This window comes from Rattus norvegicus, chromosome 4 (genome assembly GCF_036323735.1).
Source record: "Rattus norvegicus strain BN/NHsdMcwi chromosome 4, GRCr8, whole genome shotgun sequence".
Classification (NCBI taxonomy): domain Eukaryota; kingdom Metazoa; phylum Chordata; class Mammalia; order Rodentia; family Muridae; genus Rattus; species Rattus norvegicus.
The window spans coordinates 104,904,762-105,048,940 of record NC_086022.1 but is presented as its reverse complement, the minus strand read 5'-3'; the positions used below and the strand labels follow the sequence as shown (position 1 = coordinate 105,048,940).

The 144,179-nt window shown below is 42.3% G+C and overlaps 2 protein-coding genes and 1 non-coding gene across 4 annotated transcripts; 1 reads left to right on the top strand and 2 right to left on the bottom strand.

Moving 5' to 3' along the window:
• The first annotated feature begins 57,852 nt into the window (after positions 1–57,852).
• Positions 57,853–114,781, top strand: Rmnd5a (required for meiotic nuclear division 5 homolog A). Of its 2 annotated transcripts, NM_001427218.1 has the most exons (10): positions 57,853–58,372; positions 72,689–72,831; positions 86,380–86,514; positions 87,923–88,023; positions 103,406–103,572; positions 104,245–104,410; positions 106,401–106,503; positions 108,651–108,805; positions 110,223–110,308; positions 111,353–114,781. In NM_001427218.1, the coding sequence occupies exons 1-9, from the start codon at positions 58,231–58,233 to the stop codon at positions 110,284–110,286; spliced, it is 1,176 nt and encodes a 391-aa protein (NP_001414147.1). In that variant the 5' UTR covers positions 57,853–58,230; the 3' UTR covers positions 110,287–110,308; positions 111,353–114,781. The 2 variants fall into 2 exon arrangements, with proteins under 2 accessions (NP_001414147.1, NP_001414146.1); NM_001427217.1 differs by having other exon boundaries at positions 110,223–114,781.
• On the bottom strand, positions 94,131–94,204 carry Trnas-aga32 (transfer RNA serine (anticodon AGA) 32). Its single transcript has one exon. It is a non-coding gene; the product is annotated as a tRNA-Ser (tRNA).
• A 5,806-nt stretch (positions 114,782–120,587) lies between the features above and the next one.
• Positions 120,588–124,825, bottom strand: Cd8a (CD8 subunit alpha). Its single transcript, NM_031538.2, has 6 exons — positions 124,771–124,825; positions 124,319–124,684; positions 123,725–123,838; positions 123,447–123,557; positions 122,284–122,314; positions 120,588–121,299 (listed from the first exon to the last, which is right to left on the bottom strand). Exons 1-6 carry the CDS (start codon positions 124,817–124,819, stop codon positions 121,260–121,262), a joined length of 711 nt encoding a protein of 236 aa, NP_113726.1. The 5' UTR covers positions 124,820–124,825; the 3' UTR covers positions 120,588–121,259.
• Positions 124,826–144,179: the final 19,354 nt, after the last annotated feature.

The following is a 144,179-nucleotide window of genomic DNA, read 5'->3' as shown; positions in this document are numbered from 1 at the left end:
GGTCCAGCTTCTTGGACTCACTGTTTTTGATTTTATTTTTGTGGCTTGGTAGGAGTGTTGGTGTTTGGCTTTTGGAGTTAGTGTTTCTCTGTTGCAACAGACCTGGCTATCCTGGAACTTGTTTTGTAGACCAGGTTATCCTTGAAATCACAAAGATCTGCCTGCCTGTACCTCTGGAGTGCTGGAATTAAAGGTATACACTCCCAGCACCCAGCTGCACACACCATTTTTAAGCAGTGTAATGAACTGTCTTTGACAACCATGTTTTTGTTTTTTTTTTTTAAGATTTATTCATTTATTATATATAAGTACACTGTAGCTGTCTTCAGATACACCAGAAGAGGGCATCGGATCTCTTTACAGATGGTTGTGAGCCACCACGTGGTTGCTGGGAATTGAACTCAGGACCTCTGGAAGAGTAGTCGGATGCTCTTAACCACGGAGCCATCTCTCCAGCCCGGTTGGTTGCTTTTTTGAGACAGGGTTTCTCTGTGTAACAGACCCTGGCTATCTTTCACTTTACAGACCAGGCTAGCCTCAAATAACAGAGGATCTACCTACATCTACATCCCAAGTGATGGGGTTAAAGGTGTGTGCCACTATGCCTGGCTCAAAAGAGTTTTAAGATTCTGGAGGGCAAAGTTAAATTTTATGGAACTGGAACAAATTAGTCCTCTCAGGGAAAGGGCAGATTTTGAAAGCATGGGAGTGTTGACATATGGAGTGATAAAGCAGTGGGTGGTGGGGAGTCGCCCCGGGAGAATCTAAATAACAAGGAAGAAAAAAGAGCCAGGGCAAATCCAGGGACAGGGTTAAGAGGGCTAGCAAAGGGGGGGGGATCTAACTGATTTTTAAAGATTTCTTTTCTGGAGCTTAGAAAAAGGCTCACTGGGTAAAGTATTTTCTCTTCAAGCAAAAAGAGGCCCTAAGTTGGAGTCCCAGTTCTCACAGTATAAAAGCGCAGGAACAGTGTGAGTCCATAATCTGGGTGCTGAGAGGCAGAAACAGAAGGATCATGAGTTGAGCTAGTCAACTGAGGAACTCCAATTTCAGTGAGAAGACCGGTTCTCAAAAGGTGAGGTTGCTGGGTATGGTAGAACATACCTTTAGTTTTAGCATTCAGGAAGCAGAGGCAGGTGGATCTTTGTGAATCAGAGCCCACCCTGGGTCTACATAGTGGGTTTTAGGTCAATCATGGCTATATTTTGGGACCCTACCTCAAAACTAAAATGATTGAGATTAATAGAAGACATTCAACATCAACCTTTAGTGTCCATGTACGAATGTTTAAGCACATACATATAATACACATAAATGTTTATTCTAATTGACATAATTAAACATTTTGTGGGATACAATGTCACATTTGACTCATGTAATTAGTTGGTATTCTTGTCTATTAGGATGCCTGTGTTTCCACAGATTCTTTTATTGATAACCTGGTTGGTTCTTATTTAGAAGATAAGCCATGACCTAGATTTAGTCAGTGATATTATTCCATCTCTTTTGGCAACATGGACTAGACTGGGGTGGATATATAATATCAGCCAAGACAATCAGACTTGTTATCTGACCATTTCCTCACTGGACTGGTCTTTTCTTCCTTGTTGGCTATTGGATATTTTGACTGTGGGTCCTCAAGCTTTGAGGGCATGTTTCCTGCTAGATAGAGAGTGGCTACTGCAGAAGGCCTCTAGCACAAGTTTTTGTCACCTAAATTAGTTATAGGTGATTGATTCGTTAGAAAATGTGATCTGAGCGATACATCAGTTGCTGTTGTTATAAGCACACCCTGAGCCAGGTAATAGAGCATGAAACAGAGAAGCGCAACCCCAGGTGCACTGAGTGACTTCATGCTTTGTTTGCCAAAGCACTGAGTAATGAGGCTGATAGGAATGTGTACAGGGTGTACTAGTGACAAAGGTGGGGAAGCCACCACTTGAGAGGCACTTGTAAGACACAGATGAAAGACAATGAGAAACCTAGGAAGACTCGGGCTTAGTCAGGGTTAGTATAAGATGATAGGAAATGATACAAAAGTCATTTCAGTAAACTTTATGCTTCTGGTAAGAAAAGGAATCATCTTAATGAAGACTTTATCTATTCATTTCTATCTGTCCCTGCAGTCTCTCTCTCTCTCTCTCTCTCTCTCTCTCTCTCTCTCTCTCTCTCTCTCTCCTTCCTGGATGCCATGAAGCAAGCGGCCCTGCCCCTTCATTCCTTCCTGTCTCAAAGTCTTACCTGCCACTCTGGTGACATAGGCCAGAGACATGGGCCCAGATGTTAGAAATCATAAGCCAAAATAAATCTTTCTCTTAATCTTTTTTTCAGTCTATTATTCATACAAACATACCGTGTGTGTGTGTGTGTGTGTGTGTGTGTGTGTGTGTGTGTGTGTGTGTATTTTAAGTGTGTGATGTATGTGTGGGTGGTGCAGTCATGTGAATGAGAGGTGGCATGTGTATTCTCATATATGAAGTAGCCAGAGAAGGACATCAAGTGTCTTTACTACTCCCCACCTTATTGCCTTGAGACAGTCTTATTAGGGTTTTTATTGCTATGAAGAGACACTATGACCAGGGCAACTCTTACAAAGGACAACATTTAATTGGAGCTGGCTTACAGGTTTAGAGGTTTAGTCCATTATCGTCAAGGTGGGAGCATGGCAGCATCCAGGGAGACATGGTACAGGAGGAGCTGAGCGTTTTATATCTTCATCCTAAGGCAAACAGGAGAAAACTGGCATCCCCGGGCAGTTAGGAAGAAGCTCTCTCAAAGTCTACCCCCACAGTGACACACTTCTTCCAAAACCACCTAATAGTGCCACTTTCTGGGCCAAGCATATTCAAACCACCACAGTCTCTCACTGAACTGAAAGCTTACCATTTTGGCTAGGCTAGCTGAGTAGTGGGCTCTAAGAATCTGTCTCTGTCCTCCAATGCTGGGGTTATTGGCCTCTCTGGCCATGCCTTGCTTTTTATGTAGGCCCTGGGGACTTGAACTTGGGTTTTCATACTTGCATAGGAAGTACCCCTAACCAATTGAGCTATATCCAAGCCTCTAAGCATGTTTCTTTGTCGTATCGCTTTCTTGTATTGCTATTATTAAATAACAGCTTTTTTTGTTTGTTTTTTTGTGGCTTCTCCAGACTGCATTTTGTTATGTCAGAGGAAAATGAAACATTTTTAAAAGTCTTTCAATGGCTAATTACAAGACATTCTTTAACTACACTAGGAAAACACTTCAGTGAGAGATATTTGCAATGAGTGTAGAAGACTTGTGACTACTGATGGGAGGAATTAATGGTAAGGATGGAAAAAATATTCCAACTCAAGGGTTCAAGGGCAATCAGAGGATGGAGATCACAACAGAGAGTGAATACAGCATGTGGCTATTCGCATTAAGAAGGGGAATGAACTGTGTGTCATACATATGCTGTGCTGGTTGGTTTGGTCAACTTGACACAAGCCTAGACATATCTTGGAGGAAGGAATCTCAGCTGAAAAAATATTTCCTTTGGATTGGCCTGTGGGGACAACTGTCTTGATTAATGATTAATGGGGAAGGGCCTACCTAGCACATTATGGTTGGTGCTATCCCTGGGCAGGTGGCCAGGAACTGTAGAGGAAAGCAGGCTGAGCAAGCCAAGAGAAGCAAGTCAGTTAGCACTGTTCCTCCCTGGCCTCTGCATCAGTTACTGCCTCAAAGTTCCTAGCTTTAGTTTAGTGCCTGTCCTGACTTCTCTTCATAATGAACTAAAAACTATAAGCTGAAATAAATCCTTTCCTCCCTAAGTTGCTTTTGGTTATGGTATTCATCAAAGCAATAAAAAGCAAAATAGGACAAATATAAACCAGAAAGCTCTGGATGCTTAGAATACATTATTATCCATGCTTAGCTGTTTGGAATGGTATGAGATTGTCCCTGTTTGTTTCTATTGCTGTGATAAAACATGACCAGAAGCATAGGAGGAAACGGTTTGTCTCAGGTTACAACTTCATCTCTGAGGTCAGTCAGGGCAGCAATTCAAGGATTCAATGGTCAGCAGGACTGGAGTGGCACTGGAACATGGGGAGCCTTACATTTTGTGTTCTGAAGCTTGCCCCTGGCTTCTCAGTAGCAGAAAGCCACTATAGAATGTAAACATCGGACTGATACTGCCTTCAGGGAAGGCAGAAGAATTTTCTCCACAACACTGAAGTGTAAAAAGAAAAAGAGTTGAATTTGTTTGAATTCCAAAATAAGCCACATGCACTCTGGTGTCCATTTATCAGAACTGGCAAGACACTTGGTTTCACTGGATGAGGTGCCAGCAGGGAGACAAAGGAGTGAGAAACAAGGGGGTAAAGGAGGGAAAGGGAGACTGCAGTGTATAACTATGTAAGATTGCTGACAGCTGCTGCAAGCCACTCTTAGTGGAGTGTGAGGTAGCACATAAGAATAGAAGTGTGGGGGCTGGAGAGATGGCTCAGTGGTTAAGAGCACTGACTGCTCTTCCAGAGGTCCTGAGTTCAATTCCCAGCAACCACATGGTGGCTCACAGCCATCTGTAATGAATTCTGATGCCCTCTTCTGGTGGGTCTGAAGACAGCTACAGTGTACTTATATATAATAAATAAATCTTTTAAAAAAATAATAGAAGTATGTAACATAAGTGCACAAGTGATACCTTGATCAATATCTCCAAGGTCACATAGGGAATCACACAAGGATGTTGCTAAGATGTGGTACCTGTCTCCATAGCTCTGGATCAGATCCCTGGCTGGAGCTAGACCTCAACTTCAGCCTCTGCTGTCTTCCCAGGGCTTCCAAAATGTTTACTAGCCTTGTAGTGCACAGAACCCTAAATGTCCTAGAAGAGACATGGAATTCTGTTTTCCTATCAGCTAATCTGTCAGATTTGTCTTATGAATAACGCATTTGGCAGCATGAAGCACGAAGAAAAGCCAGAGGGATGAGAATGTCTATCATCAAACAAATTATCCACAAAGGAGGGGTGTGGTTTCTTGAGGTAAAAAGGAAAGTGGATGGGGGGGGGCAGCAATTCAGCTGACTGAGGAAAACAGCATGATGCTATCAGGAAAGAGAGAGAAAAGTGGAATGGACTCTAGATCATTGTGTTTTGGGTTTTGAACAGGTGCTCCACTGTGTAGCTCGGGCTAGCCCTGAACTTAAAAACCTTTCGCTACTCTGTCATTCTTGAATTCTGTAATTCTCGAATGATAGAATTACAGGTCTGTGACACTACATCTAGATGACTCCCTAATTTTGACACTGGTACACCTGGAATGATGAAGAGTTGGTATCTAAGGGAGCCAGAGAGAGGCAGTTTGTGGGGGCCAGTGAATACCATTTTAGTCATGCTAAGTTTAAAGGACATCCTTAAATCTAGCTGGAGTCCTAAGTGTCTAGACAAAAAGAACTGAAAATTAAACGCCGAAAGAAGTCAATGGGAATCCACTGAGTTCTGAGGTGGTGACATTGTCGGAAGGAACAAAAGGATAGATGTTTGTTGAGTGGGAGGAGCCTAAAATGACGGTTGTGGAGAGACCTGACGTTCTAGATGAAGTACAAAGTGTTTGCTCATAAATAGGTACAAACATTTGCTTCTGTAACAAACTGGAAGAATCAGAAAGTCTTTGGGTTGAAGATCTAGAAAAGTCAGCTTGTATCTTTTTTATTTTTGGTTCTTTTTTTCGGAGCTGGGGACCGAACCCAGGGCCTTGCGCTTCCTAGGCAAGCGCTCTACCACTGAGCTAAATCCCCAACCCCACCAGTTTGTATCTTAAGAGCTGTTTCCCTGTTCTGCCTCAGCGTAGGAGACCTGGGAGACGTTATTGTGTCTACTACCTCTGCCTCAGATGCTGAAAATGATGAGATAAGGAAGTCTTTTCTTCCTCAAAAAAAAAAAAAAGCCACCTATTTTATACATATATAGGCTCGAATGCAAGAGTCATTCGTCTGGTATTTATTCTGACCTGGGCTCAATCAGCTCTTGGGCAAGCTGATGGTTCTTTGCTCCCAGGTGGTTACCATATCAATGCTGACCTTCTTATGAATGCCTGGTGAAGGTAGGACATTACAGCCTGGACTTCTGGACTAAGAAATCCTCCTGCCTCCAATTCCCAAGCATTTGAGTACACGCATGCACTACTCTGCTGCACACAGCTAGTATGTTTATGAGTACTACTTGTGAACAAAACAGGTTTTTGTATTTTCCTTTAATGTGGTCCAATAATGTTTCTTGGTATGTTAAGTTTTCTTCTTAAGTTTTGAGCATTTTACTGATAATTTTTTAGAAAATTTGTGTATAAAACGACTGACTATGGTTGTGTGACTGTTTCACCAATTTGTATCAGTGTGCAGATGTGCTTTACGTATTCATTTTGAGACCAGGAGTCAACCACCGTGTGATCAGGGCAACTCCCTGTTTGCAATGTGGCTTAGATAAACCTTCCATCCAAAGGTGGAGTCCATTGCCTCTCCTCTGGCCTCTCTGTTGGCCTGTGACTGGCTTTGAGTAGCAGCAGTCTCTGTATTTGCTTTGCTTCAATGCCACTAACGTCATGCAACTAAGCTTAGAGTTTGGCTGGGAACGTGATTAGGTTGGCAGAGTGTTTCCTTAGCATTCATAAAGCTCTGGGTTCCATCCCAGTATTGCGTAAATGAGGTGTAGTGGAACATGCTTATCATCTCTGCACTCACCTCAGAAGTTCCTCTGCCACCTAGAGAACTTGAGGCCCCCTTGGGAAGAAAGTGATACTGTTACAAAAAAGGAAGGAGAGAACAACAATTGTATCAGCAGCTGGGACTAGCTTCTCTCCGTGATAGACATGTTTAGAACTAGACAGGCTAGACAGGCTAGACAGGCGGGTCCTCCAGACAATATCAGAGACAGATATTCAGGCAAAGCTATCTCATACTGCTCTGGGGCTATCTTACCACTAGTGCAAGCAGAGAGAGCTTCCTTATGCCATCCGATGAGAATCAATCACTGGCCACAAGATAAATGAATGCAGTTTAGTGACCAGCCTCAGGTCAGATGAGGTAAATACTAGCATTGAGCACCAGAACAGATTGATGAGCCACAGAACTGTGATTGAATTAAGTGGTGGTTGTTTCAGGTCACTGGGTTTTAAGTAGATTGCATGTAATACAGATTAACGGATACAACTTGGGACCTGCTATTCGCATTCTGATTTTGGAATTAACCTCTCTTTGATATCATATTTCAGCATTTGACAAACTGAAAGATGATTTTAAAGGACTATGTTATTTTACTATAGTTTACTTAAACTTTCCCCAGTAATGGTATATTAGGTTTGCATGTAGTTTTTAGCTTCATGAAAAATATTGTTCCAAACATCTTCCTACAAGTGGTTTACAAACTTTTGCTTACTTTTGTTTTCTTTAAAGATTTATTTATTTGTTCAATGCATTTAATGTATACCGTCACTGTTCTTTTAAGAAAATCATGTATGGGGGCTGTAGAGACAACTCAGCAGTTAAGAGCACTGGTTTCTCTTCCAGAGGACCCAGGTTCAATTCCAAGCGTCCACATGGCAGCTCACAATGGCCTATAACTCCAGTTCCGGGGGATCTGACACCCTCACACAGATACACATGCAAGCAAAACACAAATCCACATAAAATAAAAATAGATCATTATAAAAATAAAAAAGAAAAGAAAATTATGTATGTATATAGTTATGTAGCATTTATTGCAGTGCTGGGGACGGAACCTGAAGCCTCACAGATACGTCCCAGAGCTATAGCCATAGCCCCTTCTCAGAAACTTTTCTTACATTGCCTGACGCTTTTCAAAAGGTCATTATCAATCTGTGCTTCAGTCAATGTACACAATAATGTATCCACCCAGTGCCAGCAACCTGTTTACACTGGGCAACTGCTAAATCAAGCATTCTGACATCAGAACCTTTGTGCCTTCCTATTTGTGTGCTGAAAATCTGGACCCTTACAGTGATGGTATTAGGTTCCTTCTCAACCTGTGGATTGCAACCCCCTTTGGGGGTTGAACACCCTTTCATAGGGATCATATATCAGATCTCCTGCATATCAGGTATTTGCATATGATTCATAACAGTAGTACAATGACAGTTATGAAGTAGCAACAAAAATAATTTTATGGCTGGGGGTCACCACAACATGAGGAACTGTATTAAAGGTTTGAAGCATTAGGAAGGTTGAGAACTTATACTAGGAGATGAAGCCTTTGGGAAGTGACAAGCTAGAGCTAGTGAATGGTATTTAAAGGGACTTACAGAGGAAAGAGACAGACTGAGAGACAGAGACAGAGACTGTGACAGACACAGGGACACGGGGACAAAGAGAGACACCAAGACAGAGACAAAAGCAGAGAGAATGAGACAGAAAGATGCATGTTTCTTGCTCCACAGAGGCTTCACTGTCACCCTTTTCTAGGCTGTAACATATGTAGCCCATTGCTGTTTACCATCAAATAGTTTTGTCTAATCTTGAATCATGAATGCCATGAAACTGGAAACATTGTCTCATCATATCTGTGAAATCTACCTATGGCGCTGTTGTATACCATTTTTTCAAAATCACTGAATATTATTCCACTAAGTGAATATGCTGTCATTTACTTATCCACAGTTGGAATCTGGGGGCTTTTTGTTTTGATGCTATTAAGCAGTGCTTTAAAACCCGTTTCAATAGCTGAACAAGTGTGCTGCTGGTGCCTCATGGATGTTTTAAAACTTTCAAGTACTGCCCAGAACGAGGTAAGGGGAGAGGGGAGTGATGGGCAGGGATAAGAGGGTAAAAGCGATTTTAGCCATGCCGAAGAACTTAGCCTTTATGGCTGGACAGAGGAAGGAGCTGCAGAGAGGTCCTGACCAAGAGGAGGAACTTATGCAATTAATGGAATAGCAGGAGTGACGGGGAACAGAATGATTGTCATTAATCGGCCAAGGGTTCTATTGCTGTCCTATTCACCTAGATAAAGTCATGAATAAGCAAAGTGCGATTTCCTCCTGTTAGCTGTTATGAGCTTTGCGTGGCAGAGGCTAACGGCTCTGGGCCTTTACAATTTTTCAAAATTGTAAGAGGAAACATATTTTGAAAGTATGGGGGGCATTTATAAATAAGGAAGGTGGTAAGTGGTTGTCTTGCAAAATAAAATAAAACGTGGCATGAAGTTTTTTCATTCAGGTTTATGAATTAAAAAAAAACATTATGTTATGTGTTGCTGCCTTTGGAAAGTGAAGGGGAACAACAGAGTGAGAGGGAAGGAAGCGGAACTCAGTATCAGACTTGAGAAGGTCAAGTTGAATCTGCTGAGCTGTAAGCTTACAAATGTGTTCAAAAGAGAAAGAGGGAAAATATGCTTAATGTTCAAATCGATAAGCTGTAGTACCAATATAGTGTATGTACTTGAAATAGCATTAGGGCACTGGCTTATCTATCCCTGACAAGCTAGTCATTTTTTAAAAAATGGAATAACTCATGGATTTACATGTTGTCCTTACATAAAGGTTATGCTAATTACCTCTGCCTTGGTTCTATTAAGATTGAGTGTGTGTGTGTGTGTGTGTGTGTGTGTGTGTGTTTGTGCGCACACGAGCGCATGCATGTGTGTGTTGGGGAGACAGGTGTATCGAACACACAAGCATGCCTGTGTGAGTCTAAATATACCATGTTCATGCAACTGCTAAAACACAACTTTGCAGTATTGAATTCCCTGGGGCTGAAACTACAAGAGATTGTAAAGTACCTGAAGTAGGTACTGAGAATTGAACCTGGGTCCTATGCCAGAAGTTCTTAAAGGCTGGGCTCTAGCCATTTGGTCTAATTTTAATAGGAAGGCTCTTGAGGGAAGCTCCATCACTTTGGATTTTTCGGAGGCTTTAGGCCTTGAGTGCCAGCAGCCCATCCACCCTTCACAGCTCTGTTAATGAACCTTGGTGGCTTCCCAAACCAGAGTGGAACCCCACAGCTCTTCTAGCAGTCAGGGATTCTATTGTCTCCATTCATTGCAGCCTTCACCTCCATCTCAACTCTGCAATCTCTACTCTTGGCTGCTCTCTATATTTCTTCGGGTGTCCTCTAATTGCTGCTGACTGGAGCCCCAGAAGATGTCTGCTCTTCACGTCATCAGCTCAGTCTGCTCTACCCATGGGTCTTAGTTTCATTTCAGCTGCTGTGATTAAATAGCCCAACAACAAGCATCTTAGGGGAGAAATGGTTTCTGCAGCTTGCAAGTCAACATTACAGTCCATCCCTGTGGGGACATCATAGTTTCAGAAGCTTGAGACAACTGGTCACGTCACACCCATAGTCGAGAGCAGATAGAAATGCATGCACTCATGCTTGCTGGCTACCTTGCTTGTACTCAGCTTAATTTCTCCACACTTCTGCAGTTCAGTGATCCCTATGTAGGGAATGGCTCTGCCCACTGTGGGATAGGTCTTCACACCTCAGTAAATGTAATTACGATAACTTTCTACAGACATGCCCACAGGCCAACACAATAGACAGTTCCTCACTGAAACTCTTCCCAGGTGATTCTAAGAGTCAAGTTGACAATTAAAGCTAATCATCCCATTATGGTAAAGACGGGGAAATAGTCAATAAACAACAAGATAGCATTTATTGAGGCCTGAGCTGCAGGATAGTGGGGCAATGCATAGGAGGAAGGTGTGAGGAGAGTGAGCCCAGAGCTGCTAGTGGAATCCTGTCATGAATGTAAACTAGCTCTCAGAGGTACCCATTCCGAGTAAGGACTGTATCTGCATGTAACTCTCCATAGGGGTCTGCTAAGGATGATCTAAAACTGTCATGGCCGAAGGGAAGCCTCCTGAGGCAAAGTGTCATTGGTGTGGCAGCCATGACAGGAAAGAATGTGGGCTTCAGTGTATCTGCCTGGTTGAAAGTTTCCTCTGGCATCTGTGGCTACATCAGAATCTCCATGAGCTGTGAAGATGTTTAGAACAGACATGTATGTAATGATGAGAACGAGTGGAATGGAGGAGTGACCACTTCATTGGCATCTCCCTTTCCTAGAGCTGCCCTTGCTGCTGTCTGGCTGAAGAGCAGCAGTAATATTTGCTCACAGTCCCAGCAGGCATGGAACTGTGAAGATGACAGTGGCAGTCCTGACTGGGCCTCTATATCTGCACAGCTCAGGGCAGCAGCCACTGCAGCAGAGCATGGAGGATGGGCTTGATAGCTGCAATTCTGCCATGCCTGACAGAAACAGAAAAGGGGGCTAGATGTTGGGGACAGCATACCATGACAGGGACTCATGACAGCGGCAGCTCTTTGTAAAAGAGAGAGAGAGAGAGAGAGAGAGAGAGAGAGAGAGAGAGAGAGAGAGAGAGAGAGTTTCTTCTCCTAACCTTAGCTCTGGACAACAACTGTACAGATTTCATTTGTGTGACTTTTTTCAGTTGGCCTTGGTGTGCATAATTATTTGTTATATCTGACTTTTCTACTCCCTTCTCCTTTTGTTCTGGTGAATTTTGTGAAACTAGATATTTCTTGATATAATGATTCTTACACAATTAAAAACATTGAGGCATAGGGGCACAGTACAACATAGTCCTAATGGTCTAGGTGCGTGCTATGTGTTCTCATCTTGGAAACAATGTAATAACTACACAATGGTGTTTTCTAGATTAATGTTTGGCTTACAAAGAAATTTTGAAGAAATCATGTTTTAAAATATTAGAAAATAAAACAAAGCCATGTACTGTTAGTGTCATACAGGATCTATTACTAGAAAGTGAAAGAATTTATTGAAATCATGAGAAACCATTAGTACAAGAAACACAATCATGGAATAAGGAAACACAAACATGAGATACTTTAATTTAGAAAGGAAAAAACATTAAAGTTATGAAATGAGTTTTGCACAACATTTGAGAGTAGTTCTTTGTCCCTTTTAGATGTATATGGATAAGAAAGTATAAAACACATAAAATTACATATTAGTAAAACTAAGTCAAAACACTGGGAATCTGAGGAGAGTCATTGTGTGCAATGTATAGCAGCAGAAAGCTGGTGGAGCCACTGAGCTAAGGGTTGACTTGATTCTTTCTGGCCACTGCCTGGCAGCTTTGCCCATGTCATTTATCAGTAGAGCTTCACAGGAAAATATATATAGCTGACCTCGGGACTCTGAGCTCTGAAGCATAATAAGTCAAAAGTCAAAATTTAAATAATGATAAGTTTACAATTATTATTCTTTTGGCCTGGGAATAGGGGAAGCTTGAAACTTTGGTGAACAATTGTAATTCTTGATTCTTTGTGGGATGTGGTTATTCTTTTGAATTTGATTTGATAATGATTATACAATGTCTTTTCTACTCACTTTTGGAGTAACAAAATAAAAGACTGAGACAAGAGAGCGAGAAAGTGAGTGAGAAAGGGTGTGAGGAGAGAATGTGTGTGAAGTGTGTGTGTGTAGAAAAAGAAAAACAGGGTTTGGAGAGATGGCTCAGCGGTTAAGAGCACTGGCTGCTCTTCCAGAGGTCCTGAGTCCAATTCCCAGCAACCACATGGTGGCTCACAGCCATCTGTAATGGGATCTGATGCCCTCTTCTGGTGTGTCTGAAGACAGCTACAGTGTACTCATATCTTTAAAATTAATAGAAAATTTTAAAAAAGGAAAAGGAAAAGAAAAACATACAGAGGAATGTGTGAGTATAAGAATGAGAAAGAGAAAGAGAGAGCACAACCCCCAGCCTGAGGGGAGGAGGGAGAGAGAAAGAGAGAGAGAGAGAGAGAGAGAGAGAGAGAGAGAGAGAGAGAAGAGAGAGAGAGAGAGAGAGAGAGAGAGAATAACTTTAAGCCTTCAAACATTGCCTGTCAGGTCATACCAGAAAAGTTGTCTATGTGTGTTTATTATGTGCCTTTTAGATATCCCTGTTTCTAGTTGAAAACCCAGATCCTGTGTCAAGGCTGGACCCTGACATTATGTGGTGCCTAATGTGGGGCAAAGGGTATTCACTCTGATGGCATCTAGATCTGCAATCTCATTCCCAGTGGCAGCCCTTCTGATGGTGTGTACACACAGTAGCTGGAATACTGCCTGATTCTCCTTGTTGAACATGGGCACTTCCCCCAATAGGTCTCTGAGGACAGTTATAACTTAAGTGCCCAGGATTTCCAGAAGAAAAGCACACACCTGACTGAGGATGTTCCCCTTTTTTGTTTAAAGACCTGCGGAATCCCCAGCATCTTATTTTTCCAGTTGCCATCTCCTTTTTTTTTTTTTCTTTTTTTCGGAGCTGGGGACCGAACCCAGGGCCTTGGGCTTGCTAGGCAAGTGCTCTACCACTGAGCTAAATCCCCAACCCCCAGTTGCCATCTCCTTAACTTGACACTCACTCTTAGCCTTAATTGTTGAAAACCCAGATCCTGTGTTGAGGCTGGACCGGGACAGCTAGAGAGATGGCTCAGCGTTAAAAGCACTGGTTTCATTACAGGGACCTGGGTTTGGTTCCCAGAACCCAAATGGTGGCTTATAGCCATTTTTAATTCCAGTACCAAGAGATCTGATGCCTTTTTCTGACCTCCATGGACACCAAGCATGAACCAGGCAAACAAAACACTCACACACATATAAAAATAAGTAAATCTATTTTTAAAGAGGAGGGGGAAAACACTACTAATAGCATTTATAACCAAGATCTATCATAAAAATAACTTTAACAGGGCTTAATACCTATTCAGATAAGACGGCTTGGGTTCTTCCTTCTGACTCAGGTGGTTTGAGAGGAAGACAGATTTCTAGGTTAAACAAAATACCAAACAAATAAACAAAAGACTGTGGTGATAGCACAGGTAAGAAATGAGCTGGGGTCACACTGGGTCCTGGGGACTGTGGTTGAGACAGATGGTAGTTGGGTAGCTAAGCTACTATTACCTACCTATCTACCTACCTACCTTCCTGACTGACTGACTAACACAAAGCATAGGAGTGGGGAGCAGGAGATGGCATCACAGGAAAGCTAACAGCGTCCCTTTGGAGATTCTCAACTCAAGATGTTTGTGGCATACCAGGTAGAGAGGACTGTCTAACAGTTCGGTACTTAGTTCTGAGATCTGGAAAGTGGTGCTGACTGGGACACAGATTTTGAAATTTGTTAGCATATGGATAGAAACATCCAGAAAGTGGTTCAGTGATCACTGACAGGGGTAGATGGTTTATGAGAAGGAGAGCCAAGGAAGAAAATGGTAGAAGAGAACTCAGGGGTATACAGGGAAGATGTGGGTCTTCAAGGAGAGAGTATTCCAAAATGGGGAGGAAAGCCAGATTGCAGAGTTGAAGAGATGGGAGCAAGTTATTAGATTTTGCTTCTAAGACACACAAGTGAAAGACTGGAAATGGCTCAGTGATTAAGAGCACAGACCACTTTTGCAGAGAACCTGAGTTCAGTTCATGTAACCCAGGATGGATGACTCACATTGCCTATAACTCCAGCTCCAGGGTGTCATAGGCCTCTGACCTCTGAGGACACCCACACACATACAGACGGACAGATGGATGGACAGAGACACAAATAAATAGACAAACACACACATGCATATAAATAAAAAATAAAAAATCACCAAAACAGAAAGATATCAGCATCAAGATTAATGTTTTTGCTCCCTTATTTAAGTTACAGAGACATGAACCTAAGTAGAAAAGAGGAGATTGAGCAGTTAGGAGAGGGAGGGAGCAGTGGAATTGACTTCTGAAGTTGCAACCAGAATGTGAGGATGGCGTGTAAAGATGGAGAGGTAGCAGGGTGGGAGGCCATCTTCACAAGAGGAAAGACGCAAAGACCCCACCAGAAAACAGACATTCTCTGGCTGTGGCGGCGACACTGTGGCGGGTGGGGTGTGGTTTGCCGTAGACACTTTCTACAATACAATTTGGATTGTTGGGTTCTCTTTCTGTTGATCAAAAAGGTAATTTCTAGCTTTTCAACATTTTAAGCAATTGCAAAAACTTTACCCTTTTCATAAAAAGCCCCAATAATACAGTTGTATGGCTATTCCTGGCTGTCAACCTGACTATATCTGGAATGAACTACAATCCAGAATTGGAAGGCTCACCTTTGATCCTGATCTTAAAGCGTGGAGATCTCTGAGTTCAAGGTCACCTGGAACAAAGCAAGTCCCAGACCCAGGCGTAGTGGTACACACCTTCGATATGGGACACATCTTCTGCTGGAGATTTACATAAGGACATTGGAAGAAGGAAGGGTCTCTCTTTCTCTTTTTTGCCTGCCTGCCTGCCTCGTGGGACTGAGACACCGCTAGACCCTTGGACTTCCATTCAGAGCTGCTGCTGATCATTGTTGGAGAGTTGGGCTACAGACTATAAGTCATCAACCAATTCTCTTACTGTAAAGAGACTACCCATAAGTTCTGTGAGAACTGTTGTCTTACAACAGTTGAACTGGATTCCATCTCCTCCTCCTCTTCTTTATTGTATCAAAGTAGCAGTTGTTTGTCATTTAGGAAATGAGATGGCGCGGTGGTGAGAGTCAAATGATGTCATCTTTTAAAATAAGGAGCTGCCCACTAGCCAAACAACCCATTTGATCCCTAGGAGCAAGTGACAAGGTTCTTGGATTTATATGAAACAGACATTTACAACAAATAATGTTGCTAAAAGAAAAGGTTTTTTATTTGATTGGTTGGTTAGTTTGTCTTTGAGACAGGGTTTCTCTCTCTATCCTTAGCTGGTCTGGAACTCTCTATATAGACCAGGATAGCCTCAAACTCACAGAGCTTCAACTGCATCTGCCTCCCAATTGCTGGGCTGAGTGGCGTTATTTCACCACGCCCGCACTTTCCACAGGAGATTGTGATGTATCTCTGCATCAGGACCTCTGTGCATTTGAAGGTGAGGAGAGGTCCTGCATGTCTCTGTGAAACACGTGCAGGGAAGACTCATCGAACTGTCTGCTCAACCTGAGGAGGTGATTGATGCAGAGAAGAGGATGTTGTGACTGAACGTCTGACTACACCTTAGCTGAGCTTTACTGCTCTGCTTCTCTGTAAGTTCTATGAGGAAAAAGCTATTTGTGGAAAAGAAATGGACATTTTGCTGGCGATTTTAGCTCCTTAAATGAGTAAATAATATATTTTCTTTAAGAAGAGATAGATTGAAGGTGCAGCAGCACACACCTTTTTTTTTAAAGATTTGTTTATTTATCATATATAAGTACACTGTAGCTGTCTCCAGATACACCAGAAGAGGACATCAGATCCCATTACAGATGGCTGTGAGCCACCATGTGGTTGCTGGGAATTGAACTCAGGACCTCTGGAAGAGCAGTCCATGCTCTTAACCTCTGAGCCATCTCTCCAGCCCAGCACACGCCTTTAATATGAGGCCGGGGCAGGTGGATCTCTGTGAGTTCCAGGACACCCTGGTCACCCTGGTGAGCTCCAGCACAGCCAGAGCTATGTAGAAAGACTCTGTCCCCCCCCCAAAAAAAAAACCAAAAATAAAAATAAAAGAGAAGAAATTGCCTTACTTTACTTAAAAATAAAATTTGTGTTGGACCAGCAAAAGCACAGTCACAGGGTTCAATTAAGAGACAGATTTCTTCTCTCTCTCTCTCTCTCTCTCTCTCTCTCTCTCTCTCTCTCTCTCTCTCTCAACCTTAGTTCCAAAATAACAGTTTTGGGGATAAAGCTATGTCTCAGAAGTTAAGAGTACTTGTTGCTCTTACAGAGGTCCCGAGTTCAGTTCCCAGCACCTACATGGTAGTTCACCACCATCTGTAACTCTAGTTCCAGGGATCTGTGTCCTTTTCTGACTTCTGTGGGCACCAGGCACACATGTGGTACATATACATGGGTGCAGGCAAAACTCTCATATACATAAAATAAAATAATCTCAGAAGTAACCCACAAACCAACAGTTTTCATCCTTTTTAAATCCACCATCTTATTTTGTTATAATTTTAATAGCTTTCTTTCTAACAAAATTGCTGGCAAATTTTCATATTGTAAATATCATTAATGATAATCAATTGATATGCTATAAAAACTAGTCTACTTCTTCCACTTTCTGAAAGTCAAATTTCATTTTGTCTTGAGCAAGTAATTTAACAAAAATGTCTGTTTGCTTTTTTTTTTTTCTCTCTCCAGAGTTTTCACATTTGATGAAAAGGCACTTAGGACATTCATTTCAAGAAAGGTAAGCTAATTTTAACTAAGTAACAGATGGCTCTGAGACATTTGAATTTTAAATGAGGAAGAGTGCTACAGCTGCACACATGCACTGTGTATCAAGCTTGTCAGAACCTCACTGGTAGGAATTTGTGATGTTTGGATCTGTATGCATAAAGTTAAAAAAATAAGTGTGGTAGGGAGGAGGAACTGTACAAAAGTTTTAGCTAAGAAGATAACCAAAATAAAAGATCTTCAGAAGAATATACTATCACCTATTTAAAAGAAAATTGGCAGTTATTATCAGGTTGTCACATTTACACCTTAATAATTCCCAGTTAGAGTTTTCCCAAGACGTGGAAATTATTTCAGGGGTTCTCCAGAGAAAGACTATGCTTGTGAACCTCCTTGTGGGACCAAAGATTGCATGGTGTCACCCCACCTCAAGACCAAGTATTGTATAAGATCTGTCACTGCAGGCCCTTGTCTGATTTTTGGAGAAAGGGTCTCAAGTACCTCACAGTTACAGTGCGACTAAGAATGACCTTGGGCTCCTAATCCTCCTGCCTCTAGTTCCCAAGTGCCGGGGTTATAGGCAAGTACCACTATGTCTAGTTTTGCCCTTCAAAAAAACAAAATCAACCATGTTCATGAATCCCATAGTAATGCACTGTTGGAGAGGTTGAGCATCACTAATCTGAATATACCTGCCCAAGATTTCCAATCCAGAATGTGTCAGGTGGAAGATGGACTGTGTCTAAGACAGTTGCACAAAATAGTTTCCTCAGCATACTATCCTGCCCCACCCCCCTGGGAGGGAACTCAGCCCCCAAAGGTGCAACACACAAACTTCGCTTCAAACACAAGATCACTAAGCATAGAAAATTACCTTCAGCCCATGTTTAGAAGGTATGCTTGAGACACAAGTGAACAGACTTGAGTTCCAGCTCCAAGATGAATGAACATGTAAATATTCCACATTTTGAAAATCGGCTACAGTTTGAATCTCGAATTACTGCCCAGGCTTGGAAATGTGTCCTTGAAGGGATTGTTGAGACTGTGACTACTCCTGACCTTCCCTTTCATTGCACAGCTTTCTCAAGGACAATGGTCTCTGCCACGCCACATGCTTGGCCATGATCTACTGTGACATCAGCCCTTGGGTCAAGTATCCCGTAGACTGAAATCTTGGAAACCATGAGCCAAAAACTTTTCTTCCTTTTCAACAAATTGTCCTCAGGTATTTTGTCCCACAGATCCAAATCTGACCTGTATAATCAAAGTTAAAACACTTCCATTACCAGCCATTTTGGAAGTCAACCCAAATGTTACAATGTATAAAAAAATGTTTATAACATTATCACTCTGTACACATTACTAAACTTAGTTTCTTATTTATCTTAAGGACATTTATATACATATCATTTATTAAATTATTTTTGGAATATGTCCAATAAATATTTTGCATACCTTTAGAGATTTATGTACCCACCCTGGAAGCTACAATTTTATTCAGAGAATTCCACAGCTGACACTCCAGTCAATCAACCTCATATATTGGCGTTTATAAGTGTCTCCATCCAACAGTATCAGACTATGCATTCTTTTCATGTGTCCATGGTAACAGTTATCAAAATATATTCTGGTCCATAAAACAAGTGTCAATAAAGTAAAATGAACTCAAATTATACAAAGTACGTCTTGTACCAATGCCTGATGAAAATTTGCTGGAAAGACCCCAAACACTCAGGAACAAAATAATGACTCAAGACAACATCAAAGTAGAGATTGCAAAGTATTTTTGAACTGAATGAAAATGAAAGTACAATCATTAAAATGTCTGGGGCATGCTCTCAGCAGCTCCTCGGGATAATTCAGTCACACAAACACCCAGGTTAGAGCAGAGCAAAAGCTCTAGAGCCATCAGTGTCTACCTCAAAGCACTAGAAAAAGATGAAACTTAAAGCAAGGAAGGAATAATAAAAATATTATTCAAAGCAAAGATGCATTAATTAAAAAATCATCTTTGACCAAATAATTAATAGATTAACCTGTAGCTAGGGTAATACTGCTAAAGTAATATTGTCTTAGAGAGTTAAATTGAGGTCAATCATGAAAACACACACACACACACACACACACACACACACACATACACACACACACACACACCCTAGTGATATGCCAGGGAAAACTAGTGAAAGAGATTCTATAATATTAGTTCCATAGGTCTGTATGTTGGTTTGGTTGAGAATGATGCTCACAGACTCATGTTTGAATGCTTGGCTCCCAGTTAGTGGAACTATTCGTGAAGGATTAGGAGGCGTGGTCTTGTTGGAGTTCATGTCTCATTCAGAGGTGGGCTTTGAAATTTTCAAAAGCCCACACCAGGCCCAATTGCTTTCTCTCTCTGCCTGCAACCCGCAAATCAGAATGTATCCTCTCAGCTACAGCATGGTGCCTGCTTGCCTCTCAGCACGCCCCCGACTTTGACAATCGTGAACTAACCTTTTTAAAGTGTCAGAAAACCCTCAAATAAATTTTTTCAAATGTTTTTCAAATAAATGTTGGTCATGGTGTTTCTTCACATCAAAGTAACACTAAGATACTCAGCAAATGAAACTAGTCAAACTAGCTTTTAGCGTAAATAGCAATGGGAGAGTAAATTTAAGTTGACGTTTCCTAAGTAGTTGAATGTATTCTTCTATTTGGTGGTAAAATCTATGGGTTCTGGTTCTTGGTTCTAGTGATTTGTTTTTTTGCTTTGTTTTGTTTTTTATTTTATTGGTGTTTTTGTTTGGTTGGTTTGGTTCAGTTTTTGGTTTTAAGTTTTTTGAGACAGGGTTTCTCTGTGTAGCTCTGACTGACCTGGACTCATTTTGTAGACCAGGCTGTCCTTGCACTCACAGAAATCTGCCTGCCTCTGCTTCTGGAGTGCTGGGATTAAAGGCGTGTACCATCACACCCAGCTGGAAGTTGTATATTTTATATGAAGAAATGACTTAAGAGGAAGGCTGTGTTAGGAAATGTGTAGACAGTTCACTTCTGGGCTTCAGGATACTCATATAAACAGGTGCCCATGTGGGCTAGAGATGGCTCAGCAGTTAGGAGCACTTACCACTCTTACAGGGGTCCTAAGTTTAGTTACCGGCACCTATGTCTGTGCCTCAAAACCACCTGTAACCGCAACGCTGGTGGATCGGATGTCCTTTCCTGGTTTCCTAGGCAACTGTGCTCACATGCACATTCCCTACATGGACAGGCAAGCACACACACATATGTAAAATAAATAAATGATACTAGGAAAGGTAGGTAACTTGAGAAACTGCCCACCAAATGACCTTGCTTATGTAAAAATTCAAGACATTTTAATCGCCTAAACTGTTTTTTTTTTTGTTGTTGTTGTTGTTCTTTTTTTTCCCCGGAGCTGGGGACCGAACCCAGGGCCTTGTGCTTCCTAGGCAAGCGCTCTACCACTGAGCTAAATCCCCAGCCCCTTCAAGACATTTTAAAAGGTATAAAATATTGGAAACAGAAGAAAGATGAAATAAATCCATATAGGTCATAGAAAACATACACATGCATGTCACATTATATAATACTTGAGACACATAACATTTCTAGCAAGATGCTGTGAAACATCAATGTAGGTGATTGTCAAGTTGCATGTGAACCAAATACTTCTTAATTGTGTTCTGGAATTTTAATTTTGCTCTAAGGCAGGAAGAAACCTCTGTTTAATGGAGTAAGGTCATTTCCCTGCTCCCATACCCATAAATATTTAGGATGTGCAACACCTCTTACCACCATGTGGTGACACTGCCAGTACTGACTCCCATTCTGTCACCTGCTTCACCTCCAAAGGTGCTCTTTGCTCACAGTCTTCTTGATCTTGGTCCATTTCCCACCCCTTGGAAAGCCTCTTGAATCCTGCTTGATCCTCAGAGATGTCCCATTTCACATGAACCCTCCGATTGATGGATCAGTCTGAGCTTGAGAAACCAATACCCTGAAGTATTAGACACAGAACGGTTATAGCTAAACTGGTGAGTAGGTTGAGAATCCAAACAGGCTGGGGAGAAGGCTCAGGGTTAGGAGCACAGGGGTTAGGCTACTCTTGCAAAGAACCCAGATCCCATTTCCACTACCCACATAGCAGCTTACAGCTGCCTATAACTCCAGTTCCAGGGGATCAGATGCCCTCATTGATCTCTGTGGCCACTTGCACACATAATGCATATACATACATGCAGCTAACACACACACACACACACACACACACACACACACACACACACACAGACGTAGACACACACAATAAGAACAATTTTTTTTTAAAAAAGAATAATTTGCAACCATATACAAGAGTAATTCATCGATCAGAGTGTTCATGTGAAATGGGGCATCACTGAGGACCAAGCAGGACTCAAGGGAGTTTCAAAGGGGTGGGAAACAGAGCAATATCAGGAAGATTGTGAGCAAAGAATATGATGGGGTGGATTTAAATTATAACAGAAAGCTGAGAAGCCTTTTCCAGAACAATGGGTCAGTGATGAGAGGGACAGGAAGGCCATTGACTTTAATGAGTGGGCAGTGCATGGTGACCCCTAAAAGGCATATTTTAGAAGATATCCACTTATTATTTATAATATGCCTCTGTGAATTCTTCCCTTCATAGTTTCTTGTGAAAAACATGAAACAAAACAAAAGAAAAAAAACCACTCAGTGGATGAGAGCACGCACCATGCAAGTGTGAGAACCTGCACTCAAGTCCTCAGCACCCATGGGAGTAGCTGGGCGTGTGCACTCGTAAGCTCAGATTTGAGGGGCAAAGGCAAGAGGATCTCAAGGGCTCACTGGCCAACCAGTCTAACTTAAAATGGCAAGCTTCCAGTTCATAGAGAGACTCTGTCTCCAGACAATAAAGCAGAGAATGATTGAAGGAGACACCCAAGGCTCACACATGAATATACATCTACTCACATGCATGCATAACTCATTACATGCACACATACACATACATACACACAGTATTAAAAAAACAGCACTTATCTCAAAGATGTCTACTAGGCTCATTGAAGGATTTTCTTTCCTTAGTTTTCTCCATAAGTAAGAATGAATCTTTATCTCTAATAAATGAAGTAACTTAAGAATCTCTACTCATTTTGATAACTCAAACCTCAAAACTTGTTTCTTTTAATGCCCTCAAAGTTTTAACAGAGAAGAAACTCTCTGATCCTCTAGGATAGATTTTGATAATTATATGATCACAATACAGTTAGTCCTCCATCAATGTGGGTTCCATTCAGGAACTCAATGTGGAAAATGTTTGAAGAAAACATCTGTATTGAATAGGTGCAGACATTTCTCCCTGTCACTATTCCCTAAACAATACAGTCCAACTACATAATATCATAATAACATAATATCAACTTAGCTTTAGCAATCTTTTCTTTAAAGATTTATTTATTTATTATATACACTGTAGCTGTCTTCAGACACACCAGAAGAGGGCATCATATCTCTTTACAGATGGTTATGAGCCACCATGTGGTTGCTGGGATTTGAACTCAGGACCTCTGGAAGAGCAGCCATTGTTCTTAACCACTGAGCCATCTCTCCAGCCCTAGCATTAGCAATCTTGAGAGATGATATAAAGTATGGGAGAGAACTGTGAGATCATATGCAAATACAAGGAATTTAATATAAGGGCCTGAGCATCACGTGTTGTGACCTTGGGTGTCCTAAAGTCCTATGGATATTGTGGGACCTGTTGATTTAGCCTCAGTTCCTCTGGTTTATGCCAAGGTATTCTACTTCTCAAGGAAACAGCTGTTGTAGAGTCTGTAGAGATGGCTTCACCATCTGTTAAGAGCATGCACAGCTCTTGCAGAGGACCAGGGCTCAGTTCCCAATCACCCATATCAGGCTGTTCACAACCATCTGTGGCTTCAGCTCCAGGGTATCCAACGCCCTCTTCTGTCTTCTGTGGACACCTGCACTCATGTGCATGCATGAACATGCATGAGCACATGTGTGTGCACACACACTACAAATTCACATACGCACATGTAAAATGAGATAAATCTTTAAAAGAGAGAAATGGCTCAGTGACACAGGAATTGACCGTGCAGTGTTTGTCATGTCTAAGAAAATGTGAGTCACAAAGAGGCAGCTTAGAGTGCAAGAGGACTCAAGCTGTGGCAGTTCCTGCCAGCTTTCTTTCATTGTGCACAACAATTAGACCAATGCTCTGGAGGTGGTTGGATGAGGAGAGTTCTCTTTCCATGCAACAATGTGTTTTTATTGATTGTATCTCATTGGATGACTGCAGTTAGGAGTTGAGTTGTGACATGAAATACTAATGATCCACATTACTTGGTGCCACCATCTCACCTGTAAGTAGAGTGACGTGGGTTAGCTGACTGACATTTAAGTTGCATAAGTTACCTTTCCATCTCCTGGTATTTGACATCCGAATCAAATATGGAAATGAAGTTGAATGAGAATATGTAAAATCTGGTTATTAAATTCTCCAAAAAGCATCAGGGTATTCAAAATAAAAGCCAGAAGAAACCTTGATTATATTTTTATTTCTAGAATGTTATTCATATAGCTGGCTTTATTGGTGTGAATTCCTATAGCTTTCTTTCATAGTGAAGACCACTACCCTTTTCTTGTTCAAATCAGTAAGAAAAGATGAGCACAGTTCCAACTATGAATAGGGTTCAGTTACTCGCCTACAATCCAGTAAGACTTTGGGAGACTTTGGAAGGCTGTATGCTCTGCACGTGGCTGCAATGTGCAGCCTCAGGGTCAGAAAACAGACTGCATCGAGGAAGGCTTGCAGTGACCTGCCTGACCTCATTCTTGCTCTTGTCAGATTTTCTCACCTGCACTGTGGCCTGGACCTAGCACTGGCTTCTAACAACTGACATTCCAGCAGATGAGTCACTTCTGAGATGAGGTGGTAAACAGGCTGTTGGCTGTTGGCTGTCTTGCTCACCCCTTCCTGTTTGCTCATCCCCAGGGAAGCCGGCTGCCATCTCAAGTGCCCTACAGGGAAGAGCTTTTCTGTGGTGCAGAAGAAAGGGTGGCCTCTGGAGGAACTGAAGGTAAGTGTAACCCACATGAGTGACCTCACCAACAGACTCTTCCCCAGCTGACTCACAGCCCAGTGAGCAATGATTAATTATACCCATCCAAGTGCTCCCAGACTCCTAAGCCACAGAAAATGAGAGGGTGTTTGTTAAGGCATCAGATTGTGTGACAACTTTGGAATGACTTAAAGTGACAAACAATTTACACCTTTAGGCTGGTAAAATGACACAATTCCGGGAGGTGGCGCACCCTAGTTGGAGGAGGCATGTCACTGGGGGCAGGCACTTGTCATTCATTTCTCTCTGTTTCATGCTTGCTGTTAAAGATGCAATCTGTCGGGGTTGGGGATTTAACTTAGCGGTAGAGCACTTGCCTAGCAAGCACAAGGCCCTGGGTTCGATCCCCAGCTCTGAAAAAAAGAAAAAAAAAATGCAATCTGTCAGCTTCCTGCTCCTGCTGCCATTCCTGCAGCTTGTTGGTCTGCCTCCCTACCGTGATAGACAATGAGCTCTTATCCCTCTGGAATCATGAGCCAAATTAGACTCTCTCTTCCTCAAGTCCCTGTGGCTTGGTGTTTTATCACAGCAAGAGAAAAGTAACTAGTTCATAGCCCTCAGGACAAATGTCTTGAGCTGGAGAACAACAATCAAATCTTTGTACTTAAATACTCTTGCACCAAATATCCTGTTGATTATTTGATAGGAAAATGGGGAGGGGGGAAAGAAGATGAAGAAATTAATTGTAGCACACGCATAAGCACGCACGCACACACACAGACACACACAGGCATACACAGGCACACACACACGCACACTCAATTTAAAATAAAAATAAATTGAGAGACCCGGTGAGAGAGAGACCCAACCGCCTGGTCAGGTGGGCACTCCTAAGGCTGCAGAGCGGAAGAGACCACCAACTCTGCTCACCCCTGCCCACATCCCTGGCCCAAGAGGAAACTGTATAAGGCCTCTGGGCTCCCGTGGGGGAGGGCCCAGGAGCGGCAGGACCCCTGCCTGAGACACCGCCGCAACCTGAAAGAAACAGACCGGATAAACAGTTCTCTGCACCCAAATCCCGTGGGAGGGAGAGCTAAACCTTCAGAGAGGCAGACAAGCCTGGGAAACCAGAAGAGACTGCTCCCTGCACACACATCTCGGACGCCAGAGGAAAAAGCCAAAGACCATCTGGAACCCTGGTGCACTGAAGCTCCCGGAAGGGGCGGCACAGGTCTTCCTGGTTGCTGCCGCTGCAGAGAGCCCCTGGGCAGCACCCCACGAGCGAACTTGAGCCTCAGGACCACAGGTAAGACCAAATTTTCTGCTGCAAGAAAGCTGCCTGGTGAACTCAAGACACAGGCCCACAGGAACAGCTGAAGACCTGTAGAGAGGAAAAACTACACGCCCGAAAGCAGAACACTCTGTCCCCATAACTGACTGAAAGAGAGGAAAACAGGTCTACAGCACTCCTGACACACAGGCTTATAGGACAGTCTAGCCACTGTCAGAAATAGCAGAACAAAGTAACACTAGAGATAATCTGATGGCGAGAGGCAAGCGCAGGAACCCAAGCAACAGAAACCAAGACTACATGGCACCATCGGAGCCCAATTCTCCCATCAAAACAAACATGGAAAACACCAGAAAAGCAAGATCTAGTTTCAAAATCATTTTTGATCATGATGCTGGAGGACTTCAAGAAAGACGTGAAGAACTCCCTTAGAGAACAAGTAGAAGCCTACAGAGAGGAATCGCAAAAATGCCTGAAAGAATTCCAGGAAAACATAAATAAACAAGCAGAAGCCCATAGAGAGGAGACACAAAAATCCCTGAAAGAATTCCAGGAAAACACAATCAAACAGTTGAAGGAATTGAGGATGGAAATAGAAGCAATCAAGAAAGAACACAGGGAAACAACCCTGGATATAGAAAACCAAAAGAAGAGACAAGGAGCTGTAGATACAAGCTTCACCAACAGAATACAAGAGATGGAAGAGAGAATCTCAGGAGCAGAAGATTCCATAGAGATCATTGACTCAACTGTCAAGGATAATGTAAAGCGGAAAAAGCTACTGGTCCAAAACATACAGGAAATCCAGGACTCAATGAGAAGATCAAACCTAAGGATAATAGGTATAGAAGAGAGTGAAGACTCCCAGCTCAAAGGACCAGTAAATATCTTCAACAAAATCATAGAAGAAAACTTCCCTAACTTAAAAAGAGAGATACCCATAGACATACAAGAAGCCTACAGAACTCCAAATAGATTGGACCAGAAAAGAAACATCTCCCGTCACATAATTGTCAAAACACCAAACGCACAAAATAAAGAAAGAATATTAAAAGCAGTAAGGGAAAAAGGTCAAGTAACATATAAAGGCAGACCTATCAGAATCACACCAGACTTCTCGCCAGAAACTATGAAGGCCAGAAGATCCTGGACTGATGTCATACAGACCCTAAGAGAACACAAATGCCAGCCCAGGTTACTGTATCCTGCAAAACTCTCAATTAACATTGATGGAGAAACCAAGATATTCCATGACAAAACCAAATTTACACAATATCTTTCTACAAATCCAGCACTACAAAGGATAATAAATGGTAAAGCCCAACATAAGGAGGCAAGCTATACCCTAGAAGAAGCAAGAAACTAATCGTCTTGGCAACAAAACAAAGAGAATGAAAGCACACAAACATAACCTTACATCCAAATATGAATATAACGGGAAGCAATAATCACTATTCCTTAATATCTCTCAATATCAATGGCCTCAACTCCCCAATAAAAAGACATAGATTAACAAACTGGATACGCAACGAGGACCCTGCATTCTGCTGCCTACAGGAAACACACCTCAGAGACAAAGACAGACACTACCTCAGAGTGAAAGGCTGGAAAACAACTTTCCAAGCAAATGGTCAGAAGAAGCAAGCTGGAGTAGCCATTCTAATATCAAATAAAATCAATTTCCAACTAAAAGTCATCAAAAAAGATAAGGAAGGACACTTCATATTCATCAAAGGAAAAATCCACCAAGATGAACTCTCAATCCTAAATATCTATGCCCCAAATACAAGGGCACCTACATATGTAAAAGAAACCTTACTAAAGCTCAAAACACACATTGCACCTCACACAATAATAGTGGGAGATTTCAACACCCCACTCTCATCAATGGACAGATCATGGAAACAGAAATTAAACAGTGATGTCGACAGACTAAGAGAAGTCATGAGCCAAATGGACTTAACAGATATTTATAGAACATTCTATCCTAAAGCAAAAGGATATACCTTCTTCTCAGCTCCTCATGGCACTTTCTCCAAAACTGACCATATAATTGGTCAAAAAACGGGCCTCAACAGGTACAGAAAGATAGAAATAATCCCATGCGTGCTATCGGACCACCACGGCCTAAAACTGGTCTTCAATAACAATAAGGGAAGAATGCCCACATATACGTGGAAATTAAACAATGCTCTACTCAATGATAACCTGGTCAAGGAAGAAATAAAGAAAGAAATTAAAAACTTTTTAGAATTTAATGAAAATGAAGGTACAACATACCCAAACTTATGGGACACAATGAAAGCTGTGCTAAGAGGAAAACTCATAGCGCTGAGTGCCTGCAGAAAGAAACAGGAAAGAGCATATGTCAGCAGCTTGACAGCACACCTAAAAGCTCTAGAAAAAAAAGAAGCAAATACACCCAGGAGGAGTAGAAGGCAGGAAATAATCAAACTCAGAGCTGAAATCAACCAAGTAGAAACAAAAAGGACCATAGAAAGAATCAACAGAACCAAAAGTTGGTTCTTTGAGAAAATCAACAAGATAGATAAACCCTTAGCCAGACTAACGAGAGGACACAGAGAGTGTGTCCAAATTAACAAAATCAGAAATGAAAAGGGAGACATAACTACAGATTCAGAGGAAATTCAAAAAATCATCAGATCTTACTATAAAAACCTATATTCAACAAAACTTGAAAATCTTCAGGAAATGGACAATTTCCTAGACAGATACCAGGTATTGAAGTTAAATCAGGAACAGATAAACCAGTTAAACAACCCCATAACTCCTAAGGAAATAGAAGCAGTCATTAAAGGTCTCCCAACTAAAAAGAGCCCAGGTCCAGACGGGTTTAGTGCAGAATTCTATCAAACCTTCATAGAAGACCTCATACCAATATTATCCAAACTATTCCACAAAATTGAAACAGATGGAGCACTACCGAATTCCTTCTACGAAGCCACAATTACTCTTATACCTAAACCACACAAAGACACAACAAAGAAAGAGAACTTCAGACCAATTTCCCTTATGAATATCGACGCAAAAATACTCAATAAAGTTCTGGCAAACCGAATTCAAGAGCACATCAAAACAATCATCCACCATGATCAAGTAGGCTTCATCCCAGGCATGCAGGGATGGTTTAATATACGGAAAACCATCAACGTGATCCATCATATAAACAAAATGAAAGAACAGAACCACATGATCATTTCATTAGATGCTGAGAAAGCATTTGACAAAATTCAACACCCCTTCATGATAAAAGTCCTGGAAAGAATAGGAATTCAAGGCCCATACCTAAACATAGTAAAAGCCATATACAGCAAACCAGTTGCTAACATTAAACTAAATGGAGAGAAACTTGAAGCAATCCCACTAAAATCCGGGACTAGACAAGGCTGCCCACTCTCTCCCTACTTATTCAATATAGTTCTTGAAGTTCTAGCCAGAGCAATCAGACAACAAAAGGAGATCAAGGGGATACAGATCGGAAAAGAAGAGGTCAAAATATCACTATTTGCAGATGACATGATAGTATATTTAAGTGATCCCAAAAGTTCCACCAGAGAACTACTAAAGCTGATAAACAACTTCAGCAAAGTGGCTGGGTATAAAATTAACTCAAATAAATCAGTTGCCTTCCTCTATACAAAAGAGAAACAAGCCAAGAAAGAAATTAGGGAAACGACACCCTTCATAATAGACCCAAATAATATAAAGTACCTCGGTGTGACTTTAACCAAGCAAGTAAAAGATCTGTACAATAAGAACTTCAAGACACTGAGGAAAGAAATTGAAGAAGACCTCAGAAGATGGAAAGATCTCCCATGCTCATGGATTGGCAGGATTAATATAGTAAAAATGGCCATTTTGCCAAAAGCAATCTACAGATTCAATGCAATCCCCATCAAAATACCAATCCAATTCTTCAAAGAGTTAGACAGAACAATTTGCAAGTTCATCTGGAATAACAAAAAACCCAGGATAGCTAAAGCTATCCTCAACAATAAAAGGACTTCAGGGGGAATCACTATCCCTGAACTCAAGCAGTATTACAGAGCAATAGTGATAAAAACTGCATGGTATTGGTACAGAGACAGACAGATAGACCAATGGAATAGAATTGAAGACCCAGAAATGAACCCACACACCTATGGTCACTTGATTTTTGACAAAGGAGCCAAAACCATCCAATGGAAAAAAGATAGCATTTTCAGCAAATGGTGCTGGTTCAACTGGAGGGCAACATGTAGAAGAATGCAGATCGATCCATGCTTATCACCCTGTACAAAGCTTAAGTCCAAGTGGATCAAGGACCTCCACATCAAACCAGATACACTCAAACTAATAGAAGAAAAACTAGGGAAGCATCTGGAACACATAGGCACTGGAAAAAATTTCCTGAACAAAACACCAATGGCTTACGCTCTAAGATCAAGAATTGACAAATGGGATCTCATAAAACTGCAAAGCTTCTGTAAGGCAAAGGACACTGTGGTTAGGACAAAACGGCAACCAACAGATTGGGAAAAGATCTTTACCAATCCTACAACAGATAGAGGCCTTATATCCAAAATATACAAAGAACTCAAGAAGTTAGACCGCAGGGAAACAAATAACCCTATTAAAAAATGGGGTTCAGAGCTGAACAAAGAATTCACAGCTGAGGAATGCCGAATGGCTGAGAAACACCTAAAGAAATGTTCAACATCTTTAGTCATAAGGGAAATGCAAATCAAAACAACCCTGAGATTTCACCTCACACCAGTGAGAATGGCTAAGATCAAAAACTCAGGTGACAGCAGATGCTGGCGAGGATGTGGAGAAAGAGGAACACTCCTCCATTGTTGGTGGGATTGCAGACTGGTACAACCATTCTGGAAATCAGTCTGGAGGTTCCTCAGAAAATTGGACATTGAACTGCCTGAGGATCCAGCTATACCTCTCTTGGGCATATACCCAAAAGATTCCTCAACATACAAAAGAGACACGTGCTCCACTATGTTCATCGCAGCCTTATTTATAATAGCCAGAAACTGGAAAGAACCCAGATGCCCTTCAACAGAGGAATGGATTCAGAAAATGTGGTACATCTACACAATGGACTATTACTCAGCTATCAAAAACAACGAGTTTATGAAATTCGTAGGCAAATGGTTGGAACTGGAAAATATCATCCTGAGTGAGCAACCCATTCACAGAAAGACATACATGGTATGCACTCATTGATAAGTGGCTATTAGCCCAAATGATTGAATTACCCTAGATCCCTAGAACAAACGAAACTCAAGACGGATGATCAAAATGTGAATGCTTCACTCCTTCTTTAAATGAGGAAAAAGAATACCCTTGGCAGGGAAGGGAGAGGCAAAGATTAAAACAGAGACTGAAGGAACACCCATTCAGAGCCTGCCCCACATATGACCCATACATATACAGCCACCCAATTAGAGAAGATGGACGAAGCAAAGAAGTGCAGGCCTACAGGAACCGGATGTAGATCGCTCCTGAGAGACACAGCCAGAATACAGCAAATACAGAGGCGAATGCCAGCAGCAAACCACTGAACTGAGAATAGGCCCCCGTTGAAGGAATCAGAGAAAGAACTGGAAGAGCTTGAAGGGGCTCGAGACCCCAAAAGTACAACAATGTCAAGCAACCAGAGCTTCCAGGGACTAAGCCACTACCTAAAGACTATACATGGACTGACCCTGGACTCTGACCCCATAGGTAGCAATGAATATCCTAGTAAGAGCACCAGTGGAAGGGGAAGCCCTGGGTCCTGCTAAGACTGAACCCCCAGAGAACTAGACTATGGGGGGAGGGTGGCAATGGGGGGAGGGTTTGGAGGGGAACACCCATAAGGAAAGGGAGGGGGGAGGGGGATGTTTGCCCGGAAACCGGGAAAGGGAATAACACTTGAAATGTATATAAGAAATACTCAAGTTAATTAAAAAAAAAAAAAGAAAGTTAACAGCCTTAAGTAATATTTCAAACTATTCAAAAGTGTGCTATCAGACAATTTGCCAATATCTCACATATTTTCATTCTAATTAAGATAATTTCTGCAGAGACAAAATTACTGCCATATCTCTCTGTCTGCCTAGGAGGTCACCTTACATTTATATAATATACTTTTTTTTTTTACTTAAAAAAATCCCCAGTGTTTATTAGTTATCCTGTCAGCGCTCATTCTTACCCGTTCCCTTAAAACAACTCTGTTCTTGTTCTACCTTATTCTACCATCATCAGAGAAGCTTGCTCCTGATGGATATGACAGCAAATACAGCGAGTCAGAGCAAGGTGCTATGCAGAAAGAGAAATAGAGATAGAAATTGACAGACAGACAGATGGACAGACAGATAGATGATAGATAGATAGATAGATAGATAGATAGATAGATAGATAGATAGATAGATACCTTGGAACACAGTCCTAAATGAGATGTCTCCATCAACTCTTTATTCTTAGAGCTCAGAGAACCTAGCAGAAGACAAAATGAAAGGGGTGTAATAACCAGTGGGAATGGAGAACACTGGGAGAACAAGTCCTTTAAGCCAACTGAGAATACACAAAATAAACTCAATGAGACTGAAGCAGCGATTGCAAGGATCTGTACCGTGTTCTCTCTGTATATAATGTAGCTTCCAGTTTAGCAATTTAGAGTGTAAATGAGTGAGCCTCCTATTCTTGTGCTTTCTCTTGGACTTGTTTTGTTCTGTTGGGTTGCCTTCTCCATCTTCGATGTGATGATTTTTGTTTATGTCTTGTTTCATTTTCTTTTTATGTTGTTATCTCTTATAAACCTGCTCATTTCTAATGAGATATGGAAAGTGAATGGGTCTGGATGGGAGAGGAAGAGAGAAGGTACTAGAAGATGTAAAAGGGAGTAAACATGGTAACTGAGATATACATTATGAGGAAAGAATCAATTTACAATAAAATGGTGCGGGGAGAAAAAAAATAAATTGAAAAACTTGTTTGAAATATTCATATTCTCATGCATTAAATTAAAAAATACTTTGAGGAATATGTACATGTGGAGATTATAGGACAACTTGAGGAACCCGATTTACCTTGTAGATTAATCCCCCTTTTACCTGAGGGTCGAAGGACTGATCTTGAGTTGCTTGGAGACAGACCCACCGAGCCATCTTTCCAGCCCTGTTTTCATGCATTTTCATGTGGGGTGCACCTGTGGGGTGCACCTGTGGGATGCACCTGTGGGATGCATGCATGTTTTGTCCACATGTGGCTAGAAGCCAGTGTTGAGTGTTCTTCCTTAATTGCTCTCCACATTTGCTTATTTATTTATTTTAGATTTATTTATTTTACATGTAAAAGTGATTGGTCTGCATGTAGGTCATGCATGTGCCACATGCATGCCAGGTACCAGTGGGAGTGAGAAGAGGGAATGAGAGCCTCTGGAACTGTAGTAATGGATGGCTATTCGTTAAGATGTGGGTGCTGGGAATTGAATCTAGGTTCTTACATGGAGCAACATGTGCTCTTAACCACTGAGTCATCTTTCCAGTTCTACACACACACACACACACACACACACACACACACACAGAGGTCTTTTTTTAGAGACATGATCTTTCAATGAACCTGAAGTCCTGCGGCTAGGCTCCAGGGTGTCTGGCTCAATACCTTCCCCCAGGGCGGGAGGAAGAGGGGTGTACCATCATCATCCGTAGCTTTTTTCCTGGGTCCTGAGGATGGAAATTTGGGTTGTGTGCTTAGGTGACAGGCACTTTTCCCACCATTTCCTTGCCCATGATTTTGACCTCTAAGCCCTTACAAGTTTTCTACCTACTTGTTCTATAAATTACTGACAGACTGAGAATTATAAGTGTCATTGGTCTTTTTTCCTACTTCTATTAGTGTTTTCATTTTATGCTTTTCATCTAGTACTTACCTACTTTACACTCCTATGCTTCTCAGCTGAGTGATCTTTTCCTGGTGAAGAGCCTGCCTGTGTCTCTAATAGTTTTCTTGACTCTGAAGTTTCTTCACACAGTATCAACCAGTAATTGTTGATTTCTTTTGATTAATGTTTGCATGATATAGCCTTTTACATGCTTTTACATTTACTATGCCTTTATCATAATTACGTAAGTATACTGTAGTCCCTCATGGAGTTGGGTTTAATTTTAAATTTACTTTGCCAATTTAATCTTCTCATTGCAGTATTTATAATGAAAATTTATATTTAATGTACTTCCTGATACATTCGGCTTAAATATGACATTTTATGTTTTGTTTTCTGTGTTCTATTTTTTGTCATTTCATTTCTTTTTTGTACCATCCTTGTGGGTTACTTATGCAACTGTAACTAGGATCTATTTCTAGAATCTTCATGTCAGCCAAATAGCAACTTTGTACCCATTAAAAATAACCCTCTCCTTCCCCTTCAGCAGTAATTATTAAAGTATCTGTTTGTGTTCTTGTTATTGCTAATTGGGGTTGCTAGGTTCACATTATGTGACTCTATCATGGTCCACTAATGTCATCGTTTTGCTAGTTAAAGACAAATATAGAAACCTCACCATCTCTACTAGTTGTTTTTCTTGTTTATACAACTAAACACCTAACAATAAGCAAGTTAAAGGAAAAATGTTTGGTGCTGGAAAAAAAATGCTCAGTGGTTTAGAGCATTTACTGCTTATGCAGAGGACTGAAGTCTGGTTGCCAGTATCAACATTGGATGGCTCACAATTGCCTGTAATTCTAGTTTCAGGAAAATCTGATGCCCCCTTTTGGCCTCTGGGGACACCAACATACATGTGTAATCAAGTTGGCAGTCAAAATTATCTAATATACCACCCTTTGAATCATGGTTCATTCTGTTTACAACATAACTGTTTTCATCAATTCTACATAACATAGAATAGCATCAGTGTTAAAATAATTATTAACATTTTAGAAACTTCAAAGACTCAAAAAGAACTGAGCATGGTGATGCATGCCCTTAATCCTAGCACTCAGAGAGCAGAGGCAGGTGGATCTCTGAGTTCCAGGCCAGCCTGGTCTACTAAATGAGTTCCAAGACAGCCAAGGCTACACAGAGAGACTCTGTCTAGAGAAAAACAAACGAAACAGAACAGAACAAAAATAAACAAAACTGCCAGAGGAGGTGGCCAGCCCTGGTCAGGATCTTCTTTCTTGTTGGTTCTTCTTGAGGCAGAAGGGAGAAGAGTGTCAGTGGAGGGTTAGTAAAAAATTTACTTATCTAAGTCTAAGTGACTATGCAACTGTAGCTGACCTGCCTTCTGTGTACCTCTGAGGCCAGAAACTGTAGTCTCTGGCACTTAGCACCTCTTCTTAAAACAGCAAGTGATTAAGTAAAGGATTAACTGCTAGAGCCTTTTCCCTTTTGTCCAGATGACTCTTACTGTCAGGCTAGGGGGAAGTTTGGAGCAATAAACTTCTACTAAATCAGGAGAAGAATATAGCATTGGCAGAAAGAAAAACTTTTACATAAGCAAATATGCATAAACTAACAAATTCATATATGGATTCACACATGCATATTTATACATTTCCATTCATATCAGTTGGGTTCAGTTTGTATTCATTCTCACAATTACATACATATAAACACACATGCATAAATTCTCATAACTACACACACACATCCATACTTACATATGCATATGGAGCAAAAGACCAAGTACCAATGCAGAAAGAACTCATTCATTCTGGATGAAAAATGAGCTCCAATCTTTATTGCATAAAGAAAGAAAAAGCTTCTACCCTTTTAATGCTAAATGAATTAAACCCAAGTTTGTAACAAGAAAGGTCCTATAATAGGACTAAGCCTGTCACAAAAGAACACATATGGTATGCACCCACTCACTGATAAATGGATATTAGCCCCAAAGCTCAGAATACCCAAGATACAGTTTACAGACCACATGAAGCTCAAAAAGAAGGAAGACCAAAGTGTGGATGCTTCAGTTCTTCTTAGAAGGGGGAAACAAAATACTCACAGGAGGAAATACAGAGACTGAAGATTGTGTGAAGGAAAGGCCATCCAGAGACTGCCCCACCATATACAGTCACCAAACCCAGACACTATTTTGAATGCCAAGAAGTGCATGCTGACAGGAGTCTAATATAGCTGTCACCTGAGAGACTCTGAGACTGACAAATACAGAGGCAGATGCTTGCAGCCAACCATTGAACTCTGCATAGGTTCCCCAATGGAGGAGCTGAAGGTGGTTGGAACCCCATAGGAAGAATAACAATGTCAGCCAACCAGACACCCTAGAGTTCCCAGGGACTAAGCCACCAACCAAAGAGTATACATAGAGAGACCCATGGCTCCAGCTGCATATGTAGCAGAGGATGGCCTTGTTGGGCATCAATGGGAGGAGCTGTTCTGTGAAGGCTCTGTGCCCCAGTATAGGGGAATACCTGGGTGGGGAGACAAAAGTGAGTAGGTGGGTAGGTCAGAGAGCACCCTCATAGAAGCAGGGAGAAGAGGATGGGATACGGGGTTTCCAGAGGGGAAACCGGGAAAGGGGATAACATTTGAAATGTAAATTTTAAAAAATCCAATAAAAATAAAGACCTGTCCTGTCCCATGGTAAGAAGAAGCCTGCTTGGTCCTGCTCTCTCTCTCTGCAACTTCTACTTTTTCCTCTTTCAGTCTGCACATTGCTCGTAGTTTTTAAATGTTACCTATAGTTTCTAAGTTATTCTACGCTGCAGTCTCCTTCTAATCTTGCTCTCTTCTCCTGCTCTGATGTCACAATAATGCTCTTACTCTCAATGCGTTTTCTCCCAATACTATGCCTATACTTTTAAGTTCTTCTTGAGTTCAGTTCTGTTTAAAAAGTGTTCTGTCTAAAAATTTCTCTTCAGCTCAGTTCTGACTATTCTTTGTCCCCTACACATATACATCTTTTCAGAACACATGATCACATGATAAAAAGTTCAATACAAGTTAACACATAAAATCAAATCATAAACTGAAGTAGAGGTTTACAACAGAGAGTGTTTACATGCATATCCATTAGGAGTAATTATCTGGCTAAACATTCATCACCTGTCACAGCTCCACAGGTTCATTGAAAGTTGAAAACCATAACTAAGTTATTAGTGAAGTTTTGTATAGATGAACCAAGTCAATATTTTATCTTCTGTCCTAGCACCTATAGTAAATCTTTAGTTCCTTTTTTATGACCTTTGGTTAATTGCTTTATAACCTCTTGGAATGTGCTCTGAGTAGTAGAAAGTCTGGTTACTATCTAGAAGCAATTAACTGGTGACACTTGGGAGACTGACAGAGTTCTCATTGCAGTTTTGACTATCAGAAAAGAATCTAATAGCTGTCCCAATATAAAAGAGCTTAATAATTACCGATATAATTTTAGAAGTTCTTATAGGATCATCATTAAGAATTAAGAAGTCGGCAGCAGCTCTCTGCTCCCAGACGCGGTGAGAGAGAGACCCAACCGCCTGGTCAGGTGGGCACTCCTGAGGCTGCAGAGCGGAAGAGACCACCAACACTGCTCACCCCTGCCCACATCCCTGGCCCAAGAGGAAACTGTATAAGGCCTCTGGGCTCCCGTGGGGGAGGGCCCAGGAGCGGCAGGACTTCTGCGCCTGAGACACCGCCGGAACCTGAAAGAAACAGACCGGATAAACAGTTCTCTGCACCCAAATCCCGTGGGAGGGAGAGCTAAACCTTCAGAGAGGCAGACAAGCCTGGGAAACCAGAAGAGACTGCCCCCTGCACACACATCTCGGACGCCAGAGGAAAAAGCCAAAGACCATCTGGAACCCTGGTGCACTGAAGCTCCCGGAAGGGGCGGCACAGGTCTCCCTGGTTGCTGCCGCTGCAGAGAGCCCCTGGGCAGCACCCCACGAGCGAACCTGAGCCTCGGGACCACAGGTAAGACCAAATTTTCTGCTGCAAGAAAGCTGCCTGGTGAACTCAAGACACAGGCCCACAGGAACAGCTGAAGACCTGTAGAGAGGAAAAACTACACGCCAGAAAGCAGAACACACTGTCCCCATAACTGACTGAAAGAGAGGAAAACAGGTCTACAGCACTCCTGACACACAGGCTTATAGGTCAGTCTAGCCACTGTCAGAAATAGCAGAACAAAGTAACACTAGAGATAATCTGATGGCGAGAGGCAAGCGCAGGAACCCAAGCAACAGAAACCAAGACTGCATGCCATCATCGGAGCCCAATTCTCCCGCCAAAACAAACATGGAATATCCAAACACACCAGAAAAGCAAGATCTAGTTTCAAAGTCATATTTGATCACGATGCTGGAGGACTTCAAGAAAGACATGAACACACTTAGGGAAACACAGGAAATCATTAATAAACAAGTAGAGGCCTACAGAGAGGAATGGCAAAAATCCCTGAAAGAATTCCAGGAAAACACAATCAAACAGATGAAGGAATTAAAAATGGAAATAGAAGCAATCAAGAAAGAACACATGGAAACAACCCTGGATATAGAAAACCAAAAGAAGAGACAAGGAGCTGTAGATACAAGCTTCACCAACAGAATACAAGAGATGGAAGAGAGAATCTCAGGAGCAGAAGATTCCATAGAAATCATTGACTCAACTGTCAAAGATAATGTAAAGCGGAAAAAGCTACTGGTCCAAAACATACAGGAAATCCAGGACTCAATGAGAAGATCAAACCTAAGGATAATAGGTATAGAAGAGAGTGAAGACTCCCAGCTCAAAGGACCAGTAAATATCTTCAACAAAATCATAGAAGAAAACTTCCCTAACCTAAAAAAAGAGATACCCATAGGCATACAAGAAGCCTACAGAACTCCAAATAGATTGGACCAGAAAAGAAACACCTCCCGTCACATAATTGTCAAAACACCAAACGCACAAAATAAAGAAAGAATATTAAAAGCAGTAAGGGAAAAAGGTCAAGTAACATATAAAGGGAGACCTATCAGAATCACACCAGACTTCTCGCCAGAAACTATGAAGGCCAGAAGATCCTGGACTGATGTCATACAGACCCTAAGAGAACACAAATGCCAGCCCAGGTTACTGTATCCAGCAAAACTCTCAATTAACATTGATGGAGAAACCAAGATATTCCATGACAAAACCAAATTTACACAATATCTTTCTACAAATCCAGCACTACAAAGGATAATAAATGGTAAAGCCCAACATAAGGAGGCAAGCTATACCCTAGAAGAAGCAAGAAACTAATCGTCTTGGCAACAAAACAAAGAGAATGAAAGCACACAAACATAACCTCACATACAAATATGAATATAAAGGGAAACAATAATCACTATTCCTTAATATCTCTCAATATCAATGGCCTCAACTCCCCAATAAAAAGACATAGATTAACAAACTGGATACGCAACGAGGACCCTGCATTCTGCTGCCTACAGGAAACACACCTCAGAGACAAAGACAGACACTACCTCAGAGTGAAAGGCTGGAAAACAACTTTCCAAGCAAATGGTCAGAAGAAGCAAGCTGGAGTAGCCATTCTAATATCAAATAAAATCAATTTCCAACTAAAAGTCATCAAAAAAGATAAGGAAGGACACTTCATATTCATCAAAGGAAAAATCCACCAAGATGAACTCTCAATCCTAAATATCTATGCCCCAAATACAAGGGCACCTACATATGTAAAAGAAACCTTACTAAAGCTCAAAACACACATTGCACCTCACACAATAATAGTGGGAGATTTCAACACCCCACTCTCATCAATGGACAGATCATGGAAACAGAAATTAAACAGTGATGTCGACAGACTAAGAGAAGTCATGAGCCAAATGGACTTAACGGATATTTATAGAACATTCTATCCTAAAGCAAAAGGATATACCTTCTTCTCAGCTCCTCATGGTACTTTCTCCAAAATTGACCATATAATTGGTCAAAAAACGGGCCTCAACTGGTACAGAAAGATAGAAATAATCCCATGCGTGCTATCGGACCACCACGGCCTAAAACTGGTCTTCAATAACAATAAGGGAAGAATGCCCACATATACGTGGAAATTGAACAATGCTCTACTCAATGATAACCTGGTCAAGGAAGAAATAAAGAAAGAAATTAAAAACTTTTTAGAATTTAATGAAAATGAAGATACAACATACTCAAACTTATGGGACACAATGAAAGCTGTGCTAAGAGGAAAACTCATAGCGCTGAGTGCCTGCAGAAAGAAACAGGAAAGAGCATATGTCAGCAGCTTGACAGCACACCTAAAAGCTCTAGAACAAAAAGAAGCAAATACACCCAGGAGGAGTAGAAGGCAGGAAATAATCAAACTCAGAGCTGAAATCAACCAAGTAGAAACAAAAAGGACCATAGAAAGAATCAACAGGACCAAAAGTTGGTTCTTTGAGAAAATCAACAAGATAGATAAACCCTTAGCCAGACTAACGAGAGGACACAGAGAGTGCGTCCAAATTAACAAAATCAGAAATGAAAAGGGAGACATAACTACAGATTCAGAGGAAATTCAAAAAATCATCAGATCTTACTATAAAAACCTATATTCAACAAAATTTGAAAATCTTCAGGAAATGGACAATTTCCTAGACAGATACCAGGTATCAAAGTTAAATCAGGAACAGATAAACCAGTTAAACAACCCCATAACTCCTAAGGAAATAGAAGCAGTCATTAAAGGTCTCCCAACCAAAAAGAGCCCAGGTCCAGATGGGTTTAGTGCAGAATTCTATCAAACCTTCATAGAAGACCTCATACCAATATTATCCAAACTATTCCACAAAATTGAAACAGATGGAGCACTACCGAATTCCTTCTACGAATCTACAATTACTCTTATACCTAAACCACACAAAGACACAACAAAGAAAAAGAACTTCAGACCAATTTCCCTTATGAATATCGACGCAAAAATACTCAATAAAATTCTGGCAAACCGAATTCAAGAGCACATCAAAACAATCATCCACCATGATCAAGTAGGCTTCATCCCAGGCATGCAGGGATGGTTTAATATACGGAAAACCATCAACGCGATCCATTATATAAACAAACTGAAAGAACAGAACCACATGATCATTTCATTAGATGCTGAGAAAGCATTTGACAAAATTCAACACCCCTTCATGATAAAAGTCCTGGAAAGAATAGGAATTCAAGGCCCATACCTAAACATAGTAAAAGCCATATACAGCAAACCAGTTGCTAACATTAAACTAAATGGAGAGAAACTTGAAGCAATCCCACTAAAATCAGGGACTAGACAAGGCTGCCCACTCTCTCCCTACTTATTCAATATAGTTCTTGAAGTTCTAGCCAGAGCAATCAGACAACAAAAGGAGATCAAAGGGATACAGATCGGAAAAGAAGAGGTCAAAATATCACTATTTGCAGATGATATGATAGTATATTTAAGTGATCCCAAAAGTTCCACCAGAGAACTACTAAAGCTGATAAACAACTTCAGCAAAGTGGCTGGGTATAAAATTAACTCAAATAAATCAGTTGCCTTCCTCTATACAAAAGAGAAACAAGCCGAGAAAGAAATTAGGGAAACGACACCCTTCATAATAGACCCAAATAATATAAAGTACCTCGGTGTGACTTTAACCAAGCAAGTAAAAGATCTGTACAATAAGAACTTCAAGACACTGAAGAAAGAAATTGAAGAAGACCTCAGAAGATGGAAAGATCTCCCATGCTCATGGATTGGCAGGATTAATATAGTAAAAATGGCCATTTTACCAAAAGCAATCTACAGATTCAATGCAATCCCCATCAAAATACCAATCCAATTCTTCAAAGAGTTAGACAGAACAATTTGCAAATTCATCTGGAATAACAAAAAACCCAGGATAGCTAAAGCTATCCTCAACAATAAAAGGACTTCAGGGGGAATCATTATCCCTGAACTCAAGCAGTATTACAGAGCAATAGTGATAAAAACTGCATGGTATTGGTACAGAGACAGACAGATAGACCAATGGAATAGAATTGAAGACCCAGAAATGAACCCACACACCTATGGTCACTTGATTTTTGACAAAGGAGCCAAAACCATCCAATGGAAAAAAGATAGCATTTTCAGCAAATGGTGCTGGTTCAACTGGAGGGCAACATGTAGAAGAATGCAGATCGATCCATGCTTATCACCCTGTACAAAGCTTAAGTCGAAGTGGATCAAGGACCTCCACATCAAACCAGACACACTCAAACTAATAGAAGAAAAACTAGGGAAGCATCTGGAACACATGGGCACTGGAAAAAATTTCCTGAACAAAACACCAATGGCTTATGCTCTAAGATCAAGAATTGACAAATGGGATCTCATAAAACTGCAAAGCTTCTGTAAGGCAAAGGACACTGTGGTTAGGACAAAACGGCAACCAACAGATTGGGAAAAGATCTTTACCAACCCTACAACAGATAGAGGCCTTATATCCAAAATATACAAAGAACTCAAGAAGTTAGACCGCAGGGAAACAAATAACCCTATTAAAAAATGGGGTTCAGAGCTAAACAAAGAATTCACAGCTGAGGAATGCCGAATGGCTGAGAAACACCTAAAGAAATGTTCAACATCTTTAGTCATAAGGGAAATGCAAATCAAAACAACCCTGAGATTTCACCTCACACCAGTGAGAATGGCTAAGATCAAAAACTCAGGTGACAGCAGATGCTGGCGAGGATGTGGAGAAAGAGGAACACTCCTCCATTGTTGGTGGGATTGCAGACTGGTAAAACCATTCTGGAAATCAGTCTGGAGGTTCCTCAGAAAATTGGACATTGAACTGCCTGAGGATCCAGCTATACCTCTCTTGGGCATATACCCAAAAGATGCCTCAACATATAAAAGAGACACGTGCTCCACTATGTTCATCGCAGCCTTATTTATAATAGCCAGAAAATGGAAAGAACCCAGATGCCCTTCAACAGAGGAATGGATACAGAAAATGTGGTACATCTACACAATGGAATACTACTCAGCTATCAAAAACAACGAGTTTATGAAATTCGTAGGCAAATGGTTGGAACTGGAAAATATCATCCTGAGTGAACTAACCCAATCACAGAAAGACATACATGGTATGCACTCATTGATAAGTGGCTATTAGCCCAAATGCTTGAATTACCCTAGATCCCTAGAACAAACGAAACTCAAGACGGATGATCAAAATGTGAATGCTTCACTCCTTCTTTAAATGAGGAAAAAGAATACCCTTGGCAGGGAAGGGAGAGGCAAAGATTAAAACAGAGACTGAAGGAACACCCATTCAGAGCCTGTCCCACATTTGGCCCATACATATACAGCCACCCAATTGGACTAGATGGATGAAGCAAAGAAGTGCAGACCGACAGGAGCCGGATGTAGATCGCTCCTGAGAGACACAGCCAGAATACAGCAAATACAGAGGCGAATGCCAGCAGCAAACCACTGAACTGAGAATAGGTCCCCTATTGAAGGAATCAGAGAAAGAACTGGAAGAGCTTGAAGGGGCTCGAGACCCCAAAAGTACAACAATGCCAAGCAACCAGAGCTTCCAGGGACTAAGCCACTACCTAAAGACTATACATGGACTGACCCTGGACTCTGACCCCATAGGTAGCAATGAATATCCTAGTAAGAGCACCAGTGGAAGGGGAAGCCCTGGGTCCTGCTAAGACTGAACCCCCAGTGAACTAGTCTATGGGGGGAGGGCGGCAATGGTGGGAGGGTTGGGAGGGGAACACCCATAAGGAAGGGGAGGGGGGAGGGGGATGTTTGCCCGGAAACCGGGAAAGGGAATAACACTCGAAATGTATATAAGAAATACTCAAGTTAATAAAAAAAAAAAAAAAAAAAAAGAATTAAGAAGTCATCTATTTGTCTATTTAATATCACTACAAGACAATGAATCTTCATAGATCTGCAGAGATCTGCTCAAAATGGTGGGTTAATAACTAGTGATTGTTATGTATGTTTAATAATAGCAGGAAAGGCATATTAATAGCAGGGATCTTTCATAAAATGAATTTCTCCTGGGCCATGTCTATGGAGCAAACCTGTCGTGGATTATAATCCGAAGCAGAACATCTCGGGAAGATGACCTGCTAGTTATTAGCTATGATGACTCATGACACAAAAATAAACAAAACTCAGAAGCATTTCTTTCTTCTTTCTTTTTTTAAAGTATGGGCTCATGTACCCCAGATTGATCTTGAAACCTTTATGTAGCCCAAAACAACCTTGAACTTCTGATCCTTCTATCTCCACTGTGCATCAACACTCCAGACTCAGTGCTAGGGATTGAATCCATGGCTTGGTACATAATAGGCAAGTGATCTACCAACCAAGCCACACCCCTAGTGCTGTTGCAGGATGTGGTTTTTTTTAGCTGTGCTTTCCTTCCTCCCATCCCAAAGTTTTATCCTTTCTCATTTCCTTTCTGCTTTGGGCTGTTGTTCAGTCACTTTCTGGATAGTTTTTCTTGAGATTGACCTCTCCTAGCTGAGATGTTTTGGTTTCTGTTTCATCACTAGAAAAACCTATCTGGATACAGGATTCTAGTTTGGTGATTTTTTTTTAAGTACTTAAATATGTTATGGGATCAGGGCATGGTAAAGCACATCTCTAATCCCAATGGTCTGGCAGCTGAGGCAAGAGGACTGCCACAAGTTTGAGGCTATTTGGGTCAGTGTGAGAGCTTCTCTGGGGGAAAAACTTATATACCATTCCCTCTATCCCCAAAGGTTCATGGAAAAGAAAATTGCTGTCGCTCACAGTGCATTTCCCATAAGTAGCCTCTACTTCTGCTTTCTTTCAGTAACTCTTCTTCAAATTTGGTGTTGTTCAGCAGTGAACGTGTGTCACGGCACAGATTCGCGTTGTTCAATTCAGCTTCTTGAATTTGTACGTTCATGCCTTTTGCCAAATGAGGAGACATTTTAGGTTGCTTTTTTGAATACTTATCTCATGGGTTTCTAGGACTCTGTGGTCCTCTGCTCAGATTGAGTGTGTCCCACAGGTCTGTCACTGACCCAGCCTTGCCACTCACTACATTTCAGCACATTTCTACTTGTTTCTCCTCTGCCTTGTAGTTCTATTATCTTCAGTTAGTTCATTTGGTAATTTCTGCTTCTTTACTGAGGTTTAACCTTTATGTTATGTTATTTATTTGTGTGTGTGTGTGTGTGTGTGTGTGTGTGTGTGTGTGTGAGAGAGAGAGAGAGAGAGAGAGAGAGAGAGAGAGAGAGAGAGAGAGAGAGAACATGAACATGTGAACATGTACAGGGCAAAGGATGACTCTTAGAAGTTATTTTTCTCTTTCCATCATGTGGGTCCCAGGTATTGAACTCAGGCTACTTCAGGCTATTGGGCTTAGTGTCAAGTGTCATTACCCACTAAGCCATCCATCAGCCCTCTGATGACTTTTAAACTTTTGATTAAGGATTTTCGAATTATTGCCCAAGCCTTTTATGATACATATTTTAGTATCCCTTTTAGGTAATTTAACATTCATTTCATCTCACAACTTAACGTATGTTGATTTATTCTTTTGTACATTGTTTTCCTGGTTCTTGGATGGTTTTCTTTACATATCCGGAACATTGGGTACCTTATTGTGCTCTGTCTCCTCCTATCTGCTCTGCTCTCTTCCTCTCTCCCCCTTTCCACCATCCTCACCTCCCTGACCTCCCCTCCCCCTGCTCATCTTAATTTTTAACAGGCAGTGCCCTTCTAGGCCAGGCTAACACAACTTTGACAAAGCTGGAGGATGCAGATGCCATGTAAATGCTGCAAAGTTCAGCTTTGCCCTTGCTATACTGACAAACCCCCAACTGAGCACAGCACCAGCTCCTGCTACCTGACTGCCTTTGAGCATGTGTCAGTTTCAACAGCTGAATCTGCCTATGAGAACTCCTGAGTACTTCTTGTTTCCTCTAGGCCTGGAATGAGAGATCAGCTCCGAAGGCAGCCCTGCCAACATCAACCACAAGGGTGTCAGAGTGCTGCCTCCCACTGCCACAAGTGAAGGGGTCAGGAGGCACTGAACATCTACTGCGTCTGATTAGCCCAGGGCAAATATTGATGGTCTGGCTTTCTGCTACTGGGCCACATTTCTCCCTTTTTGATGAGGGAACACAGGCCATTTATTTTGACCTTTATTTTGTCAAATCTGCTTGTAGTACTAGGATGGCCTTTTAAGATGTGGGAGGATGGGGTTGGGGATTTAGCTAGCAAGCCCAAGGCCCTGGGTTTGTTCCTCAGCTCTGGAAAAAAGAAAAAAAGAAAAGAAAGAAAGAAAGGGGGAAAAAAAGAGAGACTTTGGGCTGGAGAGAAGGCTCAGTGGTTAGGAGCACTGACTGCTCTTCCAGAGGTCCTGAGTTCAAATCCCAGCAACCACATGGTGGCTCACAGCCATCTGTAATGAGATCTGATACCCTCTTCTAATGTGTCTGAAGACAGCGACAGTGCACTTACATATAATAATAATAATGATTTAAAAATTCACTAAAAAAAAATAAAAGATGTAAAAGGACTAAAGAAACTCAGGGAGTCTGTCACCACGCCCCTCCATAAGTCCTGGGATGCCTGGGAATCCAACTTTGTCTCACCTTTAATTGTGTGTGTGTGTGTGTGTGTGTGTGTGTGTGTGTGTGTGTGTGTGTGTATGGGTATTTTTCCTGCATGCATATCTGTGCACTATATACATGCCTGGTGCTCCCAGACACCAGAAGAGATTGGGGGATTCTTTGGAACTGAAGTTACAAATGATTGTGAACAGTCTTGTGGGTGCTGAGAATCTCACCTGGGTCCTCTGGAAGAGCAGCCAATGCTTTTAACCAACCACTGAGCCATTGCTCCAGCTCCTTTGCCTCACTTTAAGTCTTGGTACTCTTATTCTATGATGTGTGTTCACATGTGTACACAAACACACATGCATACCTCAAAAGGCCATTTATTTGTTTGTTTATCTTGTTCTGGCTGGCATGGAACTTTCTGTGCATCTCAGGCTTGCCTTTTCATGACTCTTGGCCTCTCAGGATTATAGTCCTATAGCACCATGAAGAGCCCCCAAAGCCATTATAAAACACTTGTTTGAGTTAGTGATTGGAGTCCTCGGTAGAATATCAATATCCATGAATGTTCTACTTCAACAGTTCACATCCTAGGCCTCACTCCATACAGATGCACGTTGAGAGACAATGGCTGATACAGAGAATCACCCAGTATTGGAGAAGAAATAAACAAACACAAACCTTTGAGAGCGCCTAGGCATGGTGGCTCTTGCTGTATTCCTAACACTTCCTGGGGTAGAAGCAGGAGAATCAGGAATTCCAGGCCTGTGTGGGATACATGAGACCCTGTCTCAAACTAAACAGACAAACAAACAAATGCAAAACAAACTACCAGCTTTGAGGGGAATGGCTTTTGACAGGACACACATGAGATATAACTGAAGAATTGCTGAGACTGTGTGAACACATCTGAGAGTTAACAACTCCAAGAGGGACCCAGTCATGGGGATCCAGTCCATTTCATTTAAAGGAGTGTGACCAAGTTCTCAAGGTGCCTCTATCAGAAAGATCCATTGGGACTTCTAGAAGGAAGCGGGGCAAAGCAGCCATACTGAACTATGCTCCATCATCTAAAAGCAATGAAAAAGAAACCTTGAAATAAAGGTGTAAAGGAAAGCTTCTCACCCACAGAAGAGCAAAGAAAACGACTGCAACCAACTGCAAGCAAGCAGGAAAAACGCAGAGCCAAGTCCTTTAAGTGTGGAGAGGAAAGAATCATGAAGGCAGAATTTTGTACTCTGTGAAAGTATCCTTCTAAAGTGACACAGCTAGGTTGGACAGGTAGCCTGATAGATAGAGCGCTTGCCTAGCATGCATGAAGCTCTAATTCCTGGTGCCACATGCTCAAAGTCCCACACTTAGGAGGTAGAAGCACACAGACTGCAAGTTAAAGGTCATCCTCAGCTACATAGTGAGTTTGAGGGCCAACCCTGTCTAAAAACAAAATAAAACAACAATGACAAAGCAAAACAGAGAGTGAAAGGAGTTGAGGCAGGAGAGTCAAGAGTTCAAGATCAGCCTCAGTCACATGAGGTTCCAGGCTAGCCTGAGCTACTTGTGACCCAATTTAAAGAAAAAAATTGAGAATTAAGGAATCTTTAAAACAAACAAACAAACAAACAAACAAACAAACCAATGTTCACACCTAGTAAATGCCATAAAAAGTTCTCCAGAAAGCAAGGACTGTATGGGTCATAAATTCAGAGGAAAGTAAAGAAAGAGATGAGATACATTCTTTCTTTTCTTTTTTTAAAAATGGAATTATTTTATTTATGTATGTGTGTAAATGAATCACATGTGTATGTGGGCACAGAGGCTTAGAAGAGAGTGTCCCATCCCAAGGAACTGGAATTGCAGGCAATTGTAAACTGCCTGACCTGGGTACTGGGAACTGAACTCAGGACCTTGGGAAATGTTACAAGTATTCTTCACTGCAGAGTCTCTCTGACCCACCTTTATTTCTCTTAACTGACTAATAGTTACAAAATTGCAACAACAATAGTAGTCAGTGTTTTAAACATAAATGTCAGCAACCAAAGGGAAGAATTAGGACTAGTGTTTTATTCTAAAGTACGCATTCTACTGCTGAAGTGTTCTAGCGATATTTGAAAGTTAATTTAGGATGGTGATATTGAAAACACCAGGGCAAATGGTGTTGAGGGAGGAGAACATGTGGAGTCATGAGGAGAAGCAGCACCTTGTTCAATGGGTATGATGCTACCTGCACAAAGCGTTTACACAGGGAGGGCAAGGAAGAGACAGAAACAGGGAGACAGAGATTACAAACTCTCTAGAATAGGGTTTGGGGGTGTCATGTCCACCTTAACACAAACTTAGTTTGCTTATTCTTACCTAAGGTTCAAAAGCTGGAGTTGTAATCATGGTGAATGTTAAGCTCTGTGTTCCTATCACAAGACCGTACAACTTAGGATAAATTATCTACTATTTACTAGCGAGAACATCTTCACAAATAAGTATGCAAACATTTGCTTTCCTGAGAGAGCCACTTATCTGAAAGATTTGTATTCAAATTCTAGTTTTACTATTTATCAGTTGTGTAGTTAGTCTCAGTCTCTCTCTCTCTCTCTCTCTCTCTCTCTCTCTCTCTCTCTCTCTCTCTCTCTCTGTGTGTGTGTGTGAGAGAGAGAGAGAGAGAGAGAGAGAGAGAGAGAGATAGCGTTCATTTCTGAAGATGCAGATTAACATGTATTTGTGTGTATATAAGGGGGAAAGCTGACACTAGATATTCCTCAATTACTCTATTTTTTAAAACAGGGTTTCTCACAAAACCTGGAGACCCCCAGCTTGTTTAGGCTATCTGGACAATGAGCTCCAGGAATCTGTCTGTGTCTATTCAGTGCTTGGGTTATAGATACACTTGATCACCCACACTTTTTTTTGAAAAATTTTTTCATGCAAAATCTTTTTTTTTAAGATTTATTTATTTTGTGTATATGAGTACACTGTAGCTGTCCTCAGACACACCAGAAGAGGGCATCAGATCCCATTACAGATGGTTGTGAGCCACCATGTGGTTGCTGAGAATTGAACTTGGTTAAGAGCAGTCGGTGCTCTTAACCACTGAGCCATCTCTCCAGCCCTCATACAAAATCTTTTGACCGTGTTTTTCTCTTCTTCAATTATCCTAAGATTCTCCCATAATCTCTACTCTCCAAAATTTATGTCCTTTTTCTCTCTTTCAAAAAAAATAAAGGAACAAAAGCAATAAAAAGACCTCCCCCCAACAAAAGCATAAAAACAAAAATTATAACAAGGAAAAGACTAATAAGATATTTTGAAAAATCAACAAAGCAAAATGAAACAACACATCTACAAAAATACCACTGAGTTCCTTTTGTGTTGGCCAACTACTCCAGGGCATGGGGCCTGCCCTGACGCATGGTTCCATATCAAAGAGACCCCATTGGGAAAAAGTTCCTTTTCCTTTGCCAGTGGATATCAATTACAGATAGCTTCTCAGTTATGGGTGGGACTCTGGGTCCTCATCTGAGTGCAGGAACCCACATGGTTTGAATCTGTGCAAGTCGCACGCATGCTTCTACAGTCTCTGAGGTAATACATGCATCCATCTTGTTGTGTCTGGAAGACACTGTTTCTTTGGAGCCATCCACCTTCTCTGGCTTACACTCTTCCCACCTTCCCTTCCTCATTGATTCCGGAGCCTTGAGGAAAGAGGTTTGATTAAAACATCCCATTTAAGACTGAGTGTTCTCTGTCGTTGCCTACACAGTCTCCAGTTGTGGATTTCTATGTTAATTACCATGTACTGCAAGAAGCTTCTTTTACGTGGGCCGAGTGAGGCATTGATCTATGGGTATAGCACTATGCGTGCCATTAGCAGTTATTTCAATGTTATGCTCCTTTAGCAGAAGAAGAGTAGTAGATTTTCCACTAGACCCATGGCCTAGCTAGTCTCTGGTTCTTGTCTATTTAGCAATTGGATTGGCCTCCAATCCAAGCAGAAAGTGGTTGGCAGCTTCTGTAACATTTGTGCCACCATCACCAGTATATCTTACAAGCTGTCAGTTGCAGGGTCTGTAGCTGGGTGACACTGATAATTATGTTCCTCCTCAAGTAACATGCAGAGTGCCTTTAGTACCATGGCTGCTGGTCAGTAGGATGAAGCCTCTAGCAGGGCACCAGCTGAACTTTGCTTATGTGGAAGGACGTAACTGTTGTTTTCAGCAGCAGGGCCTTACTGTCAGTTGTAGAAAGTAGCCAATGGCTTTGACAATAGCCTGTGATGTTTGGGTGTTTCCATAGGGCCCTTTTGGCCAACGACTCAACAAGATATAGCTCATTCCTAGCACTGCAGACTTTACTTGGTGGCTTAGGATATTTTGTTGGGGCATTGTTTCCACTATTATTTGGTGGCTCTATTTGGATTCCTTTCATATATGTATATATTTTAGGAAGCTTCTATACTAATAAGGTCCTAAATGTTTTTTCAAATGGCCTTTAGTGTTAGTTGTCCCTACGCAAATTCTCTCTTTAACCCTTTTCTCCCTTACCCCCTCCTACTTAATGTTTCTATTCTAATTTCCCCTTCATCCGCCCATAATACTATATTCTATTACCCCTTTCCATGGGAGATTCTTTCTGTCCCCTTAGTAGGTATCTAATTTTTGTGGTTATTTGGATTGCAGTGTATGTACATGTGCATGTATGTGCGTGGTGTCTTCATCAGTTTATACATACCACATGTGCAGTTGCCTGAGGCGGCCAGAGACCATCAGATTTCCTGAAACTGGAGTTACAGGCAGGTGTGAGCCACAAGATGTTGGTGCAAGGAATCAAACCCTCTCCAAGAACAGTAACTGCTCTGCTCTTAACTGTTGAGCCATCCCTCTAGTCGGAGTCAGAGATAGTAGCAGATTTAAAACGGAGCACATTTCATATTTTAAGCCCTTGGTAAATGGTAGCTGTTATTAGAAACAAACAACCTCCCCCACCCCCAATGCAGCAACTTCACTACGTTGCCATAATGAGGAGGTCATGATTCGAACTCAAAGCTTTCAGAAGCAGGGAGGATGCAACATCCTACACCAATTCCATTGTGCAGCATTACTTAAGAAGCACTGACATCTCTGTCATTCAGAGTTGATGGGAACAAACATAGAACTCATCTCTTCTAAGTTACCCATTTTGTAGATAAGGAAATTGAGGCTGGGAGGCATTGAAGGAATTACTTCAAGGTTACAGTGTCAGCACCCATCCTGCTGTACCCAGTAAAGCACACAAATATGAGGTCAGGAAACTAAAACATCTGGATTACAGAAAGAAAATGAACCCGACCAATATAACCCAAAGGAGCATGTCCACAAGGTATAAATATCCCTGGGGCTGAGTACCAGACACAGGGACCACCCTCACCAGAACTCTAGGGGGAGTAGCAAGCATATTTGCTTGGTAGCTGGATGAGAACCATGGTAGCCAGAAAAGTAGTGAAGGTGGTGCTGTGTGAGCTTGGCTGCTGTGCATGGGCTAACCTCTGTTAACATTCATGGAGCAGAAAGGGGAGCAAGTTGGCATAAAAGAAACATACCATTTTCTGCACTGCTCACTGATCCTAGAGAGTAGGTCACAATGCAAACAAATACCATCCATCCAGCTGGCAAATGTCAATATTTCCCAGACCATACCTGGATACAAAGAGCAGAAGGCATTCACAGTGTGGATTCACACTGCCTCTAGACCTTATGCCTTCATTCACTTCTGAGGCTGGTCTTGGTGTAATTTCTAGAAATGGATAGGATGAAAATTGATTTTGTGAAATATTGAAGAGGAACAACTTTTTCATGATTCAGTATTTCTCAATAGTGCATTTTGTCCGTTTGCCCTACCCCACTAGCTGTGAACTGTAACAAAGACAGGCGCTGACAGCCAGCTCTGTGAAAACCTTGCTGCCTTATTTTTGAAACTATAATCAGGGTCTTTCTTATCTTTGTCTTGAAATATATTTTGCATAAAATATTTTTAAGGAGGTAAATTTTAAAAAATAGTTTTCAAATTTGAGAGTTGGGATTTAGGGATTTATATTTATTTATTTATTTTCTTTTGGTCTTGCTTCTATCTGCTTTTCAGATTCTAAGACAGATTCTAATCAGTCTGCTCTTTTATGTCCTAGGTTGCTTTTTATTGCTGTGCTAAAGGCCATAACTGGAAGCAACTTAAGAAGGGAAGGGTCTATTTCCTCTTAAAACTTCCCAGCACAGTCCACTGTTGAGGGATGTCAGGGCAAGAACTTAAGCAGGAACTTGAGGCAGGAACCGAAGCCTTGGAGAAGGCTGCTTGCTAGCTTCCTCTCCATGGCTTGATCATGGGAATTTTCTTAGACATTGTAGAATCCCTTGTCCAGAGCTCGCCCCACCCTCAGTGAGGTAGGCACTACTGCACCAATCATTAACCAAGAAAATACCTTGTATAGACTTGCGGTTCCTCTTCCCATATAACACTAGCTTGTATCCAGTTGACAAAAAGCCAGGACATTTTATTTCTATTTTAAAATTTAATGTATGTTGTGTGTGCTCACCTGTTGAGTGAGGGTAGGCACATACATGTCAGGACACTTGTAGGTTCAGGGGACAACCTTGGGTGTCAATCCTTCCTTCTAACTTGTTTGAGGCAGTAGGTCTTGTGGTTAGCCACTGAGTGTCCCAGGCTAACTGATTCACGAGCTTCTAGATATTCTCCTATTTCTGCCTCCTGTCTCTCTGTAGAATAGCCAGGATTAGAGACACAATGACTGCATCCAGCTATATATGGGCTGTGGGATCCCAAACTGCAGTCCTCAATCTTGTATAGAGCATGCTTTACTCCTTGAAACTTCTCCCCAGGGCAAAGGAGTTACTTAAAAAGAATAACGTTTTCTTTCTTTCTGTTGTTGTTACTGGACAACAAAATCAGTTTATGAAATAGTGGAGTTGGGGACCTAGATCAGTTGGTAGAATGCACAGAACCCGGGTACCCAGGAGTCTGTTGTGGTATAAATCTGGAATACCAGAAGAGCCAGCACGGGGGTGTAGGCGCAGGAAGATCAGGAGTTCAAGTTCATCTTTGGCTACATAATGAGTCTATCCTGGGATACTCGAGAGCCTTTCTCAACAATAAAATCAAGTAGTAAATACAATGAAATCTCTCTTTGGCAAAAATGCAAACAGAGGTGACTACAGAGGAATAACTAGAGAAATTCATCCTGAAGCTGTTCTAAACCCCTCATCCCAGGTCTGGGATTTCCAAGGATTTTTTGTTGTTGTTGTTGTTTTCTAGTTTTCTTAAAAATGAAAATTATTTTGATCAAAAGATAATCCCCCTCCATATTAGTTAATTTCCATGTTGCTGCTACCAAGTATTGACCAAAGCAACGCAAAGAATGGTGTATTTGGCTCAAGAATGAAAGGAACAGCCATATCGTAGGAATGAAGTCATGGCAGCAGGAGTGTGAAGTGTCACACTGCAGCCACAGTCCAGAAGTAGAGACAGTGCTAGTGCTGCTGCTGCTGCTGCTGCTGCTGCTGCTGCTGCTGCTGCTGCTCAGCCAGTGTTTCCTTTTGGTTCTGTCTGGGCCACAGCTCATGGTATGGTGCCCACTTACAATGGGAAAGGTGGTCTTCCCATATCACATAACCTCATCTAGAGACTCCCTTACCAGCATGTGTAGAGGCTCCTAGTGATTCTAGATCTTGTCAAGTTGACAGTCAATATTAACCAGCACATGCCATTCCTTTTATTCAGCCTGGCTCCGGGATAAAATGTAGGGTCTCAGGCATGGCTCTCCTAGCTCTTCTTTACTTTTTAGCCAATGTTCATTTACATACCACAGAGTGTCAAATTTAGAGTAGAGGGGAGGACCGGAGCAAATTCCAGAATAACTGCAAAAAAAAAAAAATTCTCTGTGAACAGTCCCAGGAGTCCATTCAACACTACAAAGGACTTTCCTTATGTGTATGCATTTCTTGTTATGGTTTTTAAAAATGCAAAAATCAGAGATATTATTTGTGTCTGTTTTGGAGACTGAGTACCCACCCCCCAATCTGTTACTTTGTTCATCAATGTAACAAAATGCTTGCCAGAAACAACTTAAAAGGGGGAAAGATTTACTCTGCTGACGGTTTCAAAGGGGTCCATCCATATTCCTGTACCTAGGAAGAACATAGCTGTGGCAGGAGCCTGTCATGGAGAAAGATCTTCACCTCATGGTGGGTGAGAATCTGAGATCAAGGAAGGAATTGGGAACCAGCTGTAACTTCCAAAGGTTCATCTACAGGACCTACTTCCTTCAACATACCCTACATTTTCCAGAAATGCTAATTTAAGTAGTTACATGTGATTGGTACTTTGTGTCTCTGTGCAGGCTCAGGTGTTGCCAATAAGCAAAATTTGTCCCATTATTGGAACCGTTACTGGAAGAGAAAAAATCTGAATTCCCAACTACTGAGATCAGATAGGGATCAAGTGATCATACAAGAGCCCATAGGGAACATTTCATATTCAAACCTATAATCCTTTTTTAAAAGTTTCATTGCATTTAATTTTTAAGTGTATTCCCTCAACCATATAAGTTCAGTGCCTGGAAAGGGAATCAGATCCCCTGGAACTGAAGTTACAGATTATTGGCTTTGAGCTGCTGGGAACTGAATCCAGGTCCTCCTGAAGAGTATTCTTACCCACCAAACTATCTCTCCAGCCCCTACGATACTTCTTGCTTCTAAAGACCCTTCTTTGAGAATTCAGTATTAGGGATAAACACAGTTATAAACTGGGTGAGAAGACTCATGTAAAAAGGAAACAGAAAAGTCTCTGATTTTCCAAGTACTATTGTACCTCTGAAGCTTCCTCTCACCTAACTTACGGTTTTCCTTCAATAAACACTTGAGAGCACTTTTTCTGTTTAAGTCAAAGAAAAGGAAAAGAAGCCAGCTCTGATCTGGGACTTACCAATGTAATTAAGTGACTGCCTTGGTGAGGTTTTTCATTGCTGTGATAAAGCACCACAAGCAAAAGCAATGTGAGGGAAAAGGGTTTATTTCCGATTATAACACTCCATTGCTAAGGGAAGTCAGGACAGGAACCTGAGGCAGGAGCTGAAGCAGAGACCATGGAGGAGCGTTCTTACTGGCTTGCTCAGCTTACCTTCTTAGACACCCTAGGATCACCTGTCCAGAGGTGACACCACTTTCCGTGAGCTGGTCTTTCTAACGAGTGGTTATTAGACTTGCTTATAGGAGATTTGATGGACATATTTTTCTCAATTGAGGTTTATTTTTGTTAACTAACCTTGCCAAGTTGACAGTAAATTAGCCAGGCCAATACAGAAGGCGTAGTTAACTAGAAGCTGAATTAGAAACTTGGGGCAGAAATATGTGTGCGTTAGATGAAGTTCTAGTGCTTTTACTATGGTCTTGGTCTCAATCAGCACTATTAGAGCTTTCAACATGGAGGAAAATATACTGATTAGCACAGTAGCCATTAGTCACCGTAGCCTACTGAGAATCTGAAATGTGGTTAGTACAGTTAAGGAACTGAATTTTTTTTTTATTTCACATTGATTTTAAGTAGCTACTTGGGATTAGTGTCTTGAGTATCTGTGCAGGCTCAGGTATTATCAATAAATAGAATTTGTCCAGTTGTTGGGCGAGAACTATCTGCAAACTTATGGTAAAAGTAAACAGCATGGGTGTAGGCTTGAATGAGCTGTGCTCAGCTCACACTGAGACTAACAGTGCTAGGTAGTAGGATGGGGCTGTGATAGGTTACACTGGGCATCCTGCAGCTAACTGGATTTGAAACTGCAGTTAACAAAGAATTGTTACTTCTGATTGGTGGCTAAGAATAGCCCTTACATGTGCCAGACATTATGTTGAAGGCTTTACATGGATTATATCATGTAGTTATTCTAACAACCTCTAGAAAAAAAGAGAGGGGGAAAGAGAGAGAGAAAAAAGGGGTGTGTGTATGACTGAAATTATCAGGGAGATCCTTGGACTAAGGGGAGGAACAAGATTTGTCTGTGCAGTGTGGCAGCTTCGGAGGGGTCAGGTGAAGGTTGCTAAGTCAGGTCCAGTCCATCCCCAAACAGGAAGAACTAAAGTGCAGTGAGGCAAGGTCACTCTAGACAGCAGTAAGATGATACCAGGCACCCTGGGGCTTGTTTTTACAAAGGAAGAAGGCCTTTTGTTCTTTTGGTTGGCTGAGCACTTTCACAAAATGGATGGTAGCTAGAAAACCTTTTGAGGAGAATGACAAGATTGCTGGAGCTAAATGGTTTTTATTTTTGAGAAGCAGGAATCAGGGCCATCTGCCAAGAGGACTAAAAGCCATGGTGAGGAGTAGAAAGGAGCTCTGAAATACCATCAGCTGAACTCCCAAATATCCAGTATCCTTTATCATTAAAGGCCACCATATATATCATCCCATTAAATCTACCCACCCACGGAAGTATTTTCCCCCACTTGATGCTACATTATGAAAACAGAAATTGAACTTCAAAAAGGTTACCACCATAATTAAAGGAAAACAAAGACTGTCCACCAGGGTGCTGGCAGTGTTCTAGAAACAAACAGGCTACAACAAAGGGGGTTTTACTTAAGTGGTGCAAGCAAAATTCCAATTATTATTTTAGACTTTGACAAGTGATGTGGGAGAGGAAAAAATGGTGCTGTAAGAGATACGGTGGATTGATGGAGAAAATTCGGGGAGGCAGAGGTGATAAAACCATGATGGAGGTAGGAATGCTGTGAGCAGGCAAGCAAGCTGGAAACTTCAGGTCCAGGAAGGTAGATTCTCCCAGGCCCAGGCTATGAGGCAGAGACTTGGCGAAAAGCTAGTAGGATAGAAGCCTGGTGAGCAAGAGGGCACTGGCCAAGGCCAGAACCCCATGGTAAACCAGGGCAAAAGCCCTGCCTTTGCCAAGGTAAGGGCAAGGAGCAAGGGCCAGGTTGCTCAGCTCGCCCACGCGTGTTCGTGACCGCCACCAAGACGCCCAGCACGTGGACAGGGCGACAGTAAAGGCCACTTGCAGGCCGAGGGGCGTCAAAGAACCAGAATTAGCCAAGCTGGGCGTGGGCCATCCTTCCAAGAGCTACCACCTTCCATCGGTGAGCGACCCCGCCCGGGCCCTCCGCCACCAGGCAGCCAGACTGACAGCCTTTCTTCCCGGAAGCGGGCCTCTCAGCCGAAACTTTGGTCAAAATGCCGTGCGGAGATAACACAAATTGCAAACAAGGCGAAGTCCTGGAGAAAACAGCCCTGTTGATTTATCCTGTTTCCCCTCGCGGCTTCCCAGTAGAAGATTTAAGCGCCTCTCTTCAAGTCACCCCCCTCCAACAGCGAGAGCATTGGTTTGTCCCCTCAGTCCGGATTGGCTGAAATTTTACGCCTTGGCTAGCGATTGGAGAATATTTGTCTCGTTCCTAGCCCCTGCGTCAATTGGTCGGTCTCCTGCTTCTGGGCGGAGCATCCGGGGACGGTTTCCACCCTCTTGTTTACCGGCCGCTTAGTTGACGCTCTCGCTAAAGTTCCCTGTTCAGCCGCGCGGGCCAATTGCGCCGCTCGCTCCGCCCCCGCCCCCTCCCTCACGGCCTCCTGCGTGGTACTGCCCACACCTTCAGAACGCCGGCTCTTCCTCCGCCCGCGCTGGCCCGCTGCTTACCCCGACCCCGCGTCGAGTCCGCGCTTGGTACGGCCCGCGCCACCTCCTCCGCTCGTGAGGGAGGCTCGACCCCCTCCCGGGCCGCGGCTCTTGGTGCCGCCCGGGAGAACCAGGTCATCGGCCGGTTCCCGTGAAAACAAAAACAATCGGCGGCGCCGCCGGGGGGCGGCCGAACGCGGCGAGACAGGGGGCCCGGGGCGAGACGCGGCGCCGGGTAGGGCGGGCGAGCGAGCGAGCGCGAGCGGCGGGGCCGGGGCGCCATGGGGCGGGCGGGCATGGGCTGCGCGGGGCTCTCCGGGTGCCGCGGCTAGCGCGCCCGCCTTGCCTTCGTCTCCCGCGCTGCCCGCCTGCCGCCTTGGGGGAGGAGGAGCAGGACGCGGCCTCGGTGGGGCCCGGGCCGAACCACTGCGGACCCCTGGGCGCCGGGGAGCCAAGCGCCGCGGTCTCCGGCATGGATCAGTGCGTGACGGTGGAGCGCGAGCTGGAGAAGGTGCTGCACAAGTTCTCGGGCTACGGGCAGCTGTGCGAGCGGGGCCTGGAAGAGCTCATCGACTACACCGGCGGCCTCAAGCACGAGATCCTGCAGAGCCACGGTGAGGGTGGGCGCGCGGGGGTCGGGGCCCTGCGCTGTGTCTGCTGGTCCCCAGGCCGCGGCGACTTTTCCTCGTCGCGCGGACCCACCCGGAAACGCGGTGGCCTGGGGGAGCAGTCCGCTGCACACGGCTCGGGGCGGGGAGGCTTGCGTGGTCCTGCGGGCCGCAGGTGTGCGAGTGATAAAGGGGGTCTGCGCAGGACTTTGTCTAATTCTCGGCTTCGCAGACTTTTTTTCCCGTGGTGGTTCTTAGTTGAATGTTCTTAGCTGTGGGTTTCCACATCAGCCGCTGCTGGAACTTCAGAGCTGGACTTAGGTGAGCAGGCAGCTCTTCTGAAATCTCATAGGAAGCCGGCTGATTTGAACCATTCAGCGCTCCTGCTTTAGCCTCTGTAGAGACGGATGGAGCAGTTGTCGAGTTGTTAGTTACTTGACTTACCTGGTCCAGTTTGTACTTGTTAATAATTCTTTCAGAAAACTGTTTTTCCGTAGAAAGTGTTTTGCCTAGGTTATTTCTTCAGTTGCCTGGGCTAACTTTGAGAAAGGGTTTTGTGTTTTAAAAATGACATTAGAGGTCTGGTACTTTGGAGCCACAATGCTGACCCTTTCTGAAGAGTAAAGGACTTGTAATATTAGAGATTCTTTCAAGAGGTTGGGCCCTTGTCAGTTTGAGGGCTGAACAGAAATTAAAGGGATGTTTACTAGTCAGGGAGAAATGCTGATGGTGCAGGTGAGATTAAGGCAGTGCTAGCCCTGCCTCTCTCTTCTTTCCTCTACACCTTTATTTCCCAGACATTTCAGTTGTGAGTGACTGCTCCTCTCTGGTAAAGGAGTCTGACAACTTCTGACACAGCTGTCGCTTTGGAACGCCGTATAAATATATAGAAAACATATTGATGGCTGCTTGTGAAAAGATTATTTGACTGAATTGGTGGTGATCATATACTTGATACAAACAAAATAAGGAGGGGTGTGAGGAAGTCTGGTGAATTTTGACTCATGGGGTGAAGTTTGAGCACTGACTTCTCTTCCAGAGGCCCTGAGTTCAATTCCCAGCAATCACTTGGTGAAGGGGCTGGAGAGAAGGTTAAGAGATGAAATTCAAGGGTCTGATGAACATAGAGCAAAGGGCTTGGGTGTACGTGAGACTAAAATTGGTTGTTTTCTTTTGGTTGTGGTGTTTTGAGGTAGAGTCTCACTGTGTGGCCCAAGCCAGCTTTGAATTTATAATCTTGTCTTTATCTTTCTAGTGTTGGGATTCCCGGTGTGGCCCCCTGTGTTTCCAGATATTTCTAGGCAGACTGTGGAGATCATAGGATGTGAGATGAAAGATCGTAGGCTCTAAACACAGCCAAAGTAGAGCAGAAATGAAAAGGGCAGAAAGGATAAGAGAGGCTGCTTGGCTGGTACTTGACATTTTGTGGACAAACCAGATTATTTCGGGCTAAGAAAAAAATAGTGCACACTGAAGTGGAAGGCAATCAGTCCAAGGTGGTTCTACCTCAGTGCTTAGAGACCCCGACACCCCATTACTCAGAGGACATCTTTGTCATTTGACCAAAAAGGAGGAAGCCAATAGGGAAAGAGAAGAACACAGGGCTTACACCTGGAGAGGTAGGAGGAATGCTTCCTTTTTTGGGGACCAGATCAGAGATTGAGGGGTTATTTGAGAGAGAAAAGATAGAAAACAGAGTCCTTTCCAGAAGAGTGAGTATGGAAGAAGAGAGATGTGATTGTGAGGTTTGTTTTAGGGAAATTACAGTCAGTTCCAGATGGTTAAAATTATTGTAAAAATCACCAAGTCAGGGATTTTAGGCCTCTTTGCTGGTGGGAGAACTTTGCACAAAACCTGTGGTGTGAGGGGTAGTAGGCACATATGCCTGCCGTGCTGCTGGTAGAACACATTGTTGTGCTTGTTCTCCTGTGTAACACACACCTGCCAGTCCTCTGTGGCATCCTTGTTTCCCTTTAATAAATTGACTGGGATTAAGTAAGGAGAGGTAGTTATAAAACATGAAAGAGATACACACAGATCCTGGGTCTGCTTTCTAAGGTAGCCTTTGTTTCTTTTGAGTGATAAACATGCTTTGGTATTTGATTGCAGGCTTCTCAAAACAACTAATTTCTAAGTTAAAGTTTCAAGCAGGTGATGGGCAGTGGGTATTATACTGAATCTTAAATACGCCCCTTTCAAAGGTGCCTGCTGAAAGCAGAGTTTACCTCTATTTAGGCTTGGAATTGTGCCTTCTGGGCAAGTACTCTGGTAGGCTGGCTGCTGTGATCCAAGAGAGGGGCTCCAGTTGGGCTTCTGTCAGGGCTCCAGATCTTATGCTCCAAGCTCATGAGTGGTAGGTAATATTCCTGGGAGAAGAGAATGAGTGAATTAGAACCTTGGGGACTGTGAACATTATCTGCCAGATTGCAGAAACATCTTTTACCAGAACTGGGAAATCAGCCCAAGTTTAAGAAGCCATAATTTCTTAGGTTTACTTGAGTCTATAGTGGGGTGTCTGAGGTAAAAGGGATCACAGACAACTATAGTAAATGAACATAGCTAGAGAATCTTTGGAAACTGGTTGTACGTATGTGGGGTCAGTAAGTTCAGCCACCATATCAAATCCTTCCTCCAAGTTACAAACACAGCCCTAGGGGCTGACCTGGAACTGTCCAGCCAGCTTGAAATGACCTCTATGTAACCTGAAATTGTTGCACGTGAAATTTCTCTGTTAGCTATGTCTTTTTAAAATGTAGCTTTCTTATGCATAAACTACAGGAGAATAAGGATGATATGGGATACTCACTCACATTTGGTGAGTTAGTTTATGCTATCACTTTATCCATCCCTAGTTCATCAGCTTGGAAAGGGGGCGGGGAAGTTTTGTTTTTTTCTTTTTTAAACGAAGCTCTGGCTTCTGTAGAGGAATATAATATTAAAGTATAAGAAGGAAATGCAGGCTTTGAGTGTGGGTGGTTCTAGAGCAGCTAAGGTGGGTAATAGGAATATGAAGGGGCAATAGAGGCTAGAGCTTAGAGAAATCTGTGTGAACTGAGCCATTCCTTTTTGTGGAGCCTGGCACCAGAGGCTTCTCTTTGCTGCCTTGGATAGGGCACGGAAGCAGGAGGATGGGCCTCAGTGGGGTGCCCAAGGTGGAAGAGGTAGACTCAGTTATTCATGGCAAATGGAAAACAGGGACCAGTATGTTGGTCTGAGGCAGTAAGACCCCTTTTTTAACCTACTTTGTTCAAGAATTGAGCTCTGCTGCTTAGCCTGAATTTTTTTGAAGTTCCCTTTTCATTAATTCCCCAACTGAGAGGAATGCACTCCTGACTTGGTCGTGTCCACCTTTCGGTGGAAGTTTTCCCAGAAGAGAGAAATTGGCTCTAGATTGTCGTGGTTGATGTTGCTGGGGGATCTTTTCTAGGATGCTCTTGGTTTAATGTGGGTGATGCCTTACTCGTTCGTGTGTGTGCTCTCAATTTTCACATATGCTTGAGGGTTTGCCTACATAGACTTCAGCTCAGTTCCAGGCACTGCTGGTTCTGGTGAGGTCATAGACTGGATATTAGGTATAATAAGCCAAACACACTTAGGTTTTAGTGATCTGGCTTGTGATGATTCTGCTCCTCCTTCCCCCTTTAATATTTTCCTAGTGGAAAATACAATAAAAATTTTTGTTAATGTTTTGTAGTGGAAAGAAGAACAAAAAAGACTGAAACAATTTTGGTAACAGTTCACAATATACTTAAAGTGTAGTTGGAGAAATTATAGAATTAAGGATGTGCCATATTATTTTTCTGGTATTTTATACTACTACTAAAAGAAATTTGGCTGTACTGGTAATCAAACCCAGGGCCTTATGAACACTAGGACAAGCAACTGACCACTGAGCTATCTATGTATCCCCAAGAAGTTCTCTTGCCTTTTTTTTTTTAAGATTTATTTATTTATTTATTCATTTATTTATTTATTTATTTATTTATTTATTTATTTATTTATGTACAGTGTCGATGTCTTCAGACACACAAGAAGAGGGCATCAGATCTCATTACAGATGGTTGTGAGCCACCATGTGTTGCTGGGATTTGAATTCAGGAACTCGGGAAGAGCAGAAAGTTCTCTTAACCACTGAGCCATCTCTCCAGCCTCTCTCTTGCTTTTTTAAATTTAAATTTTATGTATTTTGAGTAGGTAATGAATGCAGATCGTTTGAATCTTTAAAAAAAAAAAAAAAAGGCTTCCTGGGAACAAGCTTCTCCACTGTTCCAGAACCTCCTCATTGCCTGACAGGTGGAGGTGCTAGTTTCCATTTAATAAATAAATAAATAAATAAATAAATAAATAAATAAATAAATTGCAGTAATGGGGCCCACTGGTAGATTTCTTGCCTAGCACCTCAAAAATGGCAATATGATTACCTGTCACCTTTTAAAATGGCATCTGTGTATTTACACTTAACCATCATTACATTTGATGAATTGGTTAAAGATACCATTGTGTGTGTAGTGATGAACACATAAAAGCACCTTAAACAATTTTTGCCTGTATTCATTTATTTTGTGTGTGTGTGCGTGTGTGTGTGTATCTGTAATTGTAAAACTTAAACTATAACTCCTATAATGATCTTACTGGTGAGTCAGAAAATAGCTGAACATTTGGTTACTAGTGTCAAAGCTCTTCCTTGTTTTAAGTTGGAGAGTGACACATGTGAAGCTAATTAGGCAAGTGAGTGTAAAAAATACGGAGATAACATTTTAAACTCATATTTAGATCACCAGGCTCTAAATGCATACTATTTAGGTCTAATATACGGTTGAATTAATAGAGAGAAGCCAAGGGTTGAAGATCGAATGTGCATAAGCTTCCAGTCTAGAAACTGGGTTGTATTATTACACATACATGTTGAAAAATATGCATACGTGTACATAGAGAAGTGTTGTGTGCTAAGTGTGACCTGCCTATGTCAAGTATAATTTACAAGTAGAAGGAATCAGTCAGGGCCCAGTAGACTCATAAAAACCTTACTTTTTAGCTAACTTGGGTTAGATCACATAACCAGGCCCCATTTGTTGAAATTGTGCTAAATGTTAGTAGATACTCTTGAAAGAATTGACTTTTAAGCTTTGACTTGAGTGCAGTGTGGTCTACAATAAACACCTAGTGTGGAAAATGGCTTGTGAGTGGGTCATAAATAAAAGTTTGGGTGGATGGCTATACCATTGTTCAAGCACAGTAAGAGCAAAATAGATGGGTTGCCAGGCTACTCAGGCTATTTTAAGTAGGAAAATAAAAGGTCAGTATGTTTCTAGTTGGACTTAAAAGTGGATTTAACTTTTGTTAGCCATTCCTGTCTAGGCTCCTGGAGGAGACAATTTTTTGTTGTATGGAACACTGTTCATTTAGATTTGTGTGTTATCCAGTATTCTTTGGGTTTCAGGTGGCATGCAATTTTAATAAAAGTAGACTTTTTAAACATGACTACATAGGCTCCAGTTAACAAGACTGGCTCCTGAGACACTGAAGGTGACATCAGGAAGCCTTGTCTTCCGTCATTAGTGCTTTCCATGATTACTTGAATTCTCAGAGTTTTCCTCATTTAGAGGTGAGGATGACCGACCTAGCTCAAAAGACAGGAACGTGGCTAGTAAGATTTCCCAACAATACTTTCTTGTTTTGTATTCCTGGTCACCTTGAGCTCTCCTCGTCCTGCTTGTGTGAGGCAGAAGAAAAGCTTGAAGAGTGTGGGAAAGGCACATTGCCCCTAGCATATGTTGATGAAAATGGAAGAACTCTGAGTGAAATCAACCATTGTGTTCCCTGAGAAGCATTGGTGACTAGCCTGGCCTTTACTGCCCAGCGTTTAGTCTTGTATCCTGTGTGCATATAGTTGTAAATACTGAGCTGTTTAAAATGATCTTGTCGTAAGCTTAAATGGATCTTGCTTCTTGCACCTTTGGGGACTTGTTTGACATGGCTTTGATGCCATGTAGTAAATATAAAGCCATTTCTAAGATTATCTCTTAGGTATCTTCTAATTCTGGATAGTAACATAGCTCAGGGACTGTCCCAGAAATAGACAGATAATAGCTTGTTCTAGAAAAGTTACAAAGGACAAGTTATCTGTGAACTTTGTATGTTGTTAGGGAGATGGGGACTGGCATGGACTTTAACAAAAGCAGTGCCTTGTAATGCAAGACCATTCATACATACAGACCATGAGGGTGAGGAATGGTAGAGAGGAGTCTGGCTTAGGGTTAAGAGACTGCCTACCTGTGGTTGGTTTTAATAACACAGGAGATGAATGAGAACCAGAGGATGGCAAGAACAAAGGTACAGAAAGGGAGATGGTGAGAGAGAGTGGGATAAAAGCATTAAAATTGGAAACGTTCTGTAAAATCCTGGACACCAGGGAAAGAGCGAGATGGGGAAGACACTGACAGTGAGTCTTCAGTAAGGATGGGGCAGGGGCTTGACTAGAGGCCTTTTGCCCACAACGCTCAAGTTGAAGTTTGGGCCTGTTCTTGGGCAGTAGTGGTGGAAATGTGGCTTCCTAAGGGATTTTTGAGAGTGACTGGGACTTGTGCAAGGATGGAGTTGGGCAGAAAGGTTATAAAAATCAAAGATTCATCTAAGCAGGAGTGAAAGAGATAATTATGGAACCAAGAAAAAAACAAGCTGGGAAAAGTAGGAGGAGAAACATGAGTTTGATTTTTTTTTTTTAAATATGAAATCCAGATTTAAAAGTTACACTGGGTTCAATCATTCAGTTTTGAGATACTTAGAGATTAAGTGTCTGTATTTTGAATATGAGGTCTTTAAAAATAAGGACTATCTAGAAGACATTTAAAAACTTGTACCTGCAAGTTTTTCTCTGTAGTTCTTGTCATATGTGCTTTGAAGTCCTCCACCCTAACCCATGACAGTCATTGGTTAGTTCTCTGCCCCAAGAACACTGTTGTCTATACCATGCAGTTGAGCCTGACTTAGAACACCCATCTGTGAGGCCTCTGCTCTGTTCTAAATGGTCAGGCAGGGCTTGGACACCAAAATGCCTTCTTTACGGATTTGAGTGAATGTGATGAATATGTCCCCTTCCTCTGGGTTAGGTCTGAAAACTTACCTATTGAACAGCTGTAGCATAGGCCTTAAGGTTGCTCTCAGGAAGGCCACAGCTCTCCTTGGCCACATTTAGACTATTAATGCTATGAAATAGTCCTTTGTTATTTTTAACATCAGACTGAGCTTTTCAAGTTTCTGTTTTAGTACTTTGCAAGTACTTTAGTACTTGTTCACTCTGACAGGTGACTTTGTCAGTTTTAAGTCCTAACGTCTTTTCTTTATGAACTAGTAACACGAGGGAACACTGCTGGCCAAGGCTTTGATGCTCAAATGTTAATTAAATCTAAATGTCATCATTTTCTCCCCTGCTTTTGACATTTTGGGGGTTTTGTTTTGGTTTCCTTTTATTTTTAACTATTAAGATTCTAACTGGGAATAGTGGTATACACAACTTTAGCGCCCCCCCCCCCCCAAGCTGAGGACCGAACCCAGGGCACTGACTAAATCCCCAACCCCTGGTATATACAACTTTAATCCCAGCATTGGTGTGAGTTTAAGGTCATCCTCATCTACAGAGTGAGTTCCAGGATAGCCAGAGCTACATAGTGAGACCCTGTCACGAAAAAATAATAAGTAAACAAGCAAAAATAAAAGGTTTCAAAGAAAAAAAAAGACTCTAAAAAAGAGTGGGTTATAAAAATACCCCTCTCTAGTCTTCTTAATGATACCTAATATTCATTTGAATTCGAGCTCTAAGAATGAGTCAGTCTATCTGTCTATTAATCTATCATTAGTCTCATATTTTAGGCCGGGCTGGCACTTACTGTCGGTAGCCTAGGGTGACCTTTAACCTACGACCATCCTTCATTACCCCGTCTACACTCTATGCTGGGATCTCAGGGGAATGTATCTCCAACCTTATGCTGGGGATAGAACCTAAGACTTTATGTAAGTTAGGCAAACACTCTTACACTCCAGCCCTGTGCACTTGTTAGTTTATTTATTCTAATCTTTAGGAACTTATTTTCATTGAATTTACAGGATCTGAGTTTTCATTTAGGTATAGTTAGGATTATGTTTTCTGATTTTTTGGTTCTTTTTTTCTTTTTTTTGGAGCTGGGGACCGAACCCAGGGCCTTGCGCTTCCTAGGCAAGCGCTCTACCACTGAGCTAAATCCCCAACCCCTAGGATTATGTTTTCTAAGTGGACTTTTATTTCTCTGCATTATAACTTGTTTCCTAATTTGTTTGCTCTATTCTGCTAAGATCTCTGTCCATTTTGTGAAAGTGCATAATTCAGGAGAGAGCAAACTCAGTATATTTATAAACTAATGTTTGCCTCTAGCATATTTATAAAGATATATAAGTAGGGTCTGTGATTTCTAAGAAATCTGACAGTTCATTTTTACCAAAATATTTTTATTTTAGATAGTAGACTTTGAAAATCTGAGTTATAATTTTCTTGGATATTAGCAATACCTTTTTGTGTTTTCTGCCTCACTGGTTTTATAATGTTCTCCATGTAGAGGGCCCTGTCTCATATGACTACTGGGAGGCCTGAACATGATGGTATAGTGACACGCTTAAGATCCCTTTTAAAGACCTAGTTAGAACTATGATTGTCAGCTGATGGGCAGATGTTTCAATCTTCTGCATTTAAATGCTGCTCAATGCCAGCTGTGGTTTTAACAATGGTATATTTTGTTAACAGTGTATGCTTGTGTAGTTGTTTAGTGTCACCCTCCACCCCATATGAAAATAAGCACCAGACAAATTTGAAAGTTCAAACACTGGGTTGGAATTTAGTTGTCAGTTTTACTATCTTTGACTCAATTTAGGTGGGTCAAAATGTGAGGGAATCTTAACACAGTTGGCCACTTGGGTTTCTTAGCTCTGTGATAAGGAGAAATATAGAACAAGTAAAAGGTAGAGGTACTTTAGGATATTTACTCGACTATGTTCAGATATTAGGATGTACTTTTCGAAAAAATATTTCTTTGTGTGTGTGTGTGTGTGTGTGTGTGTGTGTGTGTGTGTGTGTTGAAGCCAGGACAACTTTGTGGAGTCCTTTCCCATCTTTATGTGGGCTCTGGGGACCAAAGTCATCAGGCTTGGCAGCGAGCACCTTTACAAACTGAGCCATCTCACCATGCTGGGATGCACTTTGATAAACAGACAGTGAGATGGGTGTCTCTCTATCTTTAACACAACTTAGGATATTTTTATTTACAAATGAAGATGCTAACTCAAAAGTGACTGGTGTCAGAATACAAACCTGTGTATTCCTGCTCTGTGGTCCCAGCAGGTGTTTGAAACAGAGAAGGAACTTAGGACAGAAGGGGAGTAGGAGAACTTATTGTGCCATATTTGAAAATAAGAGTGTGTGCACACATAGGCTAATATAATAGTTCTAAGGGAAATAGTGGGAGGAAAGAGAAGGAATGTGTATGTGCATGCATATGAAGACTGTGGGACTGGGAAGGAGGGTACTATATATACTATTATTTCCAGGCTTACGTTGGCATTTGAAAAATGTAGCCCAGAGTGTTGTTATGTAGGAGACACTAAACATTCTTCAAGAAGCCAGGGAATCCACAAACTGCTGTCTGTGAAGCTGCTGGCAGCTTTAGAGTATGTTGGTAATACCAGTCTCCTATGCTGGACTTGAAACCAAGAGTGTTGTGCAGCATCTATTATTTTTATATTCATTTTGTAAAGGATTGTTGACCCAGGTGTTGTGATGCACACCCTAGACTCCTAGTACTTTGGAGATGGGATCAAGAGGAATGTGAGTTTGGAGGCAGTCTGGGATATAAAACAAGACCCTGGAAAAAGCAAAACAGGAAAGCCGCCTCCAATAACAACAGTACCACAAGTTACTGAATGCAGTTATGTACCAGTCACCATAGCTAACTGTTAGAGGTTGAATACTATGCTTCAGTTATTTTCTTGGGAATCATAGACAGGTATAACAACAAAGTGTAACACCTGGATTGGGAAGCAGAGGATGCTAATGAAACAGACATTTTTGTAACATACTGTTTCTGTGACACTAATGGACATAAATCTTGAAATGGCCAGGCATAGAAGCTGGCAGGTAGATCTGGACTCCTAGCCAGACAACATAAAAACCATGTCAACTCAGTTAGGGATAGTTAAGTTTGGTGAATGTCTGGTTTTGGAGGGGTAACTGACTTAAATTTCTGAAAATATTATACTTAAAATCTGTTTCTGAAACAGAAGGTGATAGCCAGGTGTGGTAGCTCATTCCTAATAGCAGCATGGGGAATCTGAGGTAGGAGGGTCACTGAGTTCATGGGTGGCCAGTTTGATCTGCAGAGTAAGATATGTTCTAAAAACTACTGCTGCAACAACAATGACAACAAAATAATAATAATTAAATATCGATTGTTTTTAAAGGTGTTATTGTGTTACATTTAAAGTGTCCCCCTCCCTGTACTGGGAATCCTATATGCTAGGCAAGTACCCTATCATGGAGTTACATCCCTACAGTTACAGAAGGGATTTTTAACTCACCTGTTGGGTGTGATGGTTGAGTATTTAATTTTAATATTCTAATTAATGCTCACAGTCATTTAATCAAGTCATGTTAGTTGGGACCTTATAATGTACTTGTCACGAAGAATGCCGGAGTATCTCAGTTGCATTCATATGCGGTCCAGGGAATCTATCACATTGAAAGATACAGTGGACACAGGACTTTATCCTGAGTGAAAAGTGGCCAGTCTGAGCTCTACTTTAGATACGGTAAAAATTAAAGATGGTTGTTTTATTATTTTCACTTTTTATCTAGGAAGTAAATTAATTAAATTTGTTTCACAGGAAGGTTCTAGAAGCAGGTTGTGTTTTCATAGAAAGATCAGAAAAACATTAAGACTTACCCATTAGGACTTAGAAGTTTGATCTTGTCTCAGTCAGTCTGGTCATTTTACTGATTTTCAAACCTGTTTTTACCTCTGGTCGCTTTCCACTGAGTACATTTGAAAATGCATTAGTGGATCCTCTCTGAACGGGGCTTTCCTTCAGGTAATTCCATACTAGTTTTCTTGAGTTCCAAATAGGAAGGCATTGCTTAACGGCAGGAATGTGTTATGAGAAGTGCCATTGCAGAGTTTCATTGTCGTGTGAAGGTTGACATGTACTTACATACCTAGATGGCACAGCCTCTTGCGTATCATCATGTAGGTGGCCCATTGTTATTAAGCCATCTTTATGTAGTACGTGACTGAACTTGGAGCTCACTGATTCAGTAACACTGTCTAGCCAGCAACCATCAGGGACTCTGAGTCTCTGGCTCCCCAGGGGTGGGGTTATAGGTATGTGCTGCTGCACCGGCTTTTTATATTGTACATGGAGATCCTCATGTTTGTTTAGCAAGCACTTTACCGACTAAGCCGGCTCCCTACTCTCTCCACCCAGCTGTTTTTAAATTGAATTGTCATGCTGTTGTTGATTTGGAAGAGTGTGTTTTGTTTTTTTTTTATTATTTTTGCTGTATTGAGGATTTTACCTGTAACCTTGCACAAGCTAGGCAAATGTCCGGCCACTGAGTTGTATCTCTCTATATTGATACATTGGGTGTATGTATAAGTGTGTATGTGTTTCCTTGTAAGTTTAGCTTTGTCCTTGATACATTAAGAGTGTGATTTGCAAGTATTTTCTCCCATTCTGGTTTATCATCTTCCAGAGACAGAGTCTCATGTGGCCAGGGCTAGCTGTAAACTCTTGTCCTTAATTCTACTTTCCAGGTGCTAGGATTACAAACACACGGGCTCTGAAACTTTAATTTTAATGAAGTCAAGTTTAACTATTTTCCTTTGGTTACTTATGCTTTTGATGTCATGTTTAAGAAACCATTGGTTAATCAAAGATCCAGAACAAATTTGTTTTCTTACAAGGTTCTAGTAGTTTCAACTTTTTGATTTTGGAGCTTTATTCTGTTTGAGTTAATTTCTGTGTATGATGTGATGCTTTTGCAAATAGCAGTCTTGTCCAAGCACTAGTTGAATAATTCTTTCCTTTGCTTCATTCACTGTCAGTCCAAAGTTTTGTATGCCTTGCATAGTTTTATCATGCATGTAAGAATATGGCATGCACACTATGTGGTTAAGAACCTTATCTCACCTTGGGGCCGTATGTGCGTTTGGCAGATGTTGGTGTACACAAGAAATTGTTAGCTGGTATAAACTAGTGCCAGAGGAATGAGTAGAGAACAGGAATTAGCAGAAGAGGAACCAAGTCAAGGAACCAAGATGTTTGTAGAGAAGGAAGGCCATTTGTAGAGGAAGACCACTGAAGTTAGGCAAGGTTTAGTCCAGATCTCAGTGCCCCACACTGGTGCAGTTAAACGCTTCTGCTGCAGAGGAGTAAATTAGACAGATTGTGTTGGAAGTTGGAATCATCTGGCTTAAAGTTTGTGTGATTATGTTTAGAGATGAGGGTATTTCATTTCTGTTGGGCTGCCCTGTACAGTTTGGACAGCTTGAAGCACTACCTTCTGTTTGCGTCTCAGGTCGCCTTACTTACTGCATTCCTTTTCCACAATCCCTGCAACCTTGTAGGATGTCTTTTCCTGAAACTTTTGAGAAACTATTCTTGTGGTTATGATATCTGTGCTGGGCTGGAGAGATGGCTTAGCGGGTTAAGAGTATTGACTGCTCAGGTTAAGAGGTCCTGAGTTCAATGCCCAGCAACCACATGGTGGCTCACAACTGATGCCCTCCTCTGGTGTGTCTTAAGACAGCTACAGTGCACTTATATAAATGACATCAGTGCTGTAAATCCAGTGGCCAATGTTCAGTCCATAGCTTACTTAGTGGTTTTGTCATCATTCTTATTCTCTGTACCTGGGCAGATTTTCCCATAATTGATTTCCTCCCTATCTTTAGGCTTCAGTAGTCTGTTAGTCTGCATTTCAGTTCTTCCTCATGTCTGCCTTTCGCCACTTCTCTGAATCTGTACTGTACTTTCATTTAGTTTCATAGTTGAAGAATAATTTGTGTGCCATTGCTGCACAAGTTTGTCTCTCTAGTTCTGGCACTGATCCTGACCTCCAGGCCTGCATATCCAGCTGTCTCCCATGTATGCAGTAGTCAGCATCTTGAATTTAGTAAGTACCAGTTAAAGCTCTCTCTTTCCTGGCCCTCAGATGTGCGCATCTTTCTGTTTCACCTTACTTATAGGCAACATCATCTTTGTATGTGGCTGATTATAAAACTTGGAAACAACTGTGAGGCTTTCCCTTCCTCCAGGCCAGTCAGAAAGTACTAGGCTGTCATCTGTCAATTGGGTTGTTGCCACAGTTGCCCACCTTGCTGTCCTGAGTCTGTTCTTGCCCTCCTCTTGTCCACCAGAGCAGTCATATGAAAATATCAGTAGGTGCTTGCTCTGCTTCAAACTGTAGTGACTCATTCCTTACGTCACATAGTAAAACTAGTCTTTACAGAACAAACAAGAACCTACAAAAACTAGGAGCCAGTTGTCTCTTGAACCTGTTTTCCTGCTATTTCCCCAGGCAGAAGTTGCTATTAGACACACTAGCTTCTTCACTATTCCGTCAGTATTCTAGGTGTGTATATTCTGTGTAAGGCTGTCCAGGTTGGCCTCTTGGTCATGGTCTCTTGCCTTAGCTGAGGTTATAGGCATTATCTACCATGAAACTGCAATAGGATGGACTTGTGTTGTTGCCTGTTGGAATGCATCCTCTCCTCCCGAGGTAGCTAGTTATGTCATTTATTCAGATCTTCATGCCCATTCATCTTGGCTTTTGTTTTTGCAGTTGATTGATCCCATACACGCGTCTCCCCCTACTCCCCTAACAGCAGTGATCTTTGCCACAGTCTCATTTGCCTTACTGTAGTGTTTGTCTTGCATCAGAAGGTCAGTCATAGGGAAAGGGTTGATTGCAGTTTTGCTGCTATCACCTGCCTTATAGTGGATTCACTAGACAGGAATATGATAAGTGCATAATAGTTTAGTTAGTCTGTGGTAAAGATATTGTGGAAGTGGTTTGCTTCATAGTAAAAATTTTTTTAATTTCTAAAAATAAATTCAGTTATTTCTTGGTGTACACTGTACTGGTGTACTAGTGTACAATGTAATTGGTGTACATCTGTAACTGTGGCCACATGCTTCAAGAAAGATACTGGTTTTTCTTTGTTTTTTTTTTTTCCTGTCATTATGGAGTTTACTTTAGTGAGTTATCAGTATTTTTTTTTTTCTCTCTCTTTTTTAAAATAGGTCAAGATGCCGAGTTATCAGGGACACTTTCACTTGTTCTGACACAGTGCTGCAAAAGAATAAAGGACACTGTCCAGAAGTTGGCCTCTGACCACAAAGACATCCACAGCAGTGTTTCTCGAGTTGGAAAAGCCATTGATAAGGTAAGGTATGGAATTGAAGAAATGTTTTTGTTTTTAATTTCCTTTTAGTTACTTGCTATATGCGCGCGCGCGCGCGCGCGTGTGTGTGTGTGTGTGTGTGTGTGTGTGTGTATGTGCGCGCGCGTGCATGCATGCAGATGGAGATGAGAGGACACATTGAAAGTTAGTTTTCTTTATCTACCATGTGAGTCCCTGGGATTGAACTCAGGTTATCAAGAGCCACACAACAGCCACAGAGTGCCTTTGTGTTTCTGACAATCTTCATTTACCAGCATCTTGATACCTTTTTCTTCCTCACATCACTTTATGCCATTCCTTTCTTCTTTGCTTCTGATAACTTTTACAGGTCTTGTTTACTGTGTAATCCTTGTTAAAAGTTCCCCTGTTGCTGTTGTTTGAGAAACAGAAATAAAAATAAAGCACTAAAGTTCTTGCCTTTTATAGCTTTACTGTTCCATTGCTTTTATGGCTAGAGTCCTGATGAGTAAAGCTGGAAGGAAGTTGTAAGCCACTGTGGGAGTTTGTTTATAGGAATAAGTTGCTGCTTCCTAAGCGAGTCTCTGGTTGCACCCAGGGACTGTTGTGGGATGGTTAGACTAGCACCCTGGATGTGTCTCTCTCACCTCACCCTAACTCTTGCCTTCTGTAGGCAGGCTAGTTGCTTTTCTTTATTAATGTCTTCTATTCAGGTGAGTGACTTAGTAGTTAGGGAGCCAGGCAAGCCATTTTTGTTCAGTGATTTTTTTTTCTTGTGATAGTTTTTAAATAAACCATCCTTGGTTTAGTGATTGACTCATAAGCACTTTCCATTTTTAGCACTGAAGCTGTTTTTCCCATGGGGTTCACAGTCTAGATGGAGTTTAAGAGGAGGGGCCATGTTTTCTGTCTGATGTCTCTGACTCCTCCATTTATTAGGTAGGGAGTGTGACTGGCCACGGCCATCTCTGTTTATATGTTGTAAACTTTTGAAAGAAGAGGCAGACTTTTAGTGGAGAGCTCTTTGTAGCAAACGTTCCTCCTGAACCTATCTGAGCCACTGCCCCTGTGTGTACAGTGATAGTGTAACATAGAGGCTGCTGTAATCTGGAGTGTTGGAGAAACACGTGAGCGGTCCCACTGTTAGAAGTTACCTGTGGTGTAAAAGTATTGAAAGGCTAAGCTTAGTGGTGCCTAAATCAAGACAGCTTCTGAAGAGGTATGTTTGCTGGTAGGTGTGATACTACAGGATTGCAAGTGGCAGGGACTTTGGGGACTGTATGACTTAGGGAAGTTTTAGCGGCCTATCGGAGTGATGATCTTGGATTAGTGATGGCAGTCACCAGCAAAGACTGGGAATGTGGTGAGTATTCTCTGAAATATCTTTGAAGTTTGAAACTTGTTTGGTGACTTGATGTAGGTGAACATGGCTGTGGAAGTAAGCTTAGCATCACACCATCTGGGGTCAGTGGCACTGGAAGTTATCAGTTGGTACCTGAAGTGGTTATTTTGATGTTTGTGAAGTGGGTATTTGAGAGACAGTGTTAAATCGTCTGTGGATGGGTGAGGAGCCGTTGCATTTGCTTAAGAGGCTTCAGATTTTTATGATCAAAACATCCTGGTGATTCTGATGGCACAGAGAACCCTAGTAGGTTCCTGGGTGATCTGGTGGATCACTGGGCCTGCTGCTCTCTGTATTTATTAAGGGAGTCATCATCTGGGCAGCAGACCAGGGTTGTTATGGTGAGAAGAGCTAATGTCCAAGGCAGCAAGTCTTACCTGGGACAAGAACCCTGCTTGGGTTAAATGGGATGGTCTCAGCTGTCATCTCAGGCTCATGTCTGTGCTGTCTTCCAGCTAACACCCTCTCTCTATTGTCCTGCCACAGTTATCATAAGAATTCTCTTTTGCCCTTAGGCCCCCTCATGCAGTTGACTTGCTGTGAATGGCTACCCCCAGATACAGCAGGCTTTTACAAACATCACTAAGGGTTATCAAATATTTTGACTAGTTTTTGAGCAAAATAGTAAGATGTACTTGGTGTTAAGATTGAGTACCTCTTTGAGAATGAGTCTCCCTGGAACACATTTATAGTTAATAATTCACATTTTGACTTGGATTGGGAGAGGACATTTGAAACATGTTTCTTACTAGGTATTTAATAAGTTTTGAGATTTCTTCTCATGTACTTGGAAGTTATAAGGATTTCAGATAGCTACAGTTGTGAAAGAAACAGAATAGTTTCTTCCAGAAATGTGTTTACATTTTTAGGAAAGTAGCTTAGGTTTTAGTTACAAAGATTCTTTTCATCCAGCATAGGAAACTACAGCAGTTGGTGAATACTTAAGTGCCCGCTGTAGCTAGGTGGTAGGGCTCGTTTCCAGGCATCTTTCCACACAGACTCCATGTTTTTTTGGCATCTACTGTGTTGCCCAAAGAGGAAGTTGTTTTCTGACTGGATGTTCCTAGTTGTTGTAAAGAGACCTCATGTATACATGAGAAATCTGTGTAGGCTGTTATTGCATTAAGACTCCTCTGGATTGTTAAGTCCTACACATGTAACTTGAACTTGGCAAGCTCTAGGGAGCTTATTGTAAAGGTGGAGTGCATTCAGGTATTGGTGGTGAGTAAACAGGATAAATCCTAAACCATTGTGGTCCATGGGTTGTGGACCACGTTAAGCTGACCTGCAGTAGACTGGAATGCTGCCTGTGAATGCCATTGTATGAACACTTGCTTCTTCCAAAGAAGCAGTTGCCTCCTTTGGAGTAGGCTGGATTTGTTGTTTTTAAAAGCACATTAACAGCTGTATAAAGTAAAAAAATAGACCTTTAAGAACAGAAATGAGTATATAATTTCTACAGATTCAAAAACATAGGATTTTGAAACAACATAAAGGTAAATTACGACCTTTCTTTAAGGGAAAAGGGACTTAAAAAGGTCTATTTGCTTTTATTTTATGTGCATTAATGTTTTGCCTGCATATATATCTTAAGGTGCCAGAAATTGGAGCTACAGACAGTTATGAGCTAGGTGTGGGTGCTGGGAATTGAACCTAGGTCCTCTGAAAGAGCAGCCAGTGGTCTTAACCGCTGAACTGCCTCTCTAGCCCTAAAAGGCACAGTTAAAGGACAAGCAGGCAGGTGTCCTTTATTCGGTGTGTGTGTGTGTGTGTGTGTGTGTGTGTGTGTGTGTGTGTGTGCGCGCGCGCAAACAAGACCCAGGTCGCTCCCTTTGCAGTGGGGACTTAAGGTAATCCTTGCTTCCTGTCTTGGAAGACTTGAGGTAGGTAGCGTAAAGTCACAGCTGAGGTTAAAATCCTTCCTTCCAAAAGCTCGTGTTACTTCTCCTTGTTATATGCTTATGATGTTTTGTGTGGGTGTGAATGAAAAGCTTTTAGTGTATCTTTAAAGCCCTAAGTGATAATTTTTTTACTTTAATGTTTTAAAAGAGTTTTTTTGTTTTCCTTTTTGTATTATTTTTTCCCTGAATATTTATTATTGTGAATATAAAACATTGAAGTTTTAACTTTAATGTGTTGCCTATTAAAGTATTTTAATTCTTGGATTTTGTGAAAACTTTTTTGTCTTGTTTTTTAATTTAATCCACCCATTTTTTTTTAAAATGGGAATAGTATGCTGGGCTGTTTTTAATTTTCTTTTTTTTTTTTTTTTTTCCAGAGCTGGGGACCGAACCCAGGGCCTTGAGCTTGCTAGGCAAGCGCTCTACCACTGAGCCAAATCCCCAACCCCTGTTTTTAATTTTCTACCTCCTACTTTCTAGAAATTCTAGTTAGAGGGGATAGGGGAGAGTGGCTAAAATGAATAGTGAATAATGCTGAGATTTTAAACTTCTAAAATGCATGTTATAGTTAAGAGCTAAAAAATAATACGTGTTATTTTTATGCTAGAAATCTTAACTAGTCTTATAAAACATGCTAGGTTTTCTTACAGAAAATAGTAGAAAAAGTTCTGAGGCAAATAAACCTATGTGTACCTGAAAACGTAAAGGAGATATTACACTTTTGGCTAATCTAAGGTTTGAAGAGTTACTATCTTAACTTGAAAGAATGTGTAAGCTTCAGAAGAAGAAAGCTGTGAAGTGAGATTTTCTGTTAGGATAGAAAACAAGAAAAGCAACACGTGTTAAAGTCTGAAGGACTGGCTTGGTTAGGGAAGGTTCTCTTCCTGAAAGTAGGAAAGATCAGGTTGGGAAAGATGTAGGGATTACGGACTCCGTCCTGAGTTTTATCCTACCGTCCTGAGTTTTATCCAGTAGGTGACCAAAAAGAACGAAGAAGATATAGAGAGCAAAGGAGGATTAGCTTGACATACAGGAGAAAGTAAGTAGTGGTCAGGGCTGGGAAGAGAGGCGCTGGGAAGAGAGGGTGTTTCTGGTACTGAGCTGAGTGATTTACATGCATTATGTGTCCCTTGATGCTAGCATGCTGTTCTCATTCACTTAGTAGGAGGAACTGAGGTGAAATGATGTTAAGCCCCATACCCTCAGTATACAGCCTGGAGAAGTTTTCAATGGAGAATTTATTCTTAAACTTTACTTGAATATAAGTGAGGTATGGCAAGGGTGATGTTGGGATGGTAAAAAAGTGAACTGCGTTACCCAAACTGGTTTTCTGCCACTAGGTGGAGCAGCTAGCATTGGGGAAGCAAAATGCTGACGTTAAAGAATGATAGTATGGAAAGTAGCTAACATTTTTTAAATAAGGTAGTCATTTTAATTTTATGTCAGTATCACTGGTTCCAAGAGTAGACAAAAGATAACGCAGCAGTTAGATCTTGTGCTTAGCTTACACCGCGGTTGAGATGAATTGGGTGAAGCAGAATATAGACTGACTTTAAAGTCAGTATGTGATAAATGCATCCTTCTGTAGTAGAGATGACGTATTAAAAAGAGAAATAAGGACATTAAGAAAAGTAGATGATTGTCTCTGACTAAGAACAAAAAAGCTAAGTTGAGTTCTGAAGTACAGATGTAATTTTATATGTATATTGGAAAGCACTTTTTGAAAGGGATAGCTGACAGATATAAAGAGAAAATAGTAATTAAAAAGCAAGGAAGGCATTCCCTAAGAATGAAATAAAACATACCAAACTACTGTCCACCCAAGTAACTAATAATAATAATAATAATAATAATAATAATAATAATAATAAATGCAGTCTGTCACTGGTGAGCTTTATTTAGGTGCATGCAGTGAAGTAGCTTGGCCTTGGCAGTCAAGATGGAAGTCCTTGCCTTTGAAATTGCATGGTTTCAGTAGGAGCTGCTACAGTCTCTGTTTCTTGTCTACTTGGGTCATAGCGCTTGTTCTGAGGATGGACCTTTCCCAGCCACATGTGTGCACTGTGCCCCAGAGATTTTCCCATCTTTCCCCAGGTGTGTGTGAGGACGGGGTAGTTGTTTTTCATCAGAGCCTTAGGGAAGGGAGTGTGCTGGCTAGTTCTATGTCGGTTTGACACATATATAGTCATCTGAGAGGAGGGGACCTCAATTTAGACAGTGCCTCCATAAGATCAAGCATCAGCAAGCCTGCTGGATAGTTTCTTAATAATTAATGGAGGAGGGACCAGTGTGTGGTAGGTGGCTGTGCTGGTTGAGCAAGCCATGCAGTGCAAGCATGTGCATCAGCTCTGCTTTCCAGTTCCTGCCCTGTCCTGAGTTCCTGTCCTGACTGCCCTTGATGGTAAACTGTGATGTGACGATGTAAGCCAAATAAACCCTCTCCTCCCTAAGTTGCTTTGGTTATGGTATTCCCTAACAACAACAGGGAGTCTGGGAATATATGAGGTTAGGCAGTGTCCTGCAAGTGGGGTAGTGGTCTTGGAAGGAATCTAGTCTGACGTGGGAGACAAAGCACGGGTGCCAAGAGGGAGGGAGCATCTTTGAAATACTATCCCTTGCCCACCACCTTCCTTAAAGCCAGCTTGCCTGAATAAAAAGAACTCTGTAAGAATCCAGCATCCTAACTAACAGCTGGGTGATCTCTGGTTCCTTGCTTACCAAACATAAGCACTGGTGTGGAACCATACTGCCCCTGCCCCTCATAGTCTGAAAACCATTCTCCAGAAAGAAACTGAGTGCAGTTTTGCTTTCCCTGCCATCTGTTATGTATCTGCTCTAGGTTATAAGCCTTACAGATTTTGTTTTTGTTGTTAAAATAAAATCCTGTTTCAAACTGAATGAAGCTACATTATTTAGATGATAACCATTTATTGAATTATAGTATAGACCACAGAAGAAAGCCTGGTAGTCAGGTCTCATAGGATTGGGGCCAGAAGAATCCTCTGGACTGGCATATTCCCACATTACCTGCTCGGGAAGGTAGAAGATGAAATACTGGGCTTGGTCTAGCACCCATGGCACATTAGGCCAAAAGGCACAAAAAGACCTATACAGTAAATTGTGCATATAAATCTAGACTGTGACTAGATTCAAGTGGTGTGTGTGTGTGTGTGTGTGTGTGTGTGTGTGTGTGTGTGTGTGTGTGTGTGTGTAGATTTATTACCACACCCAGTTTAAGTGATTTTTGAATTAAGGAATTTGTTGTTGTGTTTTGTGGTTTTGAGACATGGTTTCTCTCATAGCCTTAGCTATTCTGGAATTCACTCTACAGACCAGGCTGGCCTCAAACTCAGAGCTACCCACCTCTGCTTCCCTAGTGCTGGAACTAAAGGTGGGTACCACCACCTCCTGCTGAATTTGTTGTTTTTTATGTGCTTGTTTTGTTTGTATTTTCTAATGGCTCAGGAGAAAAAAGTGCAAATTGAACAAGACTAGTGTCCTGAGTTTGATCCTTAGAACTTGTGGTGAAGGAGAGAACTGATTCCTTTCAGCAAGTTACCCTTTGCCCTCCATATATGTGCCGTGGCACTCATGTGTCCGCCTGTTTTCACAGTCGCATTATATACACACAACAATACTAGTAAAACTTTATAAAAGCTTGTGTTTTCTAGTGGAGATTATTTTACATGTGGCATCAGAATTGGTGGCAAGGACTGATTCAGACCTTTTGCAGGTTAAATATTTACTTTGGATGAATATGGGTAGAACATTTACATCTTCTTGACTAATGGTTTAATTTAATTTGAATCCCAACAACTGCAATCCTAGGTATGTGAAAACTGAGGTTTATGTTAGAACCAGAGAGCAAATGGGAAAACTGAGTTTAAAATCTAGAGCTGAGACTTTAAGGAACCTTCTCAATTAGAATTGCTTGGGCGAAGTGATCTTTAGTGCCTTAGGAGCACCTGCGGTATACTTAGGAATCTTTCTCCTTTCCTTGTAAAATGGAAAAAGATGCTTGCCATCTTTGGGAGAATAAGTCACTGACGTGTCTCTGTTCTGTTCTAAGAGCCAGTGGGGTAGCAGATGGGGATGTGAGATCCTTGAGGAACAAGGGAGCGACAGACAGGAAGCTGTGGAGCATGTTTATCTTGTAAGAGCGCAGCGTGTGCTGTGGTTTAGTATGTCTTTATGCTTATAATGTAAAAGCTTAGCAGTGTGAACCTGTCTTTCTTCTAACTTTGAATACCAAAGCAGAGGTGTGAGTATGAGTGCTGTACAGAGGAGATAAAAGAGTGTCAAAAAAAGATAGTGTTGGCATCTAGAGTTCACCTACACCACTGATTGTGCTACACTACCAAGCTCATTCCCAGCCACAGCTTGTGAAGTACTGCTGTCTAGCATATGCTAATATACAAGGTTATGTCCTCACAGGTCTGAAACCTTAGCATCAGCTTTACAAGGTGTTGCCAGATTTTTCCCTAAGGGCTTAACCAGTTTACAGTCCTGCTCAACACGTGTGACAGTGCTGTCCCCTCATTTCTCATCACAGTGGTCAGATATTAAAACTTTTGAAGATTAACCAGGTGGGTGTGAAATAGTATGTGGTCATATCACTTTGCCTTTCCTGTCTTTTGAGGGGGAGCAACTTTTCACCTGTGATCTCTCGTGAATTTCATATTCTTTGGCCCATGGTTTCCTTTTAGATGGTCTGTTTGTCTTTCAGTTGGGGGTTTGCTTCCATACTCTTTGTGAGTTGAATATGAAGTAGCAGTCTCTCCCAGTCTAGGTCTCCTTACTGGAGACCTTTGGAGTCTACTCTCTCTTACTGACCCACATTCACTAGATACTGAGGAAGAAAACCAGTCTCTTGTAGGTGCAACAGCAACCTGTTGTTGGGTTCATGTGCTAGTTTTTCTTCAAAGTAGATGGGAAGCTTAAAAATAACACTGGGAGTTGGCACTTAGGAATGAAAGCAAACACTGTTTTATTGTGGACTGCTCAGTAACTATAATTCATGAATGTATTTAGGTGACCAATGAAAACCACTCTTTAAACCTACTTGATTGTATTCAAGTAGACTGTTTGTTCTCATGGCTACATGATGAAGTTTTGTGCTTCTCCACCCTCCAATCTCCAGATTTTGTGTGTTGTGGTTTTCTTTTTCCAAGTTTTATTGCACCTTGCACAAATGGACTCACTTTGCTATTCCTTTTTTGGTTCTTGTTTGAATCCTTCCTCCCTGTGTGAAATCTCATACCAGGCTTCTCTTTGCTTTATTGTTTGTTTTTTAAGACAGGGTTTCTCTGGGTAGACATGGCTATCCTGGAACTCATTCTGTAGACCACCATGGCCTCAAACTCAGAGATCCACCAGCGTCAGCCTCCCAAGTTTTGGAATTAAAGGTATGTGCCACCATGCTTGGCATACTGTTTGGTTTTAGTTTGCTGTGTAACCAGGCTGACCCCACTGAACTCTAGATCCTCTGGCCTCTGCTTCCTAAATGCTATGTAAATTTGTTTTACAAATATGAAAGGGAAGAAAAGTAAAACATGATGCTAATAATAGAGGTGTTTCTTCACATTAGTGCCTCTGCTGGTTCACAGTGTTGTTGATTTCCTGGGTAGCCGTGTGAATATGTTTGGTCACCTAGTAACAGGTTGGAAGGAGTACCAGCTCTGATGCAATAGTGAGTAAGAACCTACAGTTATGAGGAAGGGAGTTGACTTGTATTGCACCCCCTCAACATCCATTTATATTTTGGCTTTAATTTTTATTACATGCAACCAGAACATAAACTGTGAAAGGGTTTCTAGTCTCCCTTAATTGTTTAAAGTGAAAGAATAGGTGGTTGAAGGGAGTTTAGAAACTGTCCAAGACAGGCAACTATGTTACAAAGTTTCAGTGTGATTAAAGACAATCTTACTGGAAAGGCTGTTCTATTTTTCTTACCTATGTGGTGGTAACCATAGAAAGCGTTAAGAAAGTGAAAATCTATGAAGGGCATCCTTATAAAACCATACCATTGTTTAAATGCTAGACTAAAAGGTTTCTCAATAGGCACTTATTTTTGTTATGTATCTCAAGGAAAGTAATTATCCAAAGAATTTATTATTTGAGAAGATAGCATTAGTGGTAACTGTTAGATATTTTAAAAGTAGCTGTAGGAAAAGAAGGCAGAAGGAAAGAAAGGCTTTGTCTGATCTTAGGCAGTGTTGATGGTTGGTATTTGCTTGGCCCAGAGAGTGGCACTATTAGAAGGTGTGGCCCTGTTGGAGTGGGTATGGCTTTGTTGGAGAAGATGTGGCACTGTGGGTGTGGGCTTTAAGACCCTCATCCTAGCTGCTTGGAAAGCCAGTATTCTGCTAGCAGCCTTCAAGTGAAGATGTAGTAGAACTCTCAGCTCCTTCTGCACCATGCCTGTCTGGATGCTGCCATGCTCCCTCCTTGACAATAATGGATTGAACCTCTGAATTTGTAAGCCAGCCTCAATTAAATATTGTCCTTAGTCATAGTGTCTGTTCACAGCAGTAAAACCCTAACTAAGACAGGCAGGACCATGGTTATTCATTGCAAGGGGCATCTTTATTACCCACATGTTTGGATGGCCAGAATGCCTACAGAGGTGGGATGTGGAGATGACTTCCATAGTTCTCACGAGAAGCTGGAGGTACAGTCCTTCGGCAGGAAGCTGTCAGTAACTATTGGAATTCTGATAGTATGTTAGATGTGGTATCTGTATACTCAGTCTCTGCACTTGGGAGGAAGGCAGGGTGCCAGGAGTTCAAGATCATCTTTTATTACATAGTGTGTTTGAGCCAGCTTGGGCTACATAAACCCTGTTTTCAAAAACAAGCAAACTGATAATATATATTAACGAGTAAAAATACCTTTGAAAGCATTTTTTATTTTCCATAATTGTCTTCTTTCTTTCCTGGTGAATTAAATAGCTGCTGATAAGTTTATAAGATTGAGAAGTAATTATTAGACGAGTCATTACCACCTAGGGCTGTGTTTGTTCACAAATCAGTGAGGAGTGGAACTGAGTCAGGTGGCTTTTGTTTATTACATATGCTTAGGTGTGTGGAGAATTATAGGCAGATTCTGAGTTTGCAGTGAATTCAATCATTAGATACCCAGTATTTTACTTGTTTGAATGTCCTCTGGGGTGTAAAATAGACCCATCATACTGTGGGTTTCTAGTTGAGTCCAGAAGAAGAAAAGCAAAATATCACCAGTCCATTTTTCTGGTTGTTACAGACAGCACACAAGATGTAAATTGCTTTTTAAAAAAGTGTCAGTGACCTGCCATGAATCAATTTTCAAGTGTTGGCTCTCTGATAAGTAGAAGTAAAACTCAAACCTTTATAAGAGATTGTGCTTCATTAGTGCTGTGGATCAGGAAGTTCATGTGAGCATCATGTTAGCATTAGGTTATTTGTTTTTTTCCGCCGGTTAGGTTCTAGTTTAAGAGATTAGATAGGAGTGATGATGGAGGGCTCCTGAGTTCCCATTCCTGGTGAAGGAACTTTTGACAGTTGATGGCTGCTGGAGGAAGGGCAGTCCTTTTTCTTCACTGTTAAATTATTCATACTACTATAAAAAACACTCTGGTTGTGTTCATGCAAGTAACTCAGTTAAACTCCTGAGTCAGTAGTAAGAAAAAAGACATGAAAGTAGGGGGTTCTTACTAGGAAGAAGTGATCTAAAAGCACCAAAAAGGCAGTAAATGGGGAATGAATATGATACGACTATATTATATTCATGTATGTAATTGTCAAAGGAAATAAAAATTGAAAATGAAAAGGTCTTACAATAAATGAAAATTAAGATATAACAATACTGGGGTTTTAGCTTTCATTTTGCCTGAATGATTTCAGATTTTGATGTATTTACCTTAGCTCCTGCAAGGACATCTAAAACCTGAAAAGATCACTATGGAAAAATGTGCTCAACTTTGGAAAAGATCACTTTTTTGTTTGCTGCTGTAGGTTACTTATAGGCTATTCTTTTCTATAAACTAGTATTCTAGTATTCTATTGATTAGGCTAGTTAAGCAAAGGTTGCCAGGAATTGTAATTTCAGATATATCCAGATGATCTTGTTTCATTGATTTGTGTAGTTTTAAAAAATTAAACAATAGAGACTTAAGGCAAAAACGAACTAGACAGAAAACTTTGAGACCATGATACAGATTTGTTCTTTCTTCACTCTTTTTTTTTGGTTTGGTTTGGTTTGGTTTGGTTTTGAGACAGGGTTTCTTTGTGTTGTCCTGGCTATCCTGGACCTTGAATTAACAGAGATCTGTCTGCCTCAGTGCTGGGATTAAAGGCATGTGCCATCTTCACTTGACTTCTTTTTTTAGTCTTGATGTAAATCTGCCAAAACAAAATCTTTTTTGTCAGAGAATGCTTACTTCATCTTCCTTCCTGAAGGATATTTTTACTGGATATATAATAATTCTGGAATACCGATTCTTTCTTTTTTATTGTTGTTGTTTGTTTGTTTGTTTTTGGTACTATAACATCCTTTTAACTCAATAGTTTCTGTTGTGAAATCTATAATCATTGAAATCCTAGTCCCTCTGTTCCCTCTGAAAGTAATGGGCCATTTTTCTTTTCTCTTAAGTCTACACACATGCACACTTGCTCATGACAACCTCAGGTGTTCTTATTCCTACTATGTCTGTATGTCAAGCTAGCTGGCCTATGAACTTTTGGAGATTCTCCTGTTTCTGCCTCCCATCTTGCTTGTGTAGGAACTCTGAGATTGTAAATGTGTGCTAAATTCAGCTTTACATGGGTGTTTGGGGTCTGAATTAGTCTTAGCTCAACTGAACATTGTCTCTTTAGTCCTACAGGCCATTTTTTTCTCAGCTGGTTGCCTTGGGCTAAGATTCATTTTTGTTTTGTTTAGATGTTAACATTTTGATGCACTCAAGTGGGAGTTTTCTAAATTGCTTGGGTCTAAGTGTATCTGTCTGGCAATTCTTTTTCCCATCCTTTGGTGACACATACTATATCTTGTTATTTTCCCACTTGTTCAGACTCTGCTCATTTGTGTTTTGTTTTGCTTTGCATCTTGTTTTTCTGTTTTCTAATTGGATAATATGTATGGTAACGTTTACTGGCTTCTTGCACTGCCACTTTGTTCCTGCTTTTCTGTGTCTCTGGTGAGTTTATTTTGGTTACTGTGTCTTCTAATTCTTTACTCTGTCCTTGATGTTTCAAGAATGTTTGCTTTCTGGGGCCTGAGATTGGGTTCAGACAGCAAAGAATGCCTCAGAATTTGACAATTTTGAGTTCTGTCTCTAGAACTCATGTGGTAGAAAGGAAGAACAACAATGCGTTTTTCAAAAGAGTATTTGCCCTTTTTGGAGAACATTTTTGTAATGATAGCTTAGAAGTCTTGGGTTTCAGCATTTGTCATTTTGGCCTTGGTGCTTGCCACTTCCTCTTCTGTATCATGTGAACTGTGTTTGGTTCCTTCTATGCTAAACAAATCTTGAGTTGCCCTCTGATGGGCAGATGCTAGTCTTCTGTGGGTTGCAATTCAATTTGGTTCACAGTTGTCTTGATTGTACTTCTGAGTAGCCAGTCTATCTTACTTCGGTTTTCAAAGTCAGAAGTATGCTCTGTGGGGTCAAAACTAGTATCCACAGCTCAAATGTAGGCCTAATAATAGAAACCACCCTTTACACCACCTGTCTCCTCAGTCCCAGCCTCAGAACTGCAGTTAGTGGGCTGTGCCATGTAGCAGTTCTATGTCCAATGAGGGGGTGTGTGTGTGTGTGTGTGTGTGTGTGTGTGTGTGTGTGTGTGTGTATGTGTATGTGCATATATGCATGCATATGTGTGCATGTGTGCTGTGTGTATTTCTGTCCTTCACATTCCAGACAGAGCTGCATTGAGCATGCTTTTAACAGATTACTACAGCATACATCTGAAAATATTGCTATAGTATAATGCCCAGAAATTGGCTTATTGATTTTGGTTTCACAGAAGTCAGTGTTAAGTCTATACATTTTCCTAGAGTGCTTCTTGATTTTTTTTTTAAGTTCATATTTATCTACCAGTAATCTCCAGGAGTGAAAAGATTTAAAAGAAGCACTAGGAAAATCCCTGCCTGTGATTGTGTAGATGAATTGAATTGAGTACTTCCTGGTAACACCAACGGAAGATGTAGACCTTTCTGTAAGATGTTTCTTTCTGTTAAGTGAGGTGAAAAAAGAAAGTCATCTATACACGATTATTTTCCATTTGCCCCCAGAATTTTGACTCTGACATTAGCAGTGTGGGAATAGATGGCTGCTGGCAGGCAGACAGCCAGCGGCTTCTCAATGAAGTCATGGTGGAACACTTCTTCCGACAAGGAATGCTGGACGTGGCCGAGGAGCTCTGCCAGGTAAGCATGTGCCAGTGAGGCATAGGGAAACAAACAAGGCCGTGCTGTGGGGTCTGCAGTGTCTGCGGGTGGGACTTGGGGGCACCTCAGACTGTAGGTCGATTTGTAATATTTTAATTAGCATGAATAAGTAATTTTGCTAGGAAATTTTTTAACTATGAAGATTCTAGTGCTATAATTTAGTATCTGAATTGCCCTTTCCTCAAGAAATTACACTCAGAGGAAATTACACTCAGAGTTTAATATCCAAATTGTTATTTCTTTGTTCGGAGTCTGGTAGGTTGATTTCTGGTCATGAGTCAAAGTGTCAAAGTAATACTACTTTTCCTGTGTGGCCCAGGCGGCCTTGACTCCTCCTGTTTCAGTCTTCCCAGTGCTACATTTAGTGGTGTGCACCATTTACTCCAGATCCTTTTCTTCCTGTGATAGGGAATGTTAATATAGCAGAAAAAAGAAACAAAAATAGTGATGTTTGGTTTTCTGATCTAATAAAACTATATCAAATGAAATTTCAGGTTAAAATTTACATGAGGTGGGCATTGGCCATCTTACTTCTGTTAGCCAGGAACACCATGTAGTCACGATAGTAGTAACTGCTGTGTATTATGTGTTTACTCAGGCCACACCCTGCTTTTCCTTGCATTAGGAGTTATTGTTGCTATTCCACACATAAGGAGTGTGAGGTTTGGAGAACCAAGGAATATACCCAGGGCCATTCAGGGAAGGAAATGGGGGATTCAGTATTCAGCCCTTATTCATTTCTCCAAACTCCATTCTGTTGCATTGTTGTTGTTGTTTAAGAAAAATGAAGAACTCAAAAGATAAACTATTTAAATTGCAGCATAAACCAGTCTATAATCTGAGCCTTTCTGTTTGAGACGGTTAAAATCAATGATACGTGGGTTGCTTTGTACCTTTAGAGGTGCGTGTGTCCATACCGACCTCACAGTAAATTGTCTTATTGAAGATCACTTTGTTTGCAAGTAACAGACTCAAGATAGAAGCTTAAACAAAGTTTGTTCTTTTCGTATAGAAAGAAAGGTAGTAAGAGAGGCTCATAGCACCTGTCCCGTGAAATTCTTAGACACTCCTCGTAGCTCTGCAGTTCCCAGTGAGCCCTCCTCTGCTTGTGGCCAGACTCCAGCTGTACCTTCCGTCCCAGGGAAGAGTATGTATTTACTTCGCATTGGCCTGAGTGCAGAACCGCACTCAGCTAGAGTTCAAGGTTGGTGCTTGGCTCAGATTTGACTGAAGCATAGAGGTTGGACAGTCTCTGTTTCTGCCCCAGAAGTATATGCTAAAAGAAAATTATCTTTGACAGCCCTGTATTTTATAGTCTAGATCAGCTTTTCCCACTGTGAATGATTATACTAACAGGTTTGTCTGTTTGTCTGTTTTTTCCTTCTAGGAGTCTGGTCTGTCTGTGGACCCAAGTCAGAAAGAACCATTTGTGGAATTAAATCGAATATTAGAAGCATTAAAAGTCAGAGTTCTAAGGCCTGCTCTTGAGTAAGTTACTCTTTCTTTTAGGTACTATGAGGGGAACTTTGTAAGAAAATTTATTTGTAAAACAGAAGAGAGATATTTTGATAGGTCTGTCTTACCTAGGGTAGAATAAAGAGGATTTGAGAAAGGACTCTTGGATGTCTTTAAACCGAGTGAAATAGAGCTGCATAATATGAGAACATGGGCAGCCTACTTAACATAACAGTTGATCATGTTTCCAGAAGAAAAATAGGTTTACTTATCTATGCTCCAACACCTCTTTGGATAGACCAGTATTAAAACTGAAGCATTATTGTTTCAGCAATCTTTACATGATATTCGAGCTGCTATAATGTATTGAGGGTTGTGCTCTCATTCTGAGAGATGCTTTAGTTGGCTATGGGAGCTAAGTGATATTCATGAACAGATGAAAAATTCTGTATGAAAGATGTGTGTGAGTGTGCATGAAAGAGAAAGAGAGAAGGGAAAAAGGAATGTGTCAGGAGTCGAAGATAAGAGAATTCAGGTTTATGGGTGTCATATTGTATATGTGGAGATCAGAGGACAGCTTTGGGAGTCAGTTTTCTCTTCCACTGTGGATTCTTAGGATTGAACTCAAGTCATCAGGTTTCTGCTGCAAACTAGCAAGCACTTTAACTGACTGAGTCATGCCACTGGCCCAGATCACCACAATATACATGGTGCTATGAATTGAACCCAGGGGGATGCACAAGTGAACAACTGGATTTTGATGATTTACTGTGAACATACCATTTACTTGAGTTATCTGAAATATACCTGGGTACTTGTTGCTGGAATAGGGTTGGTGTGTGGTTTAAATAAGAATGGCCCCTACAGGGCTTATATAGTTGAAGAGTAGGGGTGTGGTGTTGGGGGAGTTGTGGGCCTTTTTGGAGGAGGTATGTCACTGGAAGTGGTCTTTAAGGTTTCAAAAGCCCACACCATTCCCAGTTGTGATCAGATAAAAACTCTCAGCTTCTGCTCCAGCACCATGCCAGCCCCTTGTCCCCTTGCTCCCTATTCCCTATTCCCTGCTCCCTGCCCCCTGCCCCCTGCTATGATGGTCATGAATTTACCCTCTGAACTGTAAGCAAGCTTCCAGTTAAGTGCTTCATTTTACAAGTTACCTTGGTCATGATGTCTCTTCATAACAGCAGAAAAAAATTATGAAATAATACAGTTGGCAGACTCTTGCATGAGGGCCAAATAATAAGTATTTTAGGTTTTGTAGATTAGTGAGATTTTTGTCACATTTTTCTTATTTTTTTTAAATTTAAATGTTATTTAAATGGGCAGAGTTGTGGGCCCTTTTGGAGAAGGTATGCTACTGGAAGTGGTCTTCAAGTTTCAAAAGCCCACACCATTCCCAGTTGTGATCAGATAAAAACTCTGAACTTCTGCTCCAGCACCATGCCTGGTGCTGTAAAATAGTTGGTCTTGGTATGTGTCACACAAAATAGGGAGTATGTTATTGTTTATCTCACGCCAGAGTCTAAATCCATTCTAAAGTTGTTAGTGTGATAATTAACTAGGTTATTTATAGTAAATAACATAAAGTGAAGATAAAGAACAAGATAACCAAAAGTAGCATGCTGATGTTTTAAAACTGGGGATATTTGAAATCATTGTTAATGATTGGCAATAACCCATGTGGCATTTGAATTTTGTGTTTAGGGTAGAAGTTACTGCATAGTTTTCTATTTTTGATCAGTTTCTTTTTTAATTGTATATTTCTAGAACTAGCTGAGATGAGCAAACAGAGGGTTCTTATGTTAATGTATGTGTTGTATGATTTTTGTATAAACTAAAAATATAAATGATCTGGTTAGGGCTAAACTCTTTAACTTTGTTAAAATGTGTGTGTGTGTGTGTGTGTGTGTGTGTGTGTGTGTGTGTGTGTGTGTGCACAAAATTTTGAATTGCTTGCTTGTACTGGGATAGAGAAAACTTTTTCTTCTAAAGTGGCTGCTTAGTATTTTGTTTGAGGTTATACCTGAATTTTACCTAACCTTTTGACTCCTGGGGGGAGGTCTTAAGACTCACTATGGATTATATATCTGACCATCTGAGGCCATAAAATGATTTCCTGGGACCTGCAAGGGCAATCCCTACTTGCCTCTGTTAGTGCAAAACCCTCCATTGTACAACTTGAGGGACCAAAAATAATTAAATGGTATAAGAAGGAAAAGAGAAGAGTAAAGGTTGTTTAATTTTTCACCTAGAGTAGAAAGTGTTGCCTTGGTTTATACTACAGCAGAGTTTTATTTGGGACAGGCTATCAACACTACCAGGCAGACTGCTGAGTCTCCCCAGGCCAGAAACTAGGTAGGAAGAAAAAGTCAGAAGGATGGGGTATGAGACTGCCCTTATACTTTTGTGGAATAATGTTTTGTTAATGGTCTTATGGCTAAGAAAATCCTGAGACACTATAGCATGAATAAATAAAACACAGTACCTGATGATCAGAGATTTGAATTACAAACTCAGGGGGCAACAGTTAAATAGTTTCTGGATGAGGCTGGAAAGATAGTTTTGTTTGTTTTAAGATTTATTTTCTTTATTCATATGAGTACACTGTAGCTATCTTCAGACACACCAGAAGGTGGCATCAGATCCCATTACAGATGGTTGTGAATCACCATGTGGTTGCTGGGAATTGAACTCAGGATCTCTGGAAGACCAGTCAGTGCTCTTAACTGCTGCGCCATCTCTCCAGCCCAGAAAAATGATTTAGAGGGCTGGCTGGTTGTTTTTTCAAAGGACCAGGGTTCAATTCTTGGTCCCCACACCGTGACTGTCTTAGTTAGAGTTTCATTGTTGTGAAGAGATACCATGACCATGGCAACTCTTACAAAGGACAACATTGGGACTTACTTATAGGTTCAGAGGTTCAGTCTATTATAGTTATGGTAAGAAGTATGGCCCCTTCTAGGCAGGCATGGCGCTGGAGGAGCTGAGAGTTATACCTCTTGTTCTGAATGCAGCTAGGAGAAGACTGGCTTTCAGGCAGCTAGAATGAGGTTCTTAAAGCCCACACCCACAGTGACACACTTCCTCCAACAAGGCCACACCTCCTAATAATGCCACAATGTGGGCCAAGCATATTCAAACCACCACAGTGACCCACAACCATCTGTAACTCTTGTTCAGGATTTGATACCCTCTTTTTTGGCCTCTGAGAATCAGACATGCACATGGTTACATACAAAAAACATCTGAACACATATTTTTTAGTTTTAAATAGTTTCTGGTGTTTGTTTCTTGTTCTTTAGTGCAAAGCTTCTCACAGGTGTGCAACCAACCCTTCATTTCAAGCAGCTCTTAGCAGCCACAGACAGTAGAAGAAACAGCTCTCCTGAGGAAACACAGCAAGGGCATCCAAGGTCGAACAAGTTAGATTTTCCTCCTAGTGTTTGATTTTTCTTCTTTTTATCCAATTAATTGGCCTTAATTCTGAGAAGACAAAAAAAAGAAAGGTGATCCATTTAAAACTAATTCTCTGTATACGCTAAGTGATGGAAAAAGAACACTTCAATTAAAGAGAAGCTAATTTAAAAAAGTGTGGGTATGGTGTACACACCCATAATCCTAGCACTTGGAAGATGGAGGCAAGATCAGAATTCAAGGTCATCCTTTGGTAGTTAAGGAACATCCTCTGGAAGTTAAGGCCAATCTGGGCTTCCTGTCTCAGAAAAGGGTCTAATGAGGTACAGGTGTCAGGGTTACAGGAAAGGATGCAACAGAGGGACTATTTACTGCTGGTGAAAGGCTATAGGAAGATCTGAGCCTGTTCCTCAGGAAAAGAATATGCATTATCTAACTATCCTACTGAGGGTCCAGCAGTGTTAGAACAAAGTGGGCCTGTATATCTGAGAACCTCAATATGTGTGTTTTATGCTTTGTTTTAATATTTTTGTTCTTAACCAATAAGGTCTTAGGTAGCTTAGGTTGGCCTTGATTTTGTGATTATCCTACTACCTCTACCTCCCAAGTGCTGGGATCAGTGGCTGGCTTGCTTGTGTTGAACTAGACACTCATGTACAATACGCCAGGCCTCCCCACTTCCTCTTCCCCTGTTCTTTTTGAAACAAAATTTCACTGATGCTCTGTAGCTCATGCTGATATTGGTCCTTAGTGCTGGGATTACAGGCATGTACCACCATATATGACTATAAGTCTTTTAAGAAAAAAGTTGTGTGTGTGTGTGTGTAACTTGCAGAAATTAGTTCTTTTCCCCATGTGTACCTTGGAAATTTAACTCAGATTGCCAGTCCTGGTGGCAAGTGTCTTTGCCCTTTGATTAATCCTACCTCTCTGTATGGTTTCTTAAACAGCTAACAAAAAGGACAGGCTGGAGAGATGGCTTAGCAGTTAAGAGCACTTACTGCTCTTTGAAAGGTCCCAAGTTCAGTTCCCAGCACACACATTGAGTGGCTCACAACCATCTATAACTTCTGTTTCGAGGATCTGACACTCTTCTAAATTCTGCACTAATGGGTACATACATGGGCATAATTTAAAAAATAATAAAAATATCTTTTTAAAAAGTCAAAGGCACGGGGTTGGGGATTTAGCTCAGTGGTAGAGCGCTTGCCTAGGAAGCGCAAGGCCCTGGGTTCGGTCCCCAGCTCTGAAAAAAAGAACCAAAAAAAAAAAAAGTCAAAGGCACATCATCTCTGAGATGAACAAACCATTAGTACTTTTAATGATGGAATTAGCCAGTGACCAAGACTTCACCATTTGGAAATACCAGTCCCCCATTTGTGAAAAAAATTCATATACTATATTTTAATCATATTTTTGTCTCTCCCCGTTTCTACAAGATCCTCACAGCCTCCCTTCCCATGTATTATGTTCTTTTTTTCTCTCTTTCAAAAACAAAACAAAACAAAAAAAGCAAACAACAAAAACCCAAGAACACAGCACAAAACCACAAAAAGGAAAATCTAAATAAATAAGCAAATGACCAGTAAGAGGGGGGAAAAAAATCCCAAAGCAAGCAAATTAAAACAAAAAGTCTACAAAAATACCATTGAGTTCATTTTGTGTTGGCTGACTACACCTGGGCATGGGGCTTCTACCTCGCTGTCTGCACATTGTCCAGTTGTGTGTCTTTGCTATCAAAAGCTACTGAAAGGAATCCAAATAGATTCCCAGCTACTGAAAGAATTTCTCCGATGTGATCTATGAATATAGTACTATGTTATTAGGAGTCATTTTAATGCTATGTTTTTGTATCAGAGTAGGACTGATTCTTGGCCATTTTAGCAGTATCAGATATGGGTTCCATTTCATGGAGTAGGCCTTGTATATAATCAGAAAGTGGTTGATTACACCCATAACATTTATGCTTTTATTGCACCCAATATACCCTATAGGTAGATCACTGTTGTAGATCTTAGGGTTTGTAGCTAATGATATTAATGATTACCTTTTTTCTCAAGTAATGTGCAGAGTACCGTCTAGTAGTGCCATGACTACTTGCAGGGGTGAAGCTTCCAGTAGGGCACAAGTTAACTTCTCTGGGTTGGAGAACATGAGTAAATATTTTCTACAATAGAGCCTTACCATCAGGTTGTGAAGAATAAACAATAATTTTGGCAATGGTCTGTGATGTTTGGGAGTTTTGGTAAAGCCCCTTTGACCAACAACGCAACAAGAAGCAACCCATTTGGGCTGGAGAGAAGGCTCAGTGTTAGGAGCACAGATTGCTCTTCCAGAGGTCCTGAGTTCAATCCCCAGCAACCACATGGTGGCTCACAACCATCTAGAATGGGATCTGATGATGCCCTCTTCTGGTGTGTCTGAAGACAGAGATGGTGTACTCATATACATTAAATAAAATAAAAAAATCTTAAAAAAAAAAAAAAAAGAAGTAACCCATTTCTGGAACTGTAAGTTGGGACATTATTTGGTGACTGCATTTGCATTTCTTTCGTTTATGTTAGGAAGTTACTACAGTAGTATGTTTATATATGGTTTTTCAAATGGCCTTTAGTGTTAGTTGTCTCTACCCAAATTCTCTTTTACCCTTTTCTCTCTTCCCCCTCTCCTATTTAATGTTCTTACTCTAGTTTCCCCTTCATCTGTCCTTTTTTTTATTTTTATTTTTTCGGAACTGGGGACCGAACCCAGGGCCTTGTGCTTTCTAGGCAAGCGCTCTACCACTGAGCTAAATCCCCAACCCCCATCTGTCCTTTTTTTACAATATTCTATTACTCCTCTCCATTGGAGATCCTCTCTGGCTTCTTAGTATCTCCTTAACTTTTGTGGTTATTTCCAGACTAAAAGTCCAAATTAATCCTTGTTCAACTGCAACTATAAACAGTAAATTTAGCTGGGTGTGATCTTGCCCAGAGATCACCACTCCCTTAATATCTTTATCTCCTGAACACAGGTTTCAGGTCCATTTCACTTCTTGGTGCCCTTTTATTATTACTTGAACCACACACTTTGAATTTTTAAGCTCGTATATTATAAGCTTGCTATGCTTGATCAGAATGCATGAGCAGAGAACAAAAGTCCCTGCTGAGCTTTTTTGATACTTCTTGGTGAATGCAATTAATATAAATCTCTCAGCTAGACTCTTCAGACAAAGGAAAAAAACAGCACATTCTTCACCAAAATACCACAAAAAACAGTCTCTAGATTACATACTGAAACTCTTCTCCACTGAAACTTCTTGGGCCAGGTTTACACAGTCAGCAAAACACAGTCTTCCATATTCCTACTAGGATGGCCTGTTAAGCCCCACTTAAAGCATTCCACTGCTTTCCAAAGCCCCGAAATCCACATTCTTCCAAACAAAGGCATAGTCAGGCTTATCACAGGAATACCCCACTTTTGGTACCAACTTCTGTCTTAGGGTTTTGAAGTGGAGACTTAAGGGTCAGTTGGATGGTGTTTTGCTAAGGCAAACACATGAAGGAACATTTCGTTAACATGGGCACGGGTGTAAAAGGCTAAGGCAGACTCAAGGAATATTTTGCTGAAGCAGATGGATGCAGGAGAGAGGGTGTGCTAAAGCAAGCACATGAAAAGACACTTGATAAAGGATTCTTTTTTTGGGGGGGGTTCTTTTTTTCGGAGCTGGGGACCGAACCCAGAGCCTTGCGCTTCCTAGGCAAGCGCTCTACCACTGAGCTAAATCCCCAACCCCAAAGGATTCTTTATTAACAGCATGAGTGTATTGGTGTGCTTTACGTTGCATAGTTGAGCTGCATTTGTCGGGACTCCATAGAGAGAAACAAACAAACAAACAAAAACTTCTGGTGATATAGTACAGTTTCTTGCCACTTCTATTCACTTGGGCTGATTGACAGAGTGATGTCAGCTGAGACAGACAAGACCCGTGCTGAGGCCAGGCACATGGAGGACACGTGGTGTTTGGAGTGTGTAAATAGGACTTGGTGGACAGGAGCTGAGCTTGACTTGCTGGTACAGCAGCTGTGCAACACCTGTGGATCTTGGATCTTTGCTGATCTTTGCTGAGAGAGGCGTAGCCAAGAACTTCTCTAGGTCACTCCTGTTGACTTGAGCCAAGGCTGAGGCCTGGCTGTTTCTGCTAGGTAGTGCCACCACCACTGATTAGAGTTTGCTATCCCGATTCTACTGAACTGGACTGCTGGTGTATCCGTGAAGTGTTTCCAAGTGGATCAAGCTGCAGCTGTTAACCTGTGAACTTAACTGCTGATTCCCAGACTACACAGATGGGAATTGCTCCAAAGAACCTTACTGAACAGGTCCACTTCACCCATATCCTTTCTTTCCCACTACCTCTAGTGGCAGGTTAAAGTGTTTAAAAACCATCATTAAAAATACGATTTGAAAAAAATTAAAATTACAGGGTTTTATTGCTGTGAGGAGATGTTGTTGTAAAAATAAAAAAATAAAAAAGTAATGAAGGTCTTTTACCCCACTTGGTCTGCACCGTGGTGCCCCAAGATATCTGCTAGATATCTTGGCGGAAACACATCCCAACTTCGCGGCGGCCCAGACCAGTTGCCCCACACTCCATTGCATTACTTAAATCTACACATTAAAGAACACACAACACAATAATCTTTGACCCAGTTGGTAAGATATAATTGCCCACTGAAACATACAAAGCCCGGTACCATCCATCCCTTAGGAACATTGATAACCTGTAAATACACAGAGCAGAATCTTAACATCACCTGCCATGGCTTCTCCCCGTCTTCTCCTCCAAACTTCTCTCCTGCCCATCCTTCTCCAGTGATAGGCCTCCTTCTATCCTGTTCCTGCCCCTCACCTCTACAAAATCAAAGGGGAGGTGGTTCTGGTGAAGTTACCTGAGTTCTGAGTGTGTGACTAGGCAGCTGTCCTTGGGGCAGTGGAATTAGCATCAAAATACAGATAACTTCAGGGCAAACCACCACCAGGAGATACCTTGACCAAGGCAATTCTTTTTTTTTTTTTTTTTTTTTTTTTTGGTTCTTTTTTTTCCGGAGCTGGGGATTGAACCCAGGGCCTTGCACTTCCTAGGCAAGCGCTCTACCACTGAGCTAAATCCCCAACCCCGAGGCAATTCTTTTAAAAGACATCATAGGGGCTGGCTTATAGTTTCAGAGGTTTAGTCCATTATTATCAAGGTGTGAGCATGGCAGTATCCAGGCAGGCATGGCACAGGAGATATTGAGAGTTCACCATCTTGTTCTGCAGACAAAGAGAAATAGACTAGCATCCTCAGACAGCTGGGAGAAAGGTCTCAAAGCCCATCCCCACAGTAACACACTTCCTCCAACAAGGCCACAGTGCTATTCCACTAGATCACACCTACAAATAGTATTACTCCCTGGGCCAACCATATTCAAACCATCACAGTCTCCTTCGGTTGTCTTATTGCTGTATCTGGGACTTCAAGTACTATTTTGAACAGGTATGAAAGGAATGTACACCCTTGTCTTATTCCTGATATTAGTGGAGATAGTTTAAATTTCTCTCCATTTTAGGTTACTATTGTTTGTGAGACTGCTGGAAGTCACCTTGTTGTGTTGTGGTATGTCCCTGTACTTGTACACTTCCAGAACTTTTATCCTGAAAGGATGCTGAGTTTTGTCAAAGGCCTTTTCTATATCTAATGAGATGATTGTGTGGTTTTTGTCTTTCAGTCTGTTTATATTGTGGATTATGTTTATTGATTTATGCCATCCTGGCATCTCTGTGATAACTCCAACTTCATCATAATGGATAACTTTTTTTTAAACATGTTTTTGGATTTAGTTTGCAAGAAATTTGAGAATTTTTGCATTTATGTTCATAAGGGATATTGATCTATAATTGTATTTTCTGTTGGGTCTTTGTGTGGTTTTGGTGTCAGGGTGAGAGTGGCTCTATAAAAAGAATTAATAAATGTTCCATTTCCATTTTGTGGAAGAGTTTGAAGAGTATTGGCATTGATTCTTCTTTGAAGGTTTTGATAGTATTCTGAGCTGCATACCTCTAGCCCTGGGCTCTTTGTGAGACTTTTAATTGCTGCTCCTATTTCACTAGGAGTTACCAGTCTGATTAAGTTGTTTATTTGATCTTGATTTAACTTCCATATCAAGAACTGCCTTTGTAGTGTTCTATAAGTTTAGGTATGTTGTGATTTCCTTTTTGTTTTGTTTTTTTGTTTGGTTGGTTTTGTTTTTAGGTTTTTGTTTGTTTGTTTTTTAAGATTTATTTATTTTACATATGTGAGTACACTGTCACTGTCTTCAGACACACCAGAGGAGGGCATCAGATCCCATTACAGATGGTAGTTCCCACCATGTGGTTGCTGGGAATTGAACTCAGGACCCCTGGAAGAACAGTCAGTGCTCTTAGCCTCTGAGCCATCTGTCCAGCCCATAGATTTTTGAGACAAGATTTTTCTGTGTACCTTGGCTGTCCGGTGCCTCTGCCTTCCCAGTGCTGAGACTAAAGGCATGCACTACCACTGCCTGGTGTGTTTTCCTTTTTATTCAGTTCTAAACATTTTTAATTTTTTTCATAATTTCAGCCTTGACTCATTTTTTTCGTTCAGTAGTCGAGATCTATTGAAATTTTCTTTTTGTCCTAGTATGTGTTCAATATTAGCAAAAGTTCAAATAACTGCTTATAAGAGAATGTATTCTTTAGTGTTTGGGTGAAATATTCTGTAGATGTCTTCTGGTTCCGTTTGATTTATGACATTATTTGGCTTCACATTTCTCTGTTTAGTTTGATGCCTGTCTTGTCTGTTCATGAGTTGCCTGAAATCACTGGTTGAGGGTCATTATGTGATTTTAGCTGTAGTGGTATTTCTTTTTTGAACTTGGTACCCTGTGTTCAGTTCATAGATGTTTAGAATTGCCATATCCTCTTGGTGGATTTTTTTTTTCCTTTCTGGGGGGGGGGGGGGAGAAATGTCCTCTATCTCCTTGATTAGGTTGAATTTGAAGTTTGTTTTGTCAGATATTAAAATACCCACATCTATTTGCTTTTTGGGTCTATTTGCTTTAAATATTTTTATCATTATTTTTAACCCTGGAGTGATGTCTATGTTTGATGGTGAGGTATATTTTTGGATGCAGCCAAAAGATGAATCCTACATTCATTTTTAATTTTTTAAAATGTATTCGTTTTGTTTTATGTGTTTTTGCCTACAAGTATGCCTGTGAGCCATGGGCATGCTTGGTGGTGCCTTTGGAGAGGTAGGTCAGAAGGAATTGGATCTCCTAGAACTGGAGTTACAGGTATTTGTGAACCACCACGTGGGTGCTGGGAATCAAACCTACATCCTCTGCAAGTGCTTTTAACCATCGCTCTATCCCTGGATTCTGTTTTCTAGTGCAGTCTGTCAGTCTGTGTCTCTCTAGTCCAGTCTGTCAGTCTGTGTCTCTTTATTTGGGGAATTGAGGGCATTGCTTTTTGAGAACTGTTGGTGAGCAGTAGGGTTATTGATTCTGTTTATTTGTTGTTATGATGTGGGTTGTTTCTGCACATTCTGATTTACTGTTCCGAGATTACAGATTCTTTGTGTCTTCTTGAATATAATTAACCTCTTCACGCTGAGGGTTTCCTTCTAGCACATTCTGTAGATACGGATTGATAAACAGAAATTGCTTAAATTTGTTTTTATTGTGGAATGTGTGTCTTTCTCTGTCAGTTGTAAGTGGTAGGTCGCTATACTAGGCGTAGGAGTCTAAGCTGGCATCTGTGGTCCCTCTGTTTATAGAAGACCCATTCAGACCCTTCTGGTTTTCAGAGTCTCCATTAAGAAGTCAGGCATGGGCTGGAGAGATGGCTCAGTGGTTAAGAGCACCCGACTGCTCTTCCAGAGGTCATGAGTTCAATTCCCAGCAACCACATGGTGGCTCACAACCATCTGTAAAGAGATCCGATTCCCTCTTCTGGTGTATCTGAAGACAGCTACAGTGTACTTATATATAATAAATGAATAAATCTTTAAAAAAAAAAAAAGAAGTCAGGCATATTCTAATGGGCCTGTCTGTATGTGACTCGGTCTTTGTAGCTTTTAACATCCTTCCTCCCCACCCCACCCCTGAGTGTTTAGTGTTCAGTTATGTGTTGTGGGAAATTTTTTTCTAGTCCTGTCTGTTTGGTGTTTTGTGTGTTTATACTTTAATAGGCAGCTCCTTTAGATGGAGAAATGTCTTTGATTCTGTTAAAAGTTGTATTATTTGCCTTTGACTTGAGTTTTTCTCCTTCCTCTATTTGTATTACTTGTAGATTTGGTGTTTTTATAGTGTCTCTGATTTGCTGGATTGTTTTTGGATTTAACATTTTCTTTGACTTACTTATCCATTGCTTCTGCTTTGTCTTCATGACCTGAAATTCTCTCTCTTCCATATCTTGTAATCTGTTGGTGAGGCTGACATCTGAGGCTTTTATTTGACCTCCTAAATTTTTCATTTTTAATTTTATCTGTTTTGTTTTTCTGTTTCTGCTTTCATGTTTTGAAACGTTTTCATCATTTCATTCTACTGTTTGTGTTTTCATGGTCTTCATTGAGGTATTTATTCATACCTTCTTCTAATATACTTATGCTTGGTAATTTGAAGCCCTTCTCTTGTATGCCAGTTAAATTTCATTTCTCGGGCCTCCTGCAGTAGATTCGTTTGTTTCTGGAGGGACAATCTAAATGTTTACTATTTATATTTGTGTTTTGGGACTCGGATCTAGGTGTCTGCAGTTAGGATATTTGAGGTGTTTTTTTGGTGTAGTTATCTGGTCCTCTCTTTTTTGGTGGGTGTTCTATGCTTTGGTTAATGTTGCCCTGCCTGGATCCTAATTAATTGTGCTGGTGTATGATCCTTGGTTGAGAGTGTTGTGGGTTGGATCAGCAGGACACAAAGAAGGGGTTGGAGGAAAGGCCAGGAGATAGAGAGACACTGTGTCCACACCAAGAGGGCTGATAATATCGTTGGATGAACTGTTAGTGGTCATTTATCTTCACAGTGATGTTAGGAAGTTGTTAGCTCTTTTGATTTTGTGGTGTTTGCCTTTCTTTGAATTTTAAAGACATTTGGATTGTACTATTAATAACTTCCCATTAAGTTTATACTTGTAGGGCTGAGTATTGTTAATCATTCCCAAGAAGGAAAAAAAAAGTAGGGTGTCAGAAGTCTTCCCAAGGAATACTAGAAGGGAAGGGTATTTGTAGTCTCTAACATGCTGGAGAAGGTCTGTAATGGGGTGGAAGGGAGAGACGGCTCAGCGGTTAAGAGCACTCACTGGCTGCTCTTCCAGAGGTCCTGAGTTCAATTCCCAGAAACCACATGGTGGCTCACAACCATCTGTAACAGAGTTTGATGTCCTCTTCTGGTGGGTCCAAGAGAGTGGCAATGTAATTATATGCAAAAATAAATAAGTCTTTATTTTAAAAAAGCATGCTGGAGAAGGGTATAGTGGTACAGGTTGTGAGCCTTAGCCAGATGCATTTTTCTTTCATTGTTACCAGAAATAGTCACCCATTCAAGTGGCAAATTTAGGAGAGGAGAGGGAGAGCTAACCATGTGAGTGAAATCATGTTATTATCTGAGGGGTGATGGAAATTATATATGCAGAGCCTTACATATACCAAGCCTTTTCACAGGGTACAATGCTGCTGTAATTGTGCTGTGAGCGTCAGTGTAGGCTACTTCTGACTTAGTCACTGAGTACCATTATTGTGGGGGGAGGTTCTGTTTATGAGAGACCTAAAAGGTTTCTTATTTAGAGAATGCAGTGGCTAAAGAGTTGTCCTTTGACAACAGCAAAGGGATGCTGATCTGTGCCCTCAGCCTACAGGAAGCTGTGGTGTAAAGTGAACCGAGGCAGAGCGGCTTCTGTCTTTCAGTTTGGGTTGAACTGTGAGCAGTAAGTTGACCAGCCCTTGGCTGCCTGTGTCCAGGAGAACCGTGCGTACTCCAACACGAAATCTGAACTTCCTTAAAGCCTAAAGTCATTCTTGGGCATATACACAGAGAACCCTGCAGCGCAAGTCATCACTGTAGCTGGGAAATAAGTATAAGCACCCAGTCTCAGAAAATCAAAACATATGCATGTTTCCCGTCTTGCTGATTCTTTAGCATGAACTTTAAAGATGATGCCATCATGTCACAAAGTAAAGAGGGTAAGTGTACTTGCTTGACACATTTACTTCTGCTTTGGATAAAAGCCTTTACTTTTATAAAAATTCAAATTTCCTTAATGTGCAGCCTAAATGTTAAAAGTTGGTTGGATCATTGGGAGAAGACTGTAATCTCAGGTCGGGGATCTGGAAAAGCATTGTTGGGTTTTTTTGTTTATTTTGTTTTGCTTTTTGTTTTTGTTTCATCCACTCAAAATTGTCATTCATTTATTAGTGTTAGGTGACTTGAGAAAGTTAACGGTAGGGATAAGAGTGCCGGCGGGAAGGTACTAGCTAGTAAGTACAGTGGAATAAGAGTTACTCAGATTTTATGTCACCTTTATTTTGTCCTCCCTACCCCATATGCTAGGGATCAAACCAGAGGCCTTGTGTATGCTGGGCAAGCGCTCTGCCACCAAACTCTATTCCCAGCACAGTTGCTCACATTTTATATTCATACCTGGTTCCTGTTCCAGGTCCTTGGTGAATTGGGTTAGCTGAAACATGTCCAAGTAAAGGTCAATTAAAGGGTAGATTTTATAGTTGAATATTTATCAGAATGAAGCTTCCTTCTCACCTTTGTAAACTTTGGCTTTAACAGCTCATCTGAGGTGCACATCTGTTTTTATGACATGGCAGTCCCAGTTAAAGATGAATGGTCAGTCCCTCCTTGTGCAGCTGCTGCCTGATCACTCATGGCACTTTGGAGTTTCAGAAGAGAGCATTATTATTTCCCTCTGTGACATTATATCTATACAAATCCCTTTGTCATGTGTAGCACAGTGAGCATGTATGCTTTTTTTTTTTTTCCCTGAAAGTACTGGGACTTAGTGGTGAGCACTTGTTGCTCTTCCAGAAGACCTGGGCTTAGTTCCTAGCACTCGAGACAGATCAAAACTATAACTCCAGTTCTAGGAGCTCCAGTGCCCTCCTTTGGCCTCCAAGGGCACCTGACATGCACACATGCATAATGTATGGGGACACACACACACACACACACACAGACACACACACACACACACGTCAGTCTTAAAGACCGCAAGAACCTTGAGAAATCTCTTTGGTTTCTGATTTTGTTTCTTTTGTGTATTCTTGTTGTTGCAGTGCTGTGGGTTGAACCCAGAGCCCTTTTATTTGTGTAAACAAACACTCCATCGCTGAGCTGTATCTACAGCCTCTATGTTTGCTGGTTCTTAATACTAAAGTGAGTAGCATAAAGTCCGACCAAGGTTTAGAATTTAGAAATAAGAGATTCCAGGCCCATGGTGAACTAGTGTATCAGGTAAAGGTGCTTGCACCAAGCCTCACCACCATCCCATGGTGGGAGGAAAGAACTGACATCATGGGCTGTCCTCTTGACCTCCACATGAAGGATAATGTTAGTATAGAATGAAAGCATAATAAATGGGAGAGTGTAATTTAAAAAATAAGAGACTCTCCTTCAGAATTTTGGTTTATTTACAAATATGCTTGCTTAATAGGAAGAAGGGTGATTCTAAGTGATTTAGGTTTGAATCTCAAGGCTTACACTAGAGAGTGTGGTCCTCTTTAAATCCAAGTGTATCATGTGATGTACCAGAGCCATTATACTGTAATACCTTATTGAAGAAATAATTATCTAACTTCTTATGATTTCCTTTGTGTTTGCATCTCCTGATGGTTGATGTTTCCACAACCTCCCACAAGAGGGCACACTAGACCCTCTTTTCTCATGCTAGATGTCAACCAGTTTTTAAAGCCTCTTACTCATGCCCTCGATTACCCTTAAAACCTTTTCTGTTGCTGTAGGTGGGCAGTATCAAACCGAGAAATGCTCATAGCCCAAAACAGCTCCTTGGAATTTAAACTACACCGACTGTATTTTATTAGCTTGTTAATGGGTGGAACTACAAATCAGCGAGAAGCCTTACAATATGCGAAAAATTTCCAGCCGTTTGCTCTAAATCATCAAAAGGGTGAGTCTGGAGTCAGACCGATGTTTGATGTTTTTCCTTTGTACTTTGGGGAGGGAGCATAGGCAAGGTGGGGAGAGTACAGGGAGTTGAAACGGTCTCTGTGTATAGCCCAGGCTGGTCTCAAACTTGTAATCCTCTTAGGTCAGCCTCCCAGAGTGCTAGGAGTACAGATGAGCACCACCGGCATGGTTGAGGTAGAGATCTTTAGTGTTTGGGGCGAGCCAGTATCCACTCCAGTATCCACTCCTTGTGTCCTTCATACATATTTGCTAATAACTAAAACTATTGGGATAACTGGCAGTTAGGGACTCCTTAATGTAAGGACTCTGACAAGACCAAGGTATGACTTTCTCTTTGGCTACTCCCCTCTCACCACGTGCTGCTGCCACACATGTGTCGGAGTGGCTACTTAATCACCAAACAGATACGTCAGTGTCAGACTAAGAAGTTAAGTTCACTATTTTCAGTGCTTTCCTTTTCTCGTCCTCTCTATGCTGTGTCTGTAATTAAGGAGGAGGACTTGCGATCACACTTTGCGACCAGAATGTTTACATTGTTTTAGAGTATGTCATATGGGATGGAGATGTTCTTAGCTTTCTCAACCTATTCACAAGTAAATACTGTTTCAGACATATGTGAACACCTTCATTTTGCTGGTGCTTTTTCTTTCAGACATTCAGGTATTGATGGGAAGCCTTGTGTACCTGAGACAAGGGATTGAAAACTCACCATATGTTCACCTACTTGATGCAAACCAGTGGGCTGACATCTGTGACATCTTTACACGGGATGCTTGTGCCCTCCTAGGGCTCTCCGTGGAGTCTCCTCTCAGCGTCAGGTGTAGTAATGGGCCCTAGGTACTCTGAAATGGGCACTGTACTGGGCAGCTTTTCCTGTTGCCTTTATGGTTAAACCAGTAGATTGTGTTGTCTTTCTGGAGACACGTATAGTTGGTACTTCAAGTGCTTGCCACAGATGGCAGTGACACGGTTTAGATCAGTGTTTCTCCAAATGCGACCTGGGAAACAGGGAGTCCGAAAACCCTTTCCACTGCTGACATTTGCACAGATGATGCAGAAACAGAAGTAAGTTAAATGCCAGGGTCTGTGTTGTGGGGACATTGATGCCAGCCTCAGCAGGTATGTGCAGCAACTCCTCCCTACCACACTGGCTGCCTAGGAGACGCCTGCTGAGCTCTGCAGTACTTTGGGTAGGCAGTAGAGACTTGATTTATGCTGATATTTGGGTCTGCATCTTTTTAACATTCTCTCTCTGACACAATAGGGCACTTGCATAAAGCGTTTAGTTTCATGCCACAGCATGATGCTTGTCAGACAAAGCTCCTGTGTGCTGAGTTATGAACTGTCTTGTTACAGGATAGTTTTTACTTCAACTAATTTGCCACAGACACTCCAGCTTATTGTGTTTATTGTGATTTTAAATGAATCAATCAGTACGTTTTAATTTCTAACATTAAGTGATCTAATCTATGAAAACTAAACCACAGTTTATTCACATTCTGGGTTTTGACACTTACTTTTCTAAGTGAATGAAGTAAGCTTGTCACATTAAAGGAAGCAAGTTTGTGTATCTTTCTATACAATGATAAAGGTCAAGATTTTAAACTAAAGTTAAGTTTTGGTTCTGAGCTTGTAAAGCTCTTTCTAATGAGACTGGTGAAGACATTGTAGTTTAAAAAAATATTGTAAACTGGAGGGAAAACTTTGGAATGTTTAATTCATATAACCTTCCGTAATCATACTCGAAGAGGAGACAGGCTCAGAAGAATTTCTTGCCCTGTAAATGTTACAGCACAGACAACTGTGTTTGGGGGCACACTGGCATTTAGGCCTCACACTTCCTCAGCCCTCCTTGACCTAATGAGATTTGTGCTCATAATGATGGCTCTTCCCTTTCAGCACAGAATGCCAGAGCTACCTCTCTTCTGATAAGCAAGCCATTTTTTTTTTAAATTATGAGGAATTAAGTGGAAATTAAATGTCCTATCAAAAAACAATCTTTTCAAAGCTTTCTCCTTTTTTTCATTTCTCCCACACTGGCTAGGGTTATGTGGTAGCACTAAAGTTTTATGTTTTATTTGCAAAGGGAATTATATTAGTAATTATAGGAAATAGAGCTGAAGACTGGGACTGGGAGGATGGGGGAGAAAAACGAGTTAGTTTTCTTTGAGTTTTCTTTCTGCATCCTGTCTACTTGCTAGGCACTGTACTTTAGGGTTAGCATCCCTGGGGTAGGCACTGTGCTGTAAGGTTAGCATCCCTGGGGTAGGCACTGTGCTTTAGGGTTAGCATCCCTGGGATAGGCACTGTGCTGTAAGGTTAGCATCCCTGGGGCAGGCACTGTGCTATAAGGTTAGCATCCCTGGGGTAGGCACTGTGCTTTAGGGTTAGCATCCCTGGGGTAGGCACTGTGCTTTAGGGTTAGCATCCCTGGGGTAGGCACTGTGCTGTAAGGTTAGCATCCCTGGGGTAGGCACTGTGCTTTAGGGTTAGCATCCCTGGGGTTGGCACTGTGCTTTAGGGTTAACATCCCTGGGGTTGGCACTGTGCTTTAGGGTTAGCATCCCTGGGGTTGGCACTGTGCTTTAGGGTTAGCATCCCTGGGGTTGGCACTGTGCTTTAGGGTTAGCATCCCTGGGGTTGGCACTGTGCTGTAAGGTTAGCATCCCTGGGGTTGGCACTGTGCTTTAGGGTTAGCATCCCTGGGGTTGGCACTGTACTTTAGGGTTAGCATCCCTGGGGTTGGCACTGTGCTGTAAGGTTAGCATCCCTGGGGTTGGCACTAATGCTTCCCTTTTTTGCCCTCAGTTTCTCAGCAGGTTGTGTGGCGCTGCCTGCACTAATTAACATCAAAGCTGTGATTGAACAGAGGCAGTGTACTGGAGTTTGGAACCAGAAAGACGAATTACCTGTGAGTTCAATTGACAATTTATTTACCTTTCTTGCCCTAGAAGGTGTTTTCAAAGTACTCATCATGCCATTTAACCAGAAAACACTATTACAGCTATTCAGCATGGTTTTTTGTTTGTTTTTGTTTTGATGCACATAACATGAGTGAACAGTAAGGTTGGATATAGCTCAGTGGAAGACCATTGCCTGGCAGGCTTGAAGCTTTGGACCTAGTCTCCTCACCACTCTAAAAAGGAAACATGTCAGTTAACTAATTAAAATTAAAATAGGTAAGAGGGAGGTGATGGAACACACTTAATTCTAGCTCTCAGAAGGGAGAGGCAGGAAGATGTTTGTGAGTTTGAGCCCAGCCTGGCCTACATAGTAAGTTCCAGGACAATCAGGGCCTCTTTCTTACTGAGACACTGTCTTAAAAAAAATGAAACAAGAAAATAGATTTGAAGGATTTTAACCCGAAATTATCATTTCTGAGATAATTGTGTCACAGATGCCGGAGGGTTGAATTAATAAGCCTTTGACATTAGCTTCTTTTCCCACACCTGCACATAGATTTGTCTGCAGTTAGCTTGTTCCTTCAGCTGTAAGCCTGTCAGTTGGTTGCACCAACTAGAGCAGCTTGCTGAGGGTGGTTTGTGACTAAAGGCACAGGTGCCTTCCTGGTGCTACATGTGGTCAGGGCATAAGCAACACTGTACTCTACTGCTGCTGCTTGAGCAAATGAAAGAACTCTGTTTCTTAAGCAGATGCCAAGCTTCTGGCAGTTTTATGATCTTTCTGTGAGCTTCTTTGACATATGCACACTGACGTAGAGGAATCTATAGGATCCCCGCTGACAGTGTGCATCTGACTGGGAGAGTATCAAGAGGAAGGGGTTGGTAATCTTTCCTCAGGAAAGATTTGTTGTACTTTTGGCTTTTGTGCGCCCCTCCCTTTCTTTTGGGGAGTGGGGAGTCAGGGGATACCCTAACTATATAGTCCAATTTGGGTTTCCTCTGATCTTCTTGGGCACTGGCTTTATAGGTGTGTTCCACCATTTTTTCAGTATTGTAGTTTGGACTCAGATCCTTGTGCACACTGAATTCCTTCCCCTTTGTCAGTTTTCCTTAAAGAACCTTATGAATTGACTAAGTCTGTGTGTCACTGGCTGCCGTAGATCTCATTTTGTCTTGTATCCATCAGATACAAGAGACCTCAAACTCAAAACCCCTTTCTCTACTGGGACTAAAGGTGTGTGTCACCACGCCTGGCAGTAATGGACTTTTAGTACAGGAGCTGTTGTAGATGGGAAGAAAGAAAAGGGAGGGAGGGAGGAAGGCAGGCAGGCAGGCAGGCAGGCAGGCAGGCAGGCAGGCAGGCAGGCAGGCAGGCAGGCAGGCAGGCAGGCCATGTATTGGTGGAGACTCAGCTGGTCTGCTAGATGACTTCAAACTTTTATATAATTGGATTTATTTGTGGCAAAAACACAATGTTGATATCATGCCTTGAGCTTTTAATGTGAACAAATGACAAAAATCCTGCTGAGATTTAGCTTAAGTGTTATTGGTATTACAAGCCTGTAATTCCAGACATTTGGGAGGCTGAGGCAAGAAGACTGTAAATTCAAAGCCTGCCTGGACAACTTATAGAGAGCCTATCTCAAAAGCAAAAAAAGGGGGGAACATGCACCAAGAGGTGATGGTGGCAGGTAGGGTACTGGATTAAAGCCTGCCTAGTCACATGCAAACCTCCACTTTGGACTCTAGCACTGGGGGAAAAAAAAAACAAAACAAAAATCCCTCCTTCGGGTTTTCTCTGGACCATGTCATGCAAATTACAGAGGAAACTCAGATCTGGTCACCTAGAAGGCAGCTCTATTTAGATTGCCCTTGGAGGAGTCGATGCACTGAATTTATCACCTAACCAGGCATTTCTACAGAAGTCAGGGTCTGCTTCTGCTCTTGGGATATGTTCTGGTGAAATTACAAGGTATTTAGGCCAGGGATATGGCTTAGTGCTGGGCCAGGCTGCCTGGTACCACCAAAAAAAGATACTTAACTTTTGAGCGTCATGTTTGATCTTCTCAGACCCCAGATTCAGTTTGAAAAGCAATGTTGTAGTTTTGCAGATGAAGATTTAACTAGCCTCTGTGCATTTCTCTTTTTTGAACAGATTGAAGTGGACCTTGGTAAAAAGTGCTGGTATCATTCCATATTTGCCTGTCCCATTCTTCGTCAGCAAACAACAGATAACAACCCACCCATGAAATTGGTTTGTGGTCATATTATATCAAGAGATGCCCTGAATAAAATGTTTAATGGTAGCAAGTAAGTGTCAGACTTCTTAAATATTAAATAGATCTGTCTTGTAGGAAGTAAGATGTAATAAGGATAAATGAATGCATCCAAAATCTTTTATATATTTGGTTGGTTCCCCAACCCCCCAGGGTTTCTTTGTATAGCCATGGCTGATCTGTAGAGTAGGCCAGCCTCGATCTCGGACATTTGTCTGAGTACTGGGATTAGTGTGTAACACTGTGCTTAGCCATAACTACACTGAGAAATGAGTTTTCTTAACTAGTCATAGAAAGTGGGTTATGTCTAATCTCTTTGGTTAGTTTAACCTGCAGTCTAAATTTGGTAAATAGACTTGTAAATGTTCTCTAATCCTTGTGTGCCCTTCCCTCCAGGCTTTAAGTGTAGTTACTATGCATGTCCTACTCCCTTCTTTGTTTCACTTCTCTCACTTAGGGCTTTATTGTGGAGCTATTTTTATATGTTGCAAAAAGAGCCCTTTGTTATGATGATGTTAAAGCTGTGGATGAGCAGGCATGGTGGTGCTTGCTTCTAATCCCAGCACTTGAGTGGTGGAGGTAGGACCCGGAGTGCAAGGTCATCCCAACTATGTAGCAAGTTAGAAGGGTCATCTTGAGCTACATGAGATTGTCTCAACTACTTTTGCTGCCCTCCCCCAATGTAGATTACTCTGCAGTGTGGAAATATGATTATTCAGCTATTTTCCTCTTGGTGAATACAGTGCCAGTGTGTTGTCCACATGTGATAATTGCTACCAGTGTAATCATGGTTCAAAGCTCATAGACATTTGTAATTTTACAGACAATGAGCCCAATTTAAAACAAAACAGATCTCCAAGGTATTCTAACTTAGGCAGTTGGAGGGGTCTTGACTCAGGTTGGTTCTGGCCCCATTGTGGGAAGGCCCTTTCCTGGGAGGTCTGTTGCTTGAAAGAAACTGTTTATACCCTTCCCAGACCACACAGAAACCCTGGCAGTGCAGATTGGTGGTGATTGTGGTCACTGAAACGCATGTGGGCTGTCCTTTATGCAGACTGATAGCTCACAACAGATTTGCTGTCCTTGAATAGATTTGAAATTCATTTAAGGACAGGTACACCGTAAACCTCGGTGGATGGAGATTAGATTACTTCTTAAACTCAGGAATTATTTTCAAGAAGTTGTCTTTATTTTACCTGTAAAACATTTTTCTCCAATTACTAAATATCAAAGAGGCTTTCTGGTTAAGATCTGACTTCTGTGTTGTTTTCTGTGACCCTTCAAAGCCTGGCTGACAGTTCTGTTTAGAGCATAGTTAGTCCTCCAGGCAAAGCAAACACCTACGCTCTGCTTCTGTACATGCTGTAGGTGTGGGTTGTTAGAATGTGCTCTATACCTGTGCGCAGGGCTGATGTTATTTATTGTCTCAATCTTTTCTGTCTTCTATTTAGATTAAAGTGTCCATATTGCCCAATGGAACAGAGTCCAGGAGATGCCAAACAGATATTTTTCTGAAGAATGAGTTTGTTTGCAATTTGTAAGTGAAACTGAATTAAGGGTACACTCGAGACAAGAGTATTCATTGACTGCAGCTGTCCAAGGACTGCCTATTCATAAGCTATGCTCCAGAAGCTGCCAGCTCGCTCGTGTACACGGAGGGCGTGCTCCAGATGGGTATTACACAGGGCTTTATTCACTCTTGGTCTTCGTTTCTGATCAAGTAAACACACCAGCAGTTGTCATTCAGTGCAGGTTTTTGTACTTACTATATGGTGATTTTTTTTTACTTAAAAGCAGAAACAGAAGTTGACCTTCCTGACATGTGTTTAATATTCCTCCTGCTTTTACAAATTCTGACATTTTCTTGATAATTGTAAGCTTGAGAGTGTTTGTGGAAGAACTTTCTTTCTTCTCATGTATACATAATTAAATGAAAAGTCTTCATAGGAGTTTGGTTATAAAACGAATTTGCTTTTTTGTTATTGTTTTGTTTTTCTTTTTCGGCCTAAGGAAGAAAGCTGTGGTGAATTCCAAATTTGCATAGCTTTTGATGTTTTACTCTGCCCCAGCTCCTGCTTCAGAGTCAGCACACCTGCATTGAGTTCTGAGTTCTTTCTGTAGCCTGGCAGTCTGCCTGTTTAAAAATCCCATCATGAATTTAGCAGGCTAATGTGAGAATGAAATAGATATTACTGGGTTTTTGTTGTTGTTTGTTTGTTTTGCTTTTATTACCAAGAGGTGCTTTTTAATAAATGGAATTCTGAAGTTAGGGTGTTACTATTTGATATATGGTTTCACAGTCTTAGCACACTGTCCTTTGAAATCTGCCTTTAAGACTTGGCTGAGTATTGCGGTAGTTTATCATCACAGATGCGCAGTGTTATGCATGTGTATGCAAGTATGTGCACCAGCATCAAACATTGCGTATGTGGAAGGGAAGAAGCATGTTCCATTCTAAATGCAGTTGCCAATCTCACCACTTCAGGTCCTTAAGGGTAGACACTAGCAACTTTCTGTTATGGACCTTGTTTACTGCTCGTTTGTGTTTAATTAGTATATTGTTCATGCCTCTCTTCTGCAGTGTCTCATCTCATTGACTGTGAACCTGTATATTGCTCAAATGGCTACAGATAATGATCTTTTCTTTTGTGAGGTCTCTTCATTTAATGCACTGCCCATAAAGAGCCATGTGTAAGAGTTATTCTCTGTATGAGGAACTAATTACATGGAAAAGACTTCTGTGGACATAATTCTGACTTAAACCCATGAAATACTTCATCTTGAGAAGAGTGCTGTGTGGAAATCACCAAATAACTCACAACCTTATTTCATCTGATGTAGATCTGAACACCAACATATGAAAACTGTCATAAGAAAATGAAAAACCATAAACACAGAAGCAACAAGAAATGAGACTCTTATTTTAAACTACGATGGACTCTGTTTAAGGGAATGGGGATAACAGCTTTGGTGCTAAGTTAATCAGAAATTTCCAGCATTCACAGTGGTATGCTAGCCTGGATGGTCTCTCCTGAAATGTTTGCCTAGGAGAGCTGGTATTTGCTTGTGAAAGAAGGAAGAAGTATTGCAGAAAAACCCAAGAAATGACCACATGGTCAGTTTCATGGTGATGGCTATTGTGTACTGTGTAGGTTACCTGGGTCAAGATTGGTCCAGCTTAGAGTGCATGCTTTGTTCAAACCCAAGCCTGGCTCACAATGACTTGTGCATCACTCACTGTCAGGATGCTCTGTAAAGTCCCTCAGGCCCCATGAAGCAGGGAAAGAACAGAGGTGCCTCTAGCCTGCAAGAGAAAGGGCCAGGCAAGATCCTGTGGAGGGAGGGAGGCAGGATGTGAACTCGTTTACTATGGGTATTTTTTCCTTTGAATTAAATTCTAGAGTGTCAGGCTTTTTTTTTTAACTTTGTTATTCCTAAGCCAAATTTAGTTTTTAGGTTTCCTTCTCCTCCCATCCCCCCAATAACTTATTCTTATCTTCCCACCTCAAGCATCTACATGACATTTAGACTTCACATGAAGTTTATGTGATACACACATGCTCTTGAGGTTGGTGGAAAGTGGTTTTGGAAGTAAGACCCTTCACACAATTGGCTCAGGCCATTTTAAGGACGAGGGCTCTGCCTGGTCCTCCTGGTGCCGGGCATCTCTTTGACAGTCTCTTGTGAAGCTCATGAAACTTTAAAAAGAATGAGCTTTAACAAGTGTTTGACCCTACAGCTTCCTCTGTAAGGCCTTATAGTCCCAGTGGGCGGGCAGGACAAAGGCCCAAAACTGAAACTTGATCTTAAAATTTACCATGGAAAGGAGGTCTTAGGCTCTTCTTTAAATGTGTGTGCTTTATCTGTAAGAGACTGACTAGCAGAAGTGGATTCAAAGAAGACAGACCTTGACCAAAGATGCTGAAGTACAATATTGGGGTCCTTGTACTCTAGACCCATGCCATCACGGTGTCATGCTCAAGCTTGCATGCAGGAGGATGCCTTGTTAGAAAACGTGATGTTAGCGGAAGACTGTCGGTCACACAGATGACAGGCATTGGAAACAGCCACGCCATGGCTTCTTTGAGAGCTGCTTCCTTTTTCTGGTTGTGGACAAGGCTGCCTTAGGACTCTGCTAAACCAACAAAACCTTTAGAATCTGGTGGAGCCAGAGCCTCTCCACAGTGGCTAAAGTTGTCATTGATCTTTTCTCTTCTCCTTTGTGTGATCATCACAGATGCCATTTCTGTTTTATTGATGATTATATGAGACTTTTAATACATAAATGAACGGGTATTGGTGCCTCTTTATTTTTAAAAGTTTGAAGAAAAAGAGCCACCTCATATTCATAGAGTGTGTATTTTGTGAGTATGTAAGCATTTGATTGAAAATAAGAAAGTTATTAAGTAAAATTTTCGTTTTACTCTTTCCACAACAGCTAATGTGTAGGGATACATTAAACCCACACCAAATCATGAGGGGATGAGAATCCCCCCAATCTTCTTCTCTAGGTCGCCCATCCCACAGGCTGTGCAGCTCAGATTCCTGTTTATGCTGTGTTGTGTCCACCTCAGTGCTGTCAGCCTTTGGGACAGTGGCTCTCAAAGCCAAGAGCTCTTGGTTTGTCTGCCCAGTAGAAGCTGCTGGTAGACTACACTAGTCCTCTGGTTTCCCAGCACAACCCTCATGCAGTGGACTGACAGCCTGTGTTGTCTGTTTCGTCAGCCAACTCAGGTTATCTTCAGGGAAGGTATGGAGGTGTGGTTTGTTTTGGTTTATCTCCAGGATGTATACGGTGAAGACAAACCAAATACTTTTCACCATTGAACTATCTGTATATTATCTTTGGTAACACTAGAATACTGTGGTCTTGGGGAACACACAGAGGAAACATAGCAAGAATCACATACAAGGCTTGGTGTTTGATAAGCGTGCCAGCTGACAGTTGTGTGTGCTACTGTGTGTACACGTGTTTACCATGAACAGGTACAGGCTTCATGATTTTCATACTGAATTACAATTGAGTAGATACCAAAAACAGTGGCAAATGTATTTTAGTAACAGATGAAGCAATTAGTTTTAGGGTGAATTTTTCACTGTTGATTTTACTTTAAGATGTAGCAAGAGAAAGTTTTGTTTTTAAGGCATTTTAAAGCTGTAGCAGGCATATGCTTCATTTAATTCCAAAGAGGCAAAAGCGGCTAGACTCGCACGCACACAGCACATGCTCCGCTCCATGGCATGGCTGGACACCTACACTTCTAAGCAGTCTTAAACTACTCACAGCCAGGCAGGTGGGGGTCTGCGGGATTTAGTGCCTGACATTGCTTTTGGGAAGGGGCTGGAGTGAATGTACTGGGTATGGGAGGGAAGCAGAAGGAAACAGGACTGTGAGTGAGTGTGCATGTGTGGAAATTCATCATAACCCTTGAAGCTAGCAAGCGACTGCTGTTGGCCGTGCTTTCCTCATGCCTGCAGTGTGCATGTATCTCCTCACCATGTTTTCTAGCCTTCACTAAGGATTCGTCAGATCTTCATCTTGCTCAGATGGCTCAGGATCGTGTTCCTTTGGCTTACCCACCCGTGCTCCTGGGTTCTATGGTGTTCCTATAATTATGAATAGTGCTGCACTGTAATCTATCATATAGAGCTATATGTATGGAAATTTTTGATCAGTTTTTTAAGAGATGTATCCTGTTTGCAAAGGCACAATAAAATTGCATCTTCTAGATTATAGGCAATAAAGATAACAATAAACCTTATTTAACAAATCAGACTGATACTCTGCTTATTTGATTTGGTGGGGAGGAGGATGTCTAACATATTCAGTAGTTTCAGGGATTTCACTTTAACTTAAAAACTGATATTTAATTTATAAATTTGGGACTGATAAAGTAGAGTTTTGGGAAACTATAAGAAATGCTTTGTTAATGTGTGTATTCCTATGTAAAACACATGGCTTCTTCTGTGTATATTTTTTAAAATTAAAGACTCGCACATTTAAAACGTGTTTTTGTGGATCCAGTTTGTGAACCTCTCTCTCTGCATCTGCTGGTGTCTGCATGCATTGGGGGAATAGAAGGGAGTGAGATCTTTTGTCAACATCTTTACATCTTTACACCAGCAGTGTGAGAAGTGGCTGGGGCACCTTCTAGAGTTTAGATGTTTTCCTGGAGGTTCCTCCCTTTTACCCATTCTGTGCTCTGCCCAGAGTAGAAGAGGTTGCTGGGGTTGGGGGATGGGTGCTGGGATTGGGGAACGGGGGCTGGGGCAGGCACCTCAGCCCTGCTGGGGGAAGAGCAGAGGCTGAATTGTCTCAATGGGAAATGAATGCCATCTGTACAAGACAAGAGTGTGTTTGTGTTCATTTTGTCTAGTTTTTGAAGAGACATTGTTACCAGGGACAAACCTTACCTGGTGAAATGGCCTGGCAAAGCCCCTAGAGGCACCCTGACTGTTGGGGTAGTCTTCCAGTGCAGTCTTGGTGCCGCCATGATTGTGGTTTCCCTTGGTGTCTGGACTAGTTGGTTTTCTGTTGCTGTTATAACAAGATTAAAAGCAGTTTGCCCACAGGCCAACTGTTGGAGGCAGTTCCTTGGTTTCCCCTTCATATTGACAAGAACTAACCAGTACAGTATCACCGAGGGAAAAAACCTAAACAACCATTGGTTGATGTAAAAATCACTAACTGGGGGTGGGTGGTATTACATGTCTAGGCAATGTATTAGCAGCTTTTGTCACATTATGACAACTGAAGGACATGTCAGAGATGCAATTCAGGTGAACCTGCAGGTGTCGATGGTGATTGAAGTTGATAAAGTGCTTAGCATCCCTTCTATCCCATCCATTTCCTTCAGTGCACCAGCCTTTGTGTTGGGTTAGATTCTTCTTGCCTCCATGTGTAGACATTGTTGAGCATTTGAGAAATGCCCAGTGCTGTTCTGATACAGGGTTAACTCAGGCTAGACTTGCATGGTTTCTCCCCTGCCAACTCCCGTTGAAGGCTAATGATACCCACTAACCACTGTGATTAAACATAGGCCATGACAGTGGTGGTGGTGGGGGGGGGGGAATGACAGGGCCTGGAGAGATAGCTTGGTGGTTAAGAGTACTTACTATTCTTACAAAAGAATAAGCACCGTTACTCTAGTTCCAGAGGATCTAATGCCTTCTGACCTCTGTAGGCACCAGGCATGCATGTGCAGGCAGAGCACTCATAGACATATCTTTTTAAAAAGTAACACGTGAGTTCCTAAAAGACTCAATACAGTAAAGACATGAATGGCCATCCTTTCGGTTAGTCCAACTCCCTTACTGCTAGCCTTTAGCTGTGACCACCATGGGTCCCAGGAGTGGGGAAGCTAAGTTATATACAAAGCTGCCTCTTCATTCTGTGGCCACCGAGTAACTCATTTATGCCAAACACTCATCTCTCAGACTTTGGTTTCCCATGGGCTATGCTTCAGTACCTGAGTATGATATCAGTATCTGGGAAATTGGTCCCTCCTGGGCACATTTGGAACTAATCAGGTGGTATAGGTAAGACTAGGCATCTAATTTCTCCTTAGGCCAAGGTCTTACAGGGTTGCCCTTGGTTACCTGGGGCTTAGATTCCTAGGCATTAACTGTCTACAAGGAGGAGTTACTGTTTACTTTGGGAAGTGATTAAGATGGGAGACCGTGGAGACTGGAGAAATGGCTCAGTGGTAAAGGGCACTTGATTCTCTTCCAGAGGACCTGAGTTTAGTTTACAGCCCCCACATTAGTGGTTACTATGTTTACCATTCTACCTGTGAGTCACTTAAATCTCTTGTGACAGAATACCCAAGAGAACAATTGAAGGGAGAATTTTATTTTTATGTATATGGGCGTTTTTCCACATGTACATATACCTGTGCAGTGTGTGCATGTACAGTGCCTGAGGAGACCAGAATAGGCATCAGATCCCCTGAAATTGGAGTGATGGTTTTGAACCACTATCTGGGTACTAGAATCAATCCCAGGACCTCTGGAAGAACAGCTAGTACTCTTAACCACACCATCTCCCCAGCCCAGGGAGAACAGTCCATGGGGTTCAATGTATGTTTACTTGACAGTTTCTGGGCTCCTGAAACAGGAGTCTGTGGGGACAACTGTTCACCGTGTGGTAGACAGGATGTAGAATGGAGCATCTTACATCATGGACAGAAAGGAGAGGGCATCCAAAAAGTAAGATGCAGACCTCAAAGGCATGTTTTCAATGACCACTTCCCCTCACAAGGCAGGATGTCCCATCACCTCAGTAATCTACTCAGATTTTGAACCCATCAATAGATGAGAGCCTCAGGATCTGAGCGTCTCTGGTAGAACCCTCACAGACACTTAGAGGATGCTTTACTAGTCCAGCTGCTCCCAACCCAAGTCAGAGCCTGCTGATTCACACTTAAACTGTAGCTCTGGGGCAAGAAAAGGGGAACATGTGAGTTCAAGGCCAGACCTTGCTATTAAGATGTTAATCCCTGCCTCCCCCTCCCCAGTTTAGCTATTATGTAAGAAGTATAATCCTTTTTGTGAGTGCACTACCAAAAAACCAAAACAAGCACAGAAACAAACAAAAAAAAATCATTTCCTTTTAAAGTCTTCCAAGTTCAACTTCTGTCTTAGGGTGTCTATTACTGTGAAGAGACACCATGAACACAGCGACTCTTATAAAGGAAAATATTTCATTGGGGCTGGGTTACAGTTCAGAGGTTTAGTCCATTATCATTGTGCTGAGAAGCATGGTGGCATGTAGGCAGATATGGTGCTGCAGAGGTAGCCGAGAGTTCCATCTACGTCTGGATCTACAGGCAGCAGGAAGAGAATGAGACACACTAGGCCTGGCTTGAGCTTCTGAGACCTCAAAGCACACCTCCAGTGACACTATTCCTCCAACACCACCACATCCACTTGAACAAGGCCACACCTCCCAAGTGTACCACTTCTTGTAAACCTATGGGTGCTATTTTCATTCAGACTATCACAGCATCCAAGCTGAAAGTTGAAGAGAAAATGTATAGGGGGAGAAGAAAATATTTTTGTGTATGGATATGGATATACATATATGTATATATGCATATATGTATGTATATATGTATACATATGCGTACATACATTTTTATATACACGTGTGTGTGTATGTGTGTTTGTGTGTGTGTGTGAACTTCATTTATTGCAAAAGGAAAAAAAGACATTCCTTAATCCTTTGAGCTTTCAAAATCCTGCATCGAGCCTCTGGAACACTCATGTGTGAATCTGGAGGACCCTCACCTACACCTGAGTGTGCACTGTCCTTTTCTAAGTGCTTCTCTTCCTGCTAACTCATATACATCTGTATTAAAATATCTTAAGAAACTCCAGCTGTGCTCCATACTAGCCTGTCTTGAAGTTTTCTTTCAGCAGTGAAGTCAAGAATGCCAACTTCAGAACTAGTAGGATGGTTCAGCAAGTAAAGGTACTTGCTGTCACACCCGACAACTGGTGTTCAAGCCATGTGAGCCATATGGTAGAAGGAAAGGTCAGAAACTCCACAAATTCTGTAAGTTGTCCTCCCACCTCTACAATGATACAGTGTAACCCCTCTGCTACACACACACACACACACACACACACACACACACACACACACAACACAGACACAGACAAATAAATGAATAAATGTGCCAAAACAGGTTTTTTTGTTTGTTTTCCAGATAGGGTCTCTAAGTAGCTCTGGCTGTTCTAAAATTCACTCTATAGATGAAGCCGGTCTTGAACTCAGGAATCTGCCTGCCTCTGCCTCCTGAGTGCTGAGACTGAAGTCATGAGCTACCATGCTTGATCTAATAAAACTGTTTTCGAAAACTGTATGCCAACTTCACCTGAATGTAGGTCTTGGAAAGAAAGAACTCAGGTGGCTGCAGCAGGCAGAGTGGGTGGGGTGCCTTCTCCACCTCACAGGGCTGTCATGAAGAGCATTGTCATACAAACTAGTTTAAAAAGGAAGTAGAAAGGCAGTTATTAGGAAACAATGGTAGGAAGACATTGAGATAGGAGAACACTTGGATCATGGAGTTTGGTGCTAACCTGGACAACAGTTCAGTGGTAGAACATATAGTTAGTATATAAGATCCTAAATTCAATCCCAAGGGGCCCAGTAGTAAGAAGGCTGGTTTGTTGGTGGTGGTAGCTGCTGCTGGTTCTGTTTTGACCCAGTCCTGAGTATGTGGGTGTTTTACCTCTGTGATGAGCACTTGGGGCTTATCTGCCCCCCTACCCCAGTATGCATATTTTATCTCAACAAAAAAGTGAAGATTTTAAGATTGATGATGGGAGAATTATCATTTCATCTGTCACCAAGAGAAAAGGAAGGCAATGGAAGGGTTGATCAATGATAATGGTCCAGGTAAAGGAGCATGACATGATAATTTTACTTTCATGTACATACCCTAAAGAAAGATATGTCAGGAGTGTAGCACAGTTGGTAGAAAGGATGCTTGTATGGTTTATACCCACAATGTTGTGGATTTGATTTAATGCTTGTATTGTGTTATTTGGGTTCCCAAAATTGCGTGAGAATCATGCATGTAAGACACTGAGGATCCCTGACACTAGTTGGCTTCAATTGGTAAACAAAGTTGCAGAGACAGAGGCGGGACCTCAGGCTTCATGGGCAAGGGGTCCAGAGACAAAAAGATTAATAACCGCTGTGCTGGGAAGGGAATAAGATCTAGGCTTGAGAGCTATAGAACAGAGAACATACCCATCATGTAAGAGCAGGGGAAGAGCAGCCCCGGCCCTCTCCCCCATTCAGTTTAGGGTAGCAAAGATGGAGTATAGATTTTAGTAAGAATAACTCAGTTGTATTGGAGGGGAGGTGTTAGCAACAAGGAAGTTTGGGAGTGGCCCAACCGTTGAGCTGATTAAGGAATATTAAATATGGCTCTGTGTGTGTGTGTGTGTGTGTGTGTGTGTGTGTGTGTGTGTGTCTGTCTGTCTTTCGGGAATCCAGAACATTGGGGCAGGTAGCAAGGAGCTTGAGCTGCCTCCGCTGGGAGTATTTGAGAGGTTAATCGCTTACGACACACAAACAGGCCTAAATCCCAGCACTCAGAGTTGGTGATATTCAGAGAGGTCAGATATTCAAGGTCATCATCAGCTACACAGGGAGCTCAAGTCTACCCTGTATATGAGACCCTTTCTTGAACAACAAAAACAATGAAACAAAAATAGCAAAAAATTTGTGCAAAGTTTAGTAGTGTAAAAGTAAGGGGAAGTTTGAAATAACTTAATACTAAATGGGTACAACCAAACTATGAAATACTATTTAACCATTAAATTATATTATGTTTATTTACTAAATCCACTTACAAAAACTGTTGTGTTTTAAAACCCAGGATATATATCTTCCTTACAGATATATGCATAGGAAATAACTAGGTATAAAAGTAGCAATAGATTGAGGATCATGGGTGACTCTTTGTTCTTTCAGGTTGTTATTCCATAGTATCTGTTGCTTACATGGTACTGTGAGAGGAAATTCGCTCTGGGGTAGCAGTTTGACAGTCAACCTCTTCCCCCACGTCTGTTCTGCCCCATCCTTACATCTGCCTTTCAGGGGATGCTAAGGAATGTTCTCCAAGGACTCTATGTTTATAAAGTATAAAACATGCTGGTAATCCCAGGAGCACATCCAAGTCTAATGTTTAGAAATGGGAGAGGGCCCGCCTAAGGCTTCTCTGATGCTTGAATCATATCTGTCAAACCTCACCCTCTGCTGTACCAGAGCCGAGAGAATCAGTTCCACAGGGATTTCACAGTGGTGGTTTGAATAGCTTTAATTGAGTTAGTCTTCAGTGACAGAGGGGACTGTTTTCCAGATTTACTCTACCCCTTCCCTTGACTGCCAGCAATTTCCCAGTTCCTTACAAGGAGCTCTGATGTCCAGTTGCACTGCTAAGGGCAGTTCTCTTGTCTTGGATTTGTTTCATCTGACGCTCACAGGCAGAGCTGAGCAGATCACAGGTTCATACCACTTGCTCCCTGTGGTTTGAGGCACAAGTGTGTCACCTAAACAGAGAGCTCAGGGGAGGGGGATGAGATCCCTGCACCAGCTAGTGAGGGGTCCTTCAGCTTGGGTTCTCTCCTGGTCTACAGATCTTGCTGTTCCCATCTCTGATCTTCAGCTTCTTCTATATGATGGGCAGACCGGAGATTTATATCAAGTGGGTGCCGAGGCCACCAGCTACGCTGACCCTGAAACTGGGACTATCTCTGGTGTTACAGTCTGATCTTTACCCCATTGTGTGCATACAAGTATGTTTTGTATCAAAGAGAATTCATAAAGAAAAAGGAACTGTCCCCATCCTACCCCTAAAACAATACAGAGGACAATATATAAGCCAGCAGGAAACTCTGAAAAAGGAGGGCCCGGTCTCTTGTGAGAAATCTCTGAAGTCATGTAGTAGTTGTGGCTTCCTAGTGGCGCCATTTTACACGAATTTCTCTGAAGGTCTGGGCTTGACAAGGGGCCTGAAAGAGACACAGGAGACCAACCATCATTGCAGCAAGAACCTCTTTAAAGTAGTACCAACACACACACACACACACACACACACACACACACACACACACACACACTCAGTTTTTGATGGCTCTGAGAACGTGTCCCTGGGCATTAATGAATGAATTACCTCAGCCACCCTTTCCTTTAGTCCTCAAGGCACCCAAAGAGGAGTCTGCACTGCTCTGGAGAGGTTAAAGACCCTGCCTCAGGTCACATAACTCTCCGGCAGCTGAAGCAGCATCTGAGCGCAGTTAGGCTTCCTAAAACCTTCTGGAGTCCCAGGGGGTGACATTAGAAGCTGATTGTTTGAAGTCTGCAGGTGGCCTGATTCTTATCCTGCTTGCCCAAAATTGAGAATCCAGAAGGGTGTGAAGTGCACCCTCAGCCAAGCACAGTGCTGAGCTCGTTGAGACATTAAAAGTGGATGCTATTTCAGGACTTGGTAGGAGACCCCAGTGGCTCTTGTAGAACCCCCGGGGCCTTTCAGCTGAGACTTGGACCTGTGATTGCCTAGGGAGCTAAGTTGCATAGCTCCAGGTGGTTAGGGCAAGAACGAACTTTTCTATTTTACATTTTAAAATGTGAGTATTCAGAAAAAAAACATAAGAGATTGTTTTGCCCGAGCAACCGAGCTCACTCCAGACCGTGGAGATAACAAAGCCTTTTCCAGGCTTTTGTCTTTCTACTCTCTGTCCACCCCAAGCAACACAATCTCCCGCTGCTCTCCCGCTGAGACCTTCTGTGCTCCTTCCTTTTCTCTGGAATGAATTCCAATACCTCACCAGCATTCTGCTGCTCCTTGTTCAGGTACTGGCTGACTCCTAGTCCCCTGCCACCAGGACTTCACTGGTATGACCTCCCGCTGGGAAGGAGTCCCAAACCACCAGCCATGCCACTGGTCCCACAGCTGCCCAGGGTGAGCAGAACTTCAGTTCAGAGACTTTACTCACCTGGGACATTTGCAAACACGCCTTCGGTTCCCTAGACAAGGAAGAAGGGAGAGTGAATACCCTCTAGCTGTCTCCAGATACTGTTTTAATAGCTTCCTCTTCTCCAGATCTTTGAGGCTCAGAATTCTTCAGACTTGGAGTGAACACTATGTTGCCTACTCTTTCCTGTAGTCACTCCCATCACTTGGGAGGCAGAGGCTGGTGGATCTCTGTGAGTTCAAGGGCAGCCTGGTCTAGAGAGCAAGCTCCCAGACAGCCAGGGCTACACAGAGAAACCCTATCTCTAAAAATAAATAAATACATACATACATAAATACATAAATGTATAAATAAGGGCTGGAGAGATGGCTCAGCAGTTAAGAGCTCTGACTTCTCTTCCAGAGGTACTGAGTTCAAATACCAGCAACCACATGGTGGTTCCCAACCATCTGTAATGAGATCTGATGCCCTCTTCTGGTGTGTCTGAAAACAGCTACAGTGTACTTATATAGACCTTTATAAATACATAAATAAAATAAAACATTTTAAATTTGGTTTGGTGGCCTATGCCTGTCATCCAGCACTCCCAAATGGAGGGAGGCAGAAGGATCAGATCAGAAGTTTGGGGTTAGCCTAAGCTACCTACTAGTTTTTGGCTAGCCTAGACAACATGAAATGAAACCCTTCCTTGGTGAGGAAGAGGCATTGTAAGTGCAGACGTGAGTGGATCTGGGAATCTGTAGACCTGGCTGGTGTAATCACCTGTATAGACTCAGAGGAGTGAGCGGTTTGTGAGGTGGGACTCAGCCTTCTTGGACCCGGGTCTCAGGACTACATAGGCTCCCTCCCTAGTGTGCTTAAATTATCTTGGCTGTGCTAGCTTCTGCTTCATCAGCTCCTGGAGGTCCCGGAAAAGGGTTCTGTTCCGATAAGTTCCCAGAGGGTGGAAAGAGCAGCGGGGTGGCCTACCTGTTTCCTGCCTTCAAGAAAGAATCCACTGCACCGGTCCTACGGGTCGGCTGGAGCAGCGCCCACCCCCTCCCCTGGTCGCCCCTTCCCCCTCCCCACCCCCGCCCCAACCTAAACTTAATCTCCCTCAAGGGCTGTCTGGAGCCCGACCAAAGCACTGACTCCTCCCGGAGCACAAAGCAATCTCCTCCAAGCGGGGACTCCCCAGAACTTACTGTGGCAGCAGATGAGAGTGATGACCAGGGACAGCAGAAGAACCGCGCAGATTCCGGCCAAGGGTGCCCAGATGTAAATATCGCAGGCGAAGCCCAATCCCATTCCCTCCACTGACAAGATCCAAGTGAATGGAATTTAGAAACCGGCTGCGACAGCCCCAACCCTGCTCCCAGTACTTCTCCGGGTCCAGGTCTCTCTCTAAGATCAGATTTTTCCTCCACAAGTAACTTCCCAGGCTATCTGCCCACCCCAATCGCTGACCTTGAGGTCACCTAACCTGAGCCACTCGCCCCGGGTCGGCAAGCTTCTGGTCGTAGGGGCCGGGGTGTCCCTGTAGGAGGAGGCACTGGTGTGGGAGCTCGCGTCACCGGCTTGGTGATAATAGAGTTCACTGCAAAAGCAACAGGGTGCCTGCGGGTCAGGCTGGAGTTGTGGATGCCCAAGCCGCTTTCCGCTTATCCTTTACTCAAGAAGGAGCCTTTTTCTGGCTTTAACTACCGGAAGAAGGGACTCCTGGATACGCTCGCACACGCGGAACCAAGTGTGATTTGGGGCCAATGCGCCTAGACCAGATCCAGCAGCTTAGCGGCTGCGGCCCTCCATCAACCGAAAGCTGGAGTCAATACCAGAACTCTATCCTGGAGCCAAGAGGGGCAGGATTACACATGAATCCTGACTCCATTCCAGATCCAGGGCGTTAAAAGTTACTTCCAATCCCATCCAGCACCTCAGCCTCAGTTTTCTGGTCTGTAAAATGGGGCTAGTGTAGCCGCCAAGGGACCCCAAGAGATTTAAGAAGAGGGAATCTAAGTGTGAAATCTGTTCAGATGTAACCCTTAAAACCCAGGGGAAGGGACCTCCGCTCCCAAACCTTTCTGAAACACCGGCACCAGAGGACTGAAGTACATCACCGAGTTGCTGGTGATTGAGCAGAAATAGTAGCCTTGGTTTTTAGTGCTGAACTTGCTCAGGGTGAGGATGTATTTGTTGTTTTCCTTCCGGGCAGAGAACAGATTCGGATCCAGTATATCGTTCAGCTTGCTCCGGGATGAAGATACATAGATGATGAAGGTGGGCTGGAGGAGTTCGGAGCTGGAGTTCCGGAAGAGCCAAGAGCATCCTTGCGAAGTGTCCCGCAGCACTTCGCATGTTAGCTTCACCTCCTGGCCAATTTCAGCGTCCACTTTCTTTGGTGACAACTGTAACTGTCCGGAAACCTGGAGCCTAGTGATAACATCTGCAGGTGCCAGGTAAGAAGGCTGAGTCAGGCGTCCCGAACCCTTGATGTGCTCCAGCCCCCCTCCACCAGGATCATCAACTCACCCAGCAGTAGCAGGTTCAGCGACAGAAAGCAGATCACCCGTGAGGCCATGGTGTGCGTCCCACCAGCACCTTAGGTCAAGCTAGGGCTCTAGGGGAGGGGCCCAGGAACAGGGAGGGAGTTGGGGGGAGGAGTGGAGGGTGAGAAAACCTTAGCAGGCTGCAGACAGAACTGATTTCCTATATGAGGATATGATGTCACCCAATGCTCTCACCAAAGAGTGTTAGCCTCCTTTTCGAAGTTATCACCCTCTAGGGGCCTGGGAACCTAGAGAATGGGGCCTTGCACAGCAAGAGGGGATAGTTGAAAACTGAGATATGGGGGAAGAGAAATGCTTGGAAAGGGGCCCTTGGCAATTGTTCTTCTGCAAGAACAGCTGAAAGAAGGAGAAAGAGGAAATCTTAGTAAAATAACATGAGAGTGACAGGACTTGAAGGGAGAGGGGTGTCCACTCTCTTTTTCTTGTAGACAAGGTCTTGGGGAGCCCAAACTTGCCTCAGACTCACTTTACAGCAAAGGCTGGCCTTGAATTCTAGACCTTCCTGCCCTTCTACTTCTTTTGCTGGCAATAGTGTCTTTTTGTCCTTTTGCTTTTTGCCTGGCAGTTGAATGGAAAGAGAACTTACAGAATTCCAGCAAAGTAGACCAGACATTAACTAAAAGGGCCTTACACCTTTTATCAAAGGGATTTGCAAGAGGGGCAGTTCAACAGGAACCTTGAGTGGCACTCTTAGCTGCTGACAATATCCTTCCCTGGCCTGCCACCCTGAGGGCAAGACTCACCTCCCAGTCTCATCCCTTCTAGAACCATGGCAACAGACTCCACAACAAATTCTCTCCAATTGGATGATCCCACTACATACTTTGATCCTCATTCTTATCCAGGGGATCTGACAGCACCACCCATGACCAGCAGAGCTAGATGAAAACAACCCCCTGACTTGGTTGGGGACTAGCCCTTGGTAGGTGCTGGCTTCCCTCAAGCTGCTGTCCTTGGCTTTGCTATGTACCTGCAAGTCGCTGCCTCACAGACATGTTTCCTTTGTTGCTTACTTACTCCTGAGTTTCCAAGCTCTTGCTGCTCTCTGCCTGGCAAATGCCAGGGCCCCTGCCCTCTGACTTGGACCTTTGATTTTTCTCTGTTGCATGTATGCATGTGTGTGTCCTGGCTGGATCTTGGGGAAGGCATTTAACTCTTCTCTGTCCCTGGCACACATATACTTCATTCCTTCTTGCTCACTACCGTCCTGAAAGCTGCCAGTCTCGGGATTGTGCTTTCCTCTTGATTGTCTATGGCTTGCAGTTAGTAGAGTTTTCCACTTAGAATCCCATTCAGGGTGCACCTCACACGTTATTGCTTGATTCTAGTTTGAGGCAGGTTGCCTGGCATTCTCTGCCTTCACATCAGAGTTCTGCCCAGTATCAGTCTGGTTGCTGTAGCTTTCACAGTGCCGGGTATAGCCACGACATTCAGTTTACACAAACAAGGTTGGACGGTATGGGTCGTTGATGTTACATCCTAACCTGTGTTTACAGAACTGCACTCCTCTGAAGAGGTTTGCTTTTGGTTGTCGTTTATGTTTGATGACAAGATCTCAACTCTGTAACCTAGGCTGGAGATGTAGTTCAGGCCGGCCCTGAGTTCGTGGTCATCCAATTGCATTAGTCTCCAGGGTGCTGGCTTTACAAGCTTGAGCCACCGAGCTCCACATGGCTGATATATACAAACAAGTATTGGGTGGGCTTTTAGAAACTGCTTGGTCTTGATGCTCCCTACTCTAAGAATATCCAAATGCTGACTCTAACATTTTATGGTTAAAGTTGTTTAAAGTATAATTTAATGTTGTTTATTATTATTATTCTGTATGAATGTGTGTGATGTGTGTGTCTGGGAGGGGACATACATACCACAGCATGAGTGTGGAAAACAGCTCTGTGGAGTCAGTTCTCTTCTCCCACATGGTTTCTGGGGATGGAACTTAGCTCAACTAAGTATTTGCTATGCAAGCATAAAGTCCTGAGTTTGGATCCTTAGCACCCATTGCCCGGAGGAAGAGACGGGATGCCTGAAGCTAGCTGACTGGCTAGACTAGCAGAATCAGCGAGCTATGGGTTCAACTGAGAGAACCTGTCTCAGTATATAAAGTGGAGAACAATGAGAGACATCAACTTTGGGCCTCCCCACTCTTGAATGTGTGCACCTGCAACCCTACACTCGTGCACCCTGCACAGACACACATGCACACATATAAGCAACTATAAATTTTAAAATGCCAGACAGTACAAGAATAAGTACAGAGAAAGCCCTCTGTCTCACCTCCTCCTCATTGCCCTCGGTTCTTCAGGTAAAACCATGGTAACAGTTGACTGCATCTCTTAGATGTTTTCTGGGCACAGATATTTGTCATTTCAAATCATTTGTTACAGGGGTAGTGTTACAAAATCTATTTTCAATTTCCTTGATAATAGAAGAAAAAACTTTTCACGCTAGCAGTTGGAGAGCCACTTCATTCCTTTATGGGATGCCTTTTACATAGCTGTTTAGTTTATTTAAGATGGTTCCCATTTAAAAAAAAAACTACTGTACCACCAAGGCTGTGGTATGAAAAGATACATTATTCCTGATACATTGTATCACTGAATTCATAAGGTGCACATTTCGATTTTCAAAAGATACATTTATTTTTGTAGTGTGTGATATACTCATGTACCACAATGCTATAGGTCAGAGGACAAGATATGGGGGTCAGTTTCATCCTTCTACTATGTGGGTCCCAGGGATTGAACTCAAGTTTTCAGCAAGTCGCTTTACCCTTGTAACTATCTCACCTGTGCCTCATACGATGCTTTCAAGTGGAAGATAAGTGAACTAAAAAAGGGAAAACCTTGCCTGTGTCTGTCTGTAAGCATGTGTATAGTGTATGTGTATGCATATAGTATATATGCATGCATGGATGTGTATGCACATATACTGTATATGTGTGTAGTGTGTGTTTGTTTATGTGCATATGGTATGTATAAGTGTTTGTGTGTGTGTGTGTGTGTGTGTGTGTGTGTGTGTGTGTGTGTGTGTGGTATGTGGCTGGCTGGATAGAATACATAGTGCTTCTAGGTTTAGCAAATCTCGCTTCACATGACAATTTCCCATTTTACCTGGTCACTGCTCCTCCTCCAGGAGGATGTTCACAGGACCCCGCTGGCCAAAGTGTACAGTCAGGAGAACATGAAAGAGGATGGAAAGACACAAAAATATGCCCTTTCAGATTTGGGCCACAGTCAACCTTCAGTTATATGGATCTTCAGAACCAGGTCCCCAAGTATGATGATGGGTGGATTTGGGGTGAACGGCCATTCCATTTCAATCTTGGTGAAGTGAGCTATAGCTAGTGCAAGGGTCTTCAAGTCTTGCAGCTAAGAAAACTCAGCCATGGGGGTGGTGCCATTCCCCTTTGTACAGAGCATCACAGGAGGTGAGGGCGATGCAAAAGCAACATGTCAAAGCCCCCAAAGAGGTTCTGTGACCCCAATAATATTTTTCACAGAAGCCGGTGGGTTCTCAATGTTAACCACAATGACATCCGCCCTGAAGCAGGCAGCAGAGCTGATGTGACTGCACATGCTCTAAGACGCTTGCTCTCTGTAGCCCAGGTGTGCAGGCTGGGGTTGTGCCGATCCATCGCAGCAACTGATCTCCTGCACCCATCCTGTGATGCTCACATGGGGTAATTCGAAGAAATGGGTGGCACAAGGAACAATGACTGAACTCTGTCACGCAAGTTTCTCCTCCCATTTTTTAAGGACAAATTCTCACTGTGTAGCCTTGGCTTGCCTGGAACTCCCTCACTGTGCCAACAAGGTTAGCCTCAAACTCTCAGAGATCTGCTTGCCTCTGTCTCACCAGTGTTGAGATTAAAAATATGCACCACCATAGCTGGCCACATCTTTCTTTTTAAAAAAAATTTTTTTATTAATTTTTCTTTATGAGTAGAGTGTAGCTGTTTTGATATGCACCAGAAGAGGGCACCAGATCCCATTACAGATGGTTGTGAGCCACCATGTGGTTGCTGGGATTTGAACTCAGGACCTCTGGAAGAGCAGTCAGTGCTCTTAACTGCTGAGCCATCTCTCTAGCCCCACATCTTTGTTAAGATGTGATAGAATAGATAGCAGTAGCCCCTTGAGCTGGTCTGAATGAGAATGATCCCACAGGCTCATTTGTTTGAATACTTGGTCAGTTGTTGGTGGAACTGTTTGAGAAGGATTAGAAGGTGTGGTTTTCAGCAAGAGACAGTCTAATGAAACTTACAGAGATGCTGTTCGAAGAGTTATGTTTGCTCGATACAAAGAACTTGATTAAGAGTGGAAACACCCCACAGGATACAATTTCCTCTTTGTTTTGTTTGTCCATCTCTCCTTTTGTTTTGTTACTGTTCTTGCTGCTAGAACTTTTTTAAATAAACTTTTTTCAATGTGAAAAAAAAAAAAAGAAGGTGTGGTTTTCTGTTGGAGGTCACTGTAGGAAGGCTTTGAAATTATGAAAGATTTCCCAGTGTGTCCTTTCACTACTTCCTCTTTGTGGATCAGGATGTGAGCTCTCAGTTGTCATGCCTGCCTGCCCATCACTACCCTTCCCGTCATGATGGCAATGGCCTCCTGTCCCTCTGGAACTTTACGGTTTTTTTTTTTTTTTTTGGTTCTTTTTTTTTCGGAGCTGGGGACCGAACCCAGGGCCTTGCGCTTCCTAGGTAAGCGCTCTACCACTGAGCTAAATCCCCAACCCGTCCCTCTGGAACTTTAATGCTCCCTTCTATAAGTAGCCTTGGTCATGAAATAGAAAAATAAATAAGGCACCCCATGGTGAGCTTTGTCCTTATGTTTTTTAAAACATGGGAGTGGAATAATTTTAACTTATGCAAGTTGGAATTACAGCAGAGAGAAAGACACTTGTCATTGGGGCTCTTGTGCCACAGACAGCAGAGACAACTGGAACTATGACTCTGAAGTTGCCTGCTGTTTCCTTCAGGGAAGTTAACTTTGCAGATACCAGGACCTCATTTGATCCCAGTCACAAATACCTGTCAAGAGGTTCTGTTATAGCTAGAAGATACTGTTTCAGCAACCTCTGACTCTTAGGATCTCTCCTCCCCTTCTTCCAAGACAACTCTTAATCCTTGCAGGGACTGAGTGTGATGTATTGATTCCATTTATGACTGGGCACTCTACAGTACTCTCTGTACTTTGACTCGTTGTGAGCCCCCTGTATTAACCACTTTCCACTGTGTTAGCTTCTTTGATTATGGTTGAGAGCTACATTAATCTGCATGTTCAGTTTTCTTTCCAGATGAATAAGTATAGATACCACATTTTCTTTCTTTTTAAAGATTTATTTTATGAGTAGCTGTTTTCAGACAACAGAAGAGGACATCAGATCCCATTACAGATGGTTGTGAGCCACTGTGTGGTTGCTGGGAATTGAACTCAGGACCTCTGGAAGAGGAGTCAGTGCTCTTAACCACTGAGCCATCTCTCCAGCCCTAAATACCACATTTTCATTATCCATTTATTCATTAGTCGATGGGCATCTAGGCTGTTTCCAGTCTTAGCTATTACAAGTAGAGAGCACTGAGCATGGATAAGCAAATGTGAATGTGTCGACAGTAGGATATATCATTCTTCGGGTAAATTCCCAGGAGAGTATAGCCGACTGTGATGGCTAATTTTGATTGCCAACTTGACTATATCAGGAATTAACTAAATCCTAGTAGCTGGGCACACTGTGAGAAATTTTCTTGGTTGGATTGCTTGAAGTGGAAGATCCCTTCTAGTCTGGGCCACACCTTTTGGTACAGCCCACATAAAAGAACATGGAAGAAGGAAGCTTTTGCTTTTTGCCTGCTTGCCTTCACTGGCAAATTCACCTGTCTGTACCTTCACTGGTATGAAAACCTAGTTATTCAGGATTCCAGCAAGGTCTGAAAACTCACCACTCTCTAGGTCCTCCCTGGACTCCATCACCAGATTGGGACTTCTGAGACTCCAGTCTCATGGACTGAACAACTGTCAGATCCTTTCTGTCAGAAGACAGCCATTGTTGGGCTTCTTAGACCATGGGCTATAAGCCATGCTAACATGCATATGTGTGTATGCATGATATATATATATATTACTTTAATTCTAACAATTGTTCTTTCAGAGAGCCCTGACTAAGTCCCTGGGTCACATAGTGGTTCTGTTTAACCTTTTGAGGGATCTTCTAATGATTTTTGCAGTAGCTGCATCAGTTAGGAACCAATAGCACATGAAGGATCCCCTCTCCCCACATCCTTGGCAGCATTTGTTGTCGTTCTAACTGGAGTGAGAGAAAATCTCAAAGTAGTTTTAATTTATATTCCCCCGATGGCTAAAAATATCTTTTGGCCATTTATATTTCTCTTTTGAGAACTCGGTTCAGTTTTGTGAACTCACAGCAGCCGTTGTTGCCCAAGACCTAAAGGTGACCAAGCCAGTCAGCAATCCAGCATGATGGGGGAGGGGACTTTCTTGAGGTCCCATAACTGGTGTAGGTGCTGTTGGCAATTGATGGGTATTAGGGGGGGAGTTGGTTTTCTTCTGGAGTGCGGTCCCTGCTCCACGGACGACGGCCTCACACCCACGTGCATATGGGTAGCATCTTTTAGACTTGGTGAGTTATTAAAAAAGAGTACATGAAAGTGAGAAAGAAGGAAGAGGAGATCTGAGAGGAGTTGGAGGGGGAGAGGGGTGGTGACAATATCAAAGTTACATCGTATGCATGTATGAATTCCTCAAGGAGTAAACATACCTATCAGGGACCCAGGATGTAGCTCAGTGGTAGAGTACTCACTTAGCACCTGTGAGATCCTGAGTTCAAACCTCATACTACACCCAAATATATCATGTATGCATGCATATATTCATATGCACATATGTACATGCACAATACACACACATGTACATGCATGCGTGCATGTGCACATATACATACATATTTTCATGCATACACACATGTATGCATACATACATATACATACATAAAGATGAATACATTCTTAATAAAGAGAACAATTTCATTTCCTTCATTTTTATTTTCCCCCACCTGGAACCCCCAAGTTCAACTAGATTGCTTTTAGATCTAGTGGGCCTTTGTAATGGTTTCTGAGATGATCAACTTACCTTTATTTTGATCTCTTCCGGTGAAAATCTCATCCTGCTAGCTTAGTACATGGGACCAAAAGGATTTCCAGTGGAAACCTATGAGAATGTTGGCTGGTCCCATATGCTGCCTGTGAGGCCCTGCAATACTCCTCCTGTGGCCCCATCTCTGCTCTTTCCTATTTGGCCTCTTCACTTCTCCTATGGTTGGTATCTATTCCTCAAAGGAGACTTTGCCCACTTCTTGCAAACTCTTCTTCAAGACTCAGCAGCTCAAACAGGATATTGTGGTGCACACTCATAATTCTAGCATATTAAAAGTAGAGACAGGAGAATCAGGGAGTCAAAGTCATCCTCAGCTAGTAGCAAGTTCAAGACCAGCCTGGACTATGTAAAAGTCCATCTCAACAAAACTAGACAAAATAAAACAAACACCAGATCAATGAGGCAGTTTTCTCGATGGAATTAAGCTTTCTCACTATTCCCAATTCCAAGCCATAAAGACCATGCGTATCCCTCTCTGTGTCACCTGACCATGCACGTCCCACTCTGTGTCACCTGACCATGCACATCCCTCTCGGTGTCACCTGGACCTTGAGCCTATCTGGGCTTGTCTACCAGATCCATGGCTTCTTAAAGAAGAGATCCAACTGTGTTCATGTTTATACTGGACACCATACCTGGTCTTCAAGAAACATTTATTCAGGGCCTGAAGGTGAAATGATTAAGGCTATAAGATGCTTGCTACTAAGCCTGATGACCTGAGTTGGATCCCTTGGACTCTCGAGTAGTCATCTGTCAACATGCCATCTGCATACATGCCGTGTGTAGAAGCACCTCCTTGGAAAACCTGATGACCTGAATTTGACCTGGAACCCAATATTGAAGGAGAGAGACATGTGCAGCATGACAAATGTGTGTACATGTGCATGCACAATACAATAAATAAGCAAACAATACTAAGTGAAATTTGAAGATAGACTACTATTGTGCTTGCTATTTTTTATTCTTACAAAAAAAAAATTAGCAAAGGCCAAAAGACTAGTGACTCGTAACAAAGCACCTGTTTATGTGCCAGACTGAGATTGGTCAGTGCTCACAACACAGGGTAAGCAGACAAAAGAGGAAAAATCATAGGAGCTAAACTGTCTCATTGTAGAAATACATATCTTTACATATGTAATATTGTACATATTTCTATAAATATGTAGAAATAGACCTATTGGGGCCTACCAATTTCATCAAGAGCTGAATACTGCCCCATTTACTTTTAGGAGAGAGGTTTTTACTGTGAGATGACTGTGTATATATATATATATATATATATATATATATATATATATATATATATATACAGTCAGTGTATATATATACTGTGACATTCAGTTACAAGGAGCAGCACAAGAGAGACCTGCACTCCGCATCCAGTCTCCACTAACACCATCATCCTAAGTAACTCGAATGTGATATTATAGGTTACTTTGCTTTAAGATTTTATTGGCTGAGTATGTTGGGCCACATCTTTAATTTTAGCACTGGGGAGGCAGAGGCAGGTGGATCTTGGTGAATTTGAAGCTAGATATGTCCTACATATCAGGCAGTTTCTGTGGAGCTGCTGTGGTTTGAGTATGAAACACTCTCCCACAAGCTCATTGGTGTGAACACTGGTCACTAGCTGGTGACACTTCCTTTGTGAAGGTCGAGCCTTTAGAGGTGGAGCCTTCCTGGATGAAGTGGGGGCATTTTGGAAGGCCTTGGTGTTTTATAGCCTGTCTCTACTTCTTGTTCACACTCTGCCTCCTGACCAGCCAACTTCCTTTTCATGCTGCTATCCCTTCCCTAGCAAATTGGCATGTATTCCCTGAAGCAGTAAACCAGAGTAATTCCTTTCCAAAGAAAGGAGTTATGTGTGTGTGTGTGTGTGTGTGTGTAAGGTAGGTATGATTAAAACTTTAGTTGTGTGCTTTACTTGGTCAAGAAGTGTGGCATAGATTTTTTTCTTTTTCTTTTTTTTCTTTCTTTTTTTATTTTTATTTTTTATTTTTTTTTTTTAGCAAAACCACATATTACATGAAAGTAGATTTCTATAAAGGAGGTGAGGTGAAATTCCTGTGTTCAGAACTGGACATGATGTCTGTGCACGGGTTAACAGACACACAGAGGGTGGCATACGCGCACACAAGGAGATACAGTTCTACAGTTCAGGGAGCTGGAGGATTGCTCTGTAGTCAGAGTGAAGGTTTGGTTCCTGGCCCCCATGTGCTGGCTCACAACCATCTGCTACTCCAGTTTCTAGGAATCTGATGTCCTCTTCTGGCCTTCAAGGGCACCAGGCATGCACATGATGCCCCTACATACATTCAGGCAAAACACTCATACACATAAAATAAAAATAATACTGTTCAGCTCTAAAGAGGGAGGGTTTTTCAGAAGTGAGCTTCCGTGTGGATGAGCCTTGAGGCGTCTTGCTAGGTGATATGAACCACTCAAAAGAGACGAGAGAGCTCCTTATGGCTCCAGTGTGATCGACATCAGTCAGAAGAAAATAGGATGACAGTTGCGGGGCAGGGTGTGGTGTGGGGAGTGACGGGGCAGAGTTTCACTTTTGCAAGATGAGAAGTGCTTCTGAGAAGGCTATGGCGGTTTGTGTAACCATGTGAATTGTTTGCTACTTAAGTATCCAAGTTTAAAAGATCGAAGGCAATAGCTTTATGGGTATCTTGCCACAGTCTTTTTTTTTTTTTTTTTTAAATAAATGGTTGCATAAGCTTTCAAGTTTGAGGCAAGGGGAATCTAAAAACCAACAGGGCTCTGCAGCAACTGCCTCTACTCATTCATGTATTCCTTTCTTGACAGATCTTTAAGGCCGGTTCTGATTTTTGCTATTACAATTAACATTGTAAGGAACAGCCTCGCCTGTGTTACTTAGAGTTCAAATACAAAATTTCCTCAGGCTGTGGCTGTAGCTAAGTGAATGGGGTTGCTTGCTTGAGATACACGTGTGATCCTGGGCAGCACGTGAACTGGGCATAGCAGCACACGACTGTAATCCCATGACTGGAGAGATGGAAACAGAAAAAATCAGAAGTCCAAAGCCATCCTGGGCTACACAGAAAGCTCAAGGACCACATGAAACTCCATAGTAACTGCAGGGGGTGGGGAGGGGCGGAAATGAGACTTCTTGGTGTTAGAGAGGTCACTCAGTCCTATTTTAGAGCATCTGAGTTCAACTCCCAGGGATCTTGTTTTTCATGGGCATCTGAACACGCAGGCATGTACCCGGGCCCCTACACACACACACACACACACACACACACACACACACACACACACACACACACACTTTTCTAATGATTTCTTTATTTTTATTTTGTGCATTGATGTCTTGCTTACATGTCTGCATATATGTCTGTGTGGGGATGACAGACCCTCTAGAACTGAAATTACAGACAGTTGTGAGCTGACATGTGGTTGCTGGGAATTGAACCAGGGTCCTCTGGAAGACCAGTTAATATTCTTTAACCACTGAGCCATCTCTCCAGTCCCACACACCTTTTTTAAAAATAGGTCTGAGTATTAGGTTGGAAAATGAGTGAATGACTTGAGGAGTGCGTATCTACCCAGAGACAAACACCTTCCCTGAAGCTTCTCTTCCCCTCTGGTACCTGTAGGTAAGAGTCTCTCCAAGGCATTAGTTTACACTCACGCAAGCTGTGGGTGCATACCTTACCAGCACACTTCTCAGTGCTCGGCCTTTAGATCTGTGTATGTTGGCACCCTTGCTGCTGTGATAAAACACTCTGATGTTAAAGGCAACTGGAAGGCTCACACTTTCAGGTCACAGTATCCCAGAGGCAAGTTGGGATAAGAACCTAAAGCAGAAACCATAGAGGAGTGCAGCTTGAAGGTTTGCTCCCACATCTATGTTCTGATAATTTTCTTATACAGCCTAGACACCCCCTGCCGGGGGATCGTGCTGCCTACCATAAGCTGGGTCCTCCCACATCAGTCATCAATCATGATCATGCCCTACGGACGTGCCCGCAGGCCAAACTGATAGAGGCCATCCCTCAATGTCTGGTCCCTCTTTCCAAGTGGCCACAAGCTGTGCTGGTAGCTGCAGATAGCTAGACAGTCGGTATTTCATAGTCTGGACTATAGTCTCCAGTTTGCTAAGGTACAAACTGAGTATAGTGCCACTTATCTATTGGCAGCTCAGTCTTCCTCTTCTACAAATCACCTCTTTGACTCCTTTACCCACTGCTTGGTGGAGTCCCAACAGGATGACACTGAGGAACCTTCCTATATGGATGTATGTATGGATGTGGATACACCTTCCACATTCAATTTTTTTAAAATAGATTTTTTTTTGTCTTAGCCTGTAGCCTAGGTTGTCCTGGAACTCACATGGTGTTGAGATTACAAATTTGATCCACCAAGTCCAGATAAAAGAGAAATTTTATTGGTGTTTAGTGAATCTGATTTCTTTCCTAACAAGTGCACCACAACCAAATGAGTCTTCAACTTTCCTTTTAGTTTGATAGCTGTCCAGAGTTCTACCTACAAAAACTCTGGCAAAGCCAGAGCACCAGGAAAAGCCCAATTGCCCCTCCCAAGCTCCCCACCTCCACTCTTGCCCCCACCAGCATGCACATGACCCTGGTTTTCAGTCTTCTTTTTTTGTTGTGTGGGAGGGAAATCTTGCAACAGATTACTCCAAATTGAAACTTTTAAAAGTCAATGGAAACTTTGTACTTTTAAAACCAAGCAGCTTCACTTGGGCACTGGCCCAGAGGCGGATAGCAACCTCAGTCCAACCGTAAATGTTTCCCTCTCTCATTACAAATTGTGACCTCTTTACTGGTGAGAGCCAAGCCCGAGTGAGTTTTCGAAGGGATCTGAGCAGTCTGTATTCTGTGAGGCGGGCTGTGTAAGACAGAGGGTGCAGTGGTGGGAACTTGAGGGAAGTGCACCTTGTTTCCACTACCCACCAGAGCCCATGGGCCTAGCTCCTGCAGTCTGGAACCACATGTGTATTTCTTCTCTGGGAAGAAGAGAGGGGGGAGGGGGTTGGGGATTTAGCTCAGTGGTAGAGCGCTTGCCTAGCAAGTGCAAGGCCCTGGGTTCGGTCCCCAGCTCCGAAAAAAAAGAAAAAAGAAAAAAGAAAAAAAAAAAGAAGAGAGGGAGTTAGAAATTCTCCTCAGTGAGGAGAACGGAGGTGAGGAAAGATCTGCCTGGTCCCGGTAGTCCATCCTCCTTGGGTTGGTGTGGAGGGAGAGGCTTTCTTGGGAAGCTCTCTCTACTGGATGTTTCCCAGCTTAGCTTCTGAATTTTTAATGCAGAGTCCCTTGAAATGTCCCTTCAACTGTCTAGAGGCAGAGCCACGACCTTGAGTCTCCCCATTGCCCTCGACGCAGCTCCTTAAGAGCAGCATGAGGAGATGTGGTTGTTTGCAGCTGGCTCATTCTGTGCTGATCAATCACGTGATTGGCGGTCTTCTGCGCCGAGGAGCACAGGAGCAAAGACTACAGTTGCAAGAGAACACGTGATGATATAATGAAGTGCTCAGCTCCTTTAGGTGGACAGGAACCCAGCCAGAGGGCTCCAAACCATCTGAGAGAAGCGATTGGCTACCAGAGTCAGAATCAAAAGAAACAAAGCCTTGGCAGACTGGAGTGTGCAGCTAAGAAAGGGTAAGAACCTAGCTAGCCAGAGATGAGATAGGATTACAACAGCCAGATAGAGGCGCTTGAAGGTCCATCAGGTCTCTGGGCTAGCCTTGGCAGGGTTTAAAATACCCATCTCTGTTGATGCAGAGCTTCTATCCTCCCCTTCCCTATGGCACAGGAATTCCTTTGTTCATAGGAAAGCCCAAAACAGAGCCCCAACACCTTAGTGCTGCCCCGGGCACAGTGCTGCCCTAGGGGACAGGCCTGGTAGTAGGAAGCTGCACTCTAAAGGTAGAGCACAGCTCACAGCCCCAAGGCAGAAACTGGGACTTAAGAGGGGTGGGGGCAGGGATAAAAGGGAGGCATCACCTGAGGGTCCTAATGGGTTAGGGGATTAGCAGGTCAGAATGTAGGGGTGGGAGGGCACTCAGAGAAGATCCAGGCCAAGGCTTTTTCTTCTGAGGTGGTATCTAAAATAGCCCAGCTGACATTGAACTCTCTGTAGCCGAGGTTGGCCTTGAACTCCTGATCCTCTTGCTGGATCAAGTGCTGGGATTATAGGTGTGCCACCACTGCCCTGCTTCAACATTGTTCCTTTTAAGGAAACAGAGGAGTGTATGTGCTGTAGCACCTCGGTAACGGGGAAGAACATGAAAGATACAAAAGCCCAGGAAAAATGAGTATTCTGCCAGTTACCCAGTGTCTACTGTGCTGGTCACTGGGCTTGAATAAAAGCACATGGGCTGCGTTGGATCCGTCCTGGCAATCTGGAGTTGGGGAGGGGAATAAATGAGGAAGTGGAATTCCCAACACCCAACTACAAGCAAAAGCAATACCCAAATTGGCACAAAATGAACTTGAAGACATGAAACTGGTGGGGGCTGGTCTGAGAGGAGTTAAGGTGTTGGGGATGAATATTCCAGTTTCCAGCCTGCTTTTAGAAAAATGCCTGTGTCTCATTCTTAGCCAGTATCTCTATGTCTTTCTGAAGCTCCCAGGGGTCACTGAGTGCTGGTTCACTAATTTTATGTAGTTAGGTAGGCATTCAGGCCTTTCTATTTATTGTGACACTGCGATTTTGAAATATTCTGCAGTTTCAATGTTGGTTGGTTATTTTAAGAGTCATTAGAAATAAGTTTATAGTTTCCAAGTGGATAGATTCCCCCTCCTCTTAGGTCCAAAGTAGCCTCCCAAAGGGCAGTGCTGGTGACACTGGTCCCAAATAGGACTCTGTCTGGTAAAAAGAAGCATGAAGGTGGTTTCCTCTGAAAGCACAGCTTCCCATTTACCAGGAACCGTCCTTGATCCGCCCTCAAAGGTCAGCTACTGCAGCCAAGGGCCCCTAGTTCTGGGTCAGTTGCATAACCCGTATCAGCTCAAAGCCCCACCCTGCTGACCGCCATATAAAATGTGCTTGCTCTTCTGTCATTTTGCTTCTCTCTACCTTCCTCCCCAACAGCCTTGGGAGTTTGACCCCCAACAAATCTTTCTCTCTACCCACGGAGTGGTCGAGTTCTATGGCTTCGCTGCTCCCTTGCGTATATCGCCTTTCATAGATAATTTGGTTTCTTTGTGGTCTAAGGTTATAGCTATATTTGTGCTTTCTGGAATCTGAGGGTTTTGACTAATGACTGATTTAGTAAATAATTTCAGGCATAGTTTTGCATAAGTGATTGGGTATGAGATGTTGTATATTAGGACAGAGAGATATCTTCTACTTTTTTTTTTTGGTTCTTTTTTTCGGAGCTGGGGACCGAACCCAGGGCCTTGCGCTTCCTAGGTAAGCGCTCTACCACTGAGCTAAATCCCCAGCCCCATATCTTCTACTTTTTAAACCCTATTTATTTCTCTGCGTGTGTGAGTACTCACGTGAAGGTCAGAGGGTAACCTATGGGACAGTTGTCTTTTTCTTCCAAGCGTGGGAGCAAGTTTCTTTACCTGCTGAATCTTACTGGCCCTCTGATGTTTTGTTTTTGTTTTTATTGGAGCTGTTAATTTCTCAGAAAGTTGTAAGTTTTCTTTTTTTCATTATTTGTTTGTTTTTGGTTTTTAAAGACAGGGTTTTTCTGTGTAGCCCTGGCTATCCTGGAACTCCCTCTGTAGTGAAAGAGCCACAGTTGGGTCAGTCTACGGCCAGTGGGAAAGCTCTACCACAAACCAAGCACAAAGACCCCCTCCCTTCCAGGGAGGGCAGGGCCAGCTTAGTTCCTGGAGCAGCTGCCAGCCACACTGTCAGACAAAGCCACTGTGACTCCCAACCGAACCCCCTGGAAAGTCCAGAACGGTTCACTGATCACAAGTCAGTTCGAAGGTCGCTTCGCCTCACTAGTAGTACCATGCCTAGTTACCAGTTGTTTGCACTCTGCCCCAATTGTTTGCAAGGTATAGAACTCCCTGTTAGAGTCTGCTCAGGGTCGCCTCTCTCCTAAAGGGAGTCAACCCTAACGTGTTGGAATAAAGTAAGTTCCTCTTGCTTTTGTATTGATTACTGCCTCTATGAATCTCACTCAAGGGTTCCCGGACAGGGGTCAGTTCAGACCTCACAGTAGACCAGGCTGGCCTTGAACTCACAGAGATCTGCTTGCTTCTGCCTCCTGAGTGCTTGGATTAAAGGCATGTACCATCACTGCTCAGCAAATGTTCTTACTAGACGTTCATAGGGGCTGGAGAGATGGCTCAGTGGTTAAGAGCACTGCTCTTCCTCAGGGCCTGAGTTCAAATCCCAGCAACCACATGGTGGCTCACAACCGTCTGTAATGGGATCAGATGCCCTCTTCTGGTGTGTCTGAAGACAGCTACGGTGTACTTACATATAATAAATAAATAAATCTTTAACAAAAATGAGATGTTTGTAGTTTCCAGGCAAGGGTATTGAAATACGTTTCTTATGGGTCGAGAACACTCAGTGGGCCTAGAGTCTAAACCCATTCATTTCAGTACCAAGAAGCCAGAAAACCCTGTTTCTTCTAACTTTTTCTTAGAAGACTAAAACCCACAAACTCAGACTTGCCTATTGTGATGTACTTAACAGAGTGAAGGTATATGTAGGTTGGAAAAGGGCCTTTTACTTGTCTCTGTTAAAAAGGGCTCTTTTTAAGACACCTTACTTGCTGTTCTGACAAAACACCAGACAATTTAAGGAAAGGATCTGTGCTTTGGCTCACAGTTTGATGCCATGATCTGTCAAGGTGGGGGAGGGGGAGGCTGAGCAGTGGGAGCTGGAGGAGTCTGCAGTAGGAGGCAGAGAGGGAACGCAGTACCCAGTTCACATCTTTTTCAATTCTGGACTTCAGCTCACGTTTAGAATGGGTCTTCCTTCCTCAGCCAAAGCTCTTTGGGAACAAGGACACATAGAGACTTGGTGACCATAGTGTCACACTCAGTTCTAACACCATGCTTAATCAAGGGGAAAGTCAGTGTGGAATGCACAAAGATGGTCTTTGCTATTGGGTTTGCGAACGTTTTGTCTGGGGCTGGTGTTGCTGTCCTAGCTGTTAGTGAGGCAGAGGCAGAAGGACGGCAAGTTCAGGCCTACCTGCATGATACCGTGAGCTCGGGACCAGCGTGGACGACTCACCCAAGGCTTGTCTCAAATAAAAAGTAACACAAGGACGTAGGAAGGAGCCTGGGACCGTGGCTTGGTTAGTGGAGAGCTTCTCTAACATGAATGGACTCTATGCTCAGCCCCAAGTAATCAGCCCCATGAAGTGGAATCGAGGACTCCATGTATGTTTGACTACTGAGCTGTAGCCCCAGCCACGCTACATATTTAAAAAAAAAAAAAGAAACAAGCAAAGAAAGAAGTGTGGACAAAAGAGGCTGCTGGGGGACACAGTGGGACACACTGCAGCTTCCAAATGAGATTTTCTTCTCTGTTGGGGGTAGGTTGGGAGAGCAGGTATGAGGAGAAAGAGAGATGAGGGGCATTCGGGGCATGATGTGAAATTCACAAAGAATTGATAAAAAGTTTTTTTTTTCCCCCCGGAGCTGGGGACCGAACCCAGGGCCTTGCGCTTGCTAGGCAAGCGCTCTACCACTGAGCTAAATCCCCAACCCCGATAAAAAGTTTTTAAAAACTAAAAAAACAAAAAAACAAAAAAACAAAAACAAAAAAACCCCAACCCAGTGTAGTAACATTTAATTATGCCTTTGTGCTTTCTACTTTTGTGCCTTTTTAAATGGCTTTTTCATTTTTCTCCAGTGCGGGGTGTGCATGCCATTTGAAGTCAGGAATTGCCCTCTCTGACTTGTCAACCTTACCCATCAAGGTGGATCTTGCTGAGGGTTCTGCCTGTTTTACAGTTGGGCCACAAGGTCCACCCAACATTTATGTTTCTGAAGATCCAAATCCTGGTCCTCACTTCTGAGCGGCAAGTGTTTTAACTACTGAGTCATCTCCTGAGTGTGCTCTCCCTTCCCCTCTCCCTCTCCCTCTCTGTCTCTCTCCTCAAGCATCTCGTGTAGCCCACTCAGCCTCTGACTCTATCTGCTTTGAATTACAGACTCAACTCTCTTGTTGTCTTATCCCCCTCAAACCCAATAACCCCGAGTGTTTATAAAGCTATACTGGCCTGCTTCCAGGTTCCTTTTCACATCCATGAAACTTGCTAATGGACCGCTGAGCTCTGTAACATGCCACTCAGTCTGGCTGCTGGGCCGGGGTCCTGACTCAGTAGTTATTAATGCTGTGTGATTTCCTGTGATACCCTGAGCCTTTCTGGTCTTGTTCCTCATCTGCCGAATGGATCTTGGGTGCCCATCTCTTTTGGTTAGGAGAAAAGGAAGCAGTTTCCTGGCAATGGCGTAATCCTGAAGCCTGCAGACTTTGCTGTTTCCAGCTGTGTGGTACTGTAGAATCACGAGGGGGTCTTGAGTCACACTCTCGTTGGTTTTTATATTTCCTCTGCCTAGACTGGAACATGCTGTGGCCTGCTGTAACCTCAGAAACATCTAGAGGTAGCAGGGGCAACCAAGGGGCCCCAGCAAAGCAAGCAAGAGGCATTGTTTGAAGCTAGTTGGACCCCGAAGTGGAACATCAACTCTCTTGCAGCAAACTCCTCCAGAACCCTCTGAAAGTCAGTTTCGCTTTTAACAAGACCCCAGCTCAGCCTTGGGTGACAGGGGTAGCCCCTCATAGACAGGTTTTGCCGAATGGTGAATCCTTGAGTGGTTGGCCTTGTTCAAAAGCCTCTCCTCCCTGTCTGCTGCCCTTCTGATGGGCTTTCACAGCTCTGTTCATGGGAAGGTTGATATTGACTTGGGTACTAAGTCAGGCTCTCCCCATGGCTGGGGTCAGGTCCCTTGCCTCTCTAATGTGGGGTTCAGCAACTCTGCACAACTCATTCCTTGGATTGTACCTAGGACCGTCACGCCCTGATCTGTCCCTGAGCATATTACAGCACAGAGCAGCATTCTGGGGCCCTGGGTTTTGAGTTCCTGCCATGTGTACAGCATAAAAGCACAAACCCTATGCTTTTGCTCTGTAACACTGGTCTGTGTGCTCAAAGTAAAGGTGTTCACTTGGGGAATGCACACCTTTTAAAACGATTTGGCCAGTCTATCCAGAAATCCGGTCAAAGCTGTATTAAGACTCCATCTTACTTATGACTAGAGATTTTATTACAAGGGTCATGGACCATCATGTTAAAAGGAATAAGCCAGACTTTGGAAAATGGTGCCATATGTTTGTGCCCATATATGGAATCTATACCTTTAAAAAGTAGGAAATACATAACATGAACATGGGAGGGGCTCTATAAGAAACAGGAAGGGTGATGGAGGATTTTCGGTGAAGACAATCCAAGACTATGATACAAACATGAAAATACCATGTGGAAATCTGTCACTTTGTACATGCACATTTGATCATTTGTAAAATGGGGGAAGATGAGGCAATCTTATATAGAGTAGTACCAGTGCAGAAAAGGTAGTTCCCGAGTGTGACACACATGAGATAGGATGATACTTACTGTGGGACGGAGTGGCAGTGTCCCAGAAAGCAATCTCATATCAGATACTAAAAAGCTGTAACTTAGGACCAGCGAGACACTTTGTCAGGTAAAGGTGCTTGCTGTGCAAGCCTGGTGACCTGGGTTTGATCCCCAGAACCCCATAAAGGGGAAAGAAAAGAACCAATGCTATAAAGTTATCTTCTGGACTCCACACTTGCATATACACACATACCACCCTCCCCACACACAAACAAAATCTATAATACAAAAGTGGGGAAATATCTTTTGAATATCATCCCCAGAACACAGGCAACAAAACCACAAATTGACAAATGAATTATTTCAAACAAATTAGCTTTTGACAGAAACAGTGATGAGGCAGTCTGCCAAAAGGGAGAAAACTGCAAAGAATCCAGCGAGGGATGAATACCAAGCAGTAAGAATACAAGCAATGGCAACAATGTCCAAATAAGGCAATGGAAACACAGACCAGGCATGGTGGTGCCACGCCTGCCTTCCCAGCACTGGGCGTGTGGAAGCAGGAGGGTCAGGAATTCAAGGTCATCCTTGGCTATGTGGTGAGTTAGAGATCAGTCTAGGATACATGAAACTTTCTGGAGG

Coding starts and splice junctions, on each gene's coding strand:
- Cd8a (NM_031538.2), bottom strand. CDS start 124,819: ATGGCCTCACGGGTGATCTGCTTTCTGTCGCTGAACCTGCTACTGCTG. Junction 124,685..124,770: donor GCTGAACCTGCTACTGCTGG/GTGAGTTGATGA, acceptor TGGCACCTGCAG/ATGTTATCACTAGGCTCCAG. Junction 123,558..123,724: donor ACCCGGGGCGAGTGGCTCAG/GTTAGGTGACCT, acceptor GGATCTTGTCAG/TGGAGGGAATGGGATTGGGC.
- Rmnd5a (NM_001427218.1), top strand. CDS start 58,231: ATGGATCAGTGCGTGACGGTGGAGCGCGAGCTGGAGAAGGTGCTGCAC. Junction 72,832..86,379: donor TTGGAAAAGCCATTGATAAG/GTAAGGTATGGA, acceptor ATTTGCCCCCAG/AATTTTGACTCTGACATTAG. Junction 86,515..87,922: donor TGGCCGAGGAGCTCTGCCAG/GTAAGCATGTGC, acceptor TTTTCCTTCTAG/GAGTCTGGTCTGTCTGTGGA.